At 43.5% G+C, this 144,179-nt stretch overlaps 1 protein-coding gene and 2 long non-coding RNA genes across 3 annotated transcripts; 1 reads left to right on the top strand and 2 right to left on the bottom strand.

The window, feature by feature from the left end:
* Positions 1 to 52,923: 52,923 nt before the first annotated feature.
* LOC147445895 (uncharacterized) lies at positions 52,924 to 82,382 on the top strand. Its single transcript, XR_015189815.1, has 3 exons — positions 52,924 to 52,986; positions 53,471 to 53,563; positions 80,560 to 82,382. It is a non-coding gene; the product is annotated as an uncharacterized LOC147445895 (long non-coding RNA).
* Positions 82,383 to 88,785: 6,403 nt separating this feature from the next.
* LOC147445894 (uncharacterized) lies at positions 88,786 to 131,364 on the bottom strand. Its single transcript, XM_086524648.1, has 5 exons — positions 131,287 to 131,364; positions 131,071 to 131,113; positions 130,883 to 130,995; positions 130,709 to 130,780; positions 88,786 to 89,482 (listed from the first exon to the last, which is right to left on the bottom strand). The coding sequence occupies exons 1-5, from the start codon at positions 131,362 to 131,364 to the stop codon at positions 89,009 to 89,011; spliced, it is 780 nt and encodes a 259-aa protein (XP_086380774.1). The 3' UTR covers positions 88,786 to 89,008.
* Positions 131,365 to 132,877: 1,513 nt separating this feature from the next.
* On the bottom strand, positions 132,878 to 140,582 carry LOC147445893 (uncharacterized). The gene is made up of 2 exons (XR_015189814.1): positions 140,289 to 140,582; positions 132,878 to 133,253 (listed from the first exon to the last, which is right to left on the bottom strand). It is a non-coding gene; the product is annotated as an uncharacterized LOC147445893 (long non-coding RNA).
* Positions 140,583 to 144,179: the final 3,597 nt, after the last annotated feature.

The following is a 144,179-nucleotide window of genomic DNA, read 5'->3' as shown; positions in this document are numbered from 1 at the left end:
ACACTGGTATTGGTAACGATGAAAATCGATGCACTATGTACATGCTGTCCTACCTGTACACATGTGGGCCCCACGTAACCACCTGGCTCTGGAAAATGGGCAATTCTTTATTTGATGCACCATGCATGTGTATGTACATATGCGCAATCCCTTGCTCCAAAAAACTCCTGACAGCGGTAATAGCGATACGCTCAAAAATCGACCAAGGAGGGCAAAAATGTGCTCAAAATGATGCCATAAATACGCACACAAAACAGCTCATCAAGATCGTAAGATAGCAAATTTTTACGGAATTAAGCAAAAATTAATGCAAAAATTTGCCAAAAATTAAAAACTTATGCAAAAAATACCCAAAACATTTCGACAAATTCTCCACACATAGAGGATTAGTGCAAACAAATCAAATCACAATTAGCACATCAATTCAATTGCAAAATAATTTCATCAATAAAATCCAACCTAGGCAAGTAAAATCGGCAAAATTAGGTGAAAAATTGATGCATTTGGAGTGTGTAAATTCTTGTTTTGAGCAAAAAAACGCAGCAATTAACCATTACACCCTTCAAATATGCAATAAAATATTGAAGTAATCATGCATATTCAGAACTTTTTAGGCACACACACACACACACTAATAATTGTCAGTTTTTGCCAATTTTTAGGTGCACACACAAAAGGGTTAACCTTGTCGAGATTGCAATTTGAATTCACAAATCTCTAGTTGTGCATGACCACAATACAAATCAATCATCAAAATTGAAAAATCATTAAGCACACATTGATTTTTAGGTGCACAATCAAGGGCAAAATAGTGCACACACAACTAAAATTCGCCATACACATACTCAATTAGAATGCACACATACTTGATTTTAATGCACACATACTTGCAATTGACCATTCAAGCATGCAATTAGATCAATTATGCACACAATTAGCAATGTACATTCACCAATTAGCAATTGAACTTGTCAATTCCATATGTCTCCAAATCTAAAAAATTTCGACATTACGACGGCATGAAAATGTCAAAAATTTCAAAGCATAACATAGCATCGATATGGTGTTGTAATTAGCATAGCATAACATAGCATTGACATGGTGTTAATTAGCATAGCATAATTGACATGGTATTAATTAACATATCATATCATAGCATTATCATGGCATCTCTACACATGTTTATATTCTAGGGAGGCTGAGAATACCACCTTGTTTACCTTTCCAATGAAGATTGGTTGAACGGTTGAAAGCTCCAATCCTTAGTAGAAAATTAATGTGTAAGTTATCAAAAATTAGTGAAATTAGCAAGGGGTTAGTATGAAATTAGAGTGTATAGACACACAATTGGCAAGATATGGTGACAAATTAGGGAGAAATGAACACATTTCTTCATGCACACACATCCAAAATCCACAAAACCATAAACACACAAATGAAATTAGTGAGGAAACACATCCGATTATGCCATAATTACACTAACATAAGCCATCGTCCCCGGCAACGACACCAAATGTTGGGGGTACCAACGTAGCAGAGCTCCAATGACCAACAAAATTATCAATCCGGAGAGATGAGCTACCCAGCCAGGGCATGAAACACTCACACGATTAGTGAGCTAATCATGGCAACACGAATGGTGACTCTATGAGGTAAGCTCCTCGGCCGGAGGCGCTAAGACACAATGATTGGCAATCTCCACATCCACTTCCCTTCACCTCCAATCAACCCAATCACAACACTAACAATTGCAAGACGCACACATCACTAATCCTATCATGCAACACACTAATCACAAGCACACACATATAGATCTATCGAGCACCACACTTCAATCAAACCTACATGCACACACAAGCAAAAGAAGGAAATCACACAAGATTAGAGAGGGATTAACCATTAATTAGTTATGATCTAGCTAATCAAAGCATCATTAGCAATCACAAGAAGTATGAGAGAGTCATAGTGAAAGAGAATCAAGCATTGATTAGTGTTGAGCAAGAGAAGCTCAAGGACTCCATAGCCACACACCTCATGAGCTCTCACCAACGAGTGGCCATAACAAATAAGCTTAAGAATCCTAATTTCTTTTACACAATGCCTTATATACCTAAGGTAAAATATGCGATGTCCGGGTGTCCAAGGCCTTTATGGCTCCACCACTTACTGAATCTGCAACGTAGGCACACCAACTGACATGTTCTTTACAGTTTGGAACTCCCATTGAGCACGTAACACATAAAAAATATTACAATGGCTTGAAATAAATTGGGAATTTACAATCATGACCATTTTGGAAAAATGTGAAACTCCGATCTTACTGCTTCTTCATGTTGATCTTCATGCCTATTTATAGGGTACGAGGGACACCATCGAGATTTATGGTCTTAATAATGGAGTCTTTTGGGACTTGCCTACGGATTGACCATTATTAAGCTATTAGTCGCCCAATAGGAACCAATGCCAGTCTTGCACTATTAAACCCACTACGCTACTCTTTGCAATTAACAATATTGTAAACCACGGGTGTAGTTAGTCGAGTGTTAATTTTCAAGGGATACATTGGAGAGGGGGAATGGGGAACACACCCGACACACACACAATGGTCCCTATATAGCTCAGGGTATTCACAGCACCCCTGTCCTCTCGAAAACACCTTCAAAAAAGACGATTCACACTAGCAAGGCATCGCTTGCACTTCTCCCAACGCACACACGCTTTGCACAATCGACAAACAGCAATCACACCGATCTTGCCCGCTTTTAGCTCTTCCACAACTGAACACCTTTCTCTCTTTCTCTCTCACACACACAGGGAGCCCAGAGGACGCACACGCTCACACACACCGACACCACACACCTTGGAGACAAGCAAAGAAGAAAGGGGGAAGGGGGGAGAGACGACACCAAAAACCGACAATGATAGCTTCCCTTGCAATGAAAAAACACCATGTACAACATCCATGTAGTTTGCTCTTGGCTGCACCATGGACATCACCCATCCGTACAGAGGAGCACACACATCCCTCGAAGCTCGACTACGTCGGCACACACTTCGACGAGACAATTCACCCCTAGCTTCGCATCGACGGCAACTTCGTGTCATGATAGCCCTCGCTAGCCGCCTTCTCCGCAAGGCGCTCGACCTCTTTGAGCCGGTTCACAGACAAAGCTCTTCTCCCATGGATTCGAATGCCGAGCCCACGAAAAAACCTCCCTTTTCCCTTTTTTTCCATTCTCTTCCTCTTCCCCTCCAAACCCCAAGAGCCCAAGAGCAAAACCCCTCTGCCCGAAAAACGTCGCCCTCCACTTCTTTCCCCTTTTCCCTTCTTTTTTCTCAAGGCAAAGAAAAAAATCTTTTTTTAGCAATGGCGCCGGGCGCCACTGGCTTTGAGTCTTTGTTTTGTTTTCTCTCACTTCTCCTCTTTTTTTCCTCTTACCTTTGAAGGTTACCTTTTCCTTTTTCCCTTAACTTCAGCCACCCTTTCCTTTTGCACTTACCATGAAGGACTTTCCTATCGTCCGCATGTGGTCGGTGCTCCCTAGCTCGGGCTTTGTGATCCCCTTTCTCGCCAAGCCACCCTGGCCAACCCCAAATCTTGAAAACTTTTCCGCTTCAGATCAGTTCACCCCCTCGAACACCAAGTTGCAAGTGGGGAAAAAATCGAGTTGTACCCCTATCGCAATTGATTGTCAACTTGAAGTGGGTGCATCGCGGTGACCATGACTCCCCACCTTGCATGCAAGTTTCTAGAATCTCACCAAGCTCAAAAAAACTTATGTCGGCGCACCTACCAACATGGCACGGTGAGCACATACCTGACCCCCGGCAAATATTCCGTAGGCCATAACTTACTTGTCTGAGCTCTGAATGGCAACCCAAAAAAACCGGCATGCTCCACATCTCAAACACTTCATGTGTATTCACTAATCTCGATTCTGTCTACCTGTTTGTACCTGCCCCTGTCCGTCGGGATCTACGAAGCCTTCTAACTTTAGACTGGCATATCTTTCACACCGAAGCCCCGTTTGACGAGCCGTCTGGACGGGCTTCTAGAGCATCTCGAATACTTCATTATAGAGCACATTTCTTGCACTTCAAAAAATTTGACCTACCATTCCAATTGGCTCTTTCTGGAACCTCTTTGATCTGAAAAACTGTATAAGACATACATTTCTGCCACGACCTACTCGCCCTGGGCCCTTATTCCTACTTTAGCCCTTTGCCATGCACCTGCTAGCACCCTTTGCATTGCATAGCACACTTCCCAGCATGGACCAACTTTGGTTGCACCATCATTGCCCACCCCCTAGTTGAACATTCATGTTCAACTGTAGACATGTTTATTGCACCTAAAAGGACTTCAACACCAAACTAGAAACCAAAAGTGCCCCAAAACCACAACCTTATGTACAAAATCTGACATCTGCTACCCGTATTTTGGTTCAAGCGGGTTGCCCAACCCCCTGCTTTACTTGCCATCATCCACCTGGTTCAAACACTTGGCTTTGATTAGTTCCATCCACTTGCAACGGCCTCCCATAGTGCTACATACCATCACGCAGCCAATCATCCACATGACATGCCCTTGGCATACTTCCATTGCTCCCAAACTTCCAACAAAGCATCCCCAAACACATCACTACTCCCATCAGACATACCATCACTGACACGGAACATACCATGCCCTCCCTCCCAACCATACAACGCAAGATCCTCCTCAAGCAAATCTTGTACCTGCTCGACAACCCGCTTCACAATTGCACTTATGAGCATACCTTTCAGCCACCACAGACAAACCTCCTTTGACATCTTGAACAATTCCACACCCTTGGATGCCTCTTGATGCCTCCACCTGTAGAGGGACAAACCCTCGTGTCACCTGCATTCTGGTCAAAGATTTCCTAGCAAGAAACTATGTCTCTTCATCCATCTCACCTACTGGGTCATCAAACCCCCAATCATCTTCATCTTCAATGCATTCCTGGCCAAAACAACTTATATCCAAGGTACCACCCGTGAAATCCATAGGCGATTGCAGTTGCTCTTCCCTTTGACAAATATCCAATGCCTCTCCCTTGCCATCTTCTTCAACCTGGTCTTCTTTCTTAGCCACAACAACACTCTCCTTCTCGGCAAACCCTTGTATCTGTCATACAATCAAAGCAACTTCCACAGCTACCTTGATGAGCATCGTCATTAGCATGGTGCCTCATAGCACCCTCACCTGCATGTCTTTATTCCCAATCTTCGATGCTATCACCTGCTCATCCTTTATAGTGGTAACCACCACATCCTTATGCACATAACAAGGTAACTTCACCTTTACCAGCATCGACTCTTTGGATTCTGTCTCCCAGCTTGTTTCTCTATCCTCCTCACTCGTTTCCCTAAAGTTTGAGCTTGTAGCCTCCTCATCTTCACCATAGGCCGATTCGGTATCATCATCATCATCCTCTAGTTTCTCCACAAAAGCTCGACCATCATCATGCCCACTTTAGTCATCCAACCCCAAGCTCTTGGCACTTACCATTTGTCCACGATCTGTTACCCTTTCATACAAGCACTCCACAAGAACAGGCTCCACCTCTTCAAGTTGCACTGGACACTTGGCATCTGCTAACTCCTCTACACACAGGCTCTCTTCAATAAAAGGCTCATCTTCGCTGACAAGATCCTCCACAAATGGAATAGACACTTCACCAAGAGGTAATTCCCAAGGAACATAGTCAATCATAGGCCTTACCCTAACAGGCTCCACACTTCGCATCACTGGCACCATCCTCGACGGGCCTATAGAACAAACTGCAACTTCAACATGCACACAATCTACAAGTTTTAACAAGCCCAACTCCAACTTTCTTTTCATTTTCCTGCTCTTCACTCGGGCAACTCTGACTGCCTCGGTATAATTATTTGGCCCTTCATCATCCACCTTATCTCGAACTCGAGGACACAGGCAAGCTAGGAATTTCTCCAGCTTGAAACCATCCGCATTGATCACTCTGGTTATAGCCACTAAATCCTTCCAGCTTGCTTCAAACTTTTTGACAAAAGCATCAAAATTTTCACTTACTTCTTGTCGCAGCTCTTTAATCTTTGCATCCACTTCAGCAGGCAGCTGACACCACTTTTCGAAACCTGTGTAGAAATCGCTCTCGAAAACCAATCCAATCTTGCTTATCCGTAGCTTTCAGACCATGAAACCAGGCTTTTGCTTTACCTCGCAGCACCAACGAAATTGTCTCTAGCTTTTCTTCATCACTCCACATTTGCAATAAAAGCATAAATAACTCAAAATCTGCCAGCCACACATCCGCATCTTCTTCACCACTGAAAATCGGGCCAACACTCTACCACATTTTTGCTTATAAACACATCACCAGCGAGCAATCAATGTGCTCCTTAGTGGGGGCACCAGAAGATGGAGAGGGGAAATGGGGAACACACCCAACACACGCAATGGTCCCTATATAGCTCAAGGTATTCACAACACTCCTGTCCTCTCGAAAACACCTTCAAAAACGACGATTCACACTAGCAAGGCCTCGCTTGCACTTCTCCCAACACACACACACACGCTTTGCACAATCCACAAATAGTGATCACATCGATCTTGCCCGCTTCCAGCTCTTCCACAACTGAACACCTCTCTCTCTTTCTCTCTCTCACACACAGGGGGCCCGAGGGACGCACACGCTCACACACACCGGCACCACACACCTTGGAGATGAACAAAGAAGAAAAGGGGAAGGGGGGAGAGACGACGCCAAAAACCGGCAATGATAGCTTCCCTTGCAATGAAAAAACACCATGTACAACATCCATGTAGTTTGCTCTTGGTTGCACCATGGCCATCACCCCTTCGTACAGAGGGGCACACACATCCCTCGAAGCTCGACTACGTCGGCACACTCTTCTACAAGAAAATTCACCCCTATCTTCACATCGGTGGCAACTTCACGTCTTGATAACCCTCGCTAGCCGCCTTCTCCGCGACCTCTTTGAGCTGGTTCATAGACGACGCTCTTCTCCCATGGATTCGATTGCCGAGCGCACTAAATAACCCCCCTTTTTCTTTTTTTTCCATTCTCCTCCTCTTCCGCTCCAAACCCCAAGAGCCCAAGAGCAAAACCCCTTTCTCAAGGCAAAGAAAAAAATATTTTTTTAGCAATGGCGCAGGCGCCACTGGCTTTGAGTCTTTCTTTTGTTTTCTCTCACTTATCCTCTTTTTTTCCTCTTAGCTTTGAAGGTTACCTTTTCCTTTTCCCCTTAACTTGAGCCACCCTTTCCTTTTGCACTTACCATGGAGGACTTTCCTATCATCTGTTTCGCATGTGGTCGGTGCTCCGTGTGCTCGGGCTTTTTGATCCCCTTTCTCGCCAAGCCACCCTGGCCAACCCCAAACCTTGAAAACTTTTTCGCTTCAGATCAGTTCACCCCCTTGAACACGAAGTTGCAAGTGGGGAAAAAATCAACTTGTACCCCTGTCGCGATTGATTGTCAACTTGAAGTGGGTGCATCGCTGTGACCATGACTTCAATCAATGAGCCACAAATTTCGGCTGACTCCCCACCTTGCATGCAATTTTCTAGAATCTTACCGAGTTCAAGAAAACCTATGTCGGTGCACCTACCAACATGGCACGGTGAGCACATACCCTACCCCCGGCATGCTCCACAGCTCAAACACTTCATGTGTATCCACTAATCTCGATTCTGTCTACCTATTTGTACCTGCCCCTGTCTGTCGGGATCTGCGAAGCCTTCTAACTTTGGACTGGCATATCTTTCACACCGAAGCCCCATTTGATGAGCCGTCTGGACGGGCTTCTAGAGCATCTCGAATACTTCATTATAGAGCACATTTCTTGCACTTCGAAAACTTTGACTTTCCATTCCAATTGGCTCTTCCTGGAGCCTCTTTGATCTAAAAAATCGTATAAGACATACATTTCTACCACGACCTACGTGCCCTGGGCTTTCATTCCTACTTTAGCCCTTTGCCATGCACCTGCTAGCACCTTTTGCAATGCATAGCACACTTCCCAACATGGACCAACTTTGGTTGCACCAACATAGTAGCCAAAGTTTTGGGAGTGAAAAGGAAAGAGCTAGCATACACATACAAGAAAATTCAATGGTGGCCCAACATAATCAAGAAAATGTAATCAACATTGACAACTTAGATTTGGATCATGGTATAACATTTAATGATGGCTGTAGAGTCATCAACTACCTCGTTGACAAGTTACAAGAAGCAATGGGAAATCCTATTTTGCAAGGGGACGTTCCAAGCCAATTCAAGCTCTTTAAGCCCAAGTTTCCCCAAGCTCCAAAGAAGAGAAAATTCATGTGAGGCCTCCTAGTAATGAGACCTCCAAAGAGGAATCTCTTTGGGTGATAAAGAGGAGATATTAAAAGGACCTCCCCGACAAACTGTTTGAGAAGAATAAGTGCGATGTATGAAAGCGACATCCCTCCAACATCTGAAAGTGATGCTACCCCAAGAAGATGGTGGGCACGGCAGACACCTAGTCCTCCCAAAAAGAAGAGGAAGTCATCAAGTACTCCCTCCCATGTCAAATCCAAAGAAGGGAGAAATAAATCCTAGCAAGAGGAAGCGAAGAAAGTGATCACCAATATTTACCCTTAGTAGAGTATGTGTACAATAACACTATCTATACTTCTGTAGGAAAGGCACCCTTTGAAGTAATTGAAGGAAGACCCAAGATCCCATTGATAGTCAAGACACTTGGGAACATATTTGTTGGTGATGAGTATAGCAGAGATCTTAAAGAATCTTTTCACAAGATCAACGTAGTTGTATCCATCATCCAACAGAAACAAAAGGCTACTACTAATAAGCATAGACGAGCCTTGACCCTTAAAGAAAATGATTTGATATTGCTCAAGTCTCCAAAAGCACGCATGAGCCACACTGGACAAGGGAACACAAGGACGCTGAGCGGGTCACAAAAAATATTATGCTAAGCTAGCAAAAAGATATTATGGTCCATTTCAAATTCTTAAGCCTATCAATGAAGTTAAGGTTAGCGAGTACCTAGCTCATTCATAATGCTTTTCATGTCAGCCTCTTAAAACCTTATAAGAACGAGCCATCCAAAGAACCAATATTTAAAAATCCACCTAAGTTTGAGGGTCAAGAAGAGATTTTGCAGCCAGAGATCATCCTACAACATGAAGACAAGGTTTTACGGGTAAGACTATACGATGAAATCTTGTCAAATTTAAGAACTATCCTTTTGAAGATGCATGGTGGATGCAAGACATCCAAGTAAAGGATAATGTAAACCTTGTAAATACTTACAATGACTCTTGTCAAAGGTAAGAATGGGGTATGAAAAAATATATTTTATAAAGAATTTGAAGTGCACGAGTAAAACGTGTGTGTGTGTGTGCACGCGCGCAACAATGGAGAAGAGAGAAGAAGAGGAGACCTATGTTTGCAGGGGCTCAAACTCAGTATCAATATGTGAGCCCCCTTATTCTATTATGTACATAAAAGAATAAGTGTAGTGGGCAGATACCTGGCCACATGGGGATTTACCCCAACAACCTCCCACGTAAAGGCCAATGTGGCCATGAGGGAGAAAAGAAAAGGAAACTGTACAAAACCTGTACAAGGTCATCATTAAGTATGACCTTGACCAATGCCCACTGGCTCACTGAATGTGTGTGCATCCAACTCTAATTGTAGAGAAAGTATAGAGTGATCAACCACATACTTCTTACCAAAGCCGCACACATCCCGGAGGTATCTCACCATACATTGCAAAGTGACCCTATGCTATATGCCAATATCAGCCACAGCACGGATGACTACTCCCACTACAAGTGCACCTACTGCAAATGCAAGATTGGGTCTTGAGATCAATATCTCATAAATGGGAATTCCAAATGTTGATCTCTGCCAATCTGACCATCTCAATCAAATCTGGCTCAGAACTCCTCTCATGGCAATCATCCTAACATCTGGACCTCGGATCTCTAGAATTCATCCTCGTGTCCATCGCATATCACATGCGGACCAAAATAATATGCCTATCTTGGACCTTCTGTGTCAAGAGCAATGTCAAGCTCCAACTCACACACATTAGCCTTTGACCTAACCATATCCATGAATGACCAATCACGATTGAATCCTCCGTGTTGAGGTCATCCATATCCGTCATCGTATCCATAAATGACAAGCCCTATTATGAGGACCTTGCAACTGCCATAAGTGAATCCTCCGCTCAACCTCCCTTTATAGCCACATGGCCTAGGATTCCCTTCCCACTGGTAGCTTGGCGTTGGCCTGTCCTTGACCCCCAGGGTTGCCCTTGGCATGACATTACTTCCCCCTTGGAGAAGTGTTTTCATCCTCAAAAAACAAAAGTGGGAAACTTATTCTTAAGAACACTAATGTTTTCCAAAGTGGCACCTTCTTTAGGTCAATCTTCCCACTTGACTAAAGATGCCTTCAGGCAATCAGCCCATGAGCTAAAATAAAAACAAATTATCAGTTGCAATCACGCGTATACTTGCAAATGCTTGCATGCATACACACTCCTCAACAAGGACCTCGACGAGAATGATAGCAAGGCAACAACAACAACCAAAAACTCTCGGCTACGATTGCAAACAACATGATGGAGTTGGAGGCATACTCGGACAAGCATCACATCACCAAGTGAGCATCAACAGGTAGGTTGTGACCATCTCACACAAGCCGTGGGGGTGTTATATTTGACGACATAACAACTTGTAAACATCTCTTGTACCCTACCTATCATCACCCTCATCTGTTCTTGTAATTTTAAAACCACCAGTCTCTAGTCGCAGCGGGGGATACCCATTGGCCAAAAGATATTTAGTTGCATCATCATCCCTAAATAACACCAGAGCTTAGTCACACATAGACACCACACGCGCGAACACATGTGGAGAGGTCCCCCCAAGCATAAGTGGAAGGATCCCAAGAGGTGAGTCTTTCCTACTTTGATGTTGGGAGTGAAGTAGGTTCACTCCAACTTATAGAGGACCCCCCCCCCCCCGGCCCAATGTGGGATTACTCCCCCCTCCCCTGGTTGGCCCACTTGCCTTATGGTCCCTTTCGATGTTCCCTTGCCCAAGCTCCCCTTCGTCCCGATCTTCAACTCCACTTGAGCATGTGTAGTAGAGACGTTTTTCATTACGCTTTGCCCACGAAGAAGGCAAGGAATTTTGTTGAAGTTTTCCATTGCCCACAATCATTAATTCTCTGACTTTGACATCCTGATTGAGTTACGTGTCAAATATGTTACTCTCTTGAGTGATGCTGCCTTTTACAACTTCCTCATTTTCCTTGCATGGATGTGTAACTGCACAATAACGGTAGGGTCTTCCTTGTCAACCCAAGCAATCATGAAAACTCAATGAATGCCTCAACATTTTTACCTTCATGATTGTGAAAATCTCCAAGAAAATTTGTCATCTTTGGAAAAAAATATCGGTTGAAGGTTATTTGTAGCAGTTCCTTAGTAAGGGCACCAAAACACTTTTGGGAAAACAAAAGCATAGAGCATGTCTCCTAAGTGTGCTAAAGACACAAAGTCACTGCGATAAGAGCACATGCCAACAAAAAGTGTCCTCTATGATTGTTGGAGCAAGGGTTGCCTATCGACTTGCAACATACAAGGCTGGACGGGGGGGGGGGGCTCAATGGAGCCACTACTGTAGGGCAAGGAGACGGGGAACCCTAGCTAGAGTGCAACAGTATAGTGGCGTAAGACCACCCTGGGATGAGTTGCTAGGCTAGGTTGTAGCATCGCAAGTAGTTCTCACTCACCACCCCGTTGTTTCTGGAGCTTGGGAGAGGATGCCCCACCCACCTCCTCTTGGGAAGGGCAATGGGCATCTAGTGCTCTTTGGTACTTCTTGGTGGTAGATCAACAAATATTTGGTATGAAGGGTCTAGCTAGTTGGTGGCAGCAATCCACAATGGTGATGGGGTTTGGTCCCCCTTCTTGGCATGCGTATCACTTTGTGGATTCTTCAAGATGGTGCTTGGCTCATCAATTTGTGGTTGCATGTCTCTGGTCTCTATTTGTCTGAATGGTTTTTAGCTTCTCCAATTTTTTCTTTTTGGTCCTATTGGGTCAGTGATGGGAACGCCAAGCCTCGCCCTCCTTCGGCTTGCTTTCGGTGCTCTTTGGCACGGGAAGTGATCACATGTGGCATGTGAGTTTTCTTCCGTGGCATCCATTGTGGATTACTCCTTTGTTTCCTTACGGTTTGTTCTATAGGGTGGCTCCCTTGTCAGCCGGGGTATGGTGATTTATGGTAGGCTTCTTTTTGGTTGCGGTGGCTTCCCTATCAGCCTGGTAGGTCTTTTTGGCTTTAGAGGTTGCCAATAGTTGTATGGGTTTCGAGCTTCCCTTTAAAAATCTTGGCTATGGACTGACGGATATGTGGTTGGTTGGATGCCATGGGCCACTTTGGGCATGGCTTTCTTTGTAAATTTTTTGTTTTTAATATATTATACACTCACAAATTGTGAGTATTGCACAAAAAGAGTGCATGCCAACAAATGCACTTGAAGGAAGACAATTCCTATCCGATAAGTTAGCACACCCCAAAATAACTTCTTGCAACATCTCTCTCTTAATTGTCCGACCTACTTCAAAAAATTTAGAGCTCTTTTTTGGAGGAAGTAAAAAAAGAGAAGAGTGTTAACTATTGGGAAATTCAGGAACAGCACTTGGATGCTACTAGCAAAAGATGGCAGGCCATGGGGACCATGCTGGTCTTTTACGGTGAAGGTTTTGGTGTTGAATCATCTCTCAGGAAGAGTTCTAGGAGTTAAGATTAAGTGGGCATACCATAATATCACCATTATCATTATTTATGGTCCCTATTCAACAAAGGATAGAGCCAAGATTTGGGGGCAGCTTAAGAACTTTCATGCTAAAGGGGAATGACTTTTGGTAGGAGACTTTAATATGGTGGAAAAGAGAAGAGATAGGACTGGTACATCCAACATGTTAGCTCGATTTGAAAGGTTCAAATGACTAAGCTTTTATAAGAAATGGGCCTTAATGGACTTGTGGGAGATAGGCCCTTGGAGAAACATGCCCAGGGTCACATACACCACCCTCCAATATTCCAGTACGGCTTCTTGATTGGACCGATGCTATTGCACTCATCAAGCCAATTGGCTACCCCCATGGATGGAATTGAAGGTGGTGACCTCTACGAGTATGTTGGATCACCTGCCATAAGCATAAAATTTTAAAAAAACTAAGCATGAAGATCATTGCCCCCATGGATCTAAGAAATTACTCTTGTCTAGGGCTCACCTCTTTAAGGACCCGCTTTTCAAAAGCCTCACTTTCAAATCTATGAGCAAGCTTTTAAAGTATGTGGTTTCGAGAAGCGCCCTAGGGCCTAGGATATTTCCTTCAAGAGGATGCAAAAATCAATTAAAACTATAGATCCAAGAAGGAAAAAATGTTAGGAGGGACGTCTTAAGCAGCTCACTGATGAAGTTGATATTCTTACCACCACCGAAAAACAGGAAGGGTGCTACTTCGAAATTTGTTCATAGAAAATGGCTTGAAGATAAATGGGACTTAGCTGACCTTCAATTGGAGGAGGTAAGGAGTGCCATAATCCTATCTAGAGAATACTTCTACAACCAGAGGAGGCCAACCATGCCACTGTTTGGGGCCCTCAAAGTCAAAAGAATTAGTGGTATAGTACACTCCCTCACAGATGGCAATAGAAAAGATGTTAAGGATCTGGATGAAATGGCTCAGCTAATGTTCAACCACTTATGCCAAATCATAGGCCAACCCAAAGATCACTCCCAGGAGGTGAAGGTGCCAGATCAACTCTCATGGAGAGTGTTAAAAGAACAATTTCCCTTTTTGAAGCGAATCGTCTAGAGAAGGCGTTCAAGGATGAATGTTCTCTTGCGTTACAGGCCCTAGGCAAATAACGATCCCTTGGTTGGGATGGATTAAGCACTGAATTCTTCAAATGATTTTGGGATGATCTTAAGTCTCCAATCATGCAAATGGCCAATCAAGCCATGAGCGGTGTTGTCTTGGACATGAGCATTAAAAGAGGCCTCATCAAGACTATCCACAATCAAGCATACTCTTCCTAGTCGAAGCATTGGTGCCCCATAATGACGATGTCAATCGCCTATAAAATTATTACCAAATCCATAGCCCTGAGGCTCTCCCCCCTCATAGACACAGTTCTCACTCCTCACCAGGATGGATTTATAAAGGGAAGGTCAATTTATGAAAACATTCTGGGAGCAATGGTTCGTATTCAATATACTTTTGCCACTAAGCAAGAGTGTGTCCTACTGCAATTGGATCTAGATAAGGCCTTTGACAATATCACATTATTGGGAAAACAAGAACAAGGGGCACCTCTATAGCAATGTCTCCCACAAGCGCTTGCGCCACAAGATCACCACCACAAACGGTATCCAAAGAACTCCCACGATACCTCAATTCAAGGGCAAGTAGTCCCTTGGGAATGTACAAAGCACATGCCCACCCAAAAGACCACCATCAAAACTAGGAAGCAATTGCCTTGGCATGGATTTATAGCACATGCCAACCAATGAACTTGAGGAAAAGAGCCTCCAGCTTCACCAAATAACTCTTCAAAACCACAATTTTGAAGTGTAGACACACCACCAAACAAGAGAGCTTTTACAACCTACCATACACTAAACTGTCTTGCGGGCTACCATAGCATGTGCCTTGTGGAAAATAGATTGTATCTCCCCAACCACACCTCAAAAAGGGATGCTTTCAAGCCTTAAAAATTCTGTGCATTTTCTAATACAGAAAGCTTTGAAGACCACAAATTTCAAATCTATGCACCTCTATGTGTAAAATTGGCACGAACAACAATCTTCCATGGTGCGACTACACATAGGCAAGCTACTCGAGGGAAAAAAACTACATGAAAAAGAATGAAAGAGGCAAAACGAGAAAAAACCTGCAAAGTTTTTGATATTTGACTACATTTTTTATGTTTGTACATGAGTTTTAGCTATACATAATAAACACTTCAAATAACTCACTTACGGGCACCTAAGGCAACCTGCCACGCCAGCGCTACACTAACGACTTGCAATGCATGCATATGTGCTTGGTAAAGCAAGCTAAATAACCCACAAAAAGAAATCCCACACATCCTTTTGACATTGGGGTGTTTGAAATGCGCTCAACATAGTTTATCACACCCTAGTCTACTAGATCATTCATGATCAACAACAGAAAGGGGAACTTGTAAACCAAGTGATGGAGCCTTAAATTCATCTTCATAATCAGCCACACAATCAGAAAAATCTTCAAATGAAGACTCATGCTCAACCACAGTCATCAACCTTGCAACATACTTCTTTAACCTGTAGCCATTCACACGCACTTTATGCGGGATACCATCCAAGTCAGCAAGCTGATATGCGCCATTTTAAAACATGTTTAAAACAAAGAAAGGACACTGATACTTGATTTGAAACTTCTTTTGAAAAGTATTATCAAGCTGCCTTGGTAACGAAGAACCATATCACCCTACTTGATGTCTTTGTCTTTCATCTTCTCATTTGCCTTCGGGTGGTTGTTCTTTGATACCTATTCACAATGCTCAAAAGCAAGTAGCCTGTACAATTATGCACATTGAAAATACAAAAGCCTCTCTATGAGTGCATCATCAGGCCCATCTTCAAACTTTAACATCAACCTCAAAGCTGGTATCTCCACTTCATTAGGAACGCATGGATGCACTCATACTCCATTCCAAGTGCAGTGACATACGATCTAGCTCGCCGACGATCTAGAGGCATCACTATAAGAGGAGTTATCTACAACCGCTAACATTGCCTACAACCGCTAACATTGCCTACAATGATCTGGAGGCATCACTATAAGAGGATTTGTCTACAACCGCTAACATTGTTGTGGAAAAACAAAGGAAAAAGGAGAGAGAAAATTTTTTGTGAGCGGAAATAACCACGGCTATGAACGCGGTAGTGGTTTATCAGCAATAAGCGCGGTAGTAGTTTATCAACAATAAGAGTGGTAATAGTCGCGGCAATATACCCGCTGCTATTACCGTGACCTTCTTAGAAAAGTTATGGCAGCTTCTGATAGAGTTAAAGCAGGGAGGTCTACTAGAGTATGCCACTTATGAATCCAAGTTTGTGGATTTGTGGGAGCAATGGGTTGCCTCACTGGAGGAAGGTGAAGGAGTGCCTAATTTCCTAAAGAAGGATTGTTTCATTGCTGGCTTGTGGTCGTCGCCGCTTAAAGAGAAGGTGAAGGGGAGATTCCCTGCAACGTATGAGTTGGCCGTGGAAGTAGCTCACCTTAAACACAAGAAGCTACATATGCAAGCAAGAGTCAATGAGTCAGAGGAATTGAGCTCAATCCGACTAACCCCAGTGACTGCAACAGCCACTCAGAGAATTTAACCACAAGAGGCATCAAAAGAGCAGCAATATCTATTGAGTCGCAACACTACTCAGCTTGAAAGTCTATCCATGCATCTGGTGCAGCAAGGGCATGCACCTGTCAGAAATCCAGAGCAAGGGAGAGGACAACGAAGGCAAAACCAATAATACCACTGCTATAGTTGTGGGGAGGACGGCCATGGCATGTATTACTACCCACATCCGAGAAGGCAAAACTTCAATAGAGGAGGAAGATAGAATACCACTGCTACAATTGTGGGGAGGACGGCCATGGCATGTATTTACTGACCACATCTGAGAAGAAAAAGCTTCAATAGAAGAGGAATACAGAATCAGATCTCTCCACCAAGGGCAAGACCACCACCACCCAGGCAACCACGGCCCAAGATTTGGACCAATTCCATTGGTCCAAATCCTTCGACCACCAGTAGAACAACCATCACCACCACAACCTCTCATTCCACCGCTACCTCCACCACCTATTGGAAACCAAGCAGTGAGTGTCATTAGCCTGGAAGCTAAAGGGAAGGCAAAGGTAGAAGAGCCGATCAAAGAGAAGAACAAAGGAAAAGGAAAAGTAGAGGAGGTGGATGCTATGGGGGTGAAGCATGCCAGGCACGAAGAAGCCTCTCAAAGGGAGGAGAAGATGAAAGGAAAAGGAGAGTCTAGCAAGCAGGCATCTAAGCCTTGGTGGAAGATTGACATTGTGGATTTTTCACTAGGTGAGTATGCTAAACTATATGACCTAGTTCAGGATGTATTGATGCAGGGTCCAAAGATAACCTGGCCCCAATTACTCCATCTTGCACCAAGGATGAGGAGACAATGGACGAAGATGGTAAGTACAAGAAAATCAAGACCAAGGATAGTTGGGGCTATCTCTGGGAGGAATCTTGACGACATCCTACCTATTCAAGGGGCAATGTATCTCAAATGTCTACATAGATGGTGGTGCATAGATATGTGTCATGAGTGAGAAAATGATGCACCATCTAGGCCTAGAGGTAAGTAGGCCGGTGCCCTACCGAGCTAAAATGGCAAATAACGTCAAAGTGAAGTGCTTAGTCATTGTGAATGTAGTCAAAGTGGAGGCATTTAACACAGAAGTGGAGGTAGACATTTTTTTCATGCTGCACAAAGGGGAGGGCTACCCTATCATTCTTGGAAGACCATGGCTCATGGCTATGGAGGCTAAGCAAGACTGGAGTAGAGGAATGATCCAGATGAAGGATGCTAAAGGGAAGTCCATATTCTAGAACATGAAGATTGGGAAGCAACACAACATGATCTTGGAGGCATCGAAAGATGAGTTCACCAGTGACTCTTCAAGAGAAGAGACGACAACAACTGAAGAGAGTGACAGTAGCATCGAAATGATGGGAGTCATCCTCAAAGACCCAAAAAGATTGACACAATCTAAAACACCACCGGGGAACCAAGAGGGACCATCAGGTACGCAACCCTTGGTGGATAAAAGTAAGCTACATCGGATGCTCTCCAGTGAGTTTAGTGAAGAGAAAGAAGAATATATCTCTATGCTAGGTAACTTCACAACACTATTCATTGATGGTTATGACAAGATCACAGGCATCACAGTGGTACAACACCGCATAAGACTCAAGGAAGGAAGTAAGCCTGTAGTGCAAAGGCTCAGAAGGCTTGGGTAATTCAACAAGATGCATTGCTCAAAGAGGTAAGGAATTTGCTACAAGCAGATTTCATTTACCCCGTCGAAGGGCTCAGAGTGGGTCTCTCCAGTGGTAGTCACACCAAAGAAGAACGGTAAGTGGAGGGTTTGTGTAGACTACAAACCTCTCAACACAGCAACAAAGAGGGATCATTTTCCCCTCCCATTCCAAGACGAGATTCTCAACAAAGTAGCAGGTCATGAGTGCTACACAGTATGTGATGGCTACTCACGCTACTTTCAGATTAGCATTGCAAAAGAAGACCAAAAAAAGACAACTTTCATAACACCATGGGGATGTTTTTCTTACAGGGTGATGCCTTTTAGCCTCACCAACGCTCTGGCCACATTCCAACGCTATGTAAATTTTGTCTTCCAACCATACTTTGGTAAGTCAATACGATTTTTTGTAGATGATTTTTGCATCTACAGTTCTTGTTCCCTCCATTTGAGCAAGGTCTATGATGGCCTGGCTAGGCTGCAAACCTTGGGTGGCCAACTGAACGTAGATAAGTGTCACATTGGTGAAAGCAAGGTCACTCTTCTTGGCCATGTAATTTCAGAAAAAGAAATTGAGGCTGACCCTAGCAAGATTCAAGCTTTAGTATCTTTTCTCATCACCCACCACAGCTAAGCAATTGGTCTCTTTCCTTCAGAAGGTAAGGTATTTGAGCAGGTTCATTCACTTGCTCTCTCAAGTGGTTCTCCCTCTACAACAAGTCACCCATAAAGATGTCTTCCTATGGAGTGAAGGCAATGAGCAACAGTTTACTGAAGTGAAATAGATCCTGGCTACACTTCCCACCATTGTACCCCGTAGATGGGACGAGCCATTTTATGTTAACCCCAGTGTAGGAAGTGATACACTTGGAGTTGTACTAATTCAAAAGGACCCCCAAACCTCTTTCATGCATCCTATCTACTTCTCTAGTCGCGTCATGACCCCATCAGAAAAAAGATTCACCACGGTAGAACACATGGTGCTTTCATTGATGTTTGCCACTACAAAGGTCCACTCTTATCTATTGCCTAGACCCTTTGTGATTCTGACAGTGGAAGAGGTATTGTCGTATGTGATGCAACACATGGATGTCTCATCTAGAATCTCTAAGTGGTTTAGATTACAAGAGTTTGATTACACCATGCCGGTAGAAAACTCCACCAAGGCTAGTCTAGCAAGTATTCTTACTCATCGTCACTATGAGAAGAAGATAAAGGTCAACACAGAAGGTAAAGAAGTGACACCAATGGTAGAAATTCCTAAGCTAGAAAGAGCTCATTATCTTTTCTTTGATGGAGCATACAAAAGAACAGTGGACCAGGCTATAGCTGGTATCATCATTTTTAGTGAGCAAAAGGAAAAGGTATTCTCTAATGGACAGCTGCTATACTCCCACTCCAACAACAAAGCAAAGTATGTGGCTTTAATTCTTGGATTAGAACAATGTGTTTTGCAAGGGGTTCAATGCCTAAATGTGTTCGGCGATGCCATGCTTTTGATAAAGCAGATAAATGGCACTTGGATTTGTAAAAATCAGGTTTTTCTTGGCCAATTATGCCAAGTTAAGGATCTTTTAAGAAAGCTTGTAGCAGTGCAGTTATTTCATGTCCCTAGGGAAGAAAATCAAGAAGCAGATTCTCTAGCCAAAGAAAGATGTTCCCATAGGAGCAATCAAACTGAAGCTACCCCTATCTCAGGGTAGCGATGTTATGCCTGATATCATCAGCTTCTTAGATACAGGAGAATGTCCTGAAGGGTACACCAAGGGCAAGAAACAATGGCTTGTCCAATGGCAACAAGATGCCACCTTGTAAACCTCAACTTATATTGCAAGGGCAAAGACCAGATTCTCAGGTGAGTGCCAATCTCTAGTGGAATCATGGAGGTAATCTCAAGTTGCCATGATGGTGTCTGCGGCGGCCATTTTGCTCTAGATAATACCAATAGGAAGATTCTACCAGTAGGAAGATTTTGCTCTAGATATTACCAGTAGGAAGATTCTACAGGTAGGATTCTCTTGGCCTAGTTTGAACAGGGATGCATATCTAAAAGGGTGGTGGTAATGCGTGTGCTAGTCTACACCCAACCGTGCTATCTTATAGCCTCCCCCTAGCGTACACATTATCCGACCGAGCCGGTGGCCTTGCCCATAGGACCCATGTCCTTACATTACCCTCCCTTGGCGAATTGTTTTCGTCCTCAAAAACGAATGTAGGAAAATATTTCTTAAGTGCGGAGACAATTTCCCATGTAGAACCTTCTTCAGGTCTATCTAGCCATTTTACCAACACCTATCGTCTGACATGATGTCTGGTGTGAAGCTCATGAGATTCCAAAATCTTTTTGGGCTCATGAGGAATGCTTGGCAGTTCAATAAGGTCAACTAACACACCTACGTCAATGACATTATTATTTTGTCCTAGCTATTTTCGTAAACTGCCAACATGAAAAATAGGATGAACTCGTGAGTGCTCTGGAAGAGCTAACTTATAGTTCACTTGACCTGTACGTTTGAGAATGGTAAACCATCCACAATAGCGTGGTGAAAGTTTAGCAACTTTTCCCTTCTTCAGAATTTTTGAATCCTCCGGAACTTTGAGGAAAACCTTGTCTCCTTCTTCAAAAGTTGCAAAACGATGATGCTCATCTGTGTAATTCTTATATCGATCTTGAGCTTGCTTAACATTCTATCGAGCAACTCGAAGCATGTCAAAATGGTCTTGGAGAAAATCCTTCTCTTGTTGTATCTTCTCCTTAGCCAACCCCACCGTAACGGGTGATCTAGGTTGAAATCCATACAAAAGGCATAAATGGACTAAACCCTGTAGTCACATGCTTTGAGCTATTGTAAGAAAATTCCAATATAGGTAAGTAGTCTTCCCAATTGGTTTGTTTATTGCTAACGTACGCTCGTAGCATATCCTCTAGTTCTTGATTAACTCTTTCTGTTTGACCATCCATTTTTGGATGATCAGCCGTACTTAAATTAAGTTTAGCTTCCAACTTTTGGAACACAGCTCTCCAAAAATAATTATCGAACTTTCGATCTCTATCACTAATGATACTAGCTAGAAGACCGAAGTTTATATATATGCTCTACAAATAGCCGTGCTAATTCTGGTGTCTTAACCGTATTCTTAGTGGGAATGAATCGACCCATCTTTGTGAGACGGTCTACAATTACCCGTATGCATCATGGCCACGATTTGTAGTAGGTAGCCCTACTACAAAATCCATAGAGATACTCTCCCATTTACCTTGTGGAATCTCTAAGGTATGTAAAAGGCCACCTACCTTGAGGCGCTCTGCCTTATTAACTTGGCACTATTGGTATTTTAATACATACTCTTGAACATCATGATGTAAGCCTGGCCATAAAATTGTCGTCAAACTAAGGCATACATCTTACGAATACCTGGACGACCAGCACTTGGACTATCTTGACACTCAAATAAGATTTGGCACCTAGTGTCTGAGTCCTTTGGCACACATACTCTACCCTTGTGGAGTAAGTATCCATCATCAATGGAAAAATTGTTTCATCTCTTAAGCTCTTCCTGAGTAGGGGTGGAGCTCTATGTGTTGAAGTTTTTATATGTGCGTGTAGAGACATGTTGATCTGGCTGTACAGAGACATGTGAGTGTGAAGGATCCCTTTTTAAAACTACACACCACACTTTAGCATATGATTGATCTTGTGCACATTTGCCACGTAATGACTCCAAAAATCCACTCTTTATTTCCGTGAAAGCAAGTGAATTAATCTGAGGCATCCGACTTAGTGTATCGCTACTACATTATATCACCCCTTATGATATCGTAGCTTACAATCATAATCTTGAAGGATTTTTGCCATCTAGCTTTACGGCCCTTCAAGTCCATTCTAGTAAGCCATTTGATACTTTCATGGTCAAAAACTACTTCAAACTTGGCACCATATAAATAGTGTCGCCACTTTCGTAAAGTGTGAATTATGACGTAGAGCTCTCTCTCATAGACAGAATAATTCTATCAAGCTCTATCTAACTTTTTACTTTCAAAGTTTATAGGTCTTCCCTCCTAGAGAAGTACCGCACCAATTGCTTTATCACTAGCATCAGTCTCTACCACAAACGGCTTAAGTGGGTCAACGATTGCCAGGATGGGAGAAGTGGCTATAGCTACCTTGAGCTGTTCAAAACTGCGTTTTTGGGCTTCTTCCCAAGAAAAGGTCTTACCTTTTGCTTTAAGTTGATTTTTCATAGGAGCATCAATTTTGGTATAATCACGGATATACTACCAATAAAATCCAGCCATGCCTAAAAATATTTGAAGCTCCTCAACCGTGTTGGGATGTGGCCATCGAAGAATGGCAGCGACCTTGTCAGTGTCCATTTTGATGCCATAATAAGAGATCACATCACCGAGGTAATGTATCTCTATTTTAAAGAAATCGCACTTGCTTTGCTTAGCATATAGCATGTGAGCTCGTAGCTGCTCGAACACTAACCGTAAGTGTTCTATGTGTTCATCTTCAGTCTTACTATAAATGAGAATGCCATCAAGGAACCACAACAAATTTTCCAAGATAGGGACGTAAGACACTATCTATGAGTGTCATAAATGTAGCTAGAGAATTGGTTAAACCAAAAGGCATAACCAAAAATTCAAAATGCCCGAATCGTGTTCTAAAGGCAGTTTTGGAGATATCTTGCAAAAGGATACGCACCTGGTGGTATCCCGAACAAAGATCTATATTTGTATAGTATCTTGTCCCATGGAGTTGATCAAACAACTCATCCACTCTTGGTAGAGGATACTTATTCTTGATGGTTATGGTGTTTAATCCGCGATAATCTACGCGCATGCGCATATTACCATCTTTCTTTTTTACCAATAGAATTGGTGATGCCCAAGGAGAAGTGCTAGGTCTAATGAAACCACGGGCGAGGTAGTCAGCCAACTGACTCTCAACCTCCTTGGCTTCTTTAGCACTCATACGATAAGGTGGTTTACTCACCAATTTAGTGCTTGGCAAGACATCTATGCCATGTTGTACATCACGTGTAGGGGGTAAACCCGGTGGTAAATCACTTGAGAATACATCACTATACTCCGTGAGTAAGTGAGTCAGCTTTTACCGTGCAAAAGGAGAAAGTAAACTAGAGTTATGCTAGGATGGAGAATCTTGTAATTCTTGTAATGTTTGTTTTACAACATTTGCACATTGCTCTATAGATTAAAGTTGAGAGCACTTTGCTCATTAGATTTGTTAACACTTTGTTTATGATTAGAATTCATTGCACTTTGCATACCTTTACTAGAATTCACCGCACGTTGCTCTTGAGAATTCGCAAGACTTGGAGACAAGCAGTAACACAAGAAGACTTCATCTATTAAATCTTCTTTTTGCAAAATAAAAAGTTCAGCTATACATATAAGAGGTGAAGATGGTATATTTTTCTCACCAAGAAAAAGCACATGTTTACCATTGGACATAAAGGATAAGGAGTTGTGTTCATAACTAGTGTGCAATGTGTTTCCTAAACCATGCAGCCACTCCCGTCCTAAAACTTACATCAGCACGATCCATGTTCATAACTTGAAAGTCAAAAGTCATCGTATGATCTTGAACAATAAGCTCAACCCCTTGAACTACCGTGTCCCATACTTCTTTATCATTGCCAAAAACCTGTTCGACCACATACTTGTGAGAGCAGGGAGTCTGTGTAAGCTTCAATTTCTTGACTAGCTTATAGTTTAGGAAGTTATGAGTTGCACCATCATCCACTAAAATACAAACACGTTGTCTATTAATAGTGCCATGCATGTGAATCAAATCATGGGGGCCAAAGGTGGGCTGCCACATTGAAGCAGGCACACAACACTTGTGCTTTTCTTCCATATGAAGAACCTCTACAACACAATATTTAAGAGATGAATCTTATGTAAGGCATTGCACCGTGTGCATGGCCTTTTCTTTGCCTTGCAAAAGAGGACAATCTTTCTTGTTATGTTGGTCCCAAAGACATCTAAAACACAAATTGTGTTTCTTTGTACGCTCAAAATCAGCAGTGCTAAGAGACCCACGTGGAGTATCTCGTGATTGCTTAGGCTTCTTAGCCTCTTGTGGGCGTGGAGGAGTAGATTGTCTCTTATTCCTCTTGGAATGTGTGGGAGATCTACCTCGCCATTGGCTCTTAGCCACATTGCTCTTAGAAAAATTATTCTTAGAGTAGGGAACGTTTCCTTTCCTCTCTTGGTCATCATCATATCTTTGGGCATGACTAATGGCTTCTTCCAAAGTTTTTGGATGTTGGGTCTTGACATGAAGACGATAGTCTTTGTCAAGACCCCTATTAAAACCCCATATCTTTTGGAATTCATCTAGACCTTCTAGTTTTAATATGATATCCTGGTACTTCGAAAGGTACTGTGTGAGAGAGAGGGCAAACATGCGGCATGCATCCCATGCTAACCAATTCTTGTCTTCTTCATTGGATTCCAAAAACTCTTTGGAGAAAGAAGCTTGAAACGCATCCCAAGATGGAGGACGAGCATCTATTGGACATGTCATCCACCACTTATAGGCCTTGCCTTTAAGAGATAGACTTGTTTCCACAACCCTCTTTATATCTGGGGTGTATCTCGATCGATGAATATCTCTCCATTTGTGTAGGAACGTATTGACCGCATCCTTGTTGCGATCACGCTCTTCCCCGTGAAACTCGAGAATGGTGATATTCTTAAGTAATGCATTGCTACCTTCTGTATCTTATGAAGCACTTGTCTCTTGGACTCCTTGAGTTGTGAGAGCTTGGTTTCCTTGAACCGTGCCACTTGTGGCTCCTTGAGCCGTCTGTGAATTCAAAAATTTCACAAGTAACTCCATAAGATTAGTAACGTTTGCATTGAGTGCAGAGAGGTTGCATTCAAGTACGCTTGGGCGATTTTCCAAAGTCTTGAAAGCAGTCATATCTACAAGGCCATGATCTCCTAGATCATCATCGTCATGCATATTAGTGTCAGTAGCACCCGTGGTGTCCTAATTTTGATCTACGTGCTCAAAATCAGACATGTGTGTAGGTGGGATATCCTCACTAGCCATGGTAAACACACACTAATGTAAAGAGAGAGAAAAAAACGTCAACTTGCACCTTGTGAAATTGAAGTCTTTGTGTTTTGTATGCTCCACGTTTTACGTTGCATGTGAACCTTGCCTTGCTGAAATTGTAGCGCTTCACGTGTCGTTTGTCATAAGAACACCTTGTTGATTCTTCACAAAAACTTGTCGTTTTTTGAAGGCCTTTATTCACTTTGAAGCTACCTCCTTGAGGAAAAAATAATTTTTGGAGGGAAACCTGCCTTCCTCCAAGAAGTGAAAAGGAAAGGTGAAACTACTTCCTTGAAGCTTGAAGCTTTCCCTTTCCTTCTAGTTTTCTTTTCAACACAAGTATGCTATCTTTCCTTGTTATACACAACAAGGATCAATAACTCAATAGTAAAGCATTGGCCTCTTACCCTCATGGGGTAGGTTCAACCCTCCTTCATGCAAGGGATAAGCGGGCCTTCCTACACAGGCAGTCAACGGCGCCAACGCAAGCCTTCGGAGCCTCGGTGTCGTTAAGTATGCCTTGGTCGCCCGTTGTGGAGGACATAGATGGGGGGGGTGTAGGTCGATTGCATAGCGGACGTAGGTCGACTGTGTCTACCTTCTTTTTGTTGCACGATGGAGACGTTGTTGTCTGCGAAACATGGAAGAGAAGCAACGCGTCACATACATGCAACCCGCTTTTCCTCTTTCTCAAAAATAGCTCGGATACAAGTGAAAGGGCGGTGGTAATGTGTGTGCTAGTCTCTACCCAACCGTGCTATCTTATAGCCTCCCCCTAGTGTACACACTGTCCGCCCGTGTCAGTGGCCTTGCCCATAGGACCCATGTCCTTACAACATCATTGGTGTAAAACATGCCGTGCCGGTGCCTTGCCCATAGGACCTATGTCCTTACAGCATCATTGGTGTAAAACATGCAGAGCTTTTCACATATCCAGTGATCGAACACTGACCTATGAGCCACAGACTCCTATCATCTCATATGGCCCATTTGAGAAGTGGAAAATAGATGCAATTGGTCCTTTACCAAGGCCTAAATTGTACATTCTAGTTGGTGTAGACTACGTGAAACGATGGGCGGAAGCAGTAGCCACCACATGCATCACAACCCAAGAAGTGGTAAAGTTCATATTTGAGCACATTTGTTGCCATTTTGGCACACCTTTGGAGATAATATCTGATAGAGAGCCAGGTTATAGAGGCGATGTGGTGAGAGAATTGATGAAAAAGTTAGGCATCACATGCCGACACTCCACTCCATACTATCCATAGTGCAATGGTCTAGTCGAAAAGGTAAACGGCATGATATGTAAGATCATCACAAAGCAAGTGAATAACCACACAAGTGAATGGGATAAGCATCTCATGGCCGCTCTTTGGGCCTACTGCACGACAATCCGAACATCACTAGGTTTCACCCCTTTTCATCTGGTATATGGAAAGGAGGCGGCCATTCTACCCATTGAGGTAAAGATAGCCAGCTTGCGAGTCATGGCTAGCTAGTTATAGTTCCCAATTGCCCACCTCTGCAACCACATCTTTGATCTAGAAAGGCTTCAGCTAGATAGGGAAGATGCAATCAACCACTATGCAACGCAAGCAGAGCGACGTTAACTCACATTCAATCAAGGTCTTAAGGAAAAGGGTATGAAGAAAGGCATGTTAGTATTAAGATACAACAACAAATTTGACACTAGGAAAGATAAGAAGTTTCAGCCTAGATGGGAAGGGCCATTCATTGTTAAAAAGCGATACGCCAATGGCAGCTACAAACTGATGGAAGCAGATGGTCGAATTCACAAGACTAGAGTCAATGGATGGAGGCTAAAAAGGTATTTCTTAAGATTTGATCCAGAGTTTATGCTAGATATTACAGAGGGGGAAGAACCCTCCAACTCTGCTGCTAGGGAATCAGAAGCAGAGCTAGAGGCATGAATGCCTCTAGCCAAAAGGGGAGGGCTAATGATAGCCGGTTTTCAAAAATCAAGAAAAAAGAAAAGTTTCTATTTCCTCTGCCCGATGCCCTTATCAGTCCCTCAACCAAGATGTGATGCTCGGCTTTCGGACCTTGGCCGCGAGAACCGAGCCCATTCAAGGAGCATAAAATAAACAACAAAAAAGGAAATGTTCTTTCCCTTTTCTTCCCTCCATTACCGCCACCTCACCTTCCTCCTGACCCTGCCCCCCCCCTCCCCCCTCTCTGGCATCATCCTCTCCCACTTCTCCATTATCACATGTAGCCAAAATCCCTCATCTCTCCCCTCTCGTCCATACCTTCCCTCTTTGTCTCTCTGTTGTTCAGCCCCACACTCCCTCCCTCGTTCTTGTTGACTCTCCCTCTCTCGTTCTCTTGTCGAGAGCCACATGGCGCAGCAGTCTCTCTCTCTCTCTCTCTCTCTCTCTCTCTCTCTCTCTCTCTCTCTCTCTCTCTCTCTCTCTCTCTCTCTCTCTCTCTCTCTCTCTCTCTCTCTCTCTCGCTACCTACACACACACACACATTCCCCATCTTCACCCCCTCAGCTCTCGCTCTCTCCCCATCTCTCACTCCCGCCCTCCCTCTCTCTCCCCCTCGTTCAACCCGCAGGCGCAGCAGGGTAGCTCTCTCTCTCTCTCTCTCTCTCTCTCTCTCTCTCTCTCTCTCTCTCTCTCTCTCTCTCTCTCTCTCTCTCTCTCTCTCAGCACACACACACACACCCACACACCCATCCCAGACCCTCAGCCTCTCGCCATCACCCACTCTTTCCTCACTCATGCCCTATCTCCCTCATTCTCTGTATAGTCGGCCAAGATGACATGAAAATTAAAAAATATATATATAATAAATATCCCTCTCTCTCTCTCGTTCCCACACACACATACTCTCATTGCTTACACACACACCCCCTCACTCTATCTCTCACTCACGCCTATCTCAGCTATCTCTCGCTCTCTTTTCTTACACACATGCACACAAACACACACACTCACATTACACGCCTACGTGCATGCACACCTTCAAACAAACACATGCATGCCATACGCATGCACAAGAAGGAAAAACAGAAGAACTCGACAATCGACCACCAACACAAAAAGGAGAAAGACGACCAAATCACGCGGTGGTGACACCGAATCAAGAAATGACATCGAAGGCATGCCTCGGCTGCCTCCGAAATTGGCGAACGCACTACACCGACACACTAGCAAAGCTCCCGATTCACCCCGGATGTCGTCCACAATGCATCTCCGTAGTAAATACCCATAGGGTAATTTATTTTCTCCATTTTCAAGCCAAAACTCTTGTATAAAAACCAATTGTATATTGCCGCCTCTCTCTAGGTGATGGTCACAAAGGCCCACCTAAGAGATATCATTTTAAAAATTCTCCTAAGTCAAAGCAAGGGTCAACCATCTGGGACCCAACTCCTTGCTTTGTCTCTCCTGATTAGGGCCCTAACCTAATCATATTATCCTAAACTTATGTAGCATGCACCTATAAAAGGGCACTGAGAGGTCACTATCAAGGGGGGTGGCACTTGAGCACTCGGGTGCACTTGGGAGTTAGCACTTGAGAACAAAGCCATGCATGCACCCTTACTCCAAGGGTCACCACACACAAGAGTAGAATCTCCATGTATATGGAATTTTCTCTAGAGAATGCACTATAGGCTCTCTATCTCTCTCTATCACCACGGTCGCCATCTCGCGAAAACTGAGGTTTCTGTAAATATTGTGTTGAATCAAGTTTCCCTCACATCTCAAGGGGTTTTCATCGCCTACATCTCCCTTTATCTCTCTATCTCTCTCTCTATGGTGTACAGTATTTGTGCTATTTTAAATCACCATTGTCCGCGTCCTAGCCGCTCAAAGCTAGGTGTGCCCCCTGTTCATTTCCCGTGATCAGCTCGGCATGCACGGTCCTAGCGTAGAGGTGGTCGGGGTGTGTTTTGTGCTTTGCACCTATCACTACTAATCCACTAATATGATAACTTTGGAAATTTATATGCACTATATAGCAATCCGCACTCCATCATGCACGCCTTGCATCACGAGCTCTCTCATCTTTGTGTAAGGAGGTAGTTGTAGCATAGGCTAACTTTGACAAAATCATGAATCGAGAGAGAGCATCACCCGGATAGGGCATGGAAACACCACACAAAATGAAGTGTGAGAGCGTCATTGAACACGATGAATAAGAGAATTCAAGGGGTGCTTCTTTCCATCATAGAGAGAAGACATGGAATGGGCTTTCTCTAATCAAACATGCAATCCTAATTATTAATCGCTTTGCACAAAATCATGAGATTGATATTATCCTTTACATCACAATCACCCTAATAACAACTCTTAATCACACATCTATACAATCATGCAATTAGCATGTCTACTTTGCATTAGTGTGGCCATTCCGGTCCATCCCCTCAATGCTACTATGCATGCACACACTAATCACACACTTATCACACACTTTTTTTTTGGGGGGAGAGAGAGAGAGAGAGAGAGAGAGAGAGAAGGCATAGCCTCCACACACCATGGCCAATGGTGTGGATAGAAGAGATTAATTTAAAAAGGGATTAGATATCTAACATCACACGAATACAATCTCACTTCACATAATCAAGAACAAAGAAGACTAACAAGAAAGAAAGTGCATTTGATTAGTAGAAATCAAGAGCTACATGGACATGGAAAGTCCATGAGCCTCATGACCATCAACTCTACAAAGAGAAGAGTTCACCCAAGAATGACTTATCGTTTTGCATAAGGCTCTTTTATGAGCATGGACCTCAAGTCTCTATGCATAACAATTGAATTAAGCCCCTAGCCTTAGTCTATAAAACTTGGAACTCCTAAATGAGCCCAAGACCTTATACAATGTGAACAGGAAATATTGTGCACATCAATATTGGTGCATAATCGGTGTAGCATGTGTTATCCACTAACTAACATTCCTCACTTCCTAATTTGGTGCACGTCCTCGTGTGCCGCTAAAGCAGAGCACAATGACATGGTTGAAAGTACATCCTTGGAGGAATGTCGAGCTATCAAAACATAAGACAAGTCATAAGTATCAAAGGCCAACAAATAAGAATAGAACATGAAGTACCAAGAGAGATCATGCAAAGTGAAAATTTTGCTTCCAAAAGGTAGGTCCTTCATAGCCAAAAACTAAAGAACATATAGCAAAAAATACCTAAACTATTATGAAGATTAAACCACTTAAATTTTTATATTTATGCATGTAACACAAGCAATCAATTATGACCCTACGATAATGCAATCTGATAAACCTACTAGCTTAAAAACCATATAATCATTCTTAATAAGGCATCCAAGTCTATCATGTCTATGGCCACAAAGAAGCTCCTAATCTATTAGTACATTGTCACTTAGCTTTTTGAAGATCATGGAATATTGCTTTTAGCATTTTATAGAAAAAAGTAAAGCACATCACAAGGTGACCACCGCAAGGCAAGTCAAGCTACAACTCTCGGCTCCTTGAACCCTCAACAAGGAGTTTTTCCAAAAGTCTATTAGCCTACCAAGGTGACGACTAACCCCTATCAGCCAAAGGCATCAGTTTCTAGGACTTTGACCAAGCCAGCTAAGGTGGTTTCCCTCGTCTGCCAAGTGTTAATAAGGCGCTAGACCTAAGAAAGACACAAACATAACATAAAAATTTCATTTTCATGTGTCTAGTAGCATTTGTACTACTCTTTTTGGACACCTTTTCTTATCATTTTTTTCTTTTTTGTAGCTCTTTTTTATTTCTTCCATATTGAGTTTGAATATGGAAAATGGACTAAGGGAATAAAACCCAAATCATAGCCCTATGTCATGTTAGAAATTAGTGGAGTATTAAGATAATCACTAAGAGTCTAGGACTAACAAGCAATGATCCTACATTGACCTAAGTTCAAGGAAAATTACCTATGATTAGCATACATAAAGCCAAATTTTAAATGAGTAAAATTTTCACAAAGCAAAGTGTTGAAACTTTCCTGTATGCCTAGCTTTTGAAAATGAAAGGAACCATAGCTAAAAGCAAATTCACTTAATCGAAGCAAGCAAGGAGATGTAAAGATTAAAAAAAAGCATAGCATGGAAGTATTGCACATATTAGTGCTCTTTTGAGCATCCTTGAGCAAAGCATCCACTCTTGTGTATGTAGAGGCCTCTTGATTCCTTTTATTTGCAAGCCAAACTCCTTGAAACTAAGTGTTAGCAAACACAAGCTCCAAAAACCATTTATTGAAAGCCAAGAAAAACACACAAAAAAACATTATTGAAATCCTAATACTAGGGTCTCAAATACCCAAATATGCCAAAGGAAAAAAACCCTAGTGGAAAAAGGTGCCTTTGGTTATGCACATTGTGCTCTTTAGTAGCAAATGTATATACACACATTAAAAATGAGAGAGAAAATGCTTCTACATAAGCACATTTTGCAATGTCGAATCCTCTCATGTATGATTCAAAGTTGATTGATTGCTAGCTCAAATGAAATGTGAAAGTTTAGGTCAAGCTAGAAATCATTCAACTTTTAATGATATAAAGTGGCTCTTGAAAGCCAAAAATTTCATTGTGAAAACTCAAAAAAAGTTGGATAAACATTAACTCATAGGAGATTTAGCATTTTTTAGGAAAAGTAATGAGATAGTGATTATGAAACTTTAATCAAATGAAATAAAATGGCTCTAAATAGCCACATATTGCAAGTTAATGCAATGCCTACTTCCCACATGGATCAATGGAAGCTTAGGTTTACCAACAACCCTTCAAAATAAAGCTCAATCATTAGTGCCAATGGCCTTTTGAAAAAGCTCAATTTTAGTGCTATGCAAGCTTCTTGCATTCAAATCAAGCACTAAAATGCAACAAGCAATACCAAGCTAGGGTTTTGATGCATACTCTCCACCAAACATCCCTGAAATGTCAATTGTAGCTCTCAAAAGTGAAAGCCCTCATGCATACCAAAAAGAATTTTTCTTTTAGTGCAATGCAGATGCCACACTAAACCATGCACAAGCCAAATTATTAGTGCAAGTAAGGCCTATGTGCATAGAAATCGTCCCACAATCATAACATACACTCAATGCCCACATCCGTGCTCTTAAATAGCAAATATGGTATACATAGCAACAAAAAAAGAGGGTGCTAAACAAAAGCAATATTTTATGACAAGTAACACTCTCTTTTTTATTTATTATGAGTTTGTTAGCTCTAACCCATAAGATTGATGTATTTCGAAGAACACCTTGAGTTGGGGAAGATAATTCAACTCATAATGAAAAAATGTAATGGCTTGTGAACTCAATAGCCAAATAGAACCTCAAAGTTCCCCCAACGTTCCAATCATCCCTTCAAAAAGAAATCAATATATAATACCTAGGGGACTGAGATGACGGATCCACCACCCTATATATAGGCCGGCTCCTAGCCTTAGCCATAATACGGATCCCCAGTCCACACTGGTCTAATTCAAGCCCCCGGCTCAGGTCCCTAACCCCCTAGGTTGAGCCTTGCTCCTTAGGACATTACTCCCCCCTTGGAGAAGTGTTTTCATCCTCGAAAACAAGAGTGGTTATACACTAATGTTTTCCACCATGGCATCCTTCATGGATCCAGTTGTTCGCTTGATTGGAACACGGTTCAGTAGGAGGCTCAATGAAACCAAGAGTAACATCTTGATTTTCCACATTGTTGTCCATTTGCAGTCGTCATGTGTTACCGGCTCCTATCCAACACAATGTGTAGACTCCATTTAGAACACATACGAGTATGCTAAACGAGTTATCACAACAAATATGTACTCAAAAGAGTACCTCTTTTCACTTTCCATGAAAGTAATTGGTTGATGTAACTTATCAACAAAATACAAGTCCTTGACTTGTTATCACTTGTCATCAGTAAACAACCACATTATAACCAGTGTTCAAGGTTGAGAACCTGACTTAAACATGAAGCTCCAACTAGAGCAATAAATTCTTACTAATTGGATTTCTTGGTGCTAAGGGATGCACTTTGCATATCCTTTAGCACAAGATTACACTTGTAGTCTTCCTAATCTGCTTATCCCCTTGGATAATTGACAGTACTGAGGTGTGTTTCCCCACGGTTTACATACGGTCGTCCAAAATGATTGGTAAACGGAATCACAATGTTGTACAACATTGCTGAGGAATCAACAATATCCTAAATAACCTAGTTAACTTGAAATATCCACAAGCACCCAAACCAAGCCATGACCTCTATTGGTGAGTGGTAGATCCAAAAGTAATCTCATAGAGATACTGCACATAGAGTGCAAAATGCTTCATGAGCAACTAATGTGATGATTATGCATGTTGTTCCAAATTAGCCTTTGCTAAACACTACGGCCCATAACACCTAGTGTGCATGCATTTAGCAAAGACAGATCCAAACGTGCATATCCATAATCATACTTGCCAATACTTATGGCAAATGTGATGCTCTTAGCACACATGAAAGAGGAGTGCAAATAGTTTTAAAGAAACTAAATCCTTTCTATAGTAATCATTTGCAAGCCTTGCTAAAATGTTTGAACCATAATAAAAGGTGAAACAATAATCACTTATAGATACAAACAATGAACCTTTTCATTAACAACTCATAGCTTTTCTATATGCATAAACAACCATCCATTAATGTTGTTTAGCCTCACTTGTAACCTTAATAAGTCGTTCTGTGTATCCAAAATTTTTTGGCCAAACACTGAAATTGTTCATGATACAACGTGCTAAAAATGGTCTATAAAACGATTCAACCAGCACCTAGGGACATCGTCGCAACACGTGATTGAAGTAGTGATGCCAGTGTCAGTCCTAGAGACTCATATTCTCCACATGTGGAATATGTCTCAGGTAAGGATCTCTGAAAAAAGAACATCCTTCAAGTATAAGATATACTTGGGTGTGGAGGTAAATGTATACACACATGCGACATGCATGAGAGAGACCCTCATTATCCATGCGGCACACTGGCTAACCCATACTCCTTGAGTTCCTAGACCATGTTGTATCCCATGTGACAACATGTGCCAAATCAAACCCTACAAGTGGGTCCATAGCTGCGAAATGGATAAATTTATTGTGGACACTGCAACTCAAATTTATTGGCTCTTACGTAACCTTGTCATCTCACTGAAGAGAAAAAATGGATGAAAACATAGAATTTTATTCATCCAACTTGAAAAAGTCAAGCCAAGCATATGCAAAAATGAAAATAAACCAAATCATATGTGTACCTGGAGGTTGAGCATAGTATTCACCTACCTGTAATCAAAGGCACCTGCCCGAATTTCCCTCTTGCAAAGGCCGAGGAATACTAATTGAAAATCAATGAAATTCAAGGAGTATTACACATGTAACCCTGGTTGATATCTACATCATCAAACCCCTTGGTTAGAATTTTCAAGGAAACTGCTCAACTAGCAGCCGACCCTTGGCTTGTGTCTATGACCCCCTTGGGTTTTCCCTTATCCTGGAAATCTTTGTATGTTCTTATCCATAGAAATCCTAGTATGATATCCTCATTCCTATGCTCATCATGAATGCAGATAAATGTATGTGGGTACAAAAATCCATGCACAAAGATGTTGAGATTAATCAAATGTAATGTTGGAGTGAATTCCTATGGAAAACTTTGACTTTAGTTCTACAGTGCTCCAATGGTTGGGTGGTTGCCCTCTTGTAGGTTGAATAGTTTACTACATTAAGCCAAGCACCTTTGTCTATGAGTGCTTTGACTTCAAATCCATCTTTCAATGTTAAATGTCTAATCCATCCAGCCATTCATCATCGATCTCCACTTCATGATCGGCTAAAGATCGAGTAAAGTCTTGAGGGTGAATCTTAAGTGTATTGACTGGCAAAACTTTAAGGATATAGCACATTGCAAGAATTTTCTTCAAGATTCAAGTGCGTGCTTCCTCTTGAGCCTCCTCAATCACTTATTGTCATTTATGCGTTCCTTTCTTAGCTTCATGCATTCTTTGCAAGAGATCAATAGTCAATATTAAATGATACTTTCTTAAGCAACATCCACTAATCCAATTCTCCATTATTTCCCCATCTAAGGTGGTGGCCAATTTAACTGCCATCTATTGATCTCTTTGCAAGAGATCAATAGTCAATATTAAATGATACTTCCTTAAGCAACATCCACTAATCCAATTTTCCATTATTTTTCCATCTAAGGTGGCCAATTTAACTGCCCCACTTGGTGAAACGCACTCGATTACAAAAGCAACATGTCCCTTTTTCTTGAATTTAGGGATGTGTTGTCTTAGAAAATAGACCAAGACCAAATCTTATCAACAAATGTGAATCAAAGAACTAGTTTTGTTTTTGTTTCTGAGCATATATGTGTGCTATAGCAGCTAGTCTCTACTCAACTGTTCTAGATCCTTGAGTCATTTTGACAACTCATGACCTTTCCATTCTAACTCTTGTGCAACTCTGAGGGTTGGCAACAAAAATTCCATTGGTAAGATTAAAATCAAGTCCATAGACCGAGTTAAATGGAGTTGCATTTAGAGCTATTTTGAATGACACTCTATAAGTCCATAGAACTAAATGAAAATTGATTTCTCAATTAGCTCTTCTAGAGATTACAAGCTCAGTAAGCATTGAGCTTAATACCTTGTTCATATGTTCTGCTTGGCCATTTTCTTGAGGATGATAGGGTGTGAATTTGTTATGGATCATCATAGACTCGTTCAATAAATGTTGTATCACCTCATTGAGAAAGTGTGTTCCACAATCACTCACAAGCTCAATAGGAAGTCCATATCATGTAAATATGCACTCATGCACGAATGCATTAGTGGTTCAGCATTGTTCTTCCTAGTGGCTCTAGCTTCTATCCATGTAGTCAAATAATTTGTGGCTACAATAATAATTTCACGTGAGTCTTGTATGCAAGTGGTTGTATTGGACCAACAAAGTCTATACCCCACTTAGTGAATGCTCTTGCTCCCATCATATGTCCCAAAGGCATGTTGTTGATTCTAGTTGACATTTTAGCTCTTTGACAAGAGTTACATTCTTTGCAAAAATTTGTTTGCATTGGAAAATAGAGTAAGTCACCAGATGCTAGCCATCAATATAGCTCTAGCCACAATTTCATGAGAGAAATGACCACCTACAAGCCTGGTGTGCTCTTGATTCAAGATAGAAAGGTGTTCATACTCATTGGGCACACAGTCTAGTCTACTAGTCTTTTCCTTGTCTATAGAGTTGTTGACCGATCATTGTATAGCTGGTTGCTTCAGTCTTGATCTCTCTTTGTCTCCATTTACTCATGTCTTCTGGGACTTTCTTATTCATCAAATATCCTAGTAGATATATACTCCACCTTGGCATAGCGGATATCTGGAATAACGCACATGTGAGATGGTTGCTCTTCCTTTGCCCCAAAAGCAACCGTTCACATAGGCATGCACATCTCTTTTCATGGTAGGCCAATAAACTCCTAACTAGGTCAATCATGCACATCTCTTTTCATGATGGGCCAATAAACTCCTAACTAGGTCAATCATCATAGAATTTGTTTTTTTTTTTAACGGATCCCCACTATTGTGGTATGAGCTTGATTCAAATAGTTTGCTTGTTCCTTAGGGCTTATACATATAAGTAGAATCCCATCCTTGTTTTTCCTATACAATCTTCTAGAGCCAATAGATACAAAGCTAATTTCTCTATCATTTGTGGTGTACTTGGAAGTGGGATTTGTGAATCTACTTGATCTGTGTTCATCAAAGAGACAAAATCTTTAGAACATCTAGGAATAATTTCTACAGAGAATAGGTAATCATGTGGAAAATTATCATCTACTCCTTTCAGAGGATCCCTTGAAGTGATCCTTAAAAGATGATTAGCTTGTTGATGAATGGTGCCCTTCTTGACTACCACTATAAGATCAAACTCTAGTAGGACGATGAACCATCTTACTCTCTTGCCTGTATTGCATGGCTTGTTAACCATATAGAGTAAGGCTTGGTGATCCACCAAAAAGACAAACTTATTATGTAACATTTAATGGTCTAGTAACTTGTGTGTAGCACAAAATAGCATGAACATAGTGAGCATTTTATTAGAATAGCTTCCTAATGAGAATAACAAGAGTGTTTGGGTGGAGAGAGCAACAAAAAGTATAACACCTAGTTAGATAGCATGAACAATACTTCAAAAGAGAGAGAAATTAAGCAATTGACAACAGTTGAGTACTGGATTTGCATGGAACCGGTCCCCCCTCCAAAAGGCTTTGTATTATGGTTTCTCCCATCAACAGAGACATTTTACAATACAATTCTTTGTGTTCTTCAATACTAGCTAGTGCAATGAAGATGGAAACTTCATGCACTAAGCAAAACACTTATCAAACACAACATCAATTCCCTCACGGTCTCAGACCCAAGACCTCACACACCTTCGAAGATGGTGAGAGCTAGCGGGATATGAGAGTAGATTGAGAGTAAGAAGGAGTATTCTTACGAGAAAGATATATGTATCCTCACATAATCACTCATATTAGCATAACTTAGCTCAGTAATTAGCATGGTAGAGGAGATGAGCATGCATTAGGTGGAAAACCTTTGTGGAGAATGAAGTAGGTACCAAGGTTAAATGCCTGAGATCCGACAATGGAGGTGAATATTGCAACCAAGCTTTTGAAAGCTTTTGTGCTAGAAATGGCATTTGGAGGCAAAAGACAACCCCAAGGACACCTCAACAAAATGGCATTTTCAAAAGGATGAACAGAGCAATCATGAAGCGAGCACGAAGCATGCAGCTACATGCAAGCCTACCGCTTGAGCTTTGGGCGGAAGCAGTAAGTAGATCTGTGTACTTAATCAACCGGTCACCCTCAACGGCATTGGATGGGGGAGTTCCAGAAGAGGCATGGACAGGTAAACTGATGAATTATGCATTTCTCAAAGTGTTTGGGCGTGAGGCTTTATGCACATAGATAGAAGCCTAAGATCAAAGCTAGATGCAAACTCCAAAAAGTGTTTCTTCATTGGCTATGGAGAAGGTGACTTTGGGTATCGCCTATGGAATTCTGAAGATGGTAAAATCTTTGGGAGTAGTGATGTAATTTTTAACGAACAAAATATGTACAAAGATTACTTGGAAAGATAGCAAACAAAAGAAACAGGTGATGAGTACATGGAGCTTGAGGACGGTGAAGACTCAAGGACTACAAATGGCAACAACGTGCAACAACGTCAACCAAATGAGGAGCCTCAACCTATTCCCCGAAGATCCACAAGAGCAAGTAGACCTCCAAAAAGGTTTGTTCCTTCCTTCAATCATCTCTTAATCTCAAATTCTGGAGATCCAAAATCATACGAAGAAGATATGCATCACGAATCCAAAGAAGACTGGATGAAGAGCATGCAAGTGGAGATGGACTCACTACATCATCATAACCAAACATGGGAGTTGGTTGAGTTGCCTAAAGGTAAGCGGGCACTTCAAAACAAATGGGTGTACAAGCTAAAGGGAGAAGAAGGTGGGAAGAAAAGGTACAAGTCTTGGCTTGTGGTAAAAGGGTTTTTTCAAAAGAAAGGTATTGACTTCAATGAAATATTTCTCCTGTTGTAAAAATGAACTCAATTAGGCTTGTCTTAAGCCTTGTGGTTGCTCATGATCTAAATCTTGAGCAAATGGATGTAATTATGGCATTCCCTCACGGTGACTTAGAGGAGGAAATTTACATGCTTCAACCAAAGGGGTATGAAGTAAAAGGTAAGGAGAAAATAGTTTGCAGATTAAAGAAGAGCTTGTATGGTTTAAAGCAAGCACCAAGACAATGGTACTTGAAGTTCAATCGATGGATGTTAGATCATGGATTCAGAAGATGCAACTCAGATCATTGCGTCTACACAAAGAATTTGGGAGATGGGAAGTTCACCATCCTAATGTCGTATGGTGATGACATGTTGATTGCAAGTGCTAACATGAAGGACATCAAAGACCTAAAAGAAGAAATGTCTAAATCTTTTTCAATGAAAGAATTAGGTGCTGCAAAGAGAATACTTGGTATGAAGATATCAAGGGACAGGACAAAGAAGACAATAAAGCTATCTCAAGAGGATTACATCAAGAAGTACTAGAAAGGTTTGCAATGCAAAATGCAAAATGCAAAAATGGTTTCTACACCTTTGGCTAGTCATTTTAAACTAACCAAGGATATGTGTCCAAAGACACAAGAGGAGATAGCCTATATGTCTAAACTTCCATATGCTGCAGCGGTAGGTTCTCTTATGTATGCTATGGTCTGGACAAGGCCAGACATTCCACATGCAGTGGGAGTTATAAGTAGGTTCATGGACAACCCAGGTAAAGAGCACTGGCAAGCTGTGAAGTGGATACTTAGGTATCTAAAAGGGACAATACTAAATGCTTTGTATTTTGGAGGAGCTGATATTTTTCTAGAAGGGTATGTTGATGCAGATATGGCAGGTGCCCAAGATCCTCAAAGGAGCAATACTAGCTATGTCTTCACGGTTGGAGTCACGACAGAAAGCTGGGCTTCGAAGCTACAGAAAGTGGTCTCACTTTCTACCATGGAAGCAGAATATGTAGCAATGACGGAGGCAAGCAAATAAATTATGTGGCTTCACAGATTCTTAGAAGAGCTTGGATTCAAACAAGACAATTGTGTCTTGTACAATGATAGCCAAAGTGCTATCCATCTTGCAAAGACTCAGCCTTTCATTCAAGGACAAAGCACATTGAGGTGAGATATCACTTCATACGCACTCTTTTGGAAGAGGGACAGCTAAAGCTAGGAAAGGTGCATACAAGTGAAAATCCTGCAGACATGTTTACAAACATGACTTCCTCTTCTGTCTGCGTGTGTGTGTGTGTGTGTGTGTGTGTGTGTGTGTGTGTGTGTGTGTGTGTGTGTGAGAGAGAGAGAGAGAGAGAGAGAGAGAGAGATGTCTGTGATATTTTTTTTGTCTACGTGCATGTATATGAGGTATGTATCTATATATATATAAATATAAATATATATATATATATATATATATCTGTGATAGTTTTGTTGTCTACGTGCATGTATATGAGAGAGAGAGAGAGAGAGATGTCTCAGTTTGGTAAAGCCGAAATCCCAACGCACGGAGCTCGAAGCTTCCAGATAGTCCCCTGCAGCTCCACTTTGGATAAGGCTATGAGAGAGCTATGAGAGGGCCCTCAAAGCTCAAAGGTCGAGCCCCTACCTTTTCGTTGGTGGGGGTTGTCTCAACCACGCTCCCCTGATAACTGGTTTCAAGCGACCGGGTGGATTTTTATCGCCCTTTAAGGGAGGTATATGAATAAAGGACATCCTTTTGCCAGAGTAACTCCTCGTAAAGATAAAAACCGGAAAAACTAACAAAATTTGCAAAAGTAAATTAAGGATTTTTAATTCCATTTTATTGTATTTTTTACCTCTTTTTCTTCCTTTTTTTCCTTGTTTTCAACCGGTTTGCTTGACTTGTCAATCGGCTTTATGCTAAATTGAGACAACCCCTACCTTTTCGTTGGTGGGGGTTGTCTCAACCACGCTCCCCTGATAACTGGTTTCAAGCGACCGGGTGGATTTTTATCGCCCTTTAAGGGAGGTATATGAATAAAGGACATCCTTTTGCCAGAGTAACTCCTCGTAAAGATAAAAACCGGAAAAACTAACAAAATTTGCAAAAGTAAATTAAGGATTTTTAATTCCATTTTATTGTATTTTTTACCTCTTTTTCTTCCTTTTTTTCCTTGTTTTCAACCGGTTTGCTTGACTTGTCAATCGGCTTTATGCTAAATTGAGGCAAACCTTTCCCAAATATTGCATCCAAACCTAATGACAACAAGAATCAAGTTTACATTGGTCGTGTGACTTCCTTGTCCCTATAAATTGAGAGAGAGAGAGAGAGAGAGAGAGAGAGAGAGAGAGAGAAGGATCAAGTTTACATTGTTCGTGTGTCTTTCTTGGTTGACCGGCCGAATTCGCCAATCGTTTCTCTACCTCTTCTATAGACTGTGCATTTGCTTTGTTTTCTAACATCGTCTACTTTTGTAAGTTCTTGTTGTTTGTTCTTCAGTTGTCCAGGTATGAGCTCATCTCCCATTCCCCCCCCCCCCCCCCCCCCCCCCCCCCCCCCCCACGACACACTCACAAAGATAGAGATAGATAGATCTTATTATCGTCCTCGGAGGTCAAATATGACCTATGTACTATGCATGGGGCTGATAAGTGATTCTTGATGCTCTAGGATTATGGTTATGAGAATCGCGAGTCCACATTGTGGTTGGGAGAGGAAAGTGTGTAGGTTCAAGTCGTAGCTGAAAATGTGAAGGAAGAAAGTTCGGATGTGAGCAAAAGATGAGCACTCTAGTAGTGTGTGGTACTCAAACTCTTGAACTTGCAATGAGCATAATTTGCAGAGTCGATTTTATTGTTCTCCATTGTCCCAATGCCTTGTCTCGCATTGAAGGGAGTGGGAGCTATAAGCCAAATGGTTGCGATAGTGCATAGCGCCAACAAGGGGATAGGCTCAAGCATATAAGGGTGAGTATTGTTTCCTCTTTTGGCAAAGAATGTGGTTTTGTAGTGGGGGCAATATGGGTGGTGTAATCTATCTATAAAGGGTGACCCACCGGAGTCCTCCCTAGCCGTAATACATTGGCGTTGTAGAAAATTTTCATTCACTTGGGAGTCTATTGAGGCATCATGTAGCAAGTGTAATGCATCCCATCTCTTAACCACTTCTTTATGTCTTGCATCCATCAGTCGGTGTTGTTTGTGACTATGCCACTCGTATATGAGGTAGGCATGCTTGTATGAGGCCCGTTGAACCATGTATGTATCCACGTGATAGATTGGCCAAAGGCATACACTCTTTTTTGAGGTGTCATAAGTTGCCACAATGTTCCATTGAGCCTTCCCCCTGCCCCCCCTTCCCTCCTCCATTCCCCCCCTTACAAATTGCTAAGAAAACGCTAACACGTGCCTGTTGGCATTTTGCGCAATGGTCTATTTTTTCTTTTTTATCTTATGTGCCTTGGTGTGACGCGACACGGGAGAGAGAAATAGAGTGAGAAAAAAAAATTTGACAAAGTATGCAAAATAGATAGGAAAAAATAGAGATTTTGTATTGATATTTGATAATTACAGAAGGAGCTTAGCTCGTATCATAACCTTCCAACCACCCCCGAACTATCTCACTCTCAATCGCATCTCACTCTCACTCCCAATTTCAATCTCATACACTCTCACAATCTCAATCCCTCTTACACTCTTGCTCATAGTTGTGATACTCCGGTTTATGGGTGTGTCCACTAGAGTTCAAGCTTCTTTCTTTTAGGGTTTCAAGCCCCACGACCGGTACTTCATAAGTTCTTCAAGTTAGTCCGTTCACTTTCTCTTGTCCACTTGGTCATTTCTGTTCCAGTTAGTCATGCCACATCATCACTTTGTAACATAAGTGCTTTTGGATTTGATGCTTTTGGGGCTATTCTTTTGGGCATCCCTTATACGTGTATAAGTGCTCAGAGGGCCACTCTTTCGGAAAGCATCTGGACGTAGAGTCCCGGAGAGAGTTGGATACTTGGGAGTTGTACTTTGCAAAGAGCAACAATAAAGAAATATCGAAACGGGCGCCAGTCTTTGGGGCCAGTGCGCTTGGTTTGGAATTCCATTGTGCCATGTCAACTCCTCTTCTCTCTCTCTCTCTCTCTCTCTCTCTCTCTCTCTATATATATATATATATATATATATATATATATATATATATATATATATATAAAATAAGTTTAGTGATTTTATGGTTTCTCTTCATGTGTTGCTATTGATTTCTTGCTTGGAGTGTCCAAGCCTGTAACTTTGATATCATAGCTTATAAGGATTCTTCTTCTACAGAGGATCCAATCCTTTCTACAACACAGATGGGTTCTCGCAGAGAATTCAACAGAAGCGACACGCCTCCGGCTATTGGTTGCGGAGGAGATGAAGAAAAGCCGAGTCTCAACATGGAAACAGAAGAAACCAATGGAGATTTTGGCAAATTTCTCGTGGGGAATCTTGACAAAGCAAAGTACAAATGTCAATTGCAAGTTGACACATGTGTGAAATGATTGATCAAGTACTCCAAAGACCCGATATATATGGATCACTTGAACAATTACCAAATTGATGAGATTCCCTGAAGATAGTGAGAGGCCATCAATTCTCCTCTCACGACGGTAAGGAAGCTGAAAGAAAAAACGCAAAACTTTTCTCGTAGAATGAGTTTAACAAAGCTCTTGAAAAGAAGATTAACCAATTAATGAAAGGATTAAAACACTCTTGGAAATAGAGGAAATTAGCAAATTTCCCCTGTTATTTGGGCCGAAAGTCGATTTTCGAGGTGGTAAGAAAATCCAAGAAGCATATTCGTTTCATGAATGACCCAAATGTTTCTTCGTCTTTAGAGGGTTTTGATAATTTGTTGTCATCAAGTTCCATAGAGGATGAGAAAAGGCAAAAGAAGCGTAGACAAAGCTAGGAAAGCCTAGAAGGCATGGGCGACCATCTAGCAGTTCAGAGGGGGAGAGATCGTCCTCTTTTGACAGTGAGAAAAAGAACACGAAGACCATGGAGTTCAAGGATGGGGTCAAGCAGTCAGGTTTGACACATTGTTAGGCTATCAAGACAACCATCAAACCCTTGAGGCTTGAGTTCATACAACAATCTGATGTCACCTTCTCGGGAGGTCAGTTGTTGGAACGCTCCAATTGACGTCGCCTTCTTGCGAGGTCGGTTCTCGAAACGCTCCATCTTACTTGAAAGGAGGCGCACATACATGGTGGTCTACTCTGTTCTTTCACAAAGAAGCACCTAAGAGATTCAAGAAAATTTTCACTTTTGCGGTATTGAACCTACACACTTTCCTCTCCCAGCCACAATGTGGACTCGTGATTCTCATAACCATAATCCTAGAGCATCAGCCCCATGCATAGTACATGACAAGTATCTATGGTCACATAGGTCATATTTGACCTCTGAGGACGATAATAAGATCCATCTATCTCTATCTTTGTGAGTGTGTGCGTTTGGGGGGGGGGGGGGGGGGTGAGTGGGGGGGGTTGGGGGGGGGGGGGGGGGGGGGGGTGGGGGGGGGGGGGTGACGAGCTCATACTTGGACAACTGAAGAACAAACAACAAGAACTTACAAAAGTAGACAATGTTAGAAAACAAAGCAAATGCACAGTCTATAGAAGAGGTAGAGAAACGATTGGCGAATTCAGCCGGTCAACCAAGAAAGACACATGAACAATATAAACTTGATCCTTCTCTCTCTCTCTCTCTCTCTCTCTCTCTCTCTCTCTCTCTCTCTCTCTCTCTCTCTCTCTCTCTCTCTCTCTCAATTTATAGGGACAAGGAAGTCACACGATCAATGTAAAGTTGATTCTTGTTGTCATTAGGTTTGGATGCAATGTTTGGGAAAGGTTTGCCTCAATTTAGCATAAAGCTGATTGAAAAGTCAAGCGAACCGGTTGAAAACGAGGAAAAAAGGAAGAAAAAGAGGTAAAAAATACAATAAAATGAAATTAAAAATCCTACAAGTTTGCAAAATTTAGTTTTGAAAATTTTGTTAGTTTTTTGGGTTTTTATCTTTACGAAGAGTTACTCTAGCAAAAGGATGTCCTTTATTCATATACCTCCCTTAAAGGGTGATAAAAATCCACCCGGTCGCTTGAAACCAGTTATATCAGGGGACACATAGCGTGGTTGAGACAACCCCCACCAACGAAAAGGTAGGGGCTCGACCTTTGAGCTTTGAGGGCCCTCTCATAGCTCTCTCATAGCCTTATCCAAAGTGGAGCTCCAGGGGAGTATCTAGAAGCTTCGAGCTCTGTGCGTTGGGATTTCGACTTTACCAAACTGAGACATCTCTCTCTCTCTCTCTCTCTCTCTCTCTCTCTCTCTATCTCTCTCATATACATGCACGTAGACAACAAAAATATCAAAGATCTCTCTCTCTCTCTCTCTCTCTCTCTCTCTCTCTCTCTCTCTCTCTCTCTCTCACTCACACACACACACACACACACACACACACACACACACACACATACACACACGCAGACAGAAGAGGAAGTCATCTTTGTAAACATGTCTGCAGGATTTTCACTTGTATGCACCTTTCCTAGCTTTAGCTGTCCCTCTTCCAAAAGAGTGTGTATGAAGTGATATCTCACCTCAATGTGCTTTGTCCTTGAATGAAAGGCTTAGCTCTTTGCAAGATGGACAGCACTTTGGCTATCGCTGTACAAGACACAGTTGTCTTGTTTGAATCCAAGCTCTTCTAAGAATCCTACAGACATGTTTACAAAGATGACTTCCTCTTCTTTTGGGAAGGACTAGGTGTCTGTCGTGCCCACCATCTTCTTAGGGAAGTATCACTTTCAAATGTTGGAGGGGTATTGCTTTCATACCTTGCACTTCTTCTTCTCGAACAGTTTTTGGGGGAGGTCCTTTTGATATCTCCTCTTTATCACCCAAAGAGATTCCTCTTTGGAGGCCTCACATGAATATTTATCTCTTCTTGGGAACTTGGGCAAACTTGGGCTTAAAGATCTTGAATTTGGCTTTGAACCTACCCTTGCAAAATAGGGTTTCCCATTGCTTCTTGTAACTTGCCAACAAGGTAGTTGACGACTCTACAAACATGATTGAATGTTATACCATGATCCAAATCTAAATTGTCAATGTTGATTACATTCTCTTGATTATGTTGGGCCACAATTGAATTTTTTTTGTATGTGTATGCTAACTCTTTCCTTTGCACTTCAAAAACTTTGGCTACTTCTCCTCGTATCCCTTGAAAATTAGCACTCACGTAACTACACCTGTGGTTTACAATATTGTTAATTGCAAAGAGTAGTGAAGTGGGTTTAACAGTGCAAGACTGGCATTGGTTCCTATTGGGTGACTAATAGCTCAATAATGGTTAAGTTGTAGGAAAGTCCTAAAAGACCCATTATTAAGACCATAGATCTCAATGGTGTCCCCCATACCCTATAAACAGGCATATCAACTGCCCGTTAATAAATCACAGTCCCACTTACCCTATTGCAATAAACAACTCCAACCTTTCATAGATTACTCAAGGAACTCTCTTCTTAGGCAAGAAAAGAGAAACATCAACTTTGATACCAATGTCAGAGAATCTAATGCCTACTTTAAGATTCAACAGAATTTAACTATGAAAGGAGAGAGTTTTCCTTAAGAAAAAGATAGCAAGGAGATTATATTTTGTGCCGGGCTAATTTCCTTACACACTCACATTAAAAACACTAAAATATGCACACGATTCAAAAAGAATATAAAATTAACATTGTCAACTCGAGCAAGGCCGAATTTGCTTGGATCAGTCCCCCCTCCAAAAGGACTTGTATCATAATTCTCTCAAACAAGAGATTTGTTACAATACTTGTTGTGCTCTTGAGGAGTATTTCTTGAATCAAGAAGATGGTGTTCTTCAAGATTCCATGGTATAACCCTCCTTCCCAAACCCTAAACACCCCCCGGGGAGCAAGAAATTGCGAGGAAAGAGGAAGATGAGGGTGAAAAGACGTATTTTTCAAGCAAAAGAATTGATAATTTGTGTACGCTTTCTCATGGACAAGATCTTAGCATAGCTTAGTAATAGAATAGTAGAGATGGAGAAGACAAGACTTTCATTGGCTTGGATTTTCATCCATAGCCAAGAGCTTGAGCATAGAGTCCATCTCTAGAGCTCCCATGGAGAGAGAGAGAGAGAGAGAGAGAGAGAGAGAGAGAGAGAGAGCTTGCTTTGCCAACTTGGTCACTTAAGAGAGTGTGTGAGAGGTGCAAGAGAGCCCAATATCCAATGAGCCCCTCCTTATATGCTTGTGCAAGTGTGTAACTACTCTTCAATCAGAATGCATACAACTTGACCAATGACGTGGGAACAACATTATGCAACCCAAGATTATCCTACACTTGTCCTAGCTTACTTGCAGGAAGCCCCCCCCCCCCCCCCCCCCCCCCCCCCCCCCCAAAACCCTTATTTGGACTCTTTTTGGAAAGTAGAGACAACACATTCACTCACACACACACTTGTTAAGTAGAGACACAAACCAAGTGTGTGCTACTTTGGACGTGTGGCCTAGCCAAGCTTAGTAAACAAACACTAGAGTCGACTTAATAAATGAGGAAGGTTTGATCCAATCTTAGTCTTTAGATTTTCCCTTTCATTTAATAAAAACCATAAACTTACCCTTTTATTAATTAGCTCGGATGCAAGACCTTTGCACAAACCTTGGAGGCTTATGAAGCTAACCCCGGGCTATAGTCTACTTGCTAATTTAAGATATGCTAAATTAGGATAAACTTTGGAAAAAAATAAAAGTCACCCTTTGGGATTTAAAACTTTCACCTCCTGTGTGAGACCTTAGCACAATGCTTTGGAGGTATCGACAAGCTACCCCCAAAACCTACTAAATTTAGACAATCTGTGGCATTTAGAATTTCACCCTAAGGCTTCCCAGACTTCATACTTGGAGTCTAAAGAGTTATTCTAATGACTTAAGCTTAGCACAATCACTTCTATTTTTAGACTCCTATAATTGCTCTCGATCGTCTCCTTTGTCCTGTACCTTTGATCAAGGTTGCCCGCGATACAATTATCCTTCTTTGAACTGTAGCTATGATTGAGATAACTAGTTAGCAATTACCCTTGCTCTTTTATAGACCTTTCTCCTTTTGGTGCCAAGCCTTGACTTGTTGGTCCATTAGCACTTAATCAATTTCACTTGTTCTCTTTTTATTTTCCCTAGACTTAAGTGGTCAATTTAAGTTGAATACTTTTGGAGGTTGAAAATTAATATTCATGGCATCAACCATGGCGAGTGGCTGCACTTGATGTAAAGACTGCCCAAAAATAGGAAAATGAGGCAGGATTAATACGCGCTATATAGCACAACCCAAAGAGGACCGTAAGGGACCTGTTCTATAGAAAAATGCACCCACTGAAATTTTGCAAAAAAGAATGGAATTGATTGCGTAGAATTGCATGTAGTGGAAACAGAGGCCGAACTGAGCCCGAATCAAAATTTTGAGCTTGAAGTATTTTTCGACATACTGATGCTTGCCAAAGCTCACTAAATTGGAGAAAATGTGCAGGCAGATGATGGCAACTATACCCGAGAGGATGCAACTTTCTCTAATTCCAATCGTTGGAATTAGGGCTGTAGGGATGCTCACATAGCGTGGACAAGATGAAGAAGCTCAAGGCACACAACAATGTATTGCTTAGTGCACAATAGAAAGATAAGTTAGCCCGAAAATGATGAGTGTATATACAATGCACGGTTTTTGAGGGAAAGATGCCCCTACGGTCCTAAGTGTGTTCACATACCACTACCACATATATGATAACATTTCAAAACATAGCTCCCTCACTACCCCATGTGCCACAAAAGCACTAGCTCAGCTCTTCAAGCATCATTATTTCTAAGCTTTGAAAAGTAGCAGCTTGATTCCAAATATAGATTTATGGCTTTATGACTTGTATTACAAGAACTCCAGAGCTTTACCATCAACCACAATAGATGCTCTAACATTGACCAAGAGCTTTAATATCAAGAGTAATGAGGGACAAGTGAAGGGCTATGATGTTCTCCTTTGTGGGTGCTTGACAATGTTTTGGGTGATATGTATGTCCAATGTGGTGCCCCTACAAAAGCACATGAAGTGGGCTATTTTAACTAGGTGTGAAGGAACAGCCTCACTCCAAATGCATTAACCTACACTTACACCTTCAAGGCTTTTGGCCTTACACAAGAACTTCACATGGGTGAGAGAATTCATGATGAAATTGCTAGTTACGGGTTGCTAGAAACACATGTTGCACGTGGGGAAGCTTTGATCAATATGTATGCCAAATGTGGTGTCCTTCTGAAAGCACCAAAAGTTCTCGATGAGCTTTCTAAAATGTCATCCCTTGGAGCACATTGATTGTAGGATATACCCAACATACCTATGATAAGGAAGCTCTATGTTGTTTTTGCTCGATATGGAGGAAATGCCTCACTTTAGATGTAATCACCTATGCTTGCACTTTGAAGGCATGTGGCCTTACGCAAGACGTTGACATGGGTGAGAGAATTCATGATGAGAATCGTAGTCAGGGCCAATTGGAGAAATATGTCATTCTTGGTGATGCTTTGGTCAATATGTACGCCAAATATGGTGCCCTCAGAACCGCATGAACGTTCTTGATGGCCATCCTCAATGGAAGGCCATCTCATGGAGCATTGGATTTAGGGTAAAAAATAAACCTTTTCACAAGAATTTGTAAGTATAGATGGGCTGGCAAATATATCTTATCCACATAAACCTACAGGTATAGGATTTGGGGTAAATCTTTTGAAATTTTGTAAAAATTGGCACTCTTTAATTGTAATTTTGGTGAATTTACCTTGCAAGAACAAAAACTTAGAAAACTTAGGCTAATCTTCTGGCAAAGGATTTTTTAAAAATAGCCAAAAGATCCCAAAGACCCTTAAAAAGTAGACATTGGCTATAAATAACCCCTAATTTTTTCCTTGGCTTGATTGTAGGATTTTCCCCACATGGCTGTGGAAAGAAATCTTAGGAAGCTTTTGACCAAATGGGAAGGCAAGGCCTCGGTCCAAATGCAAGCACCTATGCTTGCATCTTGAAAGCCTATGACATTATGCAAAACCTTCACATGGGTGAGACAATTCACCGATGAGATTGCTAGTCAAGAGCTATTGGAGAAACCTATTGTGCTTGGCAGTACTTTGGTTGATATATATGCCAAATGTGGTGCCCTATGAAGTCACAAAATGTTGTTGATGTTGTGATGTGGCAAGGAACCTTTGGGCTACTTGAATCAAATGCGAAGTGAGGGTTTCTCAAATGGAGTCTCTTGGAGTGCTCTTGTAGGAAGATATGCCCAAAATGGGTTAGTCGAGGAAATTTTGAATTGTTTTTGTTGGATGCAACACATGGGCACCTCCCCAACTGCAATCACTTTTCTTAGTTGGTATTATACCCCAGACAAAGAGCACTATACTTGCATAGTTGACCTTTGTAGACATGTAAAGCACTTTGAGAAAGCTATGAGCCTAATGAAGAGGATGCCATCATCTAATTATCCTCCAATTTGGTCAACTCGTCTAAGTTCTTATAAAAAATGGGAAAATATTGAGCTAGCACGATTGGCATTTGACTGTGCAATAGAACTAGAGAATTGCAATTCTTCAGGCAAGATGTAGCAACTAGCATGATGTGAGTGGAAGGCTCAATGATTTGTTGTCAAAGCTATTGAGCATACACAAAGCAGACAAATCTGGTTGAAGCTACAAGATCATGAAATGAATTGTCCCTACAAATTTGCATTGAGTCTCACAAAATATTTCCCTTGATTTAAACAAAGTTTTTCTATTTAAGCCTTCTAAGAAACTTACCATTGTTAGTTCAATCATCAATACATCGTAAAGGGTGGATATACCAAAACATGTGGATATGGGGGGATACCATGCTGCTAGCACACAAATATCAAACATAGAGAACGTCAGCATGCTCAATGGCAAAGATTTAGTTGACAACACTGCATTGGTTACGCCGATCAATAAATGAATGCTGAAATAGAGGGGTACAAAAAAGCCTTTGAATTGTGAGGAAAAAAGTGACAGACAACCCAATATGTTTACACACATCACTACCATATACATGGTAACAAATTCTCCTATTGGTTTTGCTTAGGGTTGATGTGGTTTGACAATCCTGGAGTAGGATCTCCTTCCTATTTGACTTTGTTGAGACGTCTTAATGTTGAGTCTACCTTGTTTCATTATTTTTGAACATTTATACGATACAAAATGATTTTATTTTGGCCTCATTTGGACAAAAGTTCCTATCTTGCTATAATCACTTGATGCAGCCTGAGGCGGTTTTGGTGTATAATGTCATGCAACTAATCCTACACCCTCCTAGGTAGCTATTGATGCCTTATTTACTTCTTACCTGGCTGATGGGTTTTTGACCTTACAATAGAATCTTAATCCTATTGCACACACTCATTCTGGACTTTAGTTGGTCTTTTTTAAAATTTATTATTGCATTTTCTAGCTAATTTTTGTCTTCTTTTTTATTCTTCTAAAAGGTCTGATCTACGAATCTACTGGCTTTCTAACTTCACCTATGAAGTCTTACAAATCTATGATTGTGAACCTAGGGACTTGAAAGGAAGGTTACAACTTGTCTATTCCTGAATATGTTTGGGTAATTGTGAAAGTCCTTATAGGTATATTTTTACTCAGTACTAACAACGCGGTGAAATGAACGCACTAAAAATTCATGCTGCCATGGGAATGGCACGTTGTCACGCATCATAGAATTTAAAGAGGATTGTGCAAACTTCCCCATGCAAGAAAACTTGCATGTTTTTTTCCAAACATAAAAGAGAACAATCTCTAATTAAACAAGGTGAATAGTCATTTTGTCATCCTGAAATAAACAAGTAAAAAATTCGCAAGGCATGCCAAATTTCAATGATTAAGTTTTGAAAGGTGTATGTAGTGGAGTTAAAAATTCTCTACTTATGACTCTATGTGTAAAATTCGTAAATGATAATTTAAACTAGAAGCCTAAAAACTTTTATCAATCAAAGAAACAATTTCAAGTACCTTAATCATGTTGATGGTACGTGGTATTATATATATATATATATATAAGGACTACACTAATGGAAGTAGAATTTATAGGAAATTTTATGACTGTTAATTCATCTGAAAATCACGATCTTTTAATGATTTTTTCCTTTTCAAGAAATGAACAAAAGAAAATAAACTTTATGTCCACATCACTCTTTTATCAACCAATTGGAAAATTTATGAATGCATACAATTTATTCTTTCAATTTAGGCTGGGTTTAGATGACCTAACGGAAGAGGACTAGGCACGTTCGTAGCTCCACTATGTCGAATTCTTATTGGTGAAAAAGGGGAGATGTTAACTGAGCCGACTTCATTTAACAGGAATTTCTAGAAACGCTTCTCAATCGGACTTTTAAAACTGGCTTACTGGAAGGCGCTCTTAGCCCCTGCCTAGTGTGAAACGCCTCTAACATCGTAGGACCAGACCACAACGGTCTTAAGAGGCGGAAGTGAGTCGATGTGTTTGGTTTAGTTCTAACCCCCTAGACCAAAGAGGCGGGAGGGAGTAAAAACTAGGGAAAATTACCAAAATACCCCTCTAATTCGTGGAAATTCCCAAAATACCCCTCAAATTTCAAAAATTCCCAAGATACTCCCAATATTTTGTTGTAAATTCCTAAAATGCTCTTCAGATTTTCCAAAATGCCCAAGATACCCCTAGTTGTAAGAGTAAATTTCTCCTTTTTTTTGTAGATTTTCATAAGAAGACTGATTGTATATCATACACGATGCTAAAACTAGAATTTGAGTTGGTTTTCTAGGCTGTGGAGATGAATTGATTCATTATTTTTATATGAAAATCTTGAACAATCCAACAAAAATAGATTAAAGGGCATTTTGGGAATTTTTGAAATTTGAGGGTATTTTGGGAATTTCCACAATCTAGAGGGGTATTTTGGTAATTTTCCCTAGAAACTATTTAGAGGAGGTAGTGCACGGCGGGTCTGTCGTGCACGAGGATTCACTGACGGCCAGCTATGGCACAGGTAAGCGTGCATGAGAGAGAGAGAGAGAGAGAGAGAGAGAGAGAGAGAGAGAGAGAGAATCTCTGATCAAAGAACTTGTGCATAAGAGCTATTTGGGCTGGTAGATAGTATATGTGGGCAATAAGGACGATTCTTTCTTGATGGTGATGAGAAAAGCAGGGACGAGTTTACAAGAGCCTGACCTTCAGCACACTTCTGTCGGCAGTCAATTATGCCTTATTTGAGGACAGAATGATGGTCATATCATATCGCCATAGTAGTTAAAGCTTCAGACTACCTTTTCACCCTCAATGCTGTAGGTCTTTTAGCACGCCATGAGGTTGACAAGGAGACCATAGTTCTGTATCACGAAGGCCTAGGACCAAGTGAAGCAACCTCAAAGCTTGAGAATGTCCTCAACATTTCTTGAACTGGATGATTTGCCATCCTCAATTAAACATGGTGAAGATTTGCAATGTTTTGACCATAGGCTTTTATGAAGCAGGCCAAAAATCGAGCTATGAAGCTACTTGCACTTATCCACGCAAAGTTATATGGACCTATTTCCAATCCATCCTTCCATGGTTTATTGTACAAGGTAATGCTTGTTGCTAAGATGTTAGAAAGTACACGGGTTCAATTCCTGAATCTCAAGTCAGAGTGCTTTGCTTAGTTGACAGTAAAGGATCGATGTAACGGGGCGAACCATTAAAAGGAGACAAGATTCTAATACAAGATCTATGCACACTAACACAGGAGTCAAAATCACAAGCGCCCCCAACATCCCAGCTTGCTGCGTGTTACTCTCGTCTCAAATGCAAGCTGTTGACACACACACCCTGAGCTTTGCACAAGGCCTAAGACGTATGGCCTTATATGTTACACTACCACAAAAAGCTCATTAGTGACAAGGATTGTCGAGCAAATGGAATGATATTAGTGCTGGACTTGGATTCTTTCTACAAAGGAGTGTGTGTGCTTTGCCATGTTCCTAGGTCTGTGTGTCTCTCTTGCGCTCTTGACAAGCGTTCCAAAAGCCAGTGGGTGGCAATTAAACCACAAGAGACTCCCTAGCTGCCTTGTACAACTATCCATTTGTTAGAGTTCATACACCACTCTGCTGGGTCACACAGGTCTAGGGCATACATGTACGACTGGTATGTCTCTGGGCTGGCCACCCATTGCATCTTATTTAGGTTGCATCATTGTATGGATGGCATTCTAGGCTGGCCGCCCACTTTTTGGTCTAGTGCCCACATTACTGAGTTTCCACGAGGGGGGGGACGCCCTATTTTCCACTTGTCTCGAGATTAGGCTAGGACCCTATTTATATGAGGGTCTGCCACACATCTCACACACACACATTGTACCTTTGTATTGGTGGTCTGGGTCTATGACAGAGCATGGGGGGCTGATCGCCCCCACTCACCCATCTCCAGCTCTCTCTCTCTCTCTCTCTCTCTCTCTCTCTCTCTCTCTCTCTCTCACACACACACACACACACACACACACACACACACACACACGCATCTGCACTTTGTGCACACTTCTGCCTTGGTATCAGAGCCCCCTTTTCATGGTCAGGGACCATCGCATTATCATCAGCATGAGGTTCTTCTCCCAAGAGGACAATGAGCCAGTGATCACAGCAAAAAGGGGTAGCGCCATGCCTCGGACAACAGTTCATCGCGAAGACTTGCTATGCTGCCTGCGTTTTTGCTGCTGGGATCTCAGATACGGGCTTTTCACCACCAGCGCTTATTTCATCGCCAGAAAACCCCCTGCCTCCACCTACGTTTTCAGCATGTACTGCGTTTTTGCCATGCCCTTGCGATTTCAGGCTGGGGCACCTGTGTTTTTTGAGAGGGAGGGGCAGCACTGGCCTATGCCCATTTTGGTTCTTGCCCCCTCCTACCCAGCTTAGCATCCGGTGCTTTGCTGGCCGCGGATCCTCTTCTTACACTTCAGATTTTAGCCATTCATCACAGTTGTTTTCTCTGTTTCCAGCCTATCAAAGGTTGTGACCTTGATTCACTACCCTCTTCAGATCCCCTTGCACCGCTCCAGACCCCGTTGGGAGCGTACAAGCACGCTGAAATTCGCTGGACAGCAGCGTTTTCATCTCCTCGCAGTTGCGTTTATTAGGTGGACAGCAGCCACCAGAGGATGAGGCTACTTCCTGATAGGACACCATCCGGTGGTGGTCTCTGCGGTCTCTTGGTGACTGCTCCAATACACGATAGCTTTGACATCGGCTTGATCATCTACAGGAGTATGATCCTTGGGAGATCAAATCATTCCAGCCATTCTTTGGCGGTTGCGCACTCTAGAGGGGGTGGTAACTTGTGGATTGCTTTGGACATCCCTATGCACTCATCAGAGGAGGACACGAGATATGGCCATGCTCATGGCATATGGGATCACGACATTCCCAGAGAAGACACCACTATCTTGGGTGGAGAGACACTTACCACTTGACCTCGACACGTCAGATTTGTCAAAGTCGACGATGCGAAAGCGTAGAGACCAAGGAAGAGAGAGAGAGAGAGAGAGAGAGAGAGAGAGAGAGAGAGAGAGAGAGAGAGAGAGAGAGAGAGCCCTGAACCAATCAACCTTGGCAATGAATAACTGAATAATACAATACAATGGAGGCAAAGGGTCACATACATACCCATCTCAGTAAATTGCCTCATCCAGACTTCGACAATTACGTAAAATAAATACCTTAAAGCCAAAATAGATAATAAGATTTCATAAATACCTTAAAGCCAAAATAAATAATAAGATTTCTTTGGGCATTTCACTTGAGATGCCAAAACTCTTAACACCTTCTCTGCAGCTCATAGTGGACATAAATAGTGAGACCAAGTCAATGAAGAAGCTACCATGGACACCTCAATAGAGGTACCTTCCACTGGATACATCTCAGATTTGCTACCCTCAACTTCGTTCCTTAGAAGAATGCCATCTTGAACATCAGTTGCCTTGTAGAAAATTTGAAATGTGGACCACACTACGTCCGAGTGTCACAAAAATATCGAAGCGTAAAGTGACTTTTAATTATACTTCAAAGACTCAGAGAATTGGAGAGAGAGAGAGAAAGCTTGACACTTCATTGGGGACCAGAAGATGGGCTGGTCCCCTCCCATAAAGAGATTATGTAACAGACTTGGACACTCCAAGTCAAGAATCAACCGCGACAGCACCAAATAACCACTTCAAAACAATTCACAGATCACAATAGATTTGCACTGGCCCCGCGGAGTTCCGTGCCTAGAGATATTGGCCCCAAAGACTGGCGCCCCTTTCGGTATTTCTTTTTGTATTAATCAATCATCAAAGTACAAGAGAGCGGTTAGGGTTTCACTCTCAGACTGTGCGTCCAGATGCTCTGAGAAGTGAGGCCCTCACCACTAATTTAAAGGTTACAAGGGATGCCCAAAAGCAGAGCCCCAAAAGCTTTAAAAATCAAAAGCATCAGTTCTCTCTCTCTTAGAGAGTCTTTTCTCTTTTTTTATAAAAAAAAAGCAAAAGCAAAATTCGCGTCGCTCATCATTTTCCAAAATTTTTTTTTTAAATTTTTATTTTTATAATAATCAGCCTCCGCGATTTCCAGAATTTAGGGTTTTTGGCAAAAATTAGGGTTTGCAGGAATTTTAGGGTTTTTGGCAGAAATTAGGGTTTCTGCTGTCCGCCACGTCATCACTTTGTGACATACCCCCCTCTTGAAAGCATTGTAATCGACCGCGATTACGCCTGCAAAACCGACAAAAGCCATAAACCGTCTTAGCAGACACTGACTGTTAGTACCTACGTACTAGGAACGCACATGTAGCACTTGTACAAAATCGACAGTCACATCACACGACATCACAGGACATCACCAGACATCACAGGACATCACATGACATTCAACATTCATTCGGATCTTAGACCATGATTTATCGGCAATGTAGCTAGCAATCACATCTAGGTCCAATCGGGACCTCATCGATGTCCGATTGACTAACCCCTATTGCAACCATGTCTATTCGAGATCAATCAGACCAAAATGCTGCAGTCATTTCGGCATCAGTTCCTGCACTCACAAGAAGTCAAGAACAAATCAGTATCATAATCAGGAATTCCATTTCATAAAGTCATCCAGCAGAATACTGTCAGCTCTCAATATCCCTGAAGCTCAAAGAGACATCAGTGACTTTAGTATCAAAATCGAGGCATCTGTTGACAAAGGAGTGGAGTAACTCCCCTCTTGTGCATCCCACTGCACCAGATCTTCGGCCAAGCTGAGTTCTGGGTTCCGTTTGGAGTAGACTATGCTAAACCAAAACATCGAGGTAAAGTTTCACAATCCGAGGAGTATCTGCTAGGTCCTCCTCCTCCATCCACTTCGCATCAAATGCAGGAAAGTTCTTGAACTTAACCAAGAACCGCCTTCGAACTTTACCTTTCTTCGTATCATTATGTGCCAAAATCTGTTCAGGAACAAGGATCTCCTCGTTTTCTTCCACTTCGGGTTGCTCATCAGGCTCCCCATCATCAGGCACATCACCCTTAACAGGGTTCAAGAGACTCACATGCAATGCATTGTGAATCCTCCAAGTATCTGGCAGTTTCAATCGGAAGGAGACATCATTTATCTTGTCAGTGATCTGGAAAGGTCCGTAGTATCACATACTAAGCTTTGGAAAAAGCCTCTCCTTTCCCTTTTTCTTTCTTAGGCGTGCCTTCTCAAAAGTAAGAGCACCCAATCATCCTCCTTCAGTTTCCAGTCCCGACGATGGCGATCCGCTGCCTTTTTCTGTCGTTCTTGAGACTTCTGTAAAGTCTCGCGAACTTTGGCAAAAGCCGTATCCAAATCTCGCGAATATTCATCCGCTTCAAATTTCTAATCTTTCGTGCTCAGGAAGGATGGAACCTTCGCAGCAGTTTCAACAATCTCTCATGGCGTCTTCCCCGTCGAAGAGTGTATCGTGTTATTGTAGGCAAATTCCACCAAAGGTAAGTTCTTTTCCCATTGAGTCTTCTGATGCGAGATACAAGACTTCAATAAATCTAAAATCACTGAATTGGCAATCTCAAATTGCCCGTCAGTCTACAAGTGGAACGATGACGAGAACTGCAACTACGTGCCAATGTTCTCCCAAATTGCCTTCCAAAACCAACTCATAAATCTGGGGTCTATGTCGGAGAGAATCGTCTCAGACGTGCCATGTAATCGGAAAATCATCGTGATCATTCTGTATTCTCGGGAGATAAAAAAAAAATGAAATCCATTTCAATATTTTCCCAGGGGCGGGTGGGTACGGGTAAAGGCTGTAACAATCCCTGTGCCTTATGCCTGTCAAACTTGACCTTCTGGCATACCAAGCAACTGCGCACAAACTCTTCCACATCCTTCTTCAGTCTCCGCCAAAAGAAATCTCTCTCTACCCCTTTCATGGTGGTAGCAATGCCGCGGTGACCCGTAAAAGGTGGACAATGGCAATCAGTCATAACCTTTTCCCTCAACGGCTGTGTAACGCACAACATAGTTTTTTTTCATCAAGTAGCCTTCCCGAAGGGAGTATCCAGCTACTGTCTCCCCATCCCGTATCCGTGTGAAAATATCTGCAAAATCTGTATCTATGACACACTGATCGACCATATCCTCGAAGCTCCTATGATGTATCGCGGAAATAGCCAGAACCAACGGTTTTCGAGACAAAGCATCTGCCACCACATTCTTGTCCCTGCACATGGACAATCTGGAAGTGGAACTATGACAAGATGTTCACCCACCGCATCTGCTTTTCCGAAAGCTGCTTCTGTGACAAGAAGTAGCGCAAACTCTGATGGTCTGTAAAGACAGTAAAATCCGCTCCGAGTAGGTAATGCCGCCACTGAGTAAGAGCGTGGATAACTGCCAAAAGCTCTTTCCCATAGATCTGTGTTGTCATCTCCGGCGTAGAGAACAAACGGCTCTCGTAAGCTATGACATGGCCTTCTTGCATCAAGACCGCACCCAGACTACGACCACAAGCATCACAAAATACTTCAAATGACTTCTGCGAGTCCGGCAAAGTCAAATCTGGTCCTGTAGTGAATTTCTCTTTCAATGTCTGAAAGGCAGTCACCTCTGTGGGTCCCCACGAAAAAGGTACTCCTTTCTGTGTCAAGGTATGCAAAGGGGAAGCAACCTCTGCAAACTTTCGTATGAACCGCCTGTAGTACGAACACAGTCCCAAGAAGCTTCTAACTTCATGGACATTCCTCAAATCGGGCCAATCACGGATAGTCTCTATCTTGGCCGGGTCCATTTGCACTCCTGCTGCTGACACAATGTGTCCCAAAAAGTGTATCCATGGTAGGAAAAATTGACTTTTCTTTGCATTAATCACTAGCGTGTGATCTCGTAATGCCTAAAAGACTTGAAGCAGATGATCTCTGTGTTCTGCCTCATTCTTGGAGAAAACAATGATGTCGTCAAAGAAAGTGCCAAAAAAAAATAGCCTGTACTCTCGAAAAATCCTGTCCATCATCCGGTTAAATGTCGCAGGAGCATTGGTTAAGCCAAAAGGCATCACCAGAAACTCAAATAACCCAAAAGTCGTCCGAAAAGCTATCTTGTAGACATCTCCTGGCGCTATCCTGATCTGATGATATCCACTCTTCAAGTCAATCCTGCTAAAGCACGAGGATCCCTGTAACCTGTCGAGTATATCATCGATCCTAGGAATCGGAAATCTGTTCTTGATGGTGATTTCGTTGAGAGTGCTATAATCGATGCACATTCTCCAAGATCCGTCTTTCTTCAAAACCAACAACACTGGAGAGCAATACGGTGAAGTACTAGGCTGGACAAGACCCTTTTCCAAGAGGTCTTTCACTGAGTTCATAATCTTTTCATTCTGTACTCGGCTCACACGATAAGGTGGCCGATTCGGTGGCGTGCTTCCAGATATCAGATCAATGGTATGATCTTCAGGCCCTCTCAAAAGCAATCGGCATGAGCGTGGAGAAAAAAATCTCGGCGTTCTTTTCTTCAGGTCAAAACATATTCAACCTTTATCCATCGTTCAGTTCTCCCAAAAGAATGAGTAAGAAAACTGAAGTTCATCAAGTACAATCTCTAAGCCCTTCATTTATCAAAGTCGCTTTCTCGGCCCGGTAGTCAACCACGGCGTAGTTCTTGTGGTACCAAGGGATCCCGAGTAGAACGTCACTCGCGTGCCCTGAACACCCCTGTCATTGCAAACAAAGTTTGCCAATGCTCGGTGTAATGGCAACATCCCATCCGGGTGCCAGTCAAACTACCTCCGCCTGTGGCGTCAGTCTGTCAGGCGTAGTTCCAGATCGAGCCGCCAATTCCAAGTGAAAAGAAGTTGGCCTTGGCTCCTTCAAAAGAGCTTCCTCATCCTTCACTTTGCCCTGAAAGCGGCAAAGTTTGTACTTTCATTCATTAGATTCGGTGCAGGTCCCACGCCATGTGGTACCAGTTCTGCTTTTCTATCTGCCTTTTCTGCCACATTCCTCAGCTGCTCTCAAACTCTCAGACCTGTCGTCGTCTTTATCATTCTGTTCTTTCTGTGCCTTATCAGGGCACTTTGCAGAAATATGTCCATGTTCCCCGCATCCAAAGCACTTCCCCTCTCTGATGAAGCGAGCTCTCTCCTCGGGAGTAAGCTTGGGTCGTGCATCCTTTTTTTTCTCTGGGTTGCTCTTTTTTCATTCTACTTTCATTCCCAGAAGTCTGTTCGGCTCGTTGTGTCATGGCCTCATCTGTGGGGTAGGTCAGACTGCCAGAGTGAATGGCAAAGCCCCGCTTCGCATGACTCATCAACTCCTGAATAGAAGCTGACTTCTGTTCCAAGCAGTGATTTCGGATCTCTGTAGGTAGACCCAAGGTAAACCGCTCAATCTGTTCTCTGAACGAGATCTTCTTGAATGAAGAGGCGGGTAGAAAAGAGCTCCAGAATCTTTCACAATAAGAATTCACTGTATCGCTCTTGGTCATCCGGAGATGGTTCCAAGCAGCTCGTATATCTCGCTCAAACTCTTGAGTCAACCAAGAAGAAATAAAAAGCCTCTTGAATTTCAGCCATGTAACTGGCACAGTCTTGCTTAATAGAAGCGTGGACCACCAAGTACGAGCATTCCCCTTAAAGTAAGAGGCAGCTCTCCGAATCTTGGAGTGCTCTGAATAGCGTCCTCCCGCGAAAGCGATGCCAAACTGCTGTATAAAAGACAAAGCCTTCGAAGCATCTGAGTATCCTCAAAAGTATCAAACTTGATCGAGTGGCCACCTTCCTTAAACTCTCGGACTTTCTCGCTTTTATCTTCGAGAAAGTCATACTGGTTGGCTTTGTAAAAATTCTTATTGTTCGCATAAAACTTTCCGTCATCGGAATCTGAGCTGTCTGTAGACGAGTCCTCAGTAGAACTGTCAGTCTCTAGGCGAGATGTAGCCTTCTTTGCCTTTTTCTTGCCCTTTCCGAAGCTTTGTGTCTTGCTTCACTTTTTGCTTTTTCTGTCTTCTTCGCTCTAATCCGAGGAGCTAGAAGAACTGTCAGAAGAAGAAGAAGAAGAAGAACTGGATAGGTCTTCAAACTTGACGCGCTTCTTCAATTTCTTTGCCTTGTCAAATGTCAACCGACGACCCAAATATGCCGGGAAGTCAGTGCCTTTCTTCTGCTTTTTTGCCGTGCTTTTTGGCTTTCTTTTGCGTGTCAAAAAGCTGAGCAATCCGTGCATCAACCACATTCTCCAGTTCCTTCTCCGTATATTTCTTGGAGACGGAAGGTTTCTTGAGAGCGGGTTTCGGGAGTGGTGTTGTGGTTCTCTGCCACTCCATCTGTACCACTTTCAAAGAGGTCTGGTTCATATATTTTGCCATCTTCGGGTCCTTGGCAAAATTGAGCATCATCTTTGTTGCATCGCTGATCAACTGGCGACGCTCTATCTCTCGCCGCTCTGCCTAAGTAGGCCAAGGCGGGCCATACTCTTTGCCTGAATCTTCGTTGTGATCCCAGCCCGCATCTCCAGATGCAGAGGGAGTCGACTGATCATTGCCTGAAGCCATAGGTGCCGCGGAAAAAAATTCGGGGATCGGATTTTCCGTAGAAGAGAAATCGGCCGTGCTCTGATACCACTGTAACAGACTTGGACACTCCAAGTCAAGAATCAACCGCGACAGCACCAAATAACCACTTCAAAACAATTCACAGATCACAATAGATTTGCACTGGCCCGGCGGAGTTCCGTGCCTAGAGATATTGGCCCCAAAGACTGGCGCCCCTTTCGGTATTTCTTTTTGTATTAATCAATCATCAAAGTACAAGAGAGCGGTTAGGGTTTCACTCTCAGACTCTGCGTCCAGATGCTCTGAGAAGTGAGGCCCTCACCACTAATTTAAAGGTTGCAAGGGATGCCCAAAAGCAGAGCCCCAAAAGCTTTAAAAATCAAAAGCATCAGTTCTCTCTCTCTCTTAGAGAGTCTTTTCTCTTTTTTTATAAAAAAAAAGCAAAAGCAAAATTCGCGTTGCTCATCATTTTCCAAATTTTTTTTTATAAATTTTTTTATAATAATCCGCCTCCGCGATTTCCGGAATTTAGGGTTTTTGGCAAAAATTAGGGTTTGCAGGAATTTTAGGGTTTCTGGCAGAAATTAGGGTTTCTGTTGTCCGCCACGTCATCACTTTGTGACAGATTATCTTTATTACTAGGGGAGAATCTTTACAAGCACAGGAACGGGGCAAAAGCCCGTCCTCTATTCTTTCTTTTCTGCTTCTGACTGAGAGAGAGAAAACCACTCTCTGAGTACTGAGAGGATTTTTCCTTTGCTGTGAGATTTTAGGAAGCTCTCGAAGAAAGAATCTATCTTTCACAAAACTCAACGGAAACTCTCGAAAATGAGATCTACGTTCCGCTAACTATGTCCCTTTATGCATAATCATTCCTGCAATAAAAACAAGGGAGAAACACGCAAAATGCACGCACACATGCTTGCTGTAATTTTCTGCACATAACCTGAAAATGTTACCTGAGCACGTTCCAATGCCGAAATAAAGACCTTTTTCGCGATGGAACCGCACAAAACTGCGTACGCGTAGTGTAGGTAGAGGAGAACTAGGTTCTTTGAGCACTTTGCTGAAATTCACCCTAAAAAAGATAATTAGAGGTTGAAAACAAAGAATTTACAACCACCACACTCTACGGAGAGAGTGCCTGCTGCAACTTCTTGCGAGGAATCTTCACCAAAAGCTGGCTATGGCTATGAGGACCCTTGTTCTAAATAATGGAGCACGAGGCCACTACATATGTCGCAAGGGACTACTCTTAAGCTTCCATGGAGGGCTCCAATGCATAGAGCACACTCACAATAGGGGGGGGTTAGGGGCACTGCCAACACTGAGAAGAGGGGGAGAGGCTGCATGCTTATAGACTTCAGCAAGAAGGGGGCGCTAGAAGAAGAGAGAGGGTAAGAGTGAGAGTGGGTCACTTTTCATTGGTAAGTGTGCCAAGTGGCACACTTAATAACTTTAAAACCATTCAACTTTCACATTTAAAAATTTCTATATCATTAATGAAACGTGCAAATTGACTCATAACTGCACACATGGATACAACTAATGATATGTTAGCTGCTCCCCAGTACAATGCCGTACCGCCATTGCTCTGGCATTACCTGTTCGCACTTGTCCGGCCATTTGGTCCAGCACAAACAATTAAAAATATTTTAACTGACTTATCCTAAGGCTTTGGAAACAATGCAAGCCTTAAGATTACTGTCCTAAGGACCCCATCTCATTTTTGTGCTTGCACTGATGTGCGTAATTTTCTGAGCTTGAAATCTGAGGCTACTATCTACCCCTTCATTGAAGACCCGATTTCCCAATCACTAGGCTTCATGGTATTTTTTGATAGGGTCTCCTTGAGGTGCTCTGGCCCAAATTTGGGCGCACTTGAGTCCCTCGAACTGCTAGTTCTGTTCTGATGTGCACATAACTAATTAGATAATTATTTTCTCGTATAACTGTGCAAGATGTCTGGGAAGTCCTCGAGATCAGACTCAGTCATCCACTTTGCATCGAAAGGGGTGTAATTCTTGAACTTGACTAAATACTTTTGATGTAGGCTCTCGGACTTTAGTTGCCTCTCAGAGTGGTATATTATCTGTTCAGGTTGAAGGATTTGCTCAGTCTCTTCGACTCTTGGAGGATCTTCTTGTATTGGCGCCACTGGAGGAGGTCCAACATATGGTCGGAGGAGACTTAATGAAAAGCATTATGGATGCGTCAATGAGAAGGAAAATCCAATCTAAAGGTCACTTCATCGATCTTATCTGTAATCTTGAAAGGGCCGTAAAATCTATGGGAAAGTTTAACAACTTTCCCTTTTCCCACCCGCTTTTTCAATCTAGCTTTCTCAAACTTAAGTAGGGCGTATTGTTCTTTCTCAAGATTGAGTTTCCTTCTGTGCTTGTTTGCTTTTCTCTTCCGCTGCTCTTGAGTACGAAGAATCGCTTTACTTGTTAGTAGGTAGTATCAATATTGCGCACAAATTCATATGCGGCAAAGATGTTTTCTTTGGTAACCATAATAGGAAGTTAGAGTGGCTTCCCATAAATAATTTCAAAGGGAGCTTTACTAGTTGAGGAGTGTATGGTATTATTATATGCAAACTCAACTAATGGTAAGTACTGTTCCCATTCGGATTGTCTTTTTGAAACATAGCACTTGAGGAGGTCTAAAACCGTGGCATTAGCAATTTCACTTTGACCATCTGTTTGAGGATGATAAGCTGACGAAAAATCAAGCTTAGTTCCGAAGTTCTCGAACAATGCTTGCCAAAATAGACTATTCATGCGAGGATCTCTATCATTGACAATATTCTTTGGCAATCCATGGTGTTAAAAATCTGAGCTAGAGATATTCTAGCCATGTGATGAGCTTTGATCGTCTTTTTAACTGGAAGGAAATGTGCTTGCTTACTGAATCTGTCTACTATTGTCCAGATTGCATTATTTCCATTCTTGGATCTAGGAAGATCCGTAATAAAATCCATGGCAATACTTTCCCATGGCGTGTTAGGCATAGGGAGTGGCTAAAGCTTGCCATAAACTTTGTCTCTCATATTTCACTTTTTAGCATACTAAACACTCGCGTACATATTTTTAAATGTCCGCACGGAGTGTTGGCCAAAAGAAATATCTTTCGAGGGCACTAGTGGTAGCAGCAATTCCCCGATGCCTGGCATAAGGAGAATAATGTGCTTCATCCATCACCACACAACTGTACATACAGATGAAAAGCCCTCGAGTTGGGCATCACATTTCTGTATTCAAAGGGAGAGAGATGCACGAGAGCGAAATCATCGTGCTACATAGAGCAAGGGGTCATGCAAGCTTTCCATTGAGCTCTGATCACGTGCAACCACTACTCACACACACACTGTAGGAACTTGAATGATCAAAATGCGCCTTCTCTCACAAATTTGGGCGCCCCCTCTTCGTGCAAGCTGGTAGATTGCTCTGGAGCTGCCAAGTATCCAGTTTGCCTCTTTTGAGTTAATTTCCTAGTACCCACCAGCTTATAAGTGTAGCGAGGGGCCTAAATGACTTAGAATTGAGCCTAGACACCCTTTTACTGCTCGGATTCTAGTGCTTACTAGCCGGACCATCTCGTGGCGACTTGCCCTTCCCGATTGCGGGTGAAACTCTCGACCGTTGGCCGTTTCACACTGGCCACACAATGTCTGTCCATTTGTGACTTAAAAAAGAGGGTCCCAAAAAGTTAAAAAAAATCAAGGGAAAGAAACCAACAACTAAGGTTAGCGGTTGCCACAGCCTCGTGACATGTATACCGGACAATGACAAATGTGATGGAACTTTGTCTCTGGCTCTATATGACACAATTGGCATATCCTTGCCTCTGTTGGACCTTGGTACTCTCCTAAATCTGCCAGTCTTAATCTCTAGCTGATGCGATGATGTGTGCATCTGTGCCCAATAGCACATCATATCCCATAAGTGTCATATAGGCCAGTCTAATCACATATCCATCCTCTGTTAGCTGAAGAAGATGCTCTCTATAGAAAGCCATCTTCGTACTCAACTCCTGTATCGCCTATATCCATGTGCTTCCGGTATCTAGCTGAATCAAATCCTGATGTACAAGTCTAGTGATCTCTGTCCGTGTGAGAAATAGGGAGGGTGCATCCAAGGAGTATTGGAACGGAAGCAGTATATTCATGCTAAAGCCATGCGACTGAAATGATTTTGTCATTTTCCCATACCAGCATGCTAGGTGCCCTTGAAGCGATGGCTGTCAGGATGACTCAAGGGCTAGCCGAGCCTCGAGCATATCTGTCTCTGGGGAGGTCCCATAAATTATGCATGAACGAAACTTGAACGTTATTCATACTCTAACGTTCGGCACATGGAGAAGTTGGTAAGTGCCTCTTTGGCTGAAAGCATGCAATGGTGGTATAAAACAAGAACCTTTTTTTTTTCACCTACTTGGTACTTCTACATGTGTGTAGGTTGTCTTGGAGGGAACCTTTTTGTCCTCTAAGTTTATGTACCATAGGAGGGAATGTTTTAAAAATTGAAACACTACACCACTCCTTTGAAAGAAATGGTAAGTGGAGCAATTATGGGTGGGACTTGTATGTTTGAACTTGTGTGAGGTGGCACTTTGTCCCGTGTCAGGAAAGTGACCGAGTATTCTCAATCAGCGGCTTTGCACCTCTCTCACAACAACATCTTTGTCAATCTTTTTCGAGCATAGGCATTGCACCACTCTCACAGGCTCCATCTTCTTCATCCTGCTGTGCAGTTATTGAGGTCTTTGGCTGTGCATCATCTCAACTATGAGGACGCTTACAAGGAAGGCTGCTCCCAGGGCTTCACCAGACAAGGGGAAGAAGCCCACGACCATGGATACAAGGTCACCCCCGACAGGTACAAAATCTCCTCGGAGCATCAGTACCCCGAACACGAGAGCTAGCAAGGCAAGTTTGTCTTTGGAGAAATTAGCTACGTCTGGAGCGCTTTTTGGTGAGGATGAGACTCAATCACCTACAAAATCCAGAGGTTTGTGCTCCACCTTTGCATGTGTACATTGTTGTGTTGTGCCACTGGAATTGCTTTTCTTTCATAAAAGGTAGCTATTGTTATTTGAAGGATTCTATTTTTTGAGCTTTATCTTTTTTCTTGTTAAATTGCATGGCATGTTTGATATGTTGAGAGCTTTGCAATTTCTTTGATTTTGTGCATTGCATGCATGCAAAAATTAGGAAAAATATGGACTCTCCATGGGTCTTGTAAGAATCCCTAATTTCCAGGAAGCCTGCCAAGATTAAGGGGGACAAAGGCTTTGAATGGGGCTATTTTGGTAGGGTCTCCTCCACCTTTGACCCCTAAAAAGGTAGGGGGAAGGGGGGTAACCTTTTAAAAAGTAGGGAAGGGGGGGGGAGGGTAAACCATTTGAAAAGTAGGGGGGTAGGGGGTCTTCTCTCTCTAGCTTTTTGGCCAACTTGTAAGTGGCCTCTTAACTCTCCCATGCCACCTAATCAAATCCGTGGGTCAAAGAGGTCAAAATTTTGGGCGTCATGTCAGCCGTCCGCATGATCCAGGTCTACTTGTTAAATTCAATTGGTTTATTTGAGTTTCACTCAATTGGCCGCATAGTGTGAAAGGGCCCAAATCTCAAAAAAACCTATTTAAAGGTTGAAGGCGCTCATTTTGTCATTTTCCCTACTAGGTGCTACCATGGCAAGAACAAAACAAACGGCAAGGATTGCATATCCAGCGGGGCTGGATGGCCAACGACTCAAAGGTATAGCAACAGAAGCTGAAACTTCACAAGCTCAAGGTGAGGTTCACACAGAAGAAGCTGGAGCTTCAAATCAGCATGGCCAGTCCTCTACAGCAGCAAAAGGGAGAAGGAAGCATCGCCTTGTTTTCTATTCATCGGACTAACGATTCTGATGGCAACAGGGAGGATGAGAGCGACCAAGGCAAAGAAACAAACAGCCATAAGCAGCCGTCACAAGGCTCCGAAGAGACGCAAACGGATGAAGATGCCCCATGGGTTGGCGTCAAAATACAAACTTATGAGGCTCACATGTCTATTGGGGGTAAGACACTTTCTAAAGGGAGTGGACCTACACCATCACATCCGCTCAATAGTGAAGAGCACGAATCAGATGGAGAGTGGGTGGAATCAGATTATGAGGTGTTGGAAGTGCCTGTGCAGAAAAAAAAGAGAGAGAGCATTGTCTACAAGAAGAGGAAGCAAGCTGCCCCAACTCGTGCAACAAATGCACCTCCACGTCGACCTCAGAAGGTACGAAAGCGCAGCCGTGCTTTTGTGGAGATTCGCCACTATCAAAAGAGCACCAAGCTCTTGATTCGGAGGGCCCCTTTTACAAGGCTATGCAGGGAGGTTTTGCAATTGTACAACACTCAGTTTCGGATGAGCGCCGTGGCCATAGAGGCAGCATAGCAATATCTAACTAGCATTTCGAGGATTTGAACCTATGTGCTATCCATGCAAAGCGTGTAACCATTATGCCCAAGGATATGCAGCTTGCTCGCCGTTTGCGCCATGAGGAATAGCTTGTAATTAGGCATCAAACCTTTTTGTATTTACGGAACTTCCAAGATTGGGAAGAATTTGAATACAAGCGTCTTTTGATTGTATACCCCACTCTGTGCATTGTATTGGGAAGAATTTGAATATAAGCGTCTTTTATTGTATACCCCACTACGCATTGTATCGTTTTAATTCTGTACCATGCGATGTAGCATTGGTCCAAGTTTTGTCTACCTTCTATTGTATGTATGTAGCCATTAGCTTGTTATTGTGAAAACTTGCTTACGTTAAGCACCTTGGCTAAGTGGGGCATGCACTTCCTGATGCATCCATGCTATGTGAAGCATTGAAGCAAGGGAAGACTCACTATTGCATGGCAAAAGCATCTACAAAGTCTTGAAAATGGCTTGGAATGCCCCCAAACTGGCTGCCACAAGGGCGCGCATTTGGGGCTTCCAGAGGCATATGGATGGACAAAATGCGCGCCCTTGTGGCAGCCTTTTCTAGTGCATTCCAAACCCTTTCCAATGGTTTCCAGATAATTTTAACAAGCAATAAGGATATTTTGTTTGATTCAATGCTTCAATTAGCATAGATGCATCTGGCAATCATCTCCCCTTAGTCCATGTAGCATAGAAATTTTGAAGGATGGTTATTGCATCTGTGAAGTCAGTCCTATACTCCAAAATGAGCTAGAGATTGCCACATAGTTTCCTCTTGTGATTTGTTATTACAACTTTAAGTATCTGGGCCAAGATGGGCTTAAGATTACCCCAAATGAGCAGCTAAAACATATTAATCTCGTCTTTTTGTTTTGCACCTAGGTATGCTCCTAAATGGGTCCAAAATCAGCTGCCTCAAGGGCGCGCATTTACCCCTTTCATTTGCTGATGGAAGGCCCAAATGCGTGCCCTTGTGGCAGTCCATTTTAGGGCCTTCCAAGCCCTTCAGTAGGCACATCAATAACTTTGGAAGCCTAGCATATAACAAAGTATGCATTTTAATAATTTTAATGCGTGCCAAACCCTTTAGTAGTCATATGAGAAATTATGGTGCTTCTCATACACAATGGAAGCCAAACATATAACAAATTCAAAAACTTGCAAGTAAGAGAGTCGTAGACACCAAAAAGTAGTTTCATTAAAGAAATCAATGCTTTACATGATATCCGGCTTTTGCTTTAGGATCTTTCGAATTACAATTTTCTGGCGCTTGGCCTTTTGGGGTGGCTCCCTGTTAAGTAAAGTGGTTGTGATTTCTTGGGTGTCATTAATCCCTACAGCTTGGTTCATGCCGACATGGGCGATAAGGCGCCCGCGAAAGTTAACACCGAAAGTGGATATTGCAAAATCTTTCTTTACAAGCACTACAAGGTTGGCCGATTGGGCAAGTGTTGTTAAACACAACGCCTTGGAGAGTGAACGGAGAGCAAAAATGTTGTAGCGACCATTGGGAGAGTAGTCGGCATGGACAAACACCACGACACCAGTCGGAAGTGTGTCGAGGTAGTGAGCAAGTGCCGCTTGAGGTCCGAACGGCGTCCTCCCCCCCTTGACCGTTGCGCCCAGGCGTCAACCTCCAGAACATCCTGCAAAACATAGGTTTTGTGAGATATGGCACAGAATTATGATATAACATTAACAAAATCATTTGTAACAATCAAATGTAAGTGAGCATCTATACCTCTTGTCTACGATCCTCCTCATCAGCATCCGGGTGCAAGTAAAGATCCACACTTGACTTCCCCTTTGGATCAAGCAAAACAGGTGTTGCAGCAGGTGATGGTGAATCCACTCTTGCGCATTTAGCCAAACACATGGCTTGCACCGCCACAAACTCCTCCTCAGAGACCTTGGCCTGCTCGGCCGCTGCCACCTCGGCTTGTGCGATCGCCACTGTGTCCGCCAAAGTATTCCCCATGGGCAGTAGGAGATCATCGTCATGGGAGGTGGTGGTATCAACCTCAAACTTGCCATGGGCATCGAGGATGGCGAAACACTCATCCATGCGAAGCTCAAAGGATTTCTCCAGATCGTGCATAAACACAAACTCCTCTCCACCCACCACAATGGAGGAGAAGTGGGTAATCTCTACCTTAGGGATGGCATCCCGAGTGGTGGTTTCTTCTGGTGGTCCCGAGGATGAACCAACAGATGGAGAGGCCTCCAAGTGGCCTTGAATCCCTACAGGGTAGGTCAAGGCAAGCGTCCTCTCCTCTGCGGATGAGTCAATGGCCGCGGGCTTGGGGTCCTTCACATCAACCAGTACCCCGCCGATCTGCAAGTGTGGTAGCACTACGTCAGGGCCTGTTGGGCACTCGTGAAGGAGGAAGATCATTATGGCCTGAACAGAGAAAAAAGTGTTTCCGATCCTTCCCTTACGCATTGTTGGCACATCATCAGCTTCAAGCCGCACATATTGTCCGGCGGGTTGTGCTATGGTGACAAAGCGTGCAAGCCGCTGATGAAATGGCCTGTCCCCTTGGTAGATGTGGAGGAGAAGGCCCTCAGGGACCCATTGCCCTGGCCGGTTTGGTAACTCAACAATGAATCTCCCCATGCACGTGGAAATGTATGAAGTAATGTGCTCAAGAGATTGAGAGTGGAGGGTCAAGGTGGTTTCCAAATCGGGTTGGGTTGTGAAAAATGCTTGAAGCTCAAGGCGATTTGCATGCCCAACCTCAATAAGGAATGCATCTAAAGCACTAGTAGCAGCCATGTCTTCTCTTTGCGTGATTGGGTATGCTAGGTCTCTCTGCAATGCTGGGATGAAAATGGTGAAATGAGGAGGTGGTCCCCCTTATATAGATATATTCCATCTCGAAAAAAAAAAAAAAATGCATTTAAAAAATAAATTTACACCACCTTAAAACTCAAGTACAACAGCTTAAAAATTTTCAAAATCTTTAATAAAATATCCAATATATAAATGATTAAAGTTACAAGCCAATTCACTTAGACAAGATGATTTCGTCTATAGCCCAATCTTTGTAAACAAGCATAGTGGCCTCCATCCGCCTTCCAATCTACACAACCAAAAAATGGGCAATCAAAATACAAATACCCACAAAAAATAAGAAAAGGTAGCTAAGCAAGCACAAAGCAGACCTTGCGTTGTTCCAGTTTGAAACTTGCATTGCCGACATCCTCGAATCCCATTATGACAAAGTGTTCCCGAAGATTGGCAAGAGTCCAATGCGGATTCACTGTAACCACCTCCATCTCCACCTCATTATTGGGCATGCGGACACGAATTTCAAAGGATTGAACCTCTTCGGCTGTCAGCTGCAAGGGTATCCATTTGCCACGTTTGTGCATCCACCTCTCGTAGCTAAAACGTGCATACAAGGTGCACCTTGCTTTCAAATACCGAAGGCAAAGCTGTGTGGGGGACACATTGCACTTATAACGGTCACCATCATGCAAACCGTCAACGTAGCCCCAATTGACACCTAGAATGGTGTCCATTGCATCTATGTCAACTTCTTTGCAAACAAACATTGTTGGTGTTTCTACAATCGGCAGAGAGCGGAATGCATGCACAAACAAATGAATGGGACAATGCCAACTGAGACCCACCGATCTGGTTGCCTTACCAAACTTTAGGGAGGCAACCAAACTTTAGGGACCCTTGGAAATCTTGCAGCACCTTGCGTTTGAAAGAAAGCAAGGCCCAATGGTCTGGAGTTGGCCATTCTGCACTCTACAATGAGGATGTCTCCATGGCTTCTAACCTACCATAGCTTTGGCTTGACTTCGGCACCATGACTTGTGGGAGTACATGAATATTCGCTGCTCGGTAAGTTTTTTCGATGAGACATTAGGAAACATAAGCTCCCCAATGTGAGCATGCACAACCATGAACGTGCCTGAGAGGCACTCAAGCGGCTGCTCCTTAACTAAGCTGGATGGAAAAACATCTTTATAAATGCCCTCAGTCAAACATAATGATCGCATAAATGTAAACATGACATATGCATGGGATAGCTAAACCATGATGACTTACAATGAGGTGCAAATTGAGTTGAAGCTCTCTTGAGGTGGATCTTAGGTGCATTGTACACGTGTTGCACGATGGCCACCATTCCGGACTTGGTTTTTTTGAATGCCAATAGTCTTCCCTTCCAATGACGTTCCAATACGCCTCGACATCGTACGCGATGAGGTCCAGCACGTGACGGTTGCATATAGACCCATGAACCCTTCTTGAATACCTATGGGATCCATACCTCCTCTGAATTTTTTGTGTTGTGCAACACAATCTCCTCTATCTCTGGTTTGGGCCGTCTATGCGTGTTAGCGGTGGAAATGCTTGGGAAGTTGGGCTTAGGAAGGGATTTGAAATGGGTGGGAGGAAGGTGAGGGAGAGAAGTCGGCAAGGCTGTGGGCTATTGTGTGTGGGTAATGTGGAGAGAGAATGAGGAGCTGAGGGGAGGGTGAGGTGAGCTGCCTATGGTGGCTTTGACAATGGAGATAGAGAAAGAGGGGAGGAGTGAGAGGTAGAGAGGATAGTGGAGTTGTGGACTATGGAGTGTGGGACTGTAGAGGGTTGATGGAGGTGTGAGAGAAGGAGGTGCTATGGAGAGAGGAAGAAAGTGGTGGAAAGCTTTTGGCTATGGCTGCCTTGACTGTAGAGAGAGAATGGGAGAAGAGGGAGAGTGTGGGAGAGAGAAAAAAATAGATTCTGGGGAGGAAAATTGACTTTTTTAAGTTAGTTTATGTTTTGGGGCAGTTTTGGAGGCAAATGAGTTAACTTTGAAACTTTTAAAAAAATTTCATTTTTTAGGGTTTTTAAGCATGCGCGTTTTTTTTTTTTTTTGGGGGTCCCTCCCTCTTTTATGACACCTCTTTCCTCCTATTTACCCCCCCCCCCCAGCCTACCTCCCACCTCTCTCTAAGAACCAAGCATTGAAGAGGGAGACAATCAGGCTGCATCCCTACCATCCCTCCCCCTTTAGGTGATATCCCAAGAGCCCTCTCATTGGTTCTCCCTTAAGCCTTCACTAATCAAAAAGGCCGAAGGAGAGTCCATATTTTTCCTAATGTACTACATGTGCTATTTTGTGCATTGCATACATGCATATGCATTAAAGAAAGTGCTCTGTCAACAGGTGGAGGTAGCTGAGGCTATCACCGTTGCTATTCCGTCGGCCTTGATTAAGAAGCAGCTTCCCATACAAGCTAAGTACGCGCTTGTGTTTGGCTTCAGTGGCCGAGTCTCCAATAGATATGAGTTGATTCAATGGATTCAGAGCCCGCATATTCTTGGGCAAGTTTTGGAGGCAAATGAGTTAACTTTGAAACTTTTAAAAAATTTTCATTTTTTAGGGTTTTTAAGCATGCGCGTTTTTTTTTTTTTTTTTGGGGGGTCCCTCCCTCTTTTATGACACCTCTTTCCTCCTATTTATCCCCCCCCCCCCCAGCCTACCTCCCACCTCTCTCTAAGAACCAAGCATTGAAGAGGGAGACAATCAGGCTGCACCCCTACCATTCCTCCCCCTCTAGGTGATATCCCAAGAGCCCTCTCATTGGTTCTCCCTTAAGCCTTCACTAATCAAAAAGGCCCAAGGAGAGTCCATATTTTTCCTAATGCACTACATGTGCTATTTTGTGCATATTGCATACATGCATATGCATTAAAGAAAGTGCTCTGTCAACAGGTGGAGGTAGGTGAGGCTATCACCGTTGCTATTCCGCCGGCCTTGATTAAGAAGCAGCTTCCCATACAAGCTAAGTACACGCTTGTGTTTGGCTTAAGTGGCCGAGTCCCCAATAGATATGAGTTGATTCAATGGATTCAGAGCCCGCATATTCTTGGGCATGAAGGGGCAATCGAGAGTACTTCCTACATTGCCAAAGGTTTCTGCTCAGTCATATTTAAAGACGAATCTTTTGTCTCAAAGGTCCTAGAGAAAGGTCCCCTGTTCTTCAACAGAACAACTGTTTGTGTGCTGCCTTGGGAGCCAATTTTTGACTCGGCAGAGTCCCTCCAGGGATTTCATCCAATTTGGGTCGATTTTGTGGGTCTTTTGAGCTGGCTCTGGGACAACATTAGGATGCTGGCCAGCCAACTGGGTACCCCATTGTTTGTTCCCAACAAAAGGGGTCTAGGCAAGGCCTCCAACAAGGTGTGCATTGGTGGTTGATATATGTCTAAGACCCCACCAAAGAGTATGGTGATAAATGTTGGGGGGGCTGGGCTCATGTCTGTTCCGCTCGACTACGGGACCTACTTTGGAGCCTGCTTCGGGTGCAATAAGTTTGGGAACTTTGCCAAGGATTGCCCCATGAAAGCTCATAATGATGCCACTCCTAAAGCTCAGGACTCTGCTTGCAAGGTTTACAATCATGCCCGAGTTGGAGAAGCAATTCAAGCCGACGGTGAGAAACAGTTAGAGGGCAATAAAGAAAGAGGAAAAGGGAAGGGTGCGGATTCTATGATCTGCGACAATGAGAACAACAAGGAGCAGGAGAAGCGATCCATATCACAGCATGCCCCTCCGCGTATCTCTCAAAGCGCGAAGGATAAAGCTTTTGTCTTTCAATCATCTTCACCGAAGCTACTTACAATAACAACCACGACGGCAGTTCAAGTCCCGGGTTTGAAAAGGGTCAAGCAAGTGAAAGAAGTGGCAAGAGAAACTAGGTCGTTGGAGGTTAACAATACCTCTAAAGGGAAAACCACTGGCCATGTGCTTGGTCCAACTTCCAACATCCCACTACACAACCCCTTTGAAACTTTACCGGGGAGGGAATCCCTTGACTTTGACAATGCCCCGTCATCTCCTATGATTAGAGATGCAGAGGCAGGGTAGGTTTCAGACGTTGAAGAACCTGTCCCTCTCTCCCAATGACTTCAACAATGCGAGATGATGTCTTGGAATGTGAAGGACATAAAAACTAAAGAGAAGCAAGCAAAGTTATGGCAATGCATGAAGAGGAGGAAAAGCATAAACTGCTGGTGTCTACAAGAACACCACCTTGACGCCACGGTCCCGAGAAAACAAACACTTGGTGAGCTGCTCTTCTTTTACGGGTTTGCGGTGGATGGTTTTAGCGGAGTTATGATGTGCATATATAGGGATATGTAGCCTAAAGTGGTCTTCTGCCACCCATCTGGGAGGGCTCTCGGTGTGTCTGTAAAGGTTCATAATAGCTTACTAACTATTATCAACATCTACGTCCCTAATGATTCCAAAGGCAGGAAGCTACTTTGGAATGATCTCTCCCAGTTACAAGGAGGGTGAATTCTGCGTGTTGGGAGATTTCAACACGGTATGCTCCAGGCAAGATAGGCAAGGGCCATCAAGCATTCTAGCTGGGGGGGAACGTCAGAAATGGATCACTCTGGAGGAGAAATGGGCCCTGACTGATGCTTGGCAGACTGGCCCTTGAAGGGATGACGCAGGCTTCACTTATCGTCCACCCAAGTTGCCTTCAGATTAGACAGGATCTACTTCTCACACAATGGGGATTTGGTGCCTCCCTCTCTTCAAGTGTAAGTTCTTGTGGATGAAAACCTCTCAGATCATTTTCCTATTCTTGGAACCTTGGAATTTACAATAGAAGAGATTCACCAGCCGCAAGGGTCCAAGAAACTTCTTGTCCCCGCTCCAAATCTCTTTGAAGATGCCCATTTTAAAGCCCTGGTATCTTGTCCTGCGGAAGAGCTAAGTTTAGACCTCAGTAGGGAAAGATCAAACTCACGGAAAAGATTTAGTAAAAAAATACAAACTGCTATTAAGAGAGTTGGACCAACACTCAAGAAGGCAAACCAGCATCAAATATCAGCTTGCTAGACAAAATACGAGGAGATTGGCCAAAAGAAAATGCAAGGCAAGGCCTCTGTCCAAGAGCACAGGGAGTGGCTGAAGATCAAACAGACCTTGCAAGAAAAAGACTTGGAGGAGACAAATCTCTTAAGGCTTTAAGCCGAGGAAACGAGCATAAGAAGTGAGGAGATCAACAAGAACACACTGCTTAGAACTATCAAGGTACGAAAAAGATAGGCTACCATCTCTTCCTTGATTAACAATCAAGGAGAATATATCAACAACCCTGACCAAATGGGTAAATTCATGCTAGACCATCTCAGCCAAATCATTGGAAAAGAGGACTCTCCAAGGATCAAGGAGGCCAGGGCAAAGTTGTTTGCGGCAACCCCATCCCTGGTAGACGCTAGACGCACAGAATACCTGGAGAGACCTTTTACCTTGGAGGCTCTATGTGCATGTGTGTCTCATGTGATTCAAGCGGGCTAATTCAAAACAAAGCTGCCCTTGAAGCCTCACAATCCCCCTCTCTCCGTGGGGACTCTTTTGAGCAAAGATGAGACAGATGCAGGTGAGCTCTCTCTCTCTCTCTCTCTCTCTCTCTCTCTCTCTCTCTCTCTCTCTCTCTCGTGAGCTTGCTCCATTGCCGACGTTCTCTCAGCATCTTGCGATGAAGTTGACGAGGCGAGATAGAAGGCCACATGGTGACGCCAAAATGAGCGGATCCTTCCCAAGATTCTTGAGGATGCATAGATGGATGTGTTGATGTGCTTGGAGACGATGGGCTCTGCAGCACCTTGCTGTGTACTGTCATTGTTCCCTTGCTAGCAGGGAGGCTGAAGATGCCCTGGACAATGCAACCGGAGATGGTTGTTGTATTGGCTATAACTCACCAGCTTAACAGATCTGCCGCAGCTTTAATGTCGTACATCGTGCTCTCTCTGATTCATGTAATTACCATCTCCAGCAGTCTCTCCACCGTCCCCCTTCCTCACCCCTTATATACTCTGCAACGAAGTCTCATGATCTGCTACCTCCTCTTGCATGCGAAGGTTCTCAGCACGCGCAATCTGCCTAGCTTCCTAGCTCTCACCTGCTATGTCTGCCAATTACTGCAGCCATCGACGGCCATGTAAGAGCATATAACTGCACCATATTATCCATTTTCAAATGCTTTGAAAATGCTGTCTACTACGCATTACCTGTACACGTCATAGTAGAAGTAGTGCCTGATGGTGCCTAGCTCCTGGCTCACAAGCGGTTTTTCGAGTCCCCCCTTATCCACGTGTCACACACTCCAAAGTTCAGGCGAGTCTCTAGGTGTAGCTACTGGTGTGCTGTGTGTACATGCCACAACCAGGGCTTGCCAAAAGCATTTTTCCTAACTAAAGAAATTAAGGGCACACTTAAAAGTTTACTGGATTTTAGGTCAAAATTTCAAGGATTTGGCGGTTTTTATTTACCTGTTTTTGCAAAGGCAAGCTCAAATCTAGCAACAACCTTGGCTGCGGTAAGTCTTAAGAATCGTGAGATTTAACAGTCACTGCCTTGAGCCAGAACAATCATCGCCCTGAGCCTTCTCACATGCAGTTTGGAGAGAGAGAGAGAGAGAGAGAGAGAGAGAGAGAGAGAGAGAGAGAGACGTACGATCTGGGCCTGTTCGATCTTCCTGGATTCGAAGTCCACGTCGCCGACTCCACACACAGGTCAGAGCTTCCCTCCCTCCCTCCCTCCCTCGCTCCCTCTCTCTCTCTCTTTCTTTGTGCGTGCTGCTCAGGGAGCCGAGACGTCCTTCCCACTCGGCGCTCCCTCAATAAAATAGTGAACACCTCGTTGAATCCACCTTGGCAAAGGGATACAAGTAGAGCCTCGCATGTCATGTCAGAATTCACTTGGTTCTGAGATCAAAAGCCAGCTCTGTGTTATGTAGCATCTAATGCAGACCACAAGTCTTTATGCCATCTAGGCGTCTAAGGTTGCTAACTCCGCCCCAAGAGCTCCCTGATTACTGTGTCATCGACTTGAGTTCTGTCTCCACCTTTGCGATGAAAGTGGAATATAGTTCTCACTATACCCTATCTACCTTAGCTCAAGAAACCAGTTGTCCCTTACTCTCGGGATGGTACTATTGAAGCATAGTCATAGGGGATGGAGACCGAGAACAAGGACGAGGACGTGGATGTTGCGGGATGTAGCAAGACTAGTTTGCCATTTTGGTCACACAGGGATGGAGTAAATCGTGATTTTTCCTACATGCATGAGATTGACCTAGAATCAAGAATGACAACACATAGACATGTTCACACATGCATTTAAACATGGTTTAGTCTTGTATAGTCCTCCTTGAGCCTTTGGAGTCGCTTGTTTGGCGATTTGCACTTTGCGGTGACTTTGATTTGTTCATCACTGATGCTTTTGACTTCAAATGGGCTTGATACTCATTCTAGAGATCCTCCACATGTAGGTGACCATGAGTGTACCTTTGGATGCGAGTTTTGACTCATAAATTGCCATTTTGACCATTTTGACGCTTTTTAGACCTCTGAAGGGTCTATCCATGATCTAATGGGGTCCCTGAGTGTCCAATCTGAGCTTTGCCATGATAGTCCTGTTCCTGGCACCTTGGTTGAGCTCTGGTTCCCGTTTCAGCTCTTTTGGACGTCATTTGCCCAAGATATGGCAATGTGACGCTTTGTCCATGTGGTAGTAGCTAGGTCTTGACCTAAACGGCTTATGTCTCGCTCTATGGCCTGGTGCCTTTACAAAAAATGTTGTCCTTGATGTGGTTTAGCCGCATGTCAATTTTGGTTCCATTCTAGATACTTGGCCAAAAATGGGATTAATTTTTGCTCTCTCCCGTATACGATGCCATGCTGCTCTATGACCCTATAGGCTTGTTTGCCTTGTTAGTCCATTGATCTTGGTTAGTTTTTGTGTGTCATTTGGATAAATCACGTGGTGCACTTCTGCATGTTCCATAAAAGAAGAGAAGTGGCTTGTTGCTAGTGGCAATATCACTTTAAAACACCTCTATGTAAGTGCAACTCCCGAGATGGCAAGAAGAGTTGCCTGCCTGGTCGCAAAGGGTCTTTTTGATTTGCTTAAGGACCATGGTAGTTAAGGTAGGGTTACATGACGAGAAGGAGAAGGCCATTGCGACGTTAACTGAGAATCTCTCCTACTACCTTGTAATCATGTCCATTTGCATGTGTGACTGTGTGTTTTCTCAAGGATGTAAATCCACTCCCTTGATCAAGGTAAGGACATGTAAGAAGGCAGAATTTGTTCTAGAGGATTATGCTTGACAATCCGGCTCTATGTCAATGTCATTGATGCTAATTTGAGGAGAACTAGAGCTCACAGTTGATGATGTATCAAGTAGAATGAAAGGTCGTGTAGGGTGATGTGAGGGGGAAGGAGTCGTGCAGATTGGAGGGGGTGGAGAAGGATAGGAGGTTGCCAAGCTGGAGTAGGGGTAAGAGGAGTGGAGGAGAGGGGCGAGTGGGAGAGCATGGACCGAGGAGGGTGGAGGCGTGGGAGTCAAAGGAGGGGGTGGGGGGTTTAGTGCGGAGGCAAGGTATGCGAAGATAAGGGTTCCCTTTATCTCTTTACAGCCATCAGTTGTGCAATATCATGGAGGTATCAATCTCAAAATTTTCACTTGTGTCCAATGGGGGTAAAGGATTGAACTATGTTCATTTTTATGGGATGATTATTGTGGCGAGAGAGAGAGGGAGGGATGGGGAGGGAGGGAGAGAGGGGCGGAATTCTCAAAATTTGATGGAATTGTCTTGCATGTGTGGTAATGTGTCTGTAGTCGCCTCAATGGGATTTTAAAGGGGGGCTTTTGGCCGTGCGCACACACCAATAGCCGTTCATTGCTCATATTGTCTTCGGCCTCGAAAATTTGGAATTCATTTATGCTCAACGAAACACTTCACAGGCTTCTATCTTGCTTTTCCTGGTGAAACGTTTCTTTCTTGCATGTTCAAGTTTTTCATGTGTTTTATTATTGAACTTATTGACAATTAGATTAAGCAGTAGCATATCTTTGCTTGTTTGCAGATCATTGGTTTTTTTCTCATATGTGCATGGTGATAAAGCTGGGTTTGGTCAGATAATTTTTTTTTCATCCCATTGCTACTAATCTCTTATGACTTTTTGTGCTGATATTGGTCTCGTTGTGTCATTTCCACTAAAGTTCAAGATTTTAAATATCTATTTGTGTGTGTACACATTGTCTCAGGTTTTGAGATGGGAATGAGCTTCCACCAGGCGGCATTGCAGGGAATGGACTATGCTGATTTACCTTATGTTGAAGACGTAAAGAGTTGGCCAGCGCTCCCCACTATGGAGGAGATTGTATGGGATCCGATGGATGAAATCGAAAAGGCTGTTTCTGATGGGCTATATATTGTTGCAAGTAAAAGTCTGAATCATCTATATTTTTAAAGGTTTATGAGGTTGACAATCTCAATACCCTCGTGTGTGTCCCAAAGGATCTTACACCAAGCAACGAAAGCCCCACTAAAGTCTTGATGCTTCAACCAACATTGTTGGATTGCGTGATCAACGCAACAATACGACTCAGGGTGAGTCAGACAAATGCAGCCAGCGAGGATAAAGTCTCCTACGGCACCAGATTTTGTGTGTCACCATGTATGGTGTTTACAACTGGCCACATTCTTGACAAGGATCTCGTGAATGAAGTAAAACTATGTCAAGGCATAGTAGTGAATGCTAATGGGTTTGATGCAACGGTAGCATTAAAAGGAGATGATGCAAAAGTATTCAGGTCGCATTCAAAGGCTAAAGATACGAATATTCTTTCTACAAGAGGTGAAGACATAGCTTGTTTCAAGTGTGAAGGAGATTTTGAGTCCTTACTTCCATGCTCTCCTAGTTTTGTGGCAGCTGACACAAAGATTGCAGTTTTGTCTTTCCCATTAGTTGACAGGTTCTTGAAGAATGCTGAAAAGGAGTTGTGCAAGGGAGAATGCAATGACACAGGTATATGGGAGCAATATTTTCTTGCTGTGAAGCCAATTTATGAGGAGAGATTCAAGCAGTATGCAAAGGAAAATGAAGTACGTGTTTCGAAAGCAAAGGCAACTAAGTCGATCATCAAGGAAGTAAGCAAAAAGGTGAAATTAGAGCTATTTGAAGAGCTACAAGGGACGTTTGGTGTTGCTCACATAGGGAGCATGCTATGCTCTGTTGGTAATATCATGTGCCTTAACAAGGCAGCCTTGGGCACTTCATGCTCTACGCTTGCAGGAAGCCCAGGAGCTGTAGTTATCCCACTCAGTAGGCCAAGAGATTTCATAGAAATTCAAAGAGGGGGCTGCAAGGGTTATGACCTAAATAGCACCACTTCATGTGACAACAAAGACTTTGTGGATATGTACATGTCAGAGGTCTTACATACATTACCAGCACTCGAAAGCAGACCTTGGCGCAAGAGGGATATTGAAGGCTTCAAGCATTGGCTAACTTGTCACAAATCAGCTATACCAGAGGGTTCAGTAGGGTGTGAAGCTTACATTTTCAGAAAACCCCGTAAGCGCAAGGCTTTGTTGCAATGAGAATTATATAATCAAAACCTCAGGTTTGTCTTGCTCAACCAGCCGTGTTTCTCACTTGAGCTCCTTTTTTCATGTATAGTCTGCTACAGAAATGTACAGGTGTGAGGGCTGCAAAGAGCTGTTGTTGATTCTCTAGGTAGCTTAAGTAGATGAGGATCACCCCGAAATAATGCCTTGTAAGTTCCTACCAAGTTATGAGGTAGTATGTTTCTCTTAAAGGAACAAAATCTAACTGATAGAATATCTTTGTTTACTTTGATGGGGTGAGATTAGATGATGATATCACGTATCTCTAGATGTATATGTCATTAAAAGAACACCCAAATGGAGAGATGTTAATTGTTTGGTGAAAGATGATTCTTAGGATCATTACATGTCAGTCGCCATTGTAATCCCCAGGCTAATCAAGTGACTTTGGTCAATGTAGATATCTGACATATTGTCTATGCAAAGCTGCAATGTGCCTTTGATCCATTCTACTTTTTGTATGTGACCCTGTTGATAGGATGTGTTCTCTCCCTTATGCTATGCTTTTTTTACGATCTCTTTTGCATTGCACCCTTAGTTTTGTCTTTAATCTGTGGATGTAACAACAATTATTTTCCTTGATTTAACTTGGATTATTTGCATAAAGACTTCTTATATTACATTCACCTTGTATCATACACAATGTTTTCTCCTTCATGGATGGTGCATGTACATACGCATACAATATACATGTGTGGTCTACATGCACACTGGTGTGCTTGCACTCATCTAGAGTACACCTGAAAAACACATGGAAGCGTGAGGCTACGTGGGAACACATGGAAGGTGTGGAGGCCATGTCTAGTCTCTCATCTTTCACCCATATGAACACTTTCATGTTCATCCTTAGAATCCCCCTTGGTAGGCTACAAGGAAGTGGCCTCTAGACATCTGCAAGGGGTCATGTGTTTCCCAATGCTTGGTGGGGCACAAAAAGGACAAACAACACAACTAAGCCCACAGTACAGACACTTCTTAATAGGGTTACCATCTAGTTTAGAAGTAGGACGTCGTTAAGTGAAAGAAGAGGAAGAAAGGGAACACACCCAGAGAGAGAGAAAGAAAAGAAAAGAAAGAAAGAAAGATTTTTAACGTCTATGTCAGGCCGAAATCGGCCTATGAGACAAATCAAATGTACATGGTGTGTATGTCATCCGTCTATCGGAAAGACAAATGAAACAAAAACTGATACAAAACTGAACTGAGTGTAGGTAGTGGGAGAGAGAGAGAGAGAGAGAGAGAGAGAGAGAGAGAGAGAGAGAGATGAATCTCTCAAATCGTTCATAGAACCCTTAGCTTATGTTAGGAGAGCAGTTGTCATGTTGCACGAGAAAGGATAGGCCAATGAACTGCCATAGCTCTACTCTACCCATTGTCTTAGGATTGGGTTTAAGTCACATGCTATTCTACATGGCAACACAGGTGAGTAACTACAAGGGTAATGGGTATTCTTCAAGGAAGAGATTTATGATGGTAGTAGGAATTCGTGAGCGATGGAGTTTGGACATAAATGGGGGCCCTTGTAGGTTGATGGAGGGGTGTGAAGGTCGTGGGTTGCATGAAGCTCTTATGGCAGCTCTTGCAATTTCATGGAAGAGGTGAGGTTGCGGGCTCCAAACAGGCTACTTACAAGAGCCTCCATGAGAATCGATTGATAGCGTGACATATGGCTGATGACAAGGGGTGCATTGGGTGTGACAATGGCTGAAGAAGAGCCTTGGTGGCTAACCAGCAGTTAGATGAATCAAAAACTAGGTACTTGCTTTAGGAGAAGAGAGTAGGGCTTCCATCCATGGTCAAGGGAGGAAGAACTTTTATGTTTACTACTTGTTGCAATTACCTATACTTAGTGTCAATGTAAGGGGAGAGGAGGTGTTGGGCAAAGTGCGTGCATGTGTGTGTTTGTACCATTGAAGCTCCCCTTCCTCTCTATGCTCTATCTATATGATCCAAGGGATCTTGTGTGTCTCCTCTCTCTATGTGTGTGTGTGTGTGTGTGTCTCCTCTGTGTGTGTGTGTGTGTGTCTCACACACACACACACACACACACACACACACACACACACACACACACACATACACACGAGCGTCTCGGAGGAGTGGAACACATACTTTACTAAGTACCGCCTTTTAGATAGCGCTTTCTTGAACATAATATAGCAGGTAATGTCTCCGAGCAAGCCACCTTGCCCCCCCCCCCCTCTCTCTCTCTCTCTCTCTCTCTCTCTCTCTCTCTCTCTCTCACACACACACACACACACACACACACACACACACACACACACATCCATCACTTGGTTGGGGGGAGTAGACGCATTTGTGGAAGTTTTTTATATAAACATCAATTGTGTGCTCTTTGTGTTAGGTGCAGCGGAATGAATGTTGAACTTTGCTCAAGATGAGTGCTCCGAACTGTGCTCAAGGTTCCTTTTTCTTATGGAAGGGAGAGCCTTGCATTCTTAATGAGAGAGTGAAATGGACACAAACAAAGTGAATGGACACTGTGAATGGAAGTGCATGAGACTGAGAGATAGAGAAGAGAATACGACACCAGAGACGTTGTAAAACCCTCCTCCGAAGGCCCCACTCTCGTCAGCGAGAGTGGTCTACTATCGATTGCATAAACTGGTACAATGAGGATGCATATGACTGATGCAAGTCTAGGCTATGTCGGTGTCGTCGACGGGGGTGACGAGGCCGACTCTAGGGCTGAAAACTGAAGGTATGTATCTGCTGTCCAAAAATTCTTAAGGTTGGAATCTGTTGCAAATCAAACGTTGAATTTGGGGCTGTTGAAAACGTTGATTCTCTGCTGGTCTTATGGCTGAAAACTGTCGGTGCTTATCTGCTGAAATTTGCTGATGCTAATGCTGAAAACACCATGCCCAAGGGAGGGCGATTTGGGGGTTTTGCTAATGCTAGGGCTAAGGAGGAAAAACGCTAGCACTGATGGACTTCTTGGCGATGAGCATTTGCTGAGGAAACGCTACCCAAGAGGGAAAACTGTGGCGAGGTATCTTGATGAAAAACGCTAAGGAGAGTCTTCTTTGCTTGGAGGGAAAACCACCAAGGGGGTTCTTGCTGAGAAGTTGCCTGTTGAGCGATGGAGCTTGTGCTGCCTCTTTTGCCAATTAGTGCTAGTCGAGGTTTGCTTATATACAAACTTACTCAATTTGCCCTACCTACTTTCTAACAAAAGTCACTTAAAAATAATAAGCGAAAAATGTTTCTGATGGGTTCTAATGGAAATCTGATGGTCATGCTGTGTGCAACCAGAGGATATGCATCTAATCAAGTGTCTGGACATGCACGGTCTGCGAACAGACTCACAAAAGTGCCAAATCACTTTCTATTCTAGACTGACTTGACTGAACTGAACCCTGATCATGCTGTAGCTTGTCCACGGACACATAGGGTTGGATGTGTCACGTGACATCCCCTCCTTTTCAAAGTGCGGTACTGGTACCAAACTGTATGGCGTCGAGGGAGATCGCCATTAGCATCCGGAATCTTGGAAGGGACTCTTCGTCGGCCCACTCTGATGTGTGGGTCGTACGGTACTTGAACTTCATAAAGGTCTGCAACGCTTGCTTCTTTGGGCCGCGCCGAAAGCGACACAAAGTCTTTTGTGGCTTTTGCAATGCTCCAACTTCGTCTAGAGTCATGCTTCTTCCTTCTTACGAATCTCCATGGCTGAAAATTCCTGAAACCATTTCCAACACAAAACCATGAACATACCTATTCCATGTAAAGTGATTGGAAAAAATCTCGTTTGTCGAACAAACTGTGCATGCAATGTAGATGAACAGAGAGACGGAGTGCCAAACCGTTCACCATACACACGCAAACATCTAATCTTGTCTTGTTGATCTAAATCAATCAACTGTGGCAATTCACAACGGAAGTGCCCATGCTTGGTGCTCATACTCTTGTGCTCTTTCTACGACTGTGTCGTGCCAAGGAAGAGACATGAAATGTGACTTCCTTGAATGCACACTTTTCAACTTTTCATGAACAATCCGTCTACCTCTATGCTCATTCATGAGTGAAACGTGCTCAACGTACAATATGTCATGCCTAGGAAAAGGGATCACATAACAACGCTGACTAAAATACAGGAAACGATCACGAATGAGACACTCGAACAATGTGTGCTGACTAATCATACGAACACATAGTACTTCCTGTAAGGGTTATTTGGACCTAGGCTCGAGAGCCAAGATCGGTTCTTCGTGTGTGATCCAATCTTCCTATGGGGGTTCTGTGGACCTCGACTCGAGAGCCAAGATCGGTTCTTCGTGATTGATCGAATCTGCAATGAGATTAGCTGCACTAGAGAAAGTATCAACTAACACATCATCCTTATGAACAATTACATCATCTTCATGCAAATCATCATACTTGTGATAAATCACATCTTGATCATGCAAATGATCATGCTTGTCTGTGTCATCCAAATCATCATGCTCGTTATCATGCTTATCATCATGCAAATCCTGTGTGTCATGCTTGGGAGAAGAAGAGACTAAGAATCTCCTTTTTCTGATTCTGTGCAAACTGCACCTACACAATAGAAAAAAGTCGCCACAACTCTTTCATGTGTTGGTCGCCCTTCTCTTGTCTTGCTTTGTTCTCGCGATCAAATTCTGCTTGTCTTACTTTGGCTTCCAAGCGTGCTTGCTCGTGCTCACGCGCTATGGCTGCCATTCTGTCTTGGTACTGACGATCAATTTCTTCCATTCTTTCTGCTGTTCTTGCTTCGCGTTCTAACTCCCTGTCCCTCATCATCTTGTCGAAAGCCTCCATAGGAGTTAGTGCAATCCTTGGCGTAGATGGGGAAGATGGAGGGTCGGAAAAACTTCCTAGTGGGGAAAATTCTTCTTCGCCTCTCTCATGCTCATCACCTCTAAGCGAAGTATCCATTCCGCTTCGAGTGATGACCATCCACTGAAGTCTTGGGTTCTTGTGGTCTTGGGTTCTTAAGTTCACTAGGAACTTGGGTTCTTGGGGGTCTTGGTTCTTGGGGTTCTTGAGTTCTTGAGGTTCTTCCTTAGCTTGCAATTTGTGTTAGAGAAGGATCTTCTCTTTACCTGAGTTCTGCTCTTTTCTGTGGACGCACCCCTTGGCGGCCTTGCGCTCACACCAAGGTTGCTTTTTCCCACCTCATGTTGATTGGCCGGCCGCTAAGTGCACGGTCCGCTCTCGATGAGTGAAAAGAGACACAAGGGGAGGGTGGACAAGCCCTTCTTTCTTGGGATTTCTGTCACTCTTCAAAAACACGATAAGGAATCGACACGTCCAAGCGAACTTGGGTTCGTGCGACCTCAACAAGCAAAAAAGAAATTATGTGGTTCTTGTGGTTCTTTCCTTGAGTGATACAGAACACTGCCAAAGCTCTGATACCAATGTAAGGTGCAGCGGAATGAATCTTGAACTTTGCTCAAGATGAGTGCTCCGAATTGTGCTCAAGGTTCCTTTTTCTTATGGAAGGGGGAGCCTTCCGTTCTTAATGAGAGAGTGGAATGGACACAAACAAAGTGAATGGACACTGTGAATGGAAGTGCATGAGACTGAGAGATAGAGAAGAGAATACGACACCAGAGACGTTGTAAAACCCTCCTCCGAAGGTCCCACTCTCGTCGGCGAGAGTGGTCTACTATTGATTGTACAAACTGGTACAATGAGGATGCATATGACTGATGCAAGTCTAGGCTATGTCGGTGTCGTCGACGGGGGTGACGAGGCCGACGCTAGGGCTGAAAACTGAAGGTATGTATCTGCTGTCCAAAAACGCTCAAGGCTGAAATCTGCTGCAAATCAAATGCTAAATTTGGGGCTGATTTCTGCTCGTGAAAAACGTTGATTTGGGGCTGTTGAAATGCTGATTCTCTGCTGGTCTTTATGGCTGAAAACTCGGTGCCTATCTGCTGAAATCTGCTGATGCTAATGCTGAAAACGCCATGCCCAAGGGAGGGCGATTTGGGGATTTCGCTAACGCTAGGGCTGAGGAGGAAAAACGCTAGCACTGATGGACTTCTTGGCAATGAGCATCTGCCGAGGAAATGCTAGCCAAGAGGGAAAACTGTGGCGAGGGATCTTGATGAAAAACGCTAGGGAGAGTCTTCTTTGCTTGGAGGGAAAACCACCAAGGGGGTTCTTGCTGAGAAGTTGCTTGTTGAACGATGGAGCTCGTGCTGTCTCTTCTGCCAATTAGTGCTAGTTTAGGTTTGCTTATATACAAACTTACTCAATTTGCCCTACCTACTTTCCAACAAAAGTCACTTAAAAATAATAATTGAAAAATGTCAAAAAATAGAGAAAATAGGTCTATGAACTGTAAAAATACTTCTGATGGGTTTTGATGGAAATCTGATGGTCATGCTGTGTGCAATCAGAGGATATGCATCTAAATGAAGTGTCTCGACATGCACGGTCTGCGAACAAACTCAAAAAGTGCCAAATCACTTCCTATTCTAGACTGACTTGACTAAACTGAACCCTGATCATGCTGTAGCTTGTCCACGGACACATAGGGTTGGATGTGTCACGTGACACTTTGCATCATGTTTGTATGACCTTCATGTGTGTAATCTCTATTTTCCATCTGATTCTATTGACCATGATGTATGTAATAGGTATTGAGATTCCATACTGGCATGTGCTACAATTATCGTCTATATCGAGTAAAAAGAGAGATTGTCTTATGTGTGGGCATGTCTAGTGAATGCATGCATTATTACACAAATGTTTGTATGTTTGTTGATATATTAACTATCAAACTAAAGAAGGGAAAGTGTGTGTGTGTGTGTGAGAGAGAGAGAGAGAGAGAGAGAGAGAGTGAAGGTAAAGATCAATAAAAGTAAAACACATTCCCTCATATAGGCATATTGAAAAGATAGTGGTAGCGTATCACATAAAATCCAAGATCGTGAAGCTTCAAGAAGCTATATATCACAATGGGTGTTCTTTTTTTTTTAAAACCTAGCAAGGTGAGTGAAAATATATTTATAGAGAAGAGCTTCACAAGAAAGGCAGAAAAGCCTTGGATACATGGAACATCAAAACAACCTACTTCATAGGCTTTCATCGAGGGGCTTTGTTAGATTGGACATCTCCCACATCAGCGTGAAAGGTATATAAAGCTCTCTTGATGTCTTTTTGGGACTCCATCGGGGTAGGGCAATCAGTGCTTGATGGCTCATGTTTGGCCATTTGACATAGAAGCTCATTGTCCATAGCGGTTACTTGCTCTACCAATATAAGAGATAGGGCAGCTTCGTCGTCCTCATCTTCTTCCATTCCTTCCTCTTCTTCTTCCAACAAGGCAAGAAGGGAAATTGAATTGACCTTCTTCTTACCACATTGGAAAGAGGAGACACTGTTGGGAGGTCGTGTGTTGGGATGAGAAGAGGGTTCTTCGGGAGCTTGAGTGTCAAGAGGGCGGCTTGGGGGCTTGATGGGAGGTCTCTTGTTGAGCTTGAGGAGAGGGGGGATAAGGGAGGAGGTGCCAAGGCACCTTTCTTGCTGGGGCAATCCTTGATGAGATGACCTTGAATCCTACAGTGGAAGCAAGCATAAACACATTCTCTCATATAGGCATAGTGAAAAGGGCAATGTATCGCATAAAATCCAAGATTGTGAAGCTTCAAGAAGCTATATAGTAAAACGGGCGTTCTTATCAAGCTATACAAAAGCGATAGAAGTTAAGGATTTTCTAATAGCCTTGATACTATGACAACCACCTTGAAACTATTATATATGATTGTTTCTAAGATGCACTCTCACCTAACTCCACAAGGTGTTCTATATGGTTGCACTCGCAAATATTTGTGCTACACATCCCACATTTCAAGAGTCCACACGTTGGGCACCACATCCACGGGAGGGACATGAACAATTATTACCGAGTATCGAGGATTGAGGATTGGTCACCACAAGGAAAGTACAAAAGACAATGTGATAATGGAGAGTAGTATGTCTTATAATAAGTTGGAACCACACACTAAACATAGTGTCAAGTTAGATTGTGCTAGGGTTCTGCTTTAGAAAATGTGTATCTCGAGCAAATTTTGCCTTAGTAGATGGTTTATGGTCTCTCTCTCTCTCTCTCTCTCTCTCTCTCTCTCTCTCTCTCTCTCTCATCGATATCAATAACCATGCACCGAAGGTGGAAAAGGGCATACAAAAGGATTAAGCTGATCAAGGGTGAATTGCAAAAGGACGATGGAAATGGTCCTATATACTATAAATAGTTGGGTACATAAGCAAGTTGATCAACAAAGCAATAGGATGAAAGATGAAGTCATGAAATATTATGTTGTTAATCAATTTAGATTGCATATTCCCTAAAAATCTACATAGTCCTACTCCTCCCCATTGCAGGTGCCAACAAGGACTAGGTATCGTGTGCCATGTTATCACCCGACACAACATCTACATATCCTATCGTAGTTGCTCTTGACAAGGGTGGTTGAGTTCCTAGCACAAGGGTTGGTCTTTTGGCATTCCTCCCTATTGAAACATATGGCATGATACTAATGTCGAGAAGAATAGATTCAAAGTTGGTGGCTTAGTGCTGCTATACACTTTGAAATCTCAAACTCAAAAGAGGAAGCTTAACTTACGTGCTATAGGACCATTTGTGATAAATGCAATTTCTAAGAATGTTGTTGTACGATCTGAAGACCTTGATGATACTCTTTAGGCTACCTACATTAATGGTAGTCAACTTAAGAACTATCATGAGTCTTTCTCAGATAGAATGCTAGCTAAATTACATCAAGTAAAGCAAAAGAAGCACCATGAGCAACATATTATAATACAAGCCAACGAGGAAGACAAAGAGAGGTTTGCAAAACTTCCAGGTAAACAAAAAGAGATTAATGCTTTTCATGCAGTTGTTGAGGGGGTTGAGTTTGTTCCAGCTGCAAGAGTTGAAGTACAACTTTTTGTAAAGGAATTCACTACCATTACCAAGAAAGCGTTCCTTAACTCTGGTGCGAATGCTAATCTTATGTGGTGTTCACTTGATAAACCCTAGTTGCTAGAATCGTTGGAAAAGGTCAAATCTTTCAACAATGAAATTACTCAATGCCTAGGTACTCTAGAAGTTGCCTTAAGCATTGTTGGACTAACAATGACTGTTAAGTTAGAGGTGCTAAAAGCTAAGAATAGAGTGAGCGGATTGGGAGCTCGCTGCTGTTGCTACCCGCACTCTCCCCCTCGCCATAGCTGCTCCCCCCCCCCCCTTCCCTCCTCGCCATCGCTGCCTCCCCTTGCCCGTCGCCTGCTTCCCCCCCCCTCCCCTGCTGCCCAACGCCCTACCCGCTCTACCAACCCCGCCGCCCAATCAGCCTGCCCGCCCAGCCAACCACACCGCTCCCCTGTCCCGCCGCCATCCTTTTGCCTGCCCTCCTTCCTGCCCACAGCTTTTTTGCCCTTTCCCCGCCCGCCTGCATTTTCGGTTTTTAGCCTTCCCTGCTTGTCGAGCCTCGCCGATCACTTTGGCGTGTTTGGTCCAGCGGAAGCCTCCCCCCTTCGTTTCTTCTTCACAGCAGCAGACACAGATGGAGGCTCAAGCTCCACCGCAGAGGGACATCACTGAAGCTCCCATGCCCGACCCCGCTGAGCCCACCATTCGACTTGCTCTTTCACCGACAGAGCAAGCGAGCCTAGCCGCAGAGCTAGAGCGCCTGCAGGCGACTTCTGTCATCTGCAAGATTCTCGGCACCAGACCAAGCAGAGAAGAGCTGCGTGATCTCTTCCAAGCCCGCCTTCTCGCAGAGGTGGGCAAGATCTTGGACGTTCAGATCCTCGGACGAGGCTACTACCAGATCGAGTTCGAGACCTCCGAGATGGCGTCCAAGGTCATCGCCATGAGTCCATTGACCATCCGAGCAGCTCGAGCCCACTTTTGACAGTGGAGACATAGTTTTGATCCTGCTTCAGATGTGCTGGTAGAGAAGGCAGACATCCCCATCTCCGTCTGCTTTCTTGGTTTGCGGAGGGAGTACCTACCTCTTTTGTCTAGGATAGGCTCAGCGATTGGGACTCCCCTGGAGACACCTCGCACGGCAGCCTCAGTAGCTGCCAAGGCGGCCGGCATTCCCTCAGTTCGCGTTTTGGTTAGGGACACTCACACTCTCCCGAAGGTCATCCTCCTGCCTCGTGTGAGTGGGGGTTGGTTTAGACAGCGTGGAGTATTCGGGCCTCTCGAACCAGTGCTTCATTTGTTGACAGATGGGTCGTCTTGCGAAGGCTTGTCCACGGAGGAGGCCTCGACCTACACCACAGACTCAGCCCCAGCCTGCAAGGGCTGGCCAACAGCCATAGACAGAGACACAGAGCACACAGGCAGACCCACCCTCCGAGCTTGGGGCTCCAGCGGAGGAGGGATGGCAACAGATACGTGGTCGACGACGGCAGGGGCCACAGTGGCAGCCTCGCACTCAGAGTGGTCCTCAGGTGCCTGCCCAGCAGCAGTGGGTTCCCACGGGGAACCGTTCCGGTCCTCTTGAGCAGGATGAGGTCCGTGCTCCAGCCCCCCACTCAGCCCCCCACTCAGCTTCATCCTCGACATCCCCTCCTCCCTCCGAGTTTCCCCCCTTCTCATCATCCCCCCCCGCCTCCTGCTCCCGTCGCCTCTTCTCCTCGCCCCTCTACCTCTTGGAGCAGCGTCCGAAAAGTGAAGATGGATTGCCGGACACACTATAGTTTTTCACCTCTTTTGGCCTATAAGGCTTTGTAAAATACCTTTTGTAAATATGAGGGGTAATCTAGGATGAGTCGGATGTTTAGACGGCACTAGAATTATTTTTAGCTTTTGGGCGTCCAGAATGTGAACGGGCCCAATTTTTGTAAACCCTAGGTATAAAAGTCACTAGTTAGACTTTTTGGGGATACTTTTGACACTCTTTAGTCTTAGCAAGGGTGGAGAGCTTGGATAGCTGGTGGAGAAGAAGAAGTCAACATTGTATGCTTTGGCTCTGATGTAAATATTGAACTCTTTCATTAATGAAAAGTTCTATCATTTTCCCTCAGATTCGCATGTGAGTCTCTTGCAGATCTACTTCTTGTTAGTCTCCTGTACACCTTTGAATGCTTATAACTTGTGTCTATGGTGTTTGAACTAAGATTTGACACTACCATTGTAATGTTGAGCTCAAGAGAATCAATCTATGCAACTTTCATCAAATTTGGCCAAGTCTATAAATAGGCGCAAACAGTAAATCGGTCCTACAGATAGTAAATTGACCCTGCCAATAGTAAATCGTCCTGCCAGGAGTAAATCGATCTGTCAATCAGAGTGCTATGGTGCCATCTAGGGTGCCTTGTGGGCCTTATGACATGTGAAACTTGCTTGTAGATGACTCTTGGTTGAGCCTTCTTCCTTGATAGACATGTCAAAGGGATAGAGAGAAGTTTGAGAGTTAGCTTGATTGTTGTTTTGGAGTTCAGTATTACTTTAGTCTTTTACTTAGGGGAATACGAGGGTGACGCCTTGTATTTTGAGTTCCGTCTCTTGTGGTTAAGGTCATACTTCCTTTGGTTCGACATAGATGTGGCTTGTGTGGTTCCAGCTATGCTATGATAGATTTGGCATTCGACATGACGACCGGAGCAGCCAACAATGAGATCTGGTGGATTTAGTGCTTCTTCAGAGAGAGGTGTGAGTAGTAGGCTTGCATTTCATTGTGCATTGCACTTGTAGAGGTTTGCATTGGAAGGTTAGCGCTTTCAAAGACGTATTTGCTTGGTTGGGTTGATTTCTCCATTTTTTATTGATTATAGGAGAGTTCTACTTCCCTATGTTACCTGGATAAAAGGCCATTAGCTCATAGCATTAGTGTATGCTTGTGTGGTGGGTTTTTGTAACGTCCCCGACTCGTCGTCTGGGAGAGCTCCTCACATCCACTTCGTATCTGCCTTGCAAAGCGAAGGGACGAAATGAGGAATTGCCCTTGAACTAACAAAATTTCTAATGAGGTCTTCTTGAGATCGCATTACCTTCTCGTAATCAGAAGGCGCAATGCATCTAGGAACCCTTGGTTCATAGAGTTGACGCTTTTTATCCCGTTGAGTACGAGGCACAGCCGTCAACCTTTCCCCTAAGGTTGTGACGACTATTTCTACCGCTCTTACGTAAGTTCCACTTGTGGAAAGCATTCGACTTATCGGGTCCACCTGTCCCCAGTGACTAGCGTTACCGCCAATCCCTACTTTCCAGCCCACAACTCACCCTTCAGCTTGTTAACCCTTCAGCTTGTTATTTAATTACTACCACACTGTTAGCTAAATACAAAAAGTGTTCGTTAATTATTTTATGGCACACGTTTATTTAGACAACCCTTCAAACATCACCCATACAATTATCAAACAGTATCTATCAAGACAGTTTCTAACACGATCAATGACTTCAATTCAAGACTCTTGCCACTAACCATGGACTTTCCTCTGCCTAACCAATAGAGCCTTTACAAAGGTTTTTCTTTTGCTAACCACGAAGTGCATAACTTCTCGCTACCCGCGAGGCATCCCGCTAACTGCGAGGTTCCTCCAACATACAATCAACAACTTTTCTTCATACAAATCTTCAAACATTCAAGCAATTTCTATTACTAAATCAACAAACAGTTTATCAAACAATCTCTTTTTTTCTCCATGAACAACCACATGCTTGTTTCGCGTGATTTTAATCACGTTTTTAGACAATTTAAAGCTAATCCTAGGCTAACTGCTAGGTCATCATCTGTGCAATAAATCATTTTAAATTAACTTACCGGATCAATCGGACATTCAATTATGGCTTGCACTGGAGGAATTTGGACTTCCACAAGAACGGGAGAAGAGTTTCTTCTTCTTCTTTTTCTTGCCAAGAGAGAACAAGAGAGTAAGCGAACTTAAAAATCAAGGGGCAAAGTGCGAAGATGGTGATGCAGATGGAGATGGAGAGCTTGCGGGAGAGAGAGGGCTCTTCAAGAGGTTTTTTTCTTCTCCGACCGAGTTTCAGTGTCTCTAAAGAGAGCTCTAGCTCTGTGTGTCTGAGAGTGAGGGTGAGAGGCCCTTTATATAGGTTTTTGGGATGGAGAGGGAGCTCTAAGAATAGCAGAAATTTAAAGTTACAAGAGTGCACGTCTTTTTGGTTTATTTATTATTATTTTTTAATTGTTTGGCACGCGGCGCAGATCCCAATACGCGGATTCGAACTTCCTTTTTTGAAAAAGTTTCAGATGAAGGATCTCTATTCTTACCTTCTCTCCTTGACTTTTCTAAAATTACTCCCTCTTTCCATAAATTAAGCCTAAAGCCTCTTTAGTCTTTTTCAAAGTCAACTTTTATTTTAAACCATAGTCTAAAGCCTTTAATTTACCCTTTAACCTTAACTATTGATCCTAGATATACAAAACACCGTAACTAATGATTTCCGAGTTCGATTGACGAGTTGTAAAGTCCTAGAGTGTGTCTTTCGACGTCATTAAGTCTATAAGAATATTACCAAGGTCAATTAACTTTTTTATCGTGCCGCACAAAGCCGCACAGTAATTTCGGGGTCTCTTTTAATTTATCTTTTATTTTGTCATAAAATAATGTCTGATTTTTTATCCGACCCAAAGTCTTAATTAAAATGTGAACTTCAAAAAATATTTTTCAAAACAACTAAATGATTTTATTGATAACGGTCAAGCATATTACAGTGTTGAGCTTTCCATTGGCGTTATTACCAGAAAATCATACTTACGCCAAGATGAATCCCTTTTGTTTAAGCCTAATCAAAAGAGTGTGTGTTAGTTTAGCTCCTTTGAAAGCAATTTTAGAGGATTTATGACTGGTTTTGGTTTGTTTCTATGGTTTTTGACTTGAAACTCTTTACTTGAGAAGTTAAGATTAGATTACTCTCGTGTGTTGAGACTTTACTCCCAGTTTAGTTTTGGTCAAGCCTTTGCTCTCATTTTTGTGTAGGTGTATGGTTTATTGCATATTTTTGCTTATGTATAGATGCATTTTTCTCTGTGTTTAGATTTGAGGAAAAATCTATTTTTGTAATGACAATTCCAGCGCTAGAAACTATTGTGATAGTTTCAGAATTTCATTCTCTGACTTGAATCACCAAATGAATTTGGCACATTTTGAAGATATTGATAATAAATTTAGGATCTACATGCTCTATAGGTTCCAGGCATATGCTCAACCCTCAAAAAAGGCCCTAAATTTCATTTGATAATTTTAGAGCATTTGAGACTAGAATCCCTCTAGTTGAGAAAAAGGCTAGGATCACCAAATGCAAACCAGGTCAAAATGATAAATATTTGATATATTTGGAATCTTGAGACCAAGGCGAATCCAAGTCTATCCTCATAGTCAAAAATTGACCAAGAAATCAAATGGCAATTCTAAACCCAAACAACAATTCAATAAGTGCCAAATCTCATTGAAAACCCATTTGAGGATTTTGCCAAATAGCGATTCCATAACTAAATAAATCATATGGGAGGGTTATACAGTTCTTGGAGTCCACAAACCAAATTTGGGCCCAAATAGACCAATTTCCATTTGGTGATTCAAGGGCATAAATCACAAGTGAAAACTAAGTTTCACTAAAATGATTCTAAATGCTTTGTTTGTTGTGTGTGTGTGTGTGTGTGTGTGAGAGAGAGAGAGAGAGAGAGAGAGAGAGAGAGAGATATTCTAGCACCAAATACATCTTCCAAATCAAAAGCACTAAACATAGATCAATACAGCTAGAATTATTGCTAACAATTGCATCACATATTTTGAGATTCTAAACGCTGAGAGAGAGAGAGAGAGAGAGAGAGAGAGAGAGAGAGAGAGATTTGCTAGCACCACGTTACAATTCGGGATGAAAATTCAAATTTCTGTAACGAAAATATACCTTCTATATCTAAAGCACATTGAATGGCAAAAAGCACTAAACATAGGTCAATAAAGGGCTGGCATCATCTCCAACAGTGGCCTCAAACGCTTTGAAGGCTCTAAACCCATGCAATCTAGTTCTTCATTAAGCTCATGTAAAATCTTTCTTCCTTTATATCTATAGGAATGAGCCTCAATAACATATGTGATATGTTGGATAAGGTTTTCAGCTTTTGAAGAAGTCCAACCTGTCTCATAGGCTATAGAAAACTCTTCACAAAAATTTGTAAATCTGTAAAATGATCCATGCCAATGCATACACATCCACTGACTTTGTGCGCACATCTTCATCTGATGTACCTAAGAGCTTAGATGCTAGCCATGGCTTCTAATCACGATCCTTCATATATGGAGTTCAAGAAACAGAAACTCGCTTTTCATACCCTAAACGCAAGGCCAGTTCCCAATCTATTATGCCAATTCTAGGCACGTTTCCTTGAGTGAAATCTAGCATGATATTTCCTGGGTGAAGATCACAATGCACAATGCCGTTTGAATGTGCAAAGGCCATTGTCTGGACCATGGCATGTATCAATAGTGGTGCATTCTTGCAAAATGCATGAATACGACGCTTAGCTACTCTAGATAGAAAAGTTGTTGAAAAATTACAAAGCTTGCACTCAATTTTGTGATGAGGGACTCAAAGACTCATTGGGCTTCATTATAATTTGATTTATATATATGTGAATACACCATACAATATGTGTCTATCTAAACCATATAGAAAGCAAAGAGGGATTTCAACATCCCTCTTGCCACATGTTGGCATTTACAAGGTCCCAAAGGGACTACATAGTGATCACTACCCCAACTCCTACTCATCACCACTAGAAAACCCCCTCGTGGCTCCCATATATATCTCTCTCTACTGTAGTAGCGAGCATGAACAATCCTAGGGCCGAGGGCAAGAACGCTATCTTGTACCACACGTGTGACATCCGTATAACATGGATAAAGAAGAAAGGGATTTTGGCATCCCTCTTTGACATGTGTTGGCATTTGTGAGGTCTCAACATGATTGATTGGTGACCACTGTTCTGACTCTTACTAATCACTAGTGCAAAACCCCACTGCCAGCTCTCAAAGTGCTCTCTTTTTCTCTCTATACTATAGGAGCACACCTGACAAACACCAAGGCCTGCCATGGCTGTGTTATTTAAAACCATAGGTGTGACATATCGGATTGTCCATTGTCTAGTGATCTCTCTCTCTTTCTATATCTCTCTCATCAGTGTGGTTGGGACCATAGGATCAATACTCTCTCTCTCTCTCTCTCTCTCTCTCTCTCTCTCTCTCATCAGTGTGGTTGGGACCATAGGATCAATACTCTCTCTCTCTCTCTCTCTCTCTCTCTCTCAGGTGCACTTGATAGAGAGAGAGAGAGAGATTAGACTTGGAAACTTTGATTAATTTCAAATTCCAAGGTTTGTATAGGTCATTCCACCAATAAAATGTACTTTTGCAAGTAAATTTTAGAAAATGGACATGAGATACACTAACAACATGTTTTTTTGAAGCACTATTCATCACGATGCTCTGAGGTGACATAGGTTTCATGCATGATGTGAAAAGATCATGTGCTCCTTCTTAGTTGAAGATAGAATGTTGCCAAGGGTGCTTGCTTAGTTGGTTAGAAGGTTGAACCGGCATCACCATGGTGATACAAGTCCAACCCTCTAATCAACTATGCAAGGGGGCTTGCTTAGTTGGTTAGAAGGTTGCACTTGCATCACCATGGTGATGGGCTGAACCCCCACTAACATCCTTGGGGGTATCTAAGGCAAAAAGAAAGGTTCGAGTGGTCCGACTTGTGTTGGTTGAATAACAAAACAAAAAGTTGACAAGGTCGGCACTTAAAAAGAAAAGGAAAAATGTTGTCGAATGAAATGTGTCACTAGGAGAACCAATTTGAAACCAAGAATTTAGTACGTAAGATGGACTTGCAACATAGAGAATAAACTACATAGAGACTATGGATGGATGCCATTTCCACAAATGTTTGGTGTATGTAATTCGACAAACTTTTGGTAAATAAAAACTCTCACATCAGTATTAGATAAGAGCTAAAAAAATATAACATGATATAGTTTAGGCTAAACCCAACAAAGCATCTTCCAATAAGATTGCAAATAATTATCAAAGGGTTATTAGGAGGCGGGGCACCTAAAGGGATCTCTAGGTTTAAACAAAGAAGAGTGTTATGAGAGAGATAGCTAATGCTACTTTTTTATTTTAAAAATTTATTGAAAAGACATCTTGCTTATTCCACCAACACTTTGCATCATGCCGAGGTACCCAAACCATCCTTTGCCTTGAGATACCACCAAAGGCCCTCAGTGGGGGTTGAACCCATCACCTTGGTGATGCAAGTCCACCAACCCTCTTCCAACTAAGCTAGTCCCCTTAGATAAAAGTTTGCCTTGCAAGCAAGCTACCATAGCCACCTTGAGGAACCTCAAAAGAAAAACTTAAGAACACAGAGAGTACTAAAGACCAAGAAATATGATAGAAGCAAAAAGGACGTTTGCAATCAATGGAGCTATCAACTTTGAGACTTTGAGACTTTGTAGTGATGGTTGAAAATAAGCACAAAAAAGCTGGTATGCGTATTTATGTGAAATGGGACATACCTTTTGTGTGGGTTTCATGTGTACGCGAGAGAGAGTGTAACAGACTTGGACACTCCAAGTCAAGAATCAATCACGACAACACCAAATAACCACTTCAAAACAATTCACATATCACAATAGATTTGCACTGGCCTGGCGGAGTTTCATGCCTAGAGATATTGGCCCCAAAGACTGGCGCCCCTTTCTCTGTATTAAATCAATGTCAAAGTACAAAGAGCGGTTAGGGTTTCACTCTCAGACTCTGCGTCCAAATGCTCTGCAGAGTGAGCCCCTCACCACGTATTTAAAGATTACAAGGGATGCCCAAAAGCAGAGCCCCAAAAGCTTTCAAAAATAAAAGCAGAAAATTCTCTCTCTCTCTCTCAAGAGAGTAAAATAAAGCAATCAACTTTTTCTCTCTCTCTCTCTCTCTCTCTCTCTCTCTCTCTCTCTCTCGGCCCAGCATAGAGAAAAGCAAGGAATTGCGTCGCTAGGCTGCTTTTTTTCCACCTCCGTAAAATCCGGAAATCCGTACATTGCTGCCACGTGGCATTTGGTGCCTATTTTAGGGTTTCCTTCCAAATTAGGGTTTCAGCCAGCAGTTAGGGTTAGGGTTTCCAAAAATTAGGATTTCTGCAAATTAGGGTTTTTGTTGTCGGTAGCCACGTCATCACGTTGTGACAGAGAGAGAGAGAGAGAGAGAGAGAGAGAGAGAGAGAGAGAGAGAGAGAGAGAGAGACACACACACACACACACACACACACACACACACACACACACACACACACACACACACACAGAGGAGGGACATCAAAGTGCCATAAATGCACATGCTTGATAGTTATCATAAGAATGTTTATAGGCATTTTCCCGAGCATTTGAAAAACAATTTTTTTAAAAGGCATTTTCCCATGTGAATAGTTGCATTCTTTCTCATTGTTTTCATATCTTGCATGAAATTAAGATCCCTGACTAGAAGCTTATGTTTGGGAGCCAATCTATACACTTTAAGGTGTGGTTAGGGATAGAGGAACACCCTACCTCCCAACCTGGGCCATGATCCCATGTTCCCAATGAAAGCTAGCTAGATAGGTGGTGCCTCCCAAATGAAAAGTCATAATGTCTTTGTAAGTCACATTCTGGAAGCTATATATGAGATTTTTTATAAAACTTCTTGGAGATGGAAAATAAATAGAAAAGGTACAAGAAAGGTGATACAAGGTGAGCAATGAGGAGTAATGATGGCAACAATAAGGATGTGGAGGGGTTCTTTTTTTTTTTTAAGTGCCGACTTCATCAGCTTTGTTTGTTATTCAATCAACACAGGCGGGGGGAGTGCTAAGCGGCGCTGTTCGTTGTGTCTCGTAACATGCATATGTGAGCATTTGTGTTGCATTGTGATGTGCCAACCACTGGATATTCCTTATTGGATGTGATACTTCTGGGAAACCAACGACCCCGGATATCAAGACCTCCAATATGGAATGAGACTCCTTATTGGATGAACTCGGCCCGGTAGTCAACCACGGCGTTGTTCTTGTGGCACCAAGGGATTTCGAGTAGGACGTCACAGCTCCCAAGGGAATTACGTGAAAATCCTCGTGCCCTAAACACCCCTGACATTGCAAACGACGTTTGCCAATGATCGGTGTAATGGCAACATCCCGTCCGAGTGCCGCTAGAACTACCTCTACATGTGGCCTCAGCCTATCGGGCGTAATTTCAAATCGAGCCGCCAATTCAAGAAGTTGGCCTGGCTCCTTCAAAAGAGCTTCCTGATTTTTCCCTTTGCCCTAAAAGCGGCAAAGTTTGTGCTTTCCTTCATTTGATTTGGTTTAGGTCCCACGCAATGTGGTACCAATTCTGCTTTTATCTGCCTTTTTTGCCACGTCCCTCAGTTGCTTTGGAACTTTCTGGCCTTTCTTCATCCTATTCATTCAGTGCCTTGTTAGGGCACTTCGCGGAGATATGTCCAATTTCCCCGCATTCAAAACACTTCCCCTCTTTGCTACAGATGATCCTCTCTCGACGAGTGAGCTGGGGTCGTGTATCCTTTTCTTTCGTTTCTGGGGTGCTCTTCTTTTTTCTACTTTCATTTTCCGAAGTCTGTTCGGTCCTCGGCATCATGATCTCATCTGTGGGGTAAGTCAAATTGCCTGAATGAATGGCAAATCCCCATTTCGCATGACTCATAAACTCTGAATGGAAGCTGACTTTGTTCTAAGCAGTGATCTCGGATCTCTGTAGGAAGACCTAAGGTAAACCGCTCAATCTGTTCCTTGAACGAGATCTTCTTAAATGAAGAGGCGGGTAGAAAAGAGCTCCACAATCTCTCGCAATAAACGTCCACTGTATCCTTCTTGGTCATCCGAAGATGGCTCCAAACAAAAAGCCTTTTGAATTTCAACCATTTAACTGGTGCTGTCTTGTTCAATAGAAGCGTGGACCACCAAGTTTAAGCATTCCCCTTAAAGTAAGAGGCAGCTCTCCGAATCTTTGAGTGCTCTGAGTAACGTCCTCCTGAGAAAGCTATGTCAAACTGCTGTACAAAAGACAAAGCCTTCGAAGCATCTCTATAACCAGAAAACGTGTCAAATTTAATTGACTGTCCACCTTCCTTAAACTCTCGAACTTTCTTGCTTTTGTCTTCCAGAAAGTCATACTGGTTGGCTTTATAAAAATTCTTCTTCTTTGCGTAAAAGCTGCTATCATCAGAGTCCGAACTATCTGTAGACGAGTCCTCTATAGAACTGTCAACCATAGGGCGAGATTTAGGCTTCTTTGCCTTTTTCTTGCCATTCCCGAAGCTTTCCTTTTTGCTTCGCTTTTTTTCCTTTTCTGTCTTCTTCGCTCGAGTCAGATGAGCTAGAAGAACTCTCAAAAGAAGAAGAAGAAGAAGAAGAAAAGAAGAACTGGGTACTCCTTCAAATCGAACACGCTTCTTCTACTTTCTTGCTGATGCAAATGTAGACTGACAACCCAAATAACCCGGGAAGTTAGCACCTTTCTTCTGCTTTTTGCAGTGCTTTTCTGCTTTATTTTGCACGTCAAAAAGCTGAGCAATTCGTGTATCAACCACCTCGGCTAATTCTTGCTCTATGTACATCCTGAGAGTAGGAGGTTTCTTCAGTGCCGGTTTGGGTGGTTCTGTGGTTTGCCGCCACTGTGCATGCACCTCGTCGAAGGAGGTCTGGGTCAAAAATTTCGCAAATTTCGGGTCCTTTGCAAAATTTAACATCATCTTTATTGCGTCGCCGATCAATCGTTGATGCTCCATCTCTTCGATCTCCACCTAAGTAGGCCAAGGCGGGCCGTACTCCTCGCGTGAATCCTCGTTGTGATCTCCTCCCGCATCTCCGGATGCAGAGGAAGTCGATTGAGCTTTGCCTGAAGCCATAGGTGTCGCGTAAAAAGGATCGGATTTCCCGTAAAAGAGAAATCGGCCGCGCCCTGATACCACTGTAACAGACTTGGACACTCCAAGTCGAGAATCTAGAACGACAGTACAAATAAACACTTCAAACAGTTCACAGTTCACAATTGAAACGAGCAAATACTCGTTCCAGAACAGAAATTGGCACAGAAAGAAACAAAGAAGGTAAAGCGAAATGACGGTTCTTGGTTAAATTCAAGACCTGCTTCGCATTGGATGCGAAGCGAATGGAGGAGGAAGACCTAGCAGATATTTCTTAGATTGTGAAACTTTACCTTGAAGCTTTTGGTTTAGCATAGTCTATTCCAAATGGAACCCCGAATTCAACTTGGCAGGAGATCTACTGTAGTGGGTTTGCACAAGAGGGGAGTTACTCCGCTCCTTTGTCAGCAGATGCCTCTACTTTTGATACCAGAGTCACTGATGTCTCTTTGAGCTTCACGGATACTGAGAGCTGACACTATTCTGCTGTATGACTTTATGAAATGGAATTCCCAAAACTGACTTGTTCTTGACTTGTTTGAGTGCAGGAACTGATAGAGGAAATGAATGCAGCATTTCGGTCTCAATGATCTCGATAGACATGGTTGCAATAGGGATTAGTCAATCGGGCATCTGTGAGGTCCTGAGTGGATCTAGATGCGGTTGCTAATTGCATTGCCGATAAATCATGGTCTGAGATCCGAATGAATGTTGATGTGATTTGTCATGTGATGTCCTATGATGTCATGTCCTATGATGTCATGTCCTATGATGTCAAGTGATGTCATGTGATGTGATTGTCGATTGGTACACGTGCTAGATGTGTGTTCCTAGTGCGTCGGTACTAACAGTCAGTGTCTGCTAAGACAGTTTATGGCTTCTGTCTGTTTTGCAGGCATAATCGAGGGCGATTACAATGCTTTCAAGAGGGGGATATGTCACAAAATGGTGACGTGGCATAACCCTAACACACACACACTCTCTTGCAGTGGCAGAGCCCCTCCCGAAAATCACGCTGGAATTGCTAACGTGGCTCGTTACTGTGCACGGCAGGCAACTATACGGAATCCCACGATTTGCGGCAAGTTTTCCGGCTGATGACGTGGCATTGATTTACGGCAGTTTTTGGCGCTGTTTTTACAGCTTTTTGGCTACGCAATTGAGAGTAAGCGGGAGAGAGAGAGAGAGAGAGAGAGAGAGAGAGAGAGAGAGAGAAGCTCTTGCTTTTGCTTTATTTTGGGGCTCAAGAGAGCTTGAGAGAGAGAACCTTTTTGCTTTATTTTGATGCAAGAGGTTCAGAGAGAGAAAAGCCTCTTTTGCTTTATTTTTCAAGATTTTGATTTTCAGCTTTTAGGACAGCTTTTGAAGCTTTTGGGCACTGCTTTTAGCATCCCTTGTACTCTTTAAATAAGCAGGCAGGGCCTCATAACTCAGGGCATCTGGACGCAGAGTCTGAGAGTGAGCGCCTGCCTGCACTCTTGTACTTTGAACACAGATTAATACAAAAAGAAATACCGAAAGGGGCGCCAGCCTTTGGGGCCAATATCTCTAGGCACGGAACTCCGCCGGCGGGCCAGTGTCGAATCAATTGTGAACTGTGAATTGTTTGAAGTGTTTATTTGTGCTGTCGCGGTAGATTCTCGACTTGGAGTGTCCAAGTCTGTTACACCACTTGCGACTGGTTGGGTCTTTAAATGGTTCATTCGTCCGAACTAATCGGATGACCGGTACTCGGATTGTGTGTGGCATTGCACTGGTATTGGTTCCCTCATTGAACTGGCTTAGAACAAGTGGTTCTGGTTCTAGCTCCACTGGAACCCCTTTTGTTCTAGAAAAATAGAGCTTAATCTTGGCCCCATTGTATACTCTAGGCAACAATAGAGCCGACAAATCTCCGAGTCTCACTTTTTCGTTTGAAAATACCCAATCCACCTCATAGGGTCCTAAACATGCTATTTTCAGGCTCGGTTTCTTTGGTCCCAATTTGGACTGGTAGAGTAGAACTAGGTCACCTCTATGGAACTCTCTGACCTTGATCCTACTGTCATGCCAATTCTTTCTTCTTTGTTGCACCACTTCTTGTTCGAATATAGCCCTCTGTCGTATCTCATCCAGCTGTAGTAGATCATCCAATCATTACTTTAGGTTCTTATTGAAATCCATCCCATATTCAATTGTTAGTCTTCAACTTGGAATCACAAAATTCCATGGGTACTACTACTTCTCTGCCGTAAACTAGTTTAAATGGGGTCATGTCTGTCCTGACTTTATAAGCAATTCGGTAGGCCAATAATGTTGTCTAAAGTCTGGTATCCCAGTGGTGTGGCTCCTTCTGAACAATCTTCGTAAGAATAGTTTTAATGGTTCTATTACTACTTTCAGCCTGACCATTGCATGTGGGATAATATGGTGTTGACTTCCTGTGTTTGATTGAAAACATTCCCATAAGGTTTCAGTGGTATGCGGTGCTGGCACTTTTGGATCGATTTCGACTTGCCGACGATGTCGACGACTATGACGACGAGGACGAGAACGGGCTGAATTGCAAAACGCTAAGGCTGATCTGGCTGAAAACTGAGGGCTGGTTTGAGGCTGAAATCTGAGGGCTGTGTTGGCGATGACGACAGTGACGACGACGCGACGACAAGTGCTCAAAACGCTGATTTGCTGAATTCTGAAATGCTGGCTGAGATTTGAAAATGCTGGCTGATCTGATGATACGGCGAGGATCTGCGATGGTAGGGTGAGATCTACAAAGGTAAGTTGCTGATTTGCAAGGGCTAAAGGCTGAAACTGAAAACGCTGACCTGATTGGCTGATTCGAAGTGTTGTAGACTGAAAACGCAAGGTTGATCTGGAGCTTGCAAAAACGACAGGCGCTAAGGGCTGAAAACGCTAGGCTTCCTGCTGGTACTGCTGAGGAGAGGCTCTGCAAGTTTGGTAACTTCTTCTGCTACCTCTTCTGCCAATGACTGGCGCCCCCCTTCGCCATTTATAGGTGCAAATGGGCTGGGTCGAGCAATTGCTCCCCAAGCCCCACGACCATAAATAATTAAATCTTTTATTAAACAAATGCTAGGTACCGGATGGCTCACATGCTACTGCAAAAATGTGGTCCTCCTATGGAAAATGCTCATGCTGGATCCTACTGAGTTGTGCAATTAGAGGGTATGCAACTCTCAAGTGCCTGGACATGCATGGCCTGTGCACAGGCTTACAAAGGTGCCAGAACACTTCCTAGACTAACCTGAACCCCAAAACTGGGATAGCTTGTACCCATGCACCTAGGGTTAGATGTGCACGTGACATTTAGCTTCCTTATCTGTACGAATGCCAGCAACATAATCACTAAATGGGTTACCGACCTCCAAGAGATCATCCTGAAGATCTTGTTGTAGTACTACTGGAATTTCTACATTCGCCTCTGAATGATTCACTGAACTGGGTTCTGCCCTCAAGTTAAGCTTTTGTGGTACAGATGGTCTGGTTCTCGACCATCTATTTGAATTGATCTCTCCCCAGCATTTAATTCACTAAACTGACCTAGGTATTGTTGTTTCTATCATTCAGCTTGTTGTTTGTTCAGCAGCACCGCGTTGAGGTCGAAACATCCTCTCAATCTTCTTTATACCATACTTCTTGCACAGTTCTTCCGGTCTTAGTGCCTTCCTCCATGATCTGGTGTTATCTGTCTTTATCTGCATTCTCCTGCTAGAGCCTTAATAGCCAATGTCTGGTTTGCATAATCATGTATAGCTCTAGTAGCTCTGAGCCATGGTCTTCCCAACAACATTCCATAGGCCCCTTGTACATCCAACACTAAGAAACTGGTTTTAAATTTCTCTTTCTCCACCCTTATCTGCATATTTTCAATGAGACCAGTGGCTTGGACCACCCTATGATCTGCCATCCTTATTTTGAAAGGAGCTAGCTTCTCTCAGTTATTCCTAGCTTTTGTCGAAGATGCTCGCTAAGAATATTCACTCTCGCTCCTCCATGTAGAATAACACCAGATAACGGTTCCCATTGTTTCCTGAGCTTTTAGTCTATTTGGATTACTGGAACCTCATCATCTCTGATGACTCACTGTTCTGACCTCTGCTTCAGCTTTTCTTTTTTGTCTGATAAATTGAGCCGCCTTAGGCAATGTGCGTCGAATGTCATCCAACTCTACCGTTAATTTCTGAATCTGATCACAGACTTTAACGTACATCTCATCTTGCTCATTGCCCAAGCTCCCGCTGTCCGAACCAGAAAACTTCTCCTCCTGAGAATCTTCACAGTTCCATTGTACTGGTATAACTGCAGTTGTTGGTTGGCTCTGTGATGAAACCACCCGATTCTTCCACAGGCCAGCATGTCCAGCCTTGGCCAAGTCTGCTTTGACTTGCCTTGATTCTTCTCTCAGGCTCTAACTGCAACAATCATAGACTCATCTAGTCCATTTGCTGCCTTCTCTGGTTTTGGTTATGAGAACTGAGGTGGTATTTTGTAAATGGTCCGAGCGTTTGAACTTTCTGGTTGTTTTGGAAGCTTCCTTGATAGATTTTCAGTGATTTTCACTGCGAGCTCTCTTTGTTCTTGCCATTCATCTACTATCTTCTCTTTATCCTTAGCCTTTCACACTTTCCTCTACTGTTCCCACTTCCTAACCTAGCAGTTTGACTATCTTCTTCAGTTGGGATTTCTTCAATCACTACTCCTTTGCTTCTTGTGACCACTCTTACGGCTTTGGCGGTTTCTGGTCAGCTACCTCTGGCTTCGGTATATCTAGAAACTGAGCTGCGAAGTGGCTATACTTGCCACAATTATAGCAGTTCATGTTCCTTTTAGAGAAATCTCCTCTGTCTCTTTCCCTTCCGGTTCCATTCTGGTAGAATCCCCTGCCCCCTCCAGTGCTTGTAGTGGCTTCATTCTCTCTAGTCCCACTGGCTCCATCAGCCTTGGGCACTTTTGGATTCGTGAGGGTAATCATTGAGATGTCCTTTCCCTTTTTAAAGTGATGAATCCGAATTCCACAATTGTTCCAGACATGACCAAAGGCCTTGCAATAGGTGCATTGGGAACACTCATTTGACATGTGGTCCTTTGATCTATATTTAGAACACCATATTTTTGTGTTCCTTACTGAGGTTCTTGTTTTGGCTATCTCAACGATTTACTTGGACATTTCTTCAATTTTTCTAGTCCAAGCTCCTTTCTTAGCTTTGGTTTTATTGTCAAGTTCACTTTCAGAAGAACTGGAGCTGGATCTGGATTCTGAACTTTCTCCAACAGATGATTCATCGTCAGTGGACTGCCTTCTTCTATGCCCCTTCTCCTTTTTGCCTGATGCTCTAACTTCAGTGCTCTCTATACCAGGTCATTGAGTTTCCTTGTTGGTGCTCGTACCTCTTGCTCCCGCAACTTCTTATTCTTAAAGCCATTCAGGAACCAAGCTATCATCGTTTTCTCTGAGGGAGGCTCTTGCAGTTGTCTGGTAGTTCTTTTATCTTTTCTACATAATTGCTAACCGACAACTTGCCTTGCTTGATCTTATCCAGCTCACACTGAATATCTTCATCTTTCCTATTGTTTGAGTATTCTAGCTTGAAGACTGTAATGAGCTTGTGATATGATTTGAGTCGGCAGGTTGGGTAATGGTAATACCATTTCCCAACTGTGTCCTTCAGTGTTTGAGGAAAATAATTCCCCCATTCATCCTCGTCGATGTCCTTCAGTTCGGTCTACTGCTCAAAGGCTTGTATGTGAACATCGAGGTCATCCTTCTTTCCCTCTTTGAATATTGGAAAGGAAATTTTTAGATCAGTTGAATATCCCTTGGTCTTGACGATTCTGATTCTACACACCGGTTTCTTGTCGCGTGGCTTTGAATTGTCATAGTGATCAGTGTCATCCTCACAATCCTTGGTTTCCATCTGTGTCACTGTCTCTTCTATTGTTTTCTTGGTTCCCTTGTGTAGTGAGTGATGAGTTTTTCCGACTTCTATCACTCTGATCAGTTTGCTTTTGACTTTTGGATCCTTGCGTCCTATTCCGTCTAGCAGCCCTTTCAGCTCTCCGACGCCTTGAATGATTGGAATGTTGCGAATCTCTTGATTCGTCAGTAGTACCCCCTCCTGGAGCAACCTCAGTTTCATTCCCAGGTTGCGGGTCAGTTTCAGAGCCTACTTAAATCTCTTTTGGAATTGGACTGACCCTCTCTTGGTTTTTCATAAAGCGAGTTGCTGGCCGACGACCTCTAATGCTCGTTCGGGGTGGCATTGTGGACATACAATAGCTCTAATACCCGCTGGGAGATAGTTTGTCTGTCTCAAAGCTACTTAGCTAATCAATCTTTCCTTGCCCTTCATTTTCTTCAACCTTGCCTTTTCAAATCGCAAACGCACCCAATCACCAGGTAAAAACAACAGTTCACGACGGTGACGATCAACAACCCTTTTCTACTTTGTCCGAGTCTTCTCCAAGGCAACTTTGATTTTCTTATACATTTCATTCATGTTCTCAACATATCGATCTGCCTCAAAGATCTTGTCCTTTGTCACAAACGGGAGCGCATAACAATATAAAATATACTCGGATAAATAGAATTTATCACTTAATACTGAAGCCAAAGGATATAGAGAGAAATAAATAGAGAGAGAGAGAGAGAGAGAGAGAGAGAGAGAGAGAGAGAGTGAAGATCGACACAGTACTGGGACCAGAAGATGGGTTGGTCCCGCCCCTTAAAGAGAATCCTTTATTAGGGAGAATCTTTTTACAAGCACAAGAACCGGAGAAAACCCCTCCGTTCTAAATCTCTGACTCGATGGTCGTTCCTTCCCGTAAGGGAAATCCAAGAGACGAGCTCTCAATCCTTTTTCCGTTTGTACTCGGAGTTGAGACTCCGTAGACAATTTCCGAATTCCGTTTCCGGAATTCCCAAGCGTAGACCGAAGCCTTCTCACTTCTCCTTCGCGATGAAGTACCTGCAAACACACACACAAACACGCGACAACAATTCGTATGGCGAATCACAATAGATACTTGTCGCTCTTTCGCAGGAAAAGCGACTTCCGTGCTTCGTAGTCTCGCGATCTCTTGCGTTATGTGGCGGCAGAGTCTTCTCTTGCTGACGTTGGTAACTCCCTTTCAGTGAGGGCATGTGGTGCTTTTATAGCTCCTTCGCCACGGCATGAATAGCTGCTCGTGTAGAGATCGCGGGCGGGTTTTTTTTTTTTTTTTTTGCTGCTCTACCCGAAATAGGGAGAGAGAATTCGCTGGTTGGTTTCGTTGCTTTATTTTCTAAGTGGCTGCCCACTTATTAAGTGGGAGGCCGGCATATGCCCAAAAACTCAATAAAACCTTATAAGTTAAAAAAAATGCTTTTCACAACACTTCCCAGGCGTCCCTGGATGCAACCACATGCACGAATGCAATGCAAACATAGATTCCTCGCGGGAAAGCGTCTGCTCTTCCCGGAAAACTCGTTAAAATTCTGCTTTTTAAGAAAAGCTTCTCAGAACCCATCTTTATTCTTGTGCTTGCGTCTTTACGTGTATTCCTCTTTCCAGTTCGGATTTCCTCTCGACTATGGATATCCCCTTTCTGATGCACCCGTCACCCACCTTGTGACGCATCAGGAATACCCATCACCTAGTCCTTTCCTGCCGAACTTATGGTACAATCCCCTTCACAATGCTCTATGTCACCCATCCTATGACGCATCAGAGATGTCCGTTCCCGGATGGTCGGATACTTCTTCCCGCCTGTCACCCATCCAATGTGACGCATCAGAAGTACCCGTTCTTGGTGGCCTTACAGATATTCCCGTTCACAGTGCTCCGGTCATTACTTTGGATGACGCACTAGAAATACTCTGTACTCGGATGTCTCCAATGAGAAAAACCCTGTCACTTAAAATTCCAATAATTCATTTGGAATTATTTTTTTGTCAGATAAAGCCAATTTAGCAACATCCTTTGTATTCAAAATGGGAGGAACCTTTTTGCCACCTTCAACAATCTCAAAGGTGTCTTGCCTGCGGACGAATGCACCGTATTGTTGTACGCATACTCAAGCATAGGGAAATATTGTTCCCACTTGCCCTTATTGTCTGACACATAGCATTTCAACAGATCCAAGACAATAGAATTAGCCTCTTCTAACTGTCCATCAGTTTGTGAATGAAACGAAGACGCGAACTTGAGCGTAGTGCCCATGTTCTCAAACAATCCTCTCCAAAATAAACTTGTCATGTGAGGATCACGATCACTAACAATCGATTGTGGCATACCATGGTACTTAAACACATTGTACATAAACAACCGTGCCATTTGGTCAGATTTTATCTTCTTCCTGACAAGAATAAAATGGACCTGCTTGTTGAACCTGCAAATAATGATCCATATACCATCATTCCCTGTTGGCGTTCTTGGAAGATCAAAGATAAAGTCCATAGCAATGCTTTCCCATGGCTTATCCGGAATCGACAATGGCTGTAACAATCCTGGTGCCTTTTGCCTGTCAAACTTGACCTTTTGGCAAATCATGCATACTCGCACAAAGGCTTCCACATCTCACCTCAAAGTAGGCCAATAAAAGAACGTCTCTACCGCTTTAACCGTCGCATCAATACCACGATGCCCTGCATACGGTGGGACATGACTTTCTACCGTGACCTTATGTTGCAATGGCCTAGTGACACAAAGTCGCCATGCATCATCATAAAATCATCTCTAAGGAGGTAGTGCTCATGATGTTGCCCCTCTTGCAACTGTTCAAAGATCCTTGCAAAATGTTCATCAGTAGCATATTGTTCCTTCATGTCATCAAGCTCATGATGATAAGGAATTGACACAGCTGAAATTTGTGGCTTCCTTGATAACGCATCAGTGTTTTTGCCTTCCACATGCATAATCTAGAAGTGGAACATTGAAAGAATGTTTGCCGATTGCATATGCTTTTCGGATAGCTTTGACTGTGTCAAGAAGTATCGCAAGGTCTGATGATCTGTCTGGACAACAAAATCAGCACCTAACAAGTAGTGCTTCCAACTAGAAAGCGCATGAATCACAGCCAATAACTCTTCCTCATAGATTTGCATGGTCTTCTCTGGCCCTTGCAGGATCTGCTCTCATAAGCTACTACCCGCCCTCTTGCATTAGCACTACTCTGATGCTATTTCCACACGCGTCACATTGGACACAAATGACGTCCTGAGATCCAGTAAAACTATCATGGGATCTGAAGTCAACTTTTCCTTTAAGAGACTGAAAGCTGAAATCTCTCTTTGGGTCGATCTGAAAGTGACCTCTTTCTTTTGCAAAGCGTGAAGAGGTTAACCCTCTTTTTGCAAAATTCCTGATAAACCTTGTATAGTATGAGCACAATCCCAAGAAGCTTCGGACATCATACAAAGTCTTTAAGTCTGGCCATGTCTTAATAGCTTCAACCTTTGCGGGATCCATTCAGACACCATCCTTTGATACTATGTGGCCAAGAAAGTGGATCTCTTCCAAGAAGAATTCACTTTTCTTAGGATTGACAAGTAACCTGTGATTGTGTAGCTCTTCGAACACAATGGTCAAGTGACGCCTATGCTCATCTTCATTCTTTGAGTAGACTATCATGTCGTCAAAGAAACTTCTGATGCGAGCGGAAAATCCGGTCCATCATTCTATTGAATGTGGCAGGAGCATTTGTAAGACCAAATGGCATCACTAAGAACTCATAAAGACCAAATGTCGTTCTAAATGGTATACGAATCTAATGGTACCCACTCTTAAGGTCTATCTTGCTGAAAATTGTAGCACCCTCTAAACGGTCAAGATTATCATCAATCCTTGGGATAGAAATCTGTTCTTGATGGTATTCTTATTCAATGCACGGTAATCAATACACATGCGCCAAGAGCCATCCTTCTTCTGCACTAAAAGCACAGGGGAGCAAAAAGGGGAAGAACTAGGCTGAATCAGCCCCCTTCTCTAAAATCTCCTCTACCTGGCCCATAATCTCTTTCTGTTGCGCCACACTAACCCTGTAGGGAGGTCTGTTCGATGGACTACACCTTGGCACCAAATCTATCACATGGTCCTCGGGCCTCTCCAGCGGCAATTGCGACGGTAATGAATCAGAAAAACAGTCAATAAACTCTTGCAAAAATGCTGATCTTTCTTTATCTAACACATATAAATTTGACTGCAATTATCTGAAACATCACGTGCAAAGATCAAGTGCACAGAAATATGATTTTTAATTACAGAAGTGATAGCTGCAGCAGATACAATAAGGACAGACTCCCCTTTGAGCTTTACATCCAAAACATGAGTTTTGCCCCTATGTTGAAGGGTGATCGTCTTGTCGCAGACATCCAGCACGCCATGTGTTCGGTACATCCACGGAATTCCCAGTAACGCATCACACCCTTTCAATGGCATGATATAGAACTCTTTTGTGTCCACATACAAATGAATATGCAGACGCAAATTTCCAATGATGGGAGTAACATGAAGGAGTACGAGCGGAAGTGCGACGCGAGAGAGAGTGCGAGAAGAAGAGCACGACGATATGGTGAACTCGCTCTACTGTAATGTGTAGAGCATAGTGAGTTCTTATTAGGTTTTTACAAAAGAATATGTGTACATACCTGGCGGCCCGCCCACTTACCTGGGCGACCACATTGGGCTTTATACCCCAACAACCTCCCACTTAAAGTCCAATGTGGTACTTTAAGTGTGAGAGAAGCTACTATACAAGCTAATATACAAGAGATGTAGAGAAGTGATGTACTACCCTACACCTAACTGCTTGCGAAAATGCGCAAAGCTCTCTGAGGGAAGTCCTTTTGTAAGTAGATCAACAGGATTTTCTGTGGTGTGAACTTTGACAATCTATATGTTTCCACGCTACGCAATCTGCAGGAATTCGTAGCACACCATCCGAAGATTTATTCTCCTCATGCCATGATGCTAGGGCGGCCATGGACTTACATTCGAAGAAATGCTTGATGCGAGGAAGCAGAGGGAAATATCGCAAAACCTTTTGTGGAATTTTTGTCCCGTGGAGATCTACTCGATATCTTTCGGAATCACATTTCGGACACTTCTCCATGTCTATGTATTCCCCTCTGAAAAGAATGCAGTCATTAGGACAAGCGTGGATAGAATTGTAATCCATCCCCAAGTTTCGCAAAATCTTTCTTGCTTCATCTCGGGAATCTGGTATCACATTGTCAGCTGGTAGTATGTGCTCTTTCAACAATCTACACAACATAAAAATATGATACAGTCGTGTAAAAATCTATCAGATCATTATACATTTAGAGTTGTATTAAAGTAAACTAATTGTAATAGATCACCTGAAAAGCGCTGTGACGCTAGTGTCACTCCATCCAAACTTTGCCTGCATGTTGAGAAGAACCAGGAGTGCTTTCAATCTAGACATACGTGCTCCATTATACAATGGCGTATCGGCTTCACTTTTCATATCATCATAGATAAGCCTTTCTGAATCCATGATCGGCTCGATCATTTCATCAATCTCGGGCTCAAACATTGCCTCGTTGGGAATGTGCTCTGCATGATCATCCCCCGAGCTGTCAGAGGCTACATCTTGTGGCCTCACATATGCTGCTTGACCAAAGCTCCTGCGAACACGTCTATTGGGTTGCAAGATTGCTGCTTGTTGGCCAGCGTCAGAGTCCGACGAGTTATAATTGGCAACAACTCGATCTATAATAGATGGATCGAACTCGCCAAATTCACGAACGTGCTGCAAAGAAACACGTCTTGTCCGTCGCACAGCATGCTTGCATTGATTACAAGGACATAAGACCCTCGTTGAGAGATAGGTGTTTCGGTTGGACGGTCCCACATCCTCGTCGCTACTCATAATGAGGATAAAAAACTTATAACCTGGACAACAAATTTAATATTCTATTGGCATTCTTCGTCTTATCTCTCTCTCTCTCTCTCTCTCTCTCTCTCTCTCTCTCTCTCTTTACCTCACATTCTCTAGTCATGTCCAATCCCCGCACACCTCGGTCTAGAGGTGCACGGAGATCAGAACCACCGGGTTATAATCTCGTCTTTATTGGTCAATACCTATATTTGTGGGTACAAGAAATCTACACACCCACGTCTACATGATACTGCATGTAGTGGACAAAACCCCTTTGCCTCTTCTGTAGCTGTAGCACTTCACAGCATCTTAACATCTTTTCACAGTAGATCTTTTCACTGTTCGTCTAACTCTAAACCCTAAACCGTAAGTAATTCTTGCGTGGACTCGATCTAATGTAAATAAGCGTAAATCTAAATAAACGTAAATCTAACTAAAAATAATCCTAAATCTAATTTAACGTAAGTCTACATCTAACCTAATCTTTAACGTCTTTTGGGATAGTTTCCTACGACGTTAAAACTCTCTTCTTCTTGTGTGTGTGTGTGTGTGTGTGTGTGGGTAAACCTAAATAAACCTAAGTCTAATCTAATATAACATAAATCTAAATCTAACGTAAATTATGTTATATTAAAAACAAAGAACTAAACTAACAGGGATTATAAGAACCTTAAAACTGATTTAACACATAATTTTTCACATAACTCGGCAAGAGTTGGCATTCTCATCACTGAAGATGTGAGAGTTAACTTCCGACGGTGACGCTGCCTCATCTCCATCCACATCTGACGACAGCAATTGGCCCTTTAGACCGTTCTTGCTCTTGGTACTAACTTTGAAGTTGCTGTTGAATGACTAGAGGTTGTCTAGATGGTCATTGTGTCGGGGATATAGTGACTCTTGCCGCCCTGAAGATCCACCTTCTTCCCTATCTTCTGAAGACATTTCACCAGTACTTTTGGATCGACGGAGCCCACCATGAGTGAAGGCAGCAATACCCTATATTCCATTGAGGGCTTTCTTCACCCGCTTCATGCAGGCATCGCAGTCTATGGAGACCTAAATCTAATCTAATATAACGTAAATCTAAATCTAGCGTAAATAAACGTAAATCTAGTTAAAAATAAACCTAAATCTAATTTAATGTAAGTCTACATATAACCTAATCTTTAACGTCTTTTAAGATAGTTTTCTACGACGTTATAACTCTATTCTTCTTGTGTGTGTGCGCGTGTGTGGATGTGTGTGCCAATAAAAAGAGATAAATGGTATAACCTTTCTATCACCCATGCCAAGTATGATAGATTGATTATGCCATTTCCCTCTTGAATAATAGGTCTTGAGTTCAACTCCTCGTCGGCTAGATCTTTAGTTCTTTTAATTTTAATTAGTTTCCTACGACGTTAAATTAGTTTCTCTCTCTTTCTCTCTCAATGTGTGTGCGTTTTTTTGGATCGTATGCATGTTTTCTCTCTCTTTTCCTCTCTCAATGTGTGCGTTTTTTGTTTATGCATGTTCTCTCTCTCTTTTCCTCTCTCAATGCGTGCGTTTTTTGTTTATGCATGCTCTCTCTCTCTTTTTCTCTCTCAATGTGTGTGTGCATTCTTTGTTTATGTATGTGTGTGTGCGTTTTTGTTTTTGTTTGTACTCTCTCTCTCTCTCTCTCTCTCTCTCTCTCTCTCAAAAACACTATGTGTGTGTGTATGTGTGTGTGTGAGAGAGAGAAAGAGGGGAAGGGAACATGAGAATGAGGAGAGGGAAGGAGCACACCTGGCTCTCCTTCCTCTCCTCGTGTGTGTGTGTGTGTGTGTGTGTGGGGAGAAGAAAAAGAGAGAGAGAGAGAGAGAGGGAGAGAGAAAGAGGGGAAGGGAACATGAGAATGAGGAGAGGGAAGGAGCATACCTGGCTCTCCTTCCTCTCCTCGTGTGTGTGTGTGTGGAGAAGAGAGAGAGAGAGAGAGAGAGAGAGAGAGAGAGAGAGAGAGAGGGAGAGCGTTACCTGCTCCTTGCTTGAGGGCGCCGAAAAACTCAGATCTAAGATCTGAGTTTTTGGGCGCGCTCGGTTATTTTTGTTAGCCCAGCCGGCGTCGCTATGAGCGTCGCAAATTTACAAAGAAATTTGCGACGCTCATAGCGACGCCGGGAATTTTTCTTTTGAGCGTCGCTGTGTGAGCGTCGCTAATATGAATAGCCTCTTGTAGTGTATTTTGAGACATTGTTCACTGATGATGTATGCACTATTGCGGTTTTACTTGCCCGTGAGCAGATCTGGCATCACACTCGACATCGTTGTACAGACACTATGGCAGAGATCTTGTTGGCACCCTTCACACTTGCAGAGCTCCATGCTGCTATAGAGAGTCTTGATCCATCCTCCTGTCTAGGAGAGGATGGCCTCACTAGAGCTTTCTTTTTGACATATTGGGTTGTATTGCATATACCACTGCTTCGCGGTTGTCAGGACATCTTTGTATCAGGATATATGTATCCGGATCTTTGTTCAGGTCTCATATCTCTTATTCCGAAGGGGGGTGACACCACTCAGCTCTGACATTGGAGACCTATTACCCTACTCCCTTCGGTCTATAAGATATTAGCATTACTGATCAGCCATCGCTTGCGGCCGTTCTTACCAGATATTACTCATACTTCTCAGACAGGCTTTGTCATGGATCGATGCATCCTGGATAATATCTTCACTTTTTATGAGCAGTAGAGTGGGCCATATCATCTTCTGAACCTCTCGCTTTTTTCATCCTCGACTTCGAGAAAGCATACGATCGTGTTGAGTGGGACTTTCTCGAAGGATCTTTAGCCAGGATGGGTTTCCCTTCGAGATGGATCTCAGGCATTTCCGCTCTCTTCAGGACTGCCAGTAGTGCTATTACTATTGGTGGCCGTGTCAGTCGCAGTTTTGAGCATTCTCGATCTGTCCGTCAGGGATGTCCTTTAGCAGCATATCTGTATCTATTTGTAGGAGAGACTATGTCCGACTTTCTTCGTGCTCAGAGTCATGCATTTCGTGGCTTGACCATGCCAGTACCTACAAATCCAGACCTTATCGATCAGGAGTTTGCTGATGACACTATGCTCATGTTGTGCTATTTGCTAGCTGCTCTTGACGCCATGCGGGAGGCCCTAGAGGTTTTTTGCATTGCCAGTGGTGCACGCATTAACTGGCATAAATCCTATGGGTTACTGGTTGGCAGTGATGACTTACCTACTTGGGGGGTAGCTGATGGTTTCACATGGCTGCAGCCGAGTCAGACATGCAGATATCTAGGATTTCAGGTTGGATTTAATGTTTCCTCACAGCAGCAGTTTGCACCCGTACTACAGTCTATTCGCAGGAAGCTATGCCATTGGTCTTCACGTCATCTGTCATTGGCTGGCCGTGCATTGGTCGCCAACCAAGTCATTCTAGCTACAGTATGGTATACGGCCTCTTGTTGGATGTTACATTCTAATGTGATAGCTCAGCTCCGCCGACTAGTGCGGAACTTTTTATGGAGTGGCACAAATGGGACTACTGATACTCGTGCTCGAGTTCGCTGGTCCACGATTATTCGTCCTAGGTCAGAGGGAGGCCTTGGCATTATTGATCCAGAGTTACAGAGCCGCGTCCTTCTTACCAAGCTTATTGTTTGGGGTCTTTTTCCCGGCCAAGAACCTTGGAAGATGCTTCTTTAGGCCGCTCTTTGCACAATGACTCCACGACTCGGCACTAGAGATGGTCATACTTGGCATACAGGGTATCGTTTTCTCTTTACGGATGCCCCCTTGTTCACCACCACCCTCTCACCCTTCATCCGATCGCTCCTTCATATTTGGGTTTCCATGCGACGGGCTATCATACGATCACCTCCCTCTTGTCGTGAGGAGATTGAGCGCTAGCCTCTCATTTGGAATGCTGCAGTTCTTGATTCTTCGGTTAATCCACCCCGTCAGCTTGGAGAGAGTACTCACATTGATTGGGCTGCTTGGGACACTGGCCCTGCTACCTCTATGCGGTTGTTTCATGAGACACGTATGCCGGATGCAGATTTTGTGGCAGAACATTATGACATTGGTCGCGGGGTGACAGACAAACTGCTTGAGATTGATTCCGCCGTTCCTTCACAGTGGGATGTAGTCATGCGAGGCACGGTTCAGATGCCTCCCCATTGTGGCTGGGAAGGCCTCTTTGCTCAGAGCACTCTCTTATTAGTCCGTTTAGACACCATGCTGTTCACAGTTGATACTGACTACTCTCAGGGGATTCATGCTAGATTGACATATGATGCCACCTCTCTGCACCTTGTCTTCCCCGGCGCTCGATGGGAGGCCATCCGAGTAGTTGGCTCCTGCGGGAAGCATCGTTGTGTTGACCCCGTTTCGCTTCCGCTGATGCTGCACTTTGGAGGCTTTGGGTGTGGGAGGGTCGTGCCCTATCTCAGCTTTATTGGGACCCAGGAGAGTGGCATTGGCCTCACTCTGACCCCACCGGTGCACCTATATTCTTCTTTGAGTACACTGTCAGGATTGGAAGGTTAGCATTGATGGACATCAACTAGAGCAGCCCAGTCGTATGCGTTTCTGGTTACATTCAGGCCTCTCCCATGCCTATCTGCAGCAGTTTTGGTCCGCCATATGGGATTTACATGCAGCTCGTCGTATTTCTTTTTTCATGTGGATGATTGCACATGCGGGACTTCTAGTTGGGACTTGGCTAGCTACTATGGGTCATGATCCGTTATGTACTCGTTGTCCTTTGCGACTACTTGAGTCACCTGCACACTGTCTTTGGTCATGCTCAGCTTCCCATGTAGTGTGGCTTGGAGTTTGCTTTCTACTTAGCAGAGCAGGTGTTCAGCATGGATTTCTTACTTGGGGATCTGTCTCATGGTTGATGCCGATGCCTGGCCCACATCTTTTCTAGGAGGGCTCAGACACAGATCCAGCCTTTATGCTCACCTCGACTGGTTATCTGCGAGGGACTTTGGCTATGCTACCACAGATTGCTTGGCAGGGGGATTCTAAGACACGTGATGAAGTTTTTTCAGTCATCACTAGTATTACACTATGGAATGTTTGGAGAGCTCGTTGTCTCCACATTCTAAGTGCGGCTCCACAACTCATTCAGGATACCCTCACTACCATTTGGCTAGACATCATTCACACCCTAATTTGGTAGTGGGATTCTTCCTCAGGTACATCTCGAGCAGCCGAGCTCGCCGATTGGACTTCCTTCGGCGTTGGGCCCGATCTCCACTCTTCTTCATACTTACAGGTGGCCAGATTACGTGGCATTATGCCCCTCCTCGGTGGTTTCTCCTCCACTCATCACACCGACCACCATGAGATTGTTCTAGTTTGAGTTGTCACTATAGTGGCTCTCCTCCGTATATTTAGCTTGTACACCCCACGTGATAGGCTATTTTGGCATCCGCCGGGGATTATATTCTACTCAGTAATATACAGCCCTGACTTACTAATATACAGTAAAAGAGAGAGAGAGAGAGAGAGAGAGAGAGAGAAGGAGAGAATTTTAATGTCGTAGGAAACTATCCCCGACGAGGAGAGTTGAACTCACGACCTGTTATTCAAGAGAAAGAGTGTGTGTGTTACTCTGTGCGCATGTATATATTGCACTAAGAACCAACTGCTTGGTGTTATTGTCTATCTCACTCTCTCTCTATAGCTCACATGTTGTAGATTTAGCATGGTGATGATAGTAGGCTGCTTCGGGTACTCGATAGGTGGGGATGAGTGCGAGGTGATTAGGATGAGCACCATTGCATCCAAGGCCTGATGTGATGACATCCACATAGCACCGCCTCTGGCGGTGCTGCCGAAGGTGGCAGCCGTTATACTAGTCTATATTAAAAAGACAAAGGTGGCCTTCCACGTGGTTGGAAATGCAGCCACGGCCTTTCTCCTTCCCTATTTCCAATGGCAGATGCGGGCACGCATTTTCACTCTCCTCTCTGCTTCCCAATTCAAGGCCCTCGAGCCGCTGGCTTCTATCATTTGTGTTCGTATGCAAATCCATCCTCTCTCTCTCTCTCTCTCTCTCTCTCTCTCTCTCTCTCTCTCTCTCTCTCTCTCTCTCTCTCTCTCTCTCTTATCAATGTTGAAAACCGGCAGACAGGGCAGCATTGAGCGATGGCGCTACACAGATCCGCTGCAACAAACCCTGACAGAACTTCCCCATGATAACTCTCTCTCTCTCTCTCTCTCTCTCTCTCTCTCTCTCTCTCTCTCTCTCTGTGGCGTGAAACCTTGCGTTGTGGGCGAGTAATATAAGGCCATTGAGCTGGGGAAGCCCTATCGTTGGCGGTATATCTCTCTCTTCCTTCTAGTTTGTCATGATGTGGTGCAGACGAGTGAGCTATTGCATGATGTGAGCCGCATTCGGCGTTGTGGCCGCTTGCTTGGTAGTCGTTTTGAGACTTTTTGGTCACCTAGATGGGAGGGCGGAGAGGAGAATGGTGGAGTCTTGGCAGCCTGCCAAGACTCCACAGGCCGACGGGCACAATGGCTGACTTTGCAATTTCAGGGTGAGCTTATTGGGATGCTTAACCTGTATGCTCCAAATCAAGCCTCAGCTCCGGCTGATTTTTGGACACAGGTATGTGATGCTTTGCTAGAGGTTGAGCATTGGGGACTTCAATATGATTGAGAATCCCTCCCACAGTGGGAAGTAGTCAGACTATTGTTCATGGCAACGAGTTGGCACCTTGGGAGCGTGACATTACGGATTGCAGATCTATGGCATCATGAGGCTTTTGGTCATTTTCAGGGTAGTCTAGCCTTCTCGAGCTCGCATCGTTGTCAGGACGGATCCAATCTCTCTCAGATCGATTGTTTCTATGTAGGGGATTGGCTGGGGGACGAGGAGGCTCTATTGGTATTCTGGCTGGATCCTCTTTCTCAGATCATGTGTCACTTGTTCTAGTGCTTGAGGACCAGGAAGCCCCAGTAGCTAGACAATAGCTTCGCCTTCCAGAGCATGTATTGTTGGATGAGGGGTTCAAAGGCCATTGAGAGGATTTGGAAGGCTGCTATGGAGACAGGGGGATGCAGCCTCTCAATGCGCAGCTGGTCTATCGAAGCTTCGCACATTCTTGCATGAGACGGTGTTTGCCCGCTTGTGTGAGCTTTGAGAGCACGAGAGACGGCTGCAGCGCAACCTCGCAGCCATGCAGAGCAGCTCCAGGAGAGATAGTCCAATTTTGCTTTTCTCGAGAGACAGATGAGCCAGGCATGGCAGGAGATAGGGGGAGGAAGAGGAGAGGCAACATGATTTTTTATTTCATCGACATGCCTCGCAGTGGACTCAACTGGGTGATCGGGTGATGAGGGAGTTTTTTGCGATTACGAGGCATGAGATGGTGTTCGCTCGCTTGCGTGAGCTTTGAGGTCACGAGAGATGGCTGCAGCGCAACCTTGTGGCCCTGCAGCAGCTCCAGGAGAGACAGCCCAAGTGTGCTTGGCTCGAGGGACAGATGAGCCAAGCACGACAGGAGATAGGGAGGCAGAGAGAGACAACGATCTGGGCGTACTAGCCAACAGACCTCAATTGTGTCTGTATAACGCGATCAACTGTACAAACATTAATTTTCTGGAGGAGGAGCAATTCTATTAGATGAGCAATTTAGCATGGACGTCGTTATTGGATTGTGGTTTTACAAAGTAAATGCTTTTCCAATCTTTATTTTTTGATTTTGATTTGCAATGTTAATAGAGGTAATTTTTCTTCTTGAGCTCTAATTCTATAATGTTCGATTGCTTGAGGACTCGATCGATGTCAATGTGGGACTTGTCTGTTGTGGGAAGTTACGAAGGATATTCACAAGGATGGTCTTGTTTCTAGTGTGTTTCTAGTCCTTGGGTCTCTGTCCTTAAAACAAGTTATCAAATCAACCCACCAATGGTCATCAAGACAATCAGTGACTTCTTGTAATCATTTAGTTTTTCATTACAACATGAAACATGAGAATTTTTTGAAGTCAATACTTCACAAAATACGAGCTCAGGAGCAACACAAGTTTGTTTTTGCACATAGAGGTTGACTATTTGTTAGTTCTTCGTTAGGAAGCTTGCTTGAACCCATGTAATGCTTTTTAACGTATCCATTATAGGCATGTGCTTGGAGAGCACCATCTGCTTTAAATTTTAACACAAAAAAATTGCATTTATAAAAATGATGGTTGATGCATAATCTCCTTCTTCTTAGCATGCTCATCTTTACCGTATACGTGTCCTCTTTCAGAATTAGATCCATTGCTATTTGAATTGACTTCTTACGACGAGAAGAATATTGTGAAGGTTGCTGAAGTACAGATGGTGAAATGATTGTGTTTATCTAATAAAATTTTAGTGTAAATGCAACTCTACTTTCCATTATCTTTTTAACAAAAATATGAAAATCCATGTTGGGTAGTTTTAAATTTGACACCAAAATTGTTGAATTTCATGCTTCTTTTAACAAGTTTTTATGTTCAAGGTGCACTCTGAATTTGTTAACTATTTATTTGCTTTGTCCACAGGCAATCACAATGCACCTAGAGATGGATTATATGACTACCTTACCTAACCCGAACTTTGTTAAGTATCCCTCGAAGGGATCGGATAACTACATAGCTTTCAAAACATATCCCGGTTGATGCGGTCAATCCAGGAGTCCTTCGAATAGAGGACTTGCGAGAGGCTGTTATTCTGTAAAGTATTTTGAATGAGAACTTTTTTGTTGTTGTATATGTAACAATTATAATCTATCTATTGGATTCTTTGCAGAAGTCCACAACAATTCAGATGAAAAGAAAGGTAATACCTTCATTGGTCTATCTATTGATTGCATATGTAGTATCTATGTATATGTGAATTTATAATTTACATGTCAAAATAATGAGTGCATCTATGATCCATTCTATGTGGTCTTCATATAGTATGACATGCCAACCAAGGATTAAAGGGGGCAATCGAATTCTTTCTCCAACAGGAAAAAACCTGAAGAATTATCATGCAGTCTATTTGACACTCAATTTAAACAAAAGTACGGCCTATCATTGTCGTGCATTGAAGTAATAGTACGAATCCAAGTAGCGCATGCCCTTTAATCCTTGGCTGACATATCATACTATATAAAGATCACATAAAATAGGTTATAGATGCACTCATCATCTTGACATGCAAATTATAAATTCACATATACATAAAATCTATATATGCAATCAATAGATAGACCAATGAAGGCATTACCTTTCGTTTCATCAGAATTGATCTGGACTTCTGCAAAGAATCCAATAGATAGATTATAAATGTTACATATACAACAACAGAAAAGTTCTCATGCAAAATACTCTACAGAATAAAAGCCTCTCGCAAGTCCTCTAGTCGAAAGACCCCTGGACTGACCGCGTTAACCGGGATATATGTCTCGAAAGCTATGTAGTTATCCGACCTCTTCGGGAGATACCTAACCAAGTCCGGGTTAGGTAAGATAGTCATATAATCCATCTCTACGTGCATTGTGATTGTTTGTGGACGAAGCAAATAAATAGTTAACAAATTCAGAGTGACATCTTGAACATAAAGACTTGTTAAAAGAAGCATAAAATTCAATGATTTTGGTGTCAAATTTAAAACTACCCAACATGGCTTCCATATCTTTGTTAAAAAAGATAATGGAAAGTAGATTTGCATTTACACTAAAAGTTTATTAGATAAACACAAACATTTCACCATCTATACTTCAGCAACCTTCACAATATTCTCATCGTGAGAAGTTAATTCAAATAGAAATGGCTCTAATTTTGAAGGAGGATACACGTACACGGTAAAGATGAGCATGCTAGCAAGAAGGGGATTACGCACAAACCACGCATTTTTGAAAAATGCAAATTTTTGGTGTTAAAATTTAAAACAGATGGTTCTCTCTAAGTACATGCCTATAATGGTTGGATACGTTAAAAAGCATTACATGGGTTTAAGCAAACTTCCCAACGAAGAACTATAGTCACCCTCTTTGTGTAAAGGCGCACTTGTGTTGCTCCTAAGCTCGTATTTTATGAAGAATTGACTTTAAACAATTCCCATGTTTCATATTGTAATGAAAACTGTAATGATAACAAAGAGTCATTGATTGTCTTGATGACCATTGGTAGGTTGATTTGACAACTTCTTTTTAAGTGCAGAGACCCAAGGACACTTATTTTTTGCAAACATGGGCAACGCTAAGCATGCTGTCTACTATGTGTACGCACTAGAAACAAGCCCATCCTTGTGAATATCCTTCGTAACTTCCCACAACAGTCAAGTTCCACATTGGCCTCGATCGAGTCCTCAAGCAATCGAGCATTACAAAATTAGAGCTCAAGAAGAAAAATTACCTCTATTAACATTGCAAATCAAAATCGAAAAATGAAGAATGAAAAAATAGTTTTACTTTGAAAAACCACAATCCAATAACAACGTCCATGCTAAATTTTCCGGTTCTGTCAACATCCAATTGAATTGCTCATCCTCGAGAAAATTAATGTGCATAAAAGCACTCCAACATGCAACAACACCTATAGAGTAAAACTCCTCAAGTTTCATCTACTTCCCAGTGGACTTACCTAGGCAATCTCTCCTAATGCGACATTCATTGCACGCCTTTCGTCTATGATGCCATACGCTCCAAATTGACCATCTATTTATGTTGCTTGCATTTCACATCTTCTAGATGCAGTGGTCCAAAATCTATCCTCTTGACTTTATATTCGCACCAGCTCCTTCTACGGGAGTCACTATTGAATAGAAAGATAGGTGGAATAAGCATGGTTGAGACACCTCAACTCCATCTCTTTTGTTTCAAGACCCTTATACCATCACTTGGAGTTGCTCAATGTAATGCTTCATCTACGTTAGATTGTTTGGATAAGAGTCTCCATACAAGCGTGCTACCAACCGTAGATTGCTTCTACGCCAATGACCACATCTGTGACTTGGGTGGATCTATTTGCATTCTGACACGGACTACTTTTTCCGACTATGCGCCAATGATTCTCACTCTAAGAGACAGACAGAGAAGGGGGAGTACGATGCTACGCATCCCTGAGGGGGTCTTGTTGGAAATAGAGCTTAGAGAGCGGGTGGTGGCACTTCTAGAATAGTAGGCTCCCATGTAGAAGGCCCCTCTGAAGAGCCAATAAAGCGCTCATCGAAGACAACATCACGGCTCACCAAGGTGGTCTTGGTAACCAGAACATAAAGGCGAAATCCATTGGACTCCTGGAAATAGCCGACAAAGATTGTCTTCTTCGACTTAGGATCCAACTTCGTCGCTTCTCCTTTGGCACATGCACTTAAGGTGCATACCTAAACACAGGAGGTGTGCCATAGAGGGGTTGCACCCATGGTAAGCCTGAAAGGGAGTCATAGAGGGTATTGTTGCAGTTGGTGATCTATTTTGGAGATAGACCGCTGTCTAGCCAAAAACTCCGAGCAAAGGAAGCATGCTCAAGCATCATATGAGCCATCTCGATGATCGTCTGGTTCTTCCGCTTGACCACTCCATTTTGAGACAAAGTGTAAGGAGTCGTCATTTGCGCTGGATGCCCTCTGACTTACAAAACTGCGTAAACTCCCTGGCAGTGAACTCAGCTCCGTTGTCTGAGCGAAGAGTCACAACTTTGAGATCCTTCTCCTTCTTCACCATAGTCTTGCAATCCCTGAGTCAGATAAGCACTTCGACTTGAGTTTAAGGAAATAGAGCTAAGTGTATCTGGTAAGTCATCCACAAGCACGAGCAGATACAAAGCTTCGTTGAAGGAAGGAGTGCCTTGAGGGCCACAATTATCTGTCTGAACAAGTGCAAGTGGCTTTGTAGCTCAGGTTTTGTCCGGCTTAAAAAAGGCGTCATGGTGTTGCTTGCCTAACTGACAAGTGTCGCAAACACTCGAAGGAGAGCGAAGCTTGGGAAGCCCCTCAACTAGAGACTCACTGGATGTACAAAGCTCCGTTGAAGGAAGGAGTGCCTTGAGGGCCACAATTATCTATCTGAACAAGTGCAAGTGGCTTTGTAGCTCAGGTTTTGCGCGGCTTCGAAAAGGCGTCACGATGCTGCTTGCCTAACTGACAAGTGTTATAAACACTCGAAGGAGGACGAAGGTTGGGAAGCCCCTTAACTAGAGACTCCCTAGATGTCTGCTGCATGTAGGAATAGTTCATGAGGCCATATATAGCATACCACAAAGAGGAGGATACTGCACCATATGGTTGTGAGCTTGAAGAGGACGCTGTCTCAGTCGCCAATCGCCAGCACGATGTCAGTCGCAGAGTCGGAGATAGTAACGTTACCTCCTCCAAAGAGTACATGTGCCCCCCTTGGAATCAAGTGAAGCCACTGATAGAAGGTTGAGGGCTAAGACTTGTAAATAGAGAGCCTCCAAAGTACTGTAATGGGGATCGGTCAAACAACGAAAGATGGGTATTTGGCATGTACCTAAGATTGGAACCGTACGGGAATCACCAAGTGTGATGGACTGATCCTGTAAAGCTATGAGAGAGTTGAACCAGTCCCTCATAGGAGTCAGGTAGCACCACTGTCCACAATCCACACTCCTAAATTGAGAGGACGTAATTGCCGCACCGTTAGCTGCAATAAGTGAGATCCCCTCTATAATCTTTGCAATTGTCACTGCCGTGCAAGTCGTGTTCTCCTTAGCTTTCTCAACCTCGTACCTTTTCTTCCTCTGACACTCTGTCTGCTTGTGCCCTTTTTTCTTGGGATATTGGCAATCGATGCCTTTGTTTTTCTTCTTCTTGTTCTTCTCTGCTGAAGAGGATTCGCCCGGATCAGAAGTTTGGGCCTTCTTTCCCTTGTCATGTGCCTTGCCCTTAGCCAACAATGCGCCATCTCCGCCTATAGCTCCTTCCCGAAACACGGAGTGACTCTCAATCTGCATAAGCTCGTAAAGAACCTCTTTCCAGGTAGGGGGTTGGGCGAGGCGGGAGCGAATGAGACCTTGGTAATAAGAGTCAAAACGTGGAGGGAGTTTGAAGAGCAACTGCTTGGCCATGCCCCATGTGGTCCATCACGTCCAAAGGCAACAAGGTCGTCTCAGATCTCCCCCATCTTGGGAGTTAACCCCACGAAGGAGTTGAATTGAGTGTACTCCAGAAGGTAAAGCTCTTGCTCTAGCCGAAGAGTCCTGACAACACATTTTTCCTCAAATAAGTCCGGAATGTGCTGCCAAAGCGATGAGAATGCTCGTTCGCTCGTACGTTCTATGGAACCGTGTCAGAAAGGTTCAGAAGGAGAAATGTGTACACTCGCTATTATATTGACCCAAGCATCAACATCAGCCTATATAACAGACCTCGGGCTTGAAGGCCTTGGTAGGATCCGTAGGCCAGTTCCATAGTCCATTATAGGTAATGAGTGTTTTGATCTTCATCTTCTAAACATTGTAGTTGGAGTTGTCTAGTTTGGATATCTCTGAGAAGACCGCAAATCTATAAGCCGCTTGACCGTCCATGTCTTTGTGTTACTCCATGCGGAAGCGTAACGATCACCGGATGGTGTCCTAACAAGCGAAGGATGATTCTACCACACTAGGAACAAAAGTCCACCCTGCAATCCACCCAAGAAAAAATTGCCAAGACAAGGTAGTTCTCGTACGTCGAGTGGAACATCTTGTTCCATTCAGTTTGTCTTGTACCATTCCGTACGACTAGTACATTCCGTTCGGCAATTTTTTTGGCGACTGTTTCTAGCCGTTGACCCTTTTGATTGTTAACCATTCACTGTTGAACACACCGTTTTAAGTAGTTTTGGGGCCCAAATTTAGGGGTTTATGCGCGTTTGCCAAGGCAAGAGCCTTCTGAACAGGAACCGGATTAGCTAATTGCTAATCCCCTACAGGTACGCATAGTTCCATCGTGAAAGATTGCGAGTTTGGAGAGTTTTCTCGCGTGAATGCTCGTCCAATCCACAGTGGAACTGTCTCATTGCGTGCCGGAGCCCTTGGGACACACGTAGGCGTGTTCGCTCCGCTGAAAATGATCCGAAATAGGGAATTACAGCCTGCTGTGTTTTTCTACAGGTTTAGAGTTTCGCACCTAAACTGCAAGGGAACACCAGGGGAGCCTCGTGAGAGCCTTGGGATGTGTGTACAGGCTTTTGGGCACCCGGCAGTGAAAAACAAAGAATTATAGCACGCTGAATTTCTGTGACAGCTTACCAGAAAGCTTCTAGATAGCGAGGGAATCCGTCTTAGACAAGTACTTTTGACCTACAGGGGTTTTTGCGCCATTATGTTGCCAAAATCAAGTCAGAAACCTACGTTTTCAGCCCTCGCCAGGTTTAGACAGCTTTGTGAAAGCTTGTACTAAGTTAGCTTTGTGAAAGCTTGTACTAAGTGGTCGGATCGTCTACCTTAAATTGAATAAAGAAATACCGAAAGGGGCGCCAGTCTTTGGGGCCTACAGGGTGTCGGTCTCGTGTGCGCAGTGATAGGTAATTGAAATAGTACCACCCTCTACGTTGTACAGGCCGGTTATAACCACTCTATGCCGAGGTGCTGAAATTGCTGCAGTAGCATTGAAATCAGCGTGCTCTTGCGCCACCAATCAATACAGGAGTGTTGCAGAAGTCGGTTTTAAGTATCCCTTGTGTATCTTAACTGTCTAGTGGCTGAAAACAGAGAAAAAACAGCAAGCAACTAATGTCGAAAACAATGTCGATAGAACAATGTATACTAGTGAAAGGCACGAGGGGTCTAGGAGATGATGGACGGGGCCACCGAGAAAGACGAGACCTGTGTTCCTTACCTCTAAATCTGAAAAACTCAGCCCAAACCTGAAAACTCAGCAAGAGTCTAAGAACTCAAGCTACCACAAAAGAGGTTAATGCCCTGACGGAAAAATCAGGCAATGAGGAGGGTAGGGGATGGAGAGAGATTACTGAAAAACGCAGCCAATGAGCCTTTGCACTATTAAAAACGCAACCACCTGTGAACTCTAAGCAAAGAGGAACAAAAGTTATTCCCTATAAACGCTAGAAGGCCAGAAAAATGCTAGAGTTGACTGCCCAAAAAACATTTAAGGGGCTGAAAACGCTGCTGTGGATACAATTCTTTGTGAGGAAACGTTGCAAGAGGACCTGTGCTAGCATTGGGATGCTCAATTGCTAACGTTTAGATGCTCCCCTGCTTCTGGTCATGAAACCATGTGAGAGTGGCGATGGAAAGATATATATATATATATATATATATATATAGAGAGAGAGAGAGAGAGAGAGAGAGAGAGAGAGAGAGAGAGAGTGTCAATACTGGAGACGGTGGCTTGGCCATACTATACAGTATGTATACAACTCTGCAATATACAATGGGGTGCCCCCTGGAGCTCTATATATAGGCCCCCAAGGGGTGGGTCAGGCAAACATCCCATGACCCCCTCATAAAATCCCATGACCTCAGTATGGGGATAAATGACATAATTGGGGCGCCCAAACAAGATCTAGGGGTGGGTCAGGCAAACATCCCATGACCCCCTCATAAAATCCCATGACCTCAGTATGGGGATAAATGACATAATTGGGGCGCCCAAACAAGATCTGGGACGCTGGACAAAATATGACCAGTGATAACTACAATCAGATGGATGGCCAACACGGGGAGAACTAGCCGTACAATAGAAGTGAGAGTAGCAAGAGATGTAACTCTAACAAGTGGACCATAGACTTAGCCCTGGAGGGCCTGCGGATGCAAGATGAGGAGTTCTCCTATCAAGAGGGTGACAGATGTGATCGCACACTCCTATAGATATTCTGTTGCTTCAAGAGCACCGTTTGAGTGAAAGCAAGCAACAACCAACCATTAGGATTCAGAGCTCGCCACCACTTCATTGATTCTAAGAATTTGAAGAGATAAACAAACTTGAAAGCAAATACTCAAAACTGATTGAAAAGGCTAATGCTCACCTCATTTAGAGTCTTGCCCACCCTAGATAATACCTCCTCGAGGCTCTCCACATTGAGCACAACAGTCAATATCTAGGAAACCAATTAGATTACCAAGCATATTAGATTATATAAAGAGGAGGTGTATAACCATATAATTTTTAAAAAATGTGTATGCAAATTTTTTTACACTACCTGACCTATCACAAACGTAGTAAACCCGTCCAAATGAGAGACGTAGAATCTACCATGGTATTTATGACCATGATAGAAGTCCCTAAGCAGACGTGTCGCATGAAACTGACATCCTTGCGAAAAATATACATGTATCAATAGAGAGAAAAAAAAAATCCAATAAAAAAAAGACAATATCAAAAACTTACCTAGAACATGTACAAACTCACGTTTACGGTCTCTACGAAAAGCCTATAGGACCCCCTTATAAGAACTTTTGTTATTTTCTTCTTTCATTGTAGACCACTCTTGATATCTCACGCGTCGCCTCGAGTGTAATGCTTTCCCTATTCAATGATACAATTAGTTTTAAAGTGTTAGAGAGTGCAACAGAAAGGAAATGACTTTGACACAAACACACGCACAAGCACAAAAGCAAACACAACCACAAGAGCAGGATCTGGAACCGACACAAATATTAACTCCCAACATGCAAAGCACATCTTTAGAAAGTGCATTGGTAGGCAAACATGGAGAGTAAAAATGCTAGTGCACAATGGGAGGGGAGGGGAGGGGAGGGGAGAGAGAGAGAGAGAGAGAGAGAGAGAGAGAGAGAGAGCACCAAGAGGATGCGATGAGAGAGAGCACACACAAGCCCATGCACAGTCATGCACATGCAAAAGAATACGGTTGCAGGCTACTACGATGGGGATTGCTTATGAATCACAGCCAGGATTGAGAACCTCGTATGTGTAGACTGAGGGCCTTAAGGGCTCGCATGTATGTGGGCAAGGGCTGGCATGTGTGTTTAGGAGGTTCAAGTTGTCAAGTAGGCTGCTTGTTGACTTTCCAGTTGGCCTCTCTCTCTCTCTCTCTCTCTCTCTCTCTCTCTCTCTCTCAAAAACACAAGTTGTATACTGAGTATAGAACACCCATTGAGCGCCAATTTTGGCCTACTCCTAGAACATACAAGTTGTAGGGAAACGGAATGGAACTATGCCCGTCGGCTCAAGGGGGAAGTGTGAGCTATGGAGAATAAACCAGTGTGGTGGAGAGAACTCTCATCTGAAGTTCGCGTCAATAAATCAATAAATCAAAAGAAAAGCTGCAATCTCGTTGAACGCTTGATGCAGGCCTACTGTTGGTCCTGAACACAACTGGAATCTGCATTGGAGTCGTCCCACGCAGAGCAAAGAGTGTGTTAGATCGAACCAAATCAATGTCGATATCTCCTGAGGAGTGACCGGAGCCGCATTAAGAACATGAAGACAACGAGCCTTATAGAGGTTTCACAGTGTGATACTAATCACCACACAAAACACCATATTGTGGGTCACCTTGTCTTGCAATCACTTGAAGCATACAAAGAAGGCCTTGAGGATAACATGTGGCGGTATTAGGTAAGCATGAAAACCGGGTCCAAGTCATGCCCCTAAATTAACATGTGGGGACCCAAATCGGACATCAACCACATGACCGATCCCCAACTCATGAACCCGAAATGCAAACCAACTCTGGTGAGTAGCAAAGCGATACTAATCCAAACGCTGTGAGGCGTCGTACTGATCCACAAAGTCCAAACAATGATCAGGCAACTCAACCACAGGAAACAGACCTCGAAGACAAGTAGAGTCATGCCCAAGAAGCACAGACGATGTACCCACACGCAATCCAACGTAAACCGGAAGCCAAAGTGTGCGCTCCTTGCCGCACTGTCGAAGCAAGGGACTTGCCAATACACCGTGTGCGAGCCACAAATGGCTCTAAGCACACAACAAGCCTAAACTAGCAAGCTCAAGAGAGCAAAGGGTGTGCCACTCACCGCTCTACGCTCGCCTTCGTGGTGGATTCCTCGCCGCGATGAAGAAGAAGCTGCAGTTGTGCCGCGCTCAACCGCTTCGCCGCCGTCGTGCCTTCATAATGCTCGATCGCACACACACTCTCCCTCTCTCTCTCTCTCTCTGTCACAGACACACACACACAAGGAGGTGAAGAAGAAGAAGATGGAGATGGAGATGGAGCAAGAGCACTCTTCTATTGCACAAATGAGAGAATGAGTAAAAATTAGGTTTAGTTGGCTTTTATATGAGCTCACCCCATTCACACTTGGGCGCCCATGCTTAGCCAACTAATCCCTTGAATGTCCCAGTTAGAGTGCGCCTCTCATCCGCGATCACTCTTATCCTTTTCCTATTGGTCCGACAAGCCCGGTACCTGACTCTACCAAATACATAATACACGTCCGTCGTAGGTGATGGGGTGTCCATGAGCCGTGAGGGTTAACATGCCCCCCTTCCTAATGTAGATTCCGTCCTCGGAAGCTATTGAGTTGAAGCTGGTTCGTCGAGGTGGAAGAGCATTTGAGATGAATGTCCTTAGCCTTCTTCAGTCACTGCAAAATCAAACAACATTGGCACAGTAATTGCATTCTCTTAAAAAGCATATACAGTTTTAGACAAACAAATTGATTGGTAAAAGAATTTCAAACAATTTGGTAGCAATGAACATTAAATTTCAATGTAATCAAATGCAAAAACAGATGTACAGGTAGAAAATTAAACAAGTCTGGGGTCGCTAATTTGACGATCGAAAGGCACTAGAGATCGAATATTAATACCATGGGTAAGCTTCTTAATTTGCAGTGGTCAATTAAGTTGTTTAATCGCGAGAGCCAAGTATTCATGTTCGAGGGCTGACTAGAGGCTATATCTAGAAGACCTTGTAGTTAAGCTATTATAAAAGGAATTTCTCATGAAATCATCGCCTGACTGATTACTTTTTCTTTGACCCCCCAAAGTCTTTTCTCATTGATTCAATTATGATGTGTGTGCTTATTTTGTATGCCTTGGGTTTTTTGCTTTTCAAGGAAAAGCGCCCACACTGGGAACCTCTAGGGCTCTAGTACCATAGGCAATACATGTGAGTGAAGTACCAAATCAAGCTGAGATTTCTCTTCCAGCTTAAAATTTTACATTGTGGCACTTTGATTTTTTGTTTGTTCATTTTCAGCATTTTAATTTTGTAACTTTGGGGGGTCATATAACACTGATACACCTCCCCAGGCTCATCACACTAGTAAACTCCCTTTATAATACTTAAGCTAAAGGTCAATAGGGTTAAGCCCACTAGAAAGCCCTAGTACATTTCACACAATGCTGCCTAAATCGGATTAAGAACCTAAGTAACCATTGTTTATTAGGAAGGCATTCCCCATGGTATTAAGAGAAGATTTCTAATACCTAGCTTGGTCAAACTAGCTTAGTTGGACTGCTTGATTTTTACACCTAAACAAGTGATTATGACAAAACATTACATTGAATTAAATGTTTGATAGTAAGCAAATGCGCTGAATATTAAGCTACCAATCACAATCAAAGCAGACAATCATAGATGCAAAAAGATAAGCGCAATGCTAATGGACATAAAACACCTGTTTGTGTCGATGGTCGCGCTTGATCTGAAGTGTGAATGAGAGAAAGGTTCCATGAAGGTCCAAATCCTATCAACAGCAACACGCTCCTGTACACACTAGGAAACAAAAGGAATACCTCTAGGAGGCACATTAGTGGGAAAAGAGAACTTCGCTAATCTCTCAACTCTAAAACAGAAACACTCCTATTGTACTAATCTTACCTACCCTCCATCACTCAAGTGATGAGGATCAAAGGTGTTTTATGGCATAGGTTTCCGTTTCACTGTGCCAGATGTGACATGTGTAGGTCTGAGTCAATGTTTTGACTTTTAATGTGCATACTCGTTTGCTAATTGCTCTTGCTCTTTATTTTTTTGTTTTTTGTGAGTATAAAGCTTTATATGTACATTCCCTAAGATCGGAGATTAAGAGGTCAGGGAAAAAGGTTGAGAGGGAAGCAAGTGAATGATGGATGTCCACAAACACTCCCCCCTTCCTTGGGTAGATCATACCATTTGAAATGAGCTTGTCACCCTTTGAAACCAATTGTTCCAGTTGGTAATAGGTGAGGATTTTTGCCAATAGTTTTCGACCGCCCTATGCGTTTCATCTAGTTGCAAGGGTGGTAAGGTACTCTTGGAATCATATGTAGCTTCATGGAGGTCCACTACTATAGATGGAGGCTGTGTAGAAGCTTTTACCTCTATGGATGTATTACATGAGGAGCTAGAAGCTTCATGGGACTCCCCCCTTCCTGAGCGAGGTGGAACAAATCGTTCTTTCTTTGGTACCCAAACTAGCTCGGGAGCGGGTGTGTAGCATTCTGTGATTTTTTTCTTTCCACGATCATTGATTTGTTTTGGAGCTACGGGATTGGGCTCACTTGGGTCAGGTGATAGGTAAGAGCACAATCTACGTTTTGGCACCCAGATTTGATCATTTCCTTGATAGTAGCCTCGGGCTTCCAATAGTCGTTTAGGGATCCATAGCAACATTTTCTTACTTTTCTTGGAGCGAGTGGTACATTTCTTACAAGGCTTCTGTTTTTTAGCACTAGCTATGGTCACTAAAGAAGCTTTAGGGACCCACTTGTATGTTTTCTTCGTTACCTTAGGATGAGACTTGTCAGAAGCGATATGCATTGCTTGTAGCATATTTAAGGGTATAGGCATTTCATCCCCCTCAGGTGTTACCCAGGTCGTCCCCCTATTTCCCTAAGTGTCTATGGTTGCTGCTAGGTGGACCCAATCCACATTGTCTGACTTCGTCATCCCAGGTAGGATATCCATATGGACACTCTTTGGGGGTGTGGGGTCCACGTGCGATGTGAAAGGAGAGTCCATTTCCCCACCCCCTTCGTGTGCTTCATTTGCATCAGGTTCCGAGCGAGTAGCTCTACCTAATGTTTGCATGAAACGGCTAAACATACTAGTACTAGGCTGTGGAGCTTCGGGAGGTGCATGGCCTTCTCTCTCAGTGTTTTGGGTAGGGTATGCTTCCATGATTTCTGAGTCGGAGGAGGAATCACTAGCGGCTATTTTAGGGTCTTGGGTGGTGCTACCTTGTGTCCCCGCTGAGGGTCTAGAGCCTATCGTGGATGGGTAATGAGTGTCCGTATGAACAGAGGCATTACCAATGTGATCGTGCTCTAACACTCGTCTAGAGCGTAGGTTCATATGACTTGATCCTCTAGAAGTGTCAGTGAGTGCCCGTGAAGGCTGCTCACCTAGTATTTTTGGGTGTTTTGCAACCCAAGTCTTTCCTTAATTTGAATTTTTGGTCCTTTTTTTCTGACCCGGCTATAGAATAGAGCGTATGATAGCTCAAAACGAGCGTCTCGGTCAGAGGGTCGTGCCGTGCTTTACAGCCCACCGTTTGGTCACTCTATGCCCTCGGAATCCCTAAAACTGTCAATTTCCAGTTGGGAACTAGGCCCAAACTAGAAAGTCTAAGGGTGCAAGTGGGAAGAGAAGGGAGGAGAGTGGAGGACTTGTCCCACATGCTCTCATTCCCTCTTGAGGGAGTAGGGTATATATATAAGAGTGAGTCTAGTATATATCATAAGATTGAGGACTGAGGCCGAGGCCTGGGCCTGGGCCTGGGCCTGGGAAACCGATCCCGATCTATCTTTTATACAAACCAACCCGTCCGTTTTAAAACTCACGTTTTTTATTTTCGAAAAATTTATCCTCCCCCTCGCTCACGTTTTTATTTTTCGGATTTTTTTTTCTTTTTTTTTAAAATTATTTTTTTTCTTTGATGCAGAAATGAAGAAATTGAAAACGTAGAAATTGAAAATGCAGAAATTGAAAATGCAGAGATTGAAAATGCAGAAAATGCAGAAACTGAAACTTGACAGAACCAGAAAATGCAAAAAACGCAAGAAATGCTAACTGTGCAGTGCAAACCAGAAAACGTAAAAAACGCAAAAAACAGAAATCTCCACACAACTACACACACTCATTCCCTGCCTTTTCTATGATAGAAATTGCACCACAAGAAAGCGTAAAGTGCTAACCGAGCTTAGTGTAGGGCATATCCCCGGCAACGGCGCCAAAAATGTGCGCTCCTTGCCGCACTGTCGAAGCAAGGGACTTGCCAATACACCGTGTGCGAGCCACAAATGGCTCCAAGCACACAACAAGCCTAAACTAGCAAGCTCAAGAGAGCAAAGGGTGTGTCACTCACCGCTCTACGCTCGCCTTCGTGGTGGATTCCTCGCCGCGATGAAGAAGAAGCTGCAGTCGTGCCGCGCTCAACCGCTTCGCCGCCGTCGTGCCTTCGTAATGCTCGATCGCACACACACTCTCCCTCTCTCTCTCTCTCTCTCTCTCTCTCTCTCTCTCACAGACACACACACAAGGAGGTAAAGAAGAAGAAGATGGAGATGGAGCAAGAGCACTCTTCTATTGCACAAATGAGAGAATGAGTAAAAATTAGGTTTAGTTGGCTTTTATATGAGCTCACCCCATTCACACTTGGGCGTCCATGCTTAGCCAACTAATCCCTTGAATGTCCCAGTTAGAGTGCGCCTCTCATCGGCGATCACTCTTACCCTTTTCCTATTGGTCCGACAAGCCCGGTACCTGACTCTACCAAATACATAATACACGTCCGTCGTAGGTGATGGGGTGTCCGTGAGCCGTGAGGGTTAACACAAAGAAAGTAGACAACCCGCGGCACAACCTTAGTCGTCGGGCAAAGAGAGAGTGTGTAAGAGCACGTTGGCAAGAAGTATTCAAAAGAGGATTTTCTACTCTTAATCACAATTTACTCTTCGAGCTATCATTGAGGAGGGTCGAGCACATGGGCAGCAAAGCATTTGATACAGTGCCTAGAGCAAGATTGATGTGCAGATTGTATGATCTCAGTGTCCTAGGTAGGATTACATGGGCTTTTCTTGCATGTTATAAATCAGTCAAATGCTACAATGCGTATATCAAAAGGCCTTTCAAAAATGGTCGATTCTACTGTTGGAGTGAAACAAAAATGTCCACTCTCCTACTCTCTTTGGTATGTATATGGATGAGGCTTTAGACTAGATAGATAGAGATGGAGATAGAGGTGCACATCTATAAGGCATTTGCATACCCTTGCTACTATACGTGGATCTTGTTTTCATTTCTAAATCACCAAAAGGGCTACAGAGCAAGTTGCATACACTGCAGAGATATGCACATGGGCAGAAATTTGTCTGTGAACCTCAGTAAGACTAAAGTGATGACTTTTATTACCACATTACAATGGAGGGCATCAGCACCAGTTTTTCTTTATGGTGAAGAGCTAGTAGAGTTTACAAAGAACTACACATACCTTGGAGTTGTGTTTGGAGGACCCTCTTTCTCTATGAGAGAGGCAATACCCTCTAGACTTACATGAAGATATGCAACCCTTGCACGCTTGGAGCAGTGTGCTCAATGGAAACATTTCACGAGCTCCGCACTAAGTTATGGTTGTTTTGATACCTTGGTGATATCCACATTATTGTATGGGGTACAGATTTGGAGATCTGGTCTTGATTATCGCATGTAGTCTGGTAGGATGACTAATATGTACAGAGCAATGGAGAAACTGGTCACTTTGATCTCCAAGTTGGTCCAATGCAAGGCTGCAGTAACTTCGATTGTGATTGAGGCAATTACTGGATTAGTAACTTACATACATGGCTTGTGGGATCTCCCACGCCATTGGTGTGCTAAATTGGCCCTCTAGCCATCTCACCGGCTAGCTATGGGGAGCAAACTCTAGATTCTGGTATGCATAGATGTCAGCCGGGTTTCAGCGACACGGCTTCACAATAAACGGATTGCCACCCTTTCAATACTCCTTGCACACACCATCGGCTCGCATTGACTCACTCCAAGATCAACAGGGTAGTCAGATAAGATCTTACACAGATTTACAGAGAGGGCATGGCTGAGTAGAAAATGGCTTTCTACAAAGAGCATTTTCTTAACACTACCGAAGGAGGATTCATTTTACGACCGAGATACATGGACTCACACCTCTCGCATATGGATTTCTACAAAGAGCATTTTCTCAAAGATGGACTCGTTTCACGGCCGAGATACATGGACTCACAACTCTTGCATGGGCTTCGATGTGCAATACACCAGCTTTGTACACCTCCTCTCATCAGCTTCAGATAGAGACAGGGAGATACACTTCAACAACCCGGGAGGAGCGATTTAGAGCTATGTGATTTAGAGCTAGAGATAGATAAGAGTTGTTCTTACACGTGATAGGAAGGGGGTGCTCTCTTTAAGCTTGCTGCTCATCTTACTGTCTTTCCAGTACCCCACTCGATTACCTCCTAGGCCCTAGTGTCTTTCACAAGTATACCTCGCTCTATCGAGGACATTTGTTATGTTTTCTCCAATGTTAGCCCGTAGATGGCTGAGATACACAGAGGATATTCACTACCGACTTCTGCAATGCTCCTGTACTGATTGGTGGAGTACACGCTCATTGGTTTCTGCGCTACAACAGCTATTTCAGTACCTTAGCAGTTGTTTCTTGGGTGGACAGCAGGCTGGACTTTTGTTCCTAGCGTGGTATTCATCCCTTGCTTGTCAGGACACCATTCGGTGGTTGACTTAGCCGTTATCTTGGACTGCTGCAGCTTTGGATTGACGGAACCTTCACATCAACTTGATCTGCACGAGATTTTGTGGCATACGCTTCCGCAAGGGTTAACACAGAGACATGGCCAATCTCAAAGACAACCAAATTGGACAACTCCAACTACAGCGTTTGGAAGACGAAATCAAGACTCTCATTGCCTACAATGGACTATGGAACTGGCTTACGGATCCTTCCAAGGCAGTCAAGCCCGTGGTCATTGTTGGGTCTGTATCATGGGCAAATGTTGATGCTTGGGTCAACACTAACAAACAAGTGTACACATTCCTCCTTCTAAACCTTTCAGACACGGTTCTACAGGAACTACGAGCGGAGGAGCATTCTCATCGCTTATGGCAACCCATTATGGATCTATTCGAGGACAAATCTGTTGCCAAGACTCTTCGGCTGGAGCAGGAGCTTTACCTCCTGTAGTACAACCAGTTCAACTCCTTGGTGGGGTTAACTCGCAAGATGCGGGAGATCTGGGATGACCTCGTTGCCACTAGAGGTGACATGACCACACAACAAATGTCCAAGTAGTTGCTATTCAAACTCCCTCCTCGCTTTGACTCTTACTACCAGGGTCTTATTCGCTCTCACCCAACCCAACCCCTTACCTGGGAAGAGGTTCTTCCTGAGCTTATGCAGATTGAGAGCCACTCCAAGTTTTGAGACAGAGGTGCTGTAAGCACTGATGTCGTATTATTGGCTGAGGGCAAGGACAAGGGAAAGAAGGCCCAGACTTCTCAGTCGGACGAATCCTCTTCAACAAAAAACAACAACAAGAAGAAAAACAAAGACATCAACTGCCATTATTGCAAGAAAACAGGGCACAAGCAGGCAGACTATCCGAATAAAAAAAGGGACGAGGTTGAGAAAGCTAAGGAGAACCTGGCTTCCACGGCAATGACGACTGCCAGGATTCCAAAAGGGATCACTTGTTGCAACTACCGGTGCGGCACTTCCTCTCAATCACAAGCATGGATTGTGGACAACGGTGCTACCGTCCATATGACTCCTATCAATGACTGGTCCAGCTCTCTTATGGGTTCACATGATCCGTCCATCACACTTGGTGATTCCCATACGCTTCCGGTCTCTGGTATAGGCCATATATCGATCTTTCATTCTTCGACTGATCTCCCTTACAATACTTTGGAGGCTATGTTTGTACCAGACTTAGCCTTGAACCTCCTATCAATGGCTTCACTTGATTCCCAAGGGGCACAGGTACTATTTGAAGGAGGTAAGGATATTGAAACGGGCCCGTAGGGCGGTAGACTTAGCTTTCACCCGATCATTACTTTAAACTTTACGACACAAAGGAACTTCACGAATAACCCTATGACTGGAAATTACACTTCAAACAAAACACGGCATGGAAGCTAGAGCGCTTCCAAGCAGATAGTGACACCCTGTTGGCCCCAAAGACTGGCGTTCCTTTCGGTATTTCTTTATTCTTATTACACTTCAGAAAAACCTGTAAACTTCTCAAGTTGTCCTACTTTTATCGGGCTGAAATTCCCCTACCCAAGTTAGGCAACATAACCACAATAAAAGTCTCCACGAACAAAATCCCAAGTAAACAGTGACTTCCAACGCACTTTAAAGCACTTTACAAAACCTGGCAAGAAATTACAGCATGCTGAATTCTCTGTTTTTGGCCTCCAAAATGCACCAAAACACCTGTTCGGTGATTCCCTAGCTTCCCCAAAGCTCCTGGGACCTATAGCCATCAAAACTGGCCAAAACCCTAAACCTGCAAAAAAATTGCAGCGAGCTGTAATTCTTTGTAATGACTGGATTTGATGGGGAAGTGTCAGAGAGTGCAACAGAAAGGAAATGAACTGACACAAACACACGCACAAGCACAAGGGCAAACACAACCACAAGAGCACGATCTGGAACCGACACAAATATCAAACTCCCAGCATACAAAACACATCCTTAGTAGGTGCACTTGCAGGCAAACATGGAGAGAGTAAAAATGCCCATACACAGGTCCTTAAGGGCTCGCATGTATGTGGACAAGGGCTGGCATGTGTGTGTTCAGGAGGTTCAAGCTGTCAAGTAAGTTGCCTGTTGACTACTCATTTGGCCTCTCTCTCTCTCTCTCTCTCTCTCTCTCTCTCTCTCTCTCTCTCTCTCTCTCTCTCTCTCTCTCTCTCTCTGAAAAACACAAGCTATATATCGAGTATAAAACACCCATTGAGCGCCAAAAACTGGCCTACTCCTAGAACATACAAGTTGTAGGGAAACGAAATGGGACTAAGCCCGTCGGAGAGGTAAGCTCAAGGGGGAAGTGTGAGCTATAAAGAATAAACCAGTGTAGTGGAGAGTAGTCCCATCTGAGGTTCTCGTCAATGAATCGAAAGAAAAGCTACGATCTCGTCCAAATTTGATGAAGGCCTATTGTCAGTCCTGAGCACAACCGGAATCTGCATTGGAGTTGTCCCATTGAGAGCAAAGAGTGTGTCAGATTGAACCAAATCAATGTCAATATCTTTTGAGGAGTGACCGGAGCCACACTACGAACATGAAGACAACGAGCCTTCCAGAGGTTTCACAGTGTGATACTAACCACCACACAAAACACCTCATCTCTATGTTGTGAATCGCCCTGTCTTGCAATCACTTGAAGCATACAAAGAAGGCCTTGAGGATAATATGTGGTGGTATTAGGTAAGCATGAAAACCGGGTCCGAATCATGCCCCTCAAATAATATGTGGGGACCCAAATATGACATAAACCACATGACCGATCCCCAACTCTTGAACCCGAAATGCAAACCAACTCTGGTGATACCAATCAGGGTGTAGTCTCCGGAGAAAGACCGTAGCTCGCAAGCTGCTACGGAGTGTAGCGACCAAACAAAAAACAAACGTTTTTGAGCGACGATCCCTGTTGCTCGCTACTGCTGCCGCCCCCCCCCCCCCCCCCCCCCCCCCCCCCCTCCTCCCCCTTCCTCGCCTTCGCCTCTCCTCCTCCCTGCCCCTGCATTGTACCTCCGCCCCTGCCTCCCTTGCGCAGCCTGCCCTGCCCGCCCCCTGTGCAGCCCGCCCTGCCTGCTTCCTGCGCAGCCTCCCCCCCTGTGCGCCCCGTGCCCCCCCCCCCCCCCCCCCCCCCCCCCCCCCCCCCTGCTGCCGCGCTCAATCGCAGCCCGCAGCCCCTCCAGCGGGCTGTCCCACCTTGCCCCGCCCGCCGCCATATCCCAACCCAATCCGCATTGCGCCCCCCCCCACCCAGCCTCCTTGTTTTTTCGCCTCTCTTCCTGAAGGTATCCTTCAGCCGGCATTGGCAGTACTCCGCCTTGGACAGTGCTCATCAAGTTCGTTTGCAGCGTTATCTTCTTATCCACTTCTCCGACACAGCAGTAGACACAAATGGAGGCTCCAGCTCCGCCACAGAGGAACTCGCCTGACCCCGCTGAGCCCACCATTTGACTTGCTCTTTCACCAGCAGAGCAAGCGAGCCTAGCCGTAGAGGTAGAGCGCTTGCAAGCGACTTCGGTCATCTGCAAGATTCTCGACACCCGACCTAACAGAGGAGAGCTGCGAGACCTTCTCCAGGCCTGCCTTCTCGCAGAGATGGGCAAGATCTTGGATGTGTAGATTCTCGGACGGGGTTACTATCAGATCGAGTTTGAGACCTCCGAGATGGCATCCAAGGTCATAGCTATGAGTCCATTGGCCATCCGAGCATCACACGCCCACTTTCGACAGTGGTGACATGGTTTTGACCTGGCTTCGGATGTACTAGTAGAAGAGGCAGACATTCCCATCTCAGTCTGCTTTCCGGGTTTACGGAGGGAGTACTTACCACTTCTTTCTAGGATCGGCTCCGTCATAGGGACTGTCCTGGAGACACCTCGTACGGCAGCATCAGTAGCTGCCAAGGCGGCAGACATCCCCTCAGTTCGAGTTTTGGTTAGAGATACCCACACGCTCCCGAAGGTTATCCTCTGCCTCGGGTGAGTGGGGGTTGGTTTAGACAGAGTGTGGAGTACTCCGGCCTCCCGAACCAGTGCTTCATTTGCCGACAGATGGGTCATCTAGCAAAGGCCTGTCCATGGAGGAGGCCGCGACCTGCACCATAGCCTCAGCCCCAGTATAACAAGGCTGGCCCGCAGCCTCAGTCAGCGGCACATCGCACACATACAGAGCCACCCTCCGAGCCTGGGGCTCTAGCGGAGGAGGGGTGGCAGCAGGCCCGTGGTCGACGACGCCAGGGGCCATAGCGTCAGCCTGGTACTCAGAGTGGCCCTCAGGTGCCTACTCAGCAGCAGTGGGTTCCGACGGGGAACCGCTTTGGCCCTCTTGAGCAGGAGGAGATCCCTTTGCCAGCCTCCACCTCCGCTTCACCATCGACAGCCGCTCCCCCCTTCTTCCTCATCCTCCTTCTTCCTTCTGCCCCGTCGCCTCTCCACCTCGCCCCTCTACCTCTGTCGCCCCATCCCGCCCCTCTTCTCCTCCTGATGGATGCATACACAGGTCCTAGAGTTCTCTCACCACATGGGAGAACTTGGCGTTATAGATATGCTGCAGACTTTGTGGCCATTGGTGCGGTGACACCCCCAGACTCAGCAGGATGTAGGCACATTGTGGTGTACTTCTTTGCTGATACATAGTGTTTGCCTTGCTATGTATACATTCATGAGGACTCTTGGACAGAGGAGGTTGCTTTACGCACGGCTCGCTCTGCTTGGGCTTGGGCTAGGCACTCACTACAGTCACGTGACAGGCCTATCTAGAGGACGCTCGGATGCGGATTACTCCCCATCC

Source organism: Adiantum capillus-veneris, chromosome 12, assembly GCF_014529385.1.
Source record: "Adiantum capillus-veneris isolate H3 chromosome 12, ASM1452938v2, whole genome shotgun sequence".
Taxonomy (NCBI): domain Eukaryota; kingdom Viridiplantae; phylum Streptophyta; class Polypodiopsida; order Polypodiales; family Pteridaceae; genus Adiantum; species Adiantum capillus-veneris.
The sequence above is the reverse complement of the archived record's forward strand: the minus strand, read 5'-3'. Positions and strand labels throughout refer to the sequence as shown.

What these genes read in the sequence shown, in the direction of transcription:
- LOC147445894 (XM_086524648.1), bottom strand. Translation starts at nt 131,364, where the DNA reads ATGTGCTTTGCATGTTGGGAGTTAATATTTGTGTCGGTTCCAGATCCT. An exon ending in TTGTGTTTGCTTTTGTGCTT is followed by an intron (nt 131,114 to 131,286) that starts GTGCGTGTGTTT and finishes GGGGTCCTATAG; the next exon opens with GCTTTTCGTAGAGACCGTAA. An exon ending in TGGGCAAGACTCTAAATGAG is followed by an intron (nt 89,483 to 130,708) that starts GTGAGCATTAGC and finishes CTTCCACTGTAG; the next exon opens with GATTCAAGGTCATCTCATCA.